The 138,015-nt window shown below is 41.0% G+C and overlaps 4 protein-coding genes across 6 annotated transcripts in view; 2 read left to right on the top strand and 2 right to left on the bottom strand.

Annotated features, from left to right (window-relative positions):
* Nucleotides 1-12,863, top strand: part of LOC143275044 (uncharacterized) — a 94,205-nt gene extending 81,342 nt beyond the window's left edge. The window contains exons 5-11 of the mRNA XM_076579111.1: nucleotides 815-983; nucleotides 2,441-2,827; nucleotides 3,726-3,902; nucleotides 4,884-4,993; nucleotides 5,473-5,551; nucleotides 6,469-6,696; nucleotides 6,969-12,863. Coding sequence (XP_076435226.1) covers nucleotides 815-983; nucleotides 2,441-2,827; nucleotides 3,726-3,902; nucleotides 4,884-4,993; nucleotides 5,473-5,551; nucleotides 6,469-6,696; nucleotides 6,969-7,037 — 1,219 coding nt within the window. The 3' untranslated portion in view covers nucleotides 7,038-12,863. The remainder of the gene's footprint in view (nucleotides 1-814; nucleotides 984-2,440; nucleotides 2,828-3,725; nucleotides 3,903-4,883; nucleotides 4,994-5,472; nucleotides 5,552-6,468; nucleotides 6,697-6,968) is intronic.
* Nucleotides 12,864-16,499: 3,636 nt separating this feature from the next.
* Nucleotides 16,500-51,732, bottom strand: LOC143277770 (uncharacterized). Its single transcript, XM_076582674.1, has 17 exons — nucleotides 51,171-51,732; nucleotides 49,707-49,816; nucleotides 47,914-47,962; nucleotides 39,929-39,976; nucleotides 36,477-36,516; nucleotides 35,140-35,340; nucleotides 32,870-33,013; nucleotides 32,354-32,587; nucleotides 31,824-31,949; nucleotides 30,961-31,065; nucleotides 29,519-29,677; nucleotides 28,287-28,394; nucleotides 27,826-27,888; nucleotides 26,726-26,824; nucleotides 26,273-26,406; nucleotides 23,227-23,344; nucleotides 16,500-22,604 (listed from the first exon to the last, which is right to left on the bottom strand). Exons 1-17 carry the CDS (start codon nucleotides 51,365-51,367, stop codon nucleotides 22,464-22,466), a joined length of 2,076 nt encoding a protein of 691 aa, XP_076438789.1. The 5' UTR covers nucleotides 51,368-51,732; the 3' UTR covers nucleotides 16,500-22,463.
* Nucleotides 51,733-62,745: 11,013 nt separating this feature from the next.
* On the top strand, nucleotides 62,746-93,088 carry LOC143275036 (ectonucleoside triphosphate diphosphohydrolase 8-like). Its single transcript, XM_076579102.1, has 12 exons — nucleotides 62,746-62,875; nucleotides 73,215-73,481; nucleotides 74,475-74,599; nucleotides 75,618-75,738; nucleotides 78,455-78,605; nucleotides 80,225-80,396; nucleotides 80,972-81,205; nucleotides 83,006-83,164; nucleotides 83,651-83,803; nucleotides 85,710-85,826; nucleotides 87,975-88,112; nucleotides 89,443-93,088. Exons 1-12 carry the CDS (start codon nucleotides 62,851-62,853, stop codon nucleotides 89,674-89,676), a joined length of 1,896 nt encoding a protein of 631 aa, XP_076435217.1. The 5' UTR covers nucleotides 62,746-62,850; the 3' UTR covers nucleotides 89,677-93,088.
* Nucleotides 93,089-99,174: 6,086 nt separating this feature from the next.
* On the bottom strand, nucleotides 99,175-122,388 carry LOC143275014 (uncharacterized). 3 transcript variants are annotated; one of them, XM_076579084.1, is made up of 6 exons: nucleotides 122,066-122,388; nucleotides 109,000-109,195; nucleotides 107,536-108,538; nucleotides 102,865-103,428; nucleotides 102,167-102,304; nucleotides 99,175-101,710 (listed from the first exon to the last, which is right to left on the bottom strand). In XM_076579084.1, the coding sequence occupies exons 1-6, from the start codon at nucleotides 122,074-122,076 to the stop codon at nucleotides 101,601-101,603; spliced, it is 2,022 nt and encodes a 673-aa protein (XP_076435199.1). In that variant the 5' UTR covers nucleotides 122,077-122,388; the 3' UTR covers nucleotides 99,175-101,600. The 3 variants fall into 3 exon arrangements, with proteins under 3 accessions (XP_076435199.1, XP_076435207.1, XP_076435194.1); XM_076579092.1 differs by lacking the exon at nucleotides 122,066-122,388 and adding an exon at nucleotides 110,674-110,847; XM_076579079.1 differs by lacking the exon at nucleotides 122,066-122,388 and adding an exon at nucleotides 109,845-110,005.
* Between the last annotated feature and the right edge of the window lie 15,627 nt (nucleotides 122,389-138,015).

Below are 138,015 nucleotides of genomic sequence, written 5' to 3'. Positions count from 1 at the left end.
AAATGAACACACATATATTGGAGGAGGGAGTAATTGGGTGGGTGTGTGTGTGGGGGGGGGGGGGGGGGGCATGGGGGGTGAGAGATATATTTTCTTTAGTCCAGGACTCATGAATGATAAAATCCAATTTATGAAAAAGTTCAGTTCAAGAGATGTGGAAAAGGCAGACATTTATATCCACCCTTCACCCCCCTTTATTCTCATCAATCTAAATCAAAGACATATCAATGCATTTTCCATGGTAACAGCTGAGAGAGAACTAATCTGTGCCAGAAGAAGGGATCAATGTTGTGGAAAAGAATTGATTGCGAGGATGACACTCTGCATGTGTTAACGTTAGCAGGTCATTGAAATTGAATTTTTAATGTATGAAAACTTAACTTTAAATGTTTGAAGCCAAATGACTAAATATCATAGTGATTTTTTTCTTCCTCTAAGCTATGGGTCTTGTACAAGATATTAAACATGAAAAGTTAGGCAGACATGCTTAATCTTTCATGTTCACAGCCTCATTAGCTTTGCTATGGGAAAGGAAAAAAAGATTAAAAAAAAAATATATCAGAAATGCAGAACAATAGCATGTAAAATAATTCACTACAGTATGTGCTGACAGATTTGCATAATCTCAGAAATGCAGAAAAGCAGCACCTGAAATAATTCAGTACCAGACAGGTTTACACAAGAGTCACCAGATCAGATCTGTCTTTCATAAGTCACTGAGACTGGAAAGATCTAATCTGCATTTACTTTCTGTTTCTTTCCTTGGGTGCATGAAGATTGAAGAAGACCTGGTGGTTCTCTGTGTGTTACACAGCCCAGGCACCAGACGCAGGACCCGTGAGCGGGGAAACCATCAGCGCAACGAGTCTCCAGAGCGCCGCGCCTTCCAGCCACCAGTGACGGTGTATACCCCAGGACACCCTGCTGCAGTCCTGTCGGCTCCCAGCCACCCCACACCTGTACTGGACATCGTCAATGACCAGGTGAGCTGTCCTTAGGGACGTCAGGTGGATGGGTTCCTCTTGTCTTTTTGTTAGGTGTTCTGAAGGAATTCTAGGTTCTCTTAATCTGCCATTGTTTCCAAAATCTCCTCAGCATTTCCTGCAGAGATCACATCACCAATGAAAAAGTGAGAAACAGGCTAACTATCAGATCCTATGAAGATCTCCTAAGCACAATGAAGAGACTGCAAACTGAAGTGGCATGGCCATGACTGATGATCAGCAGGGCTTGCCAAGACAGTCATGCAAGGCACAAGGAAGGAGGAGGAGAGGCAGACAGAAAAAGGGATGTAAGTGGAAGACAATATCCCAGAACAGACAGGCCTGAGACTGAGTGATCTCCTGAATGAAGAGGAACAGGGAGAAATGGAGAGAACTGGTGGCCAGGTCATGTGGTGCCCCCATGATCAGGGACTACAGGATAAAAAACAAAGAAGAATTTTGTCCCATAGCCATACTCAGTTCTTCAGATGGAGACATTGACTTTGTGTTTACAAGGTTTTGTTTAAAAGCACAGGTGATGGTATTACTTTTAGTTTACATGTAGGTATTGTTGACACTTTTCAGTGTGTATGTGTTTGAGTGAGCAGGGACATTTATGCACATGTGAGTGATTACTGTATGTTGGTTATTATGTGTGCATCATTATAGATAACAGTGTTGACAGCATTATTTGGTCATGAAAGTGATAGAATTTACACATGTGGGTGGTATCAGGTGGCAAGGTTGATAGGTGTTTGTGGTAACAGTTGATATGATTAACGGTTTGAGATCTGTATGTGGTGTGACAGGCGACTAACGTGTGTGTGTGTGTGTGTGTTTGTGTGTGTGTGGTGTTTACAGGTAACTTAGTTCTGTGCAGGGGTTTAGAGGTGACTTAATAGTCTGCCCTGTGTAGGTGTTCAGAGGTGATGAACACAACATTAAAGAACAATGTGGCTAACCGAGTAAAGGATTAGCCTCATTGTTCTTCAGTCTGGAGTAAAAAATAAATCCGTGGAGGCAACTATGTGTTTGTTCTGTATTGTCTGTATAATCTGTGTGGCATATTCAGGACTGGAGGGCTGTGCCAGTCTTGAACTGAAATCTGGTTTGTGTTTGCTCATTTCTTCTGTCGTTGCTGCTGTGTGCACATGTCAGATGATCGGAATAAGGACAGACCCAGAACTTCTTTTTCAGAGGAAGTGTCTGGATTTGTTCAACTATGCCTTTTATTTACCTGTGTGCTAGCTGAATCGGTAGCAAAAGCAGCGTTGACTTGGAGTTGTGTTCCTTGTAAATGGAGAGAGATACCACCCTTTATTGTTGTTAACACAACAGTCTGAGATCTGAGTGTGTGGTATGCCAGGTAACTAAAGAAGGGGACTAACTAACAGTCTGATATGTGTGTGGTGTGCCAAGTTGCTCTTGTTAAAGACTTGTGTGGTGTGGTGTGACAGGTGACGGTGTCAGCCCCAGTCTCCATGGCCAGCTTCCAGGTGCCCATCTGCACGGGGCCCCACCCGGTCCCCGTCTGCTCCTCAGCCCACATCCCGCTGTGCAGCGCTGCGCAGCCCTCGTGGGGGGCCCTGCCAGGGGCCTGCAGTGTGGCCATGCAGCTGCCCGGCTGTGCCATGCAGCACTTCCCCATGTGCACCCCCCTGCCCATGCCCCACCACCCCCACCACCCCATGCAGTCCATGCTGCACTCGGCGGCCCCTGCCCACCCCCACCCTGCCGCCCACCCCCTCTCCCCCCACAACCCCCACCGGGCCCCCAGCGGGGTGTCCCACGGGGGAGGGCTGGGCCAGAGCCCCCACCACCAGTTCCACAGGCTGCCCACGCAGGTACGTTGTTTGGGGTTTGGGGGGGGGGGGGAAGTAAGGGGCTAGGGGGGTTGACATTTGTGGGGGGAAAGGGGGGATTGGGAGGTTGGGGGGGAGGGGTGATGACTGTGGGTGTGAGTTTGGGCAAGTTTCTGTGAGTGTATGTGTGTGGTGTGGTATTTGTGTGCATATGTACATGTTTGAGTGTGTACATGTTGGTGTGGGTGCAAAACCATCTCACCATCTGTTTCACCGTGATGCATCGGGGTGCATGGGACACTTGTGTTGTTTGGTGACTGCAGTGTCATGTTCAGATCAGGGCAGTTTTGGAGGGATGGGGCGGAGAAAAAGGAGAGAATAGAGGGGTGGACGGGTAGTGGTGTGTTTTTCAGGAGGTAGTGGTGTGTGGTAGTGTTGTGTTTTCAGGACGTAGTGGTGTGTGGTAGTGTTGTGTTTTCAGGAGGTAGTGGTGTGTTTTTCAGGACATAGTGGTGTGTTGAGGTAGTGGTGTGTTTTTCAGGAGGTAGTGGTGTGGATGGTAGTGGTGTGTTTTTCAGGAGGTAGTGGTGTGGATGGTAGTGGTGTGTTTTTTAGGAGGTAGTGGTGTGGATGGTAGTGGTGTGTTTTTTAGGAGGTAGTGGTGTGTTTTTCAGGAGGTAGTGGTGTGGATGGTAGTGGTGTGTTTTTCAGGAGGTAGTGGTGTGTTTTTCAGGAGGTAGTGGTGTGGATGGTAGTGGTGTGTTTTTCAGGAGGTAGTGGTTTGTTTTTCAGGAGGTAGTGGTGTGGATGGTAGTGGTGTGTTTTTCAGGAGGTAGTGGTGTGGATGGTAGTGGTGTGTTTTTCAGGAGGTAGTGGTGTGGATGGTAGTGGTGTGTTTTTCAGGAGGTAGTGGTGTGGATGGTAGTGGTGTGTTTTTCAGGAGGAGGAAGCGGCCCAGCTGTTTGCGGAGCAGCAGCGGTCGGCCTACCAGCACCTGGCCTCAGGGTTCCACCAGCACCACCACCACCACCACCACCCCACCACCCCCACCCCCATCCCCACACCCCCAGGAATCATCATTCAGGATCCCCTCCTCCACCCCACCCCTGATATCTATGTGAGTGATGATGTGCTGTCTTGGTTGGTTGGCATTTAGAGAAAAAGAGAGAGAGGGAGAAGTGTGTGTATGAGAGAGAGAGAGAGAGAGGGTGTGTGTGTGTGTGTGTGACTTGAGTGTTTTAGTGGGTGTTTCAGTATATTAAGCAACAGATATATGAAAAACACCAACAATATAATCTCTTTTTTTCCCCGCGTAATGCACATCTATTTACTGTCTCTCTTTCTGTCTTCTATCTCTCTTTTTTGTTTGTTTTATGACACATACACTTGCACATCTGTATCTCTCTCCACTGTTTCTGTATCTCTGTCTCTGTCTCTCTCTTCTGTGTTTGTTTTATGATACACACACTGTGTCTCTCTCTTCCTGGGTGCACGAACAATAAAGATAGTGTGTAAATTCTGATCTGTTCACGCCTGTGAGTCAGTCTGTTTGGAATGTAAGAACATGGAATGAAGAAAACAGCATGGGGAAGGAAATGGGGCATGGAGCATACAGTCAACACACAGACTTAGCATTCATATTCCCTCTTGAAATATTTAGCATTCATATTCCCTCTTAAAATAAATTGAAGAAATTATTAAGGAAAAGAAAAAGCCACACAAACTCATCTCTTAAAAGCTCTGACACATTTGAATTTATGATGATTTTGCATCTGAAGAACTTTCATCACTTTCACATTGACAGCACACTCCAGAGATTGATAGGGAATTGTGAAGGGGAGGAGGGGTCAGGAGAGGGTGGGGTGATGATACACATCTTTATTCACCAACAAGAAACAAAACACACCACAGATGCAGTGGTAAGTGCCAGCCATGTTGACGAAAAGATCCCGCAGATCAGGCGTGTATCTTACAGGCTTCTCAGAGGACAAGACACTTTGTAAGATTTTCCTGTTGCCCTGTTCATCTATAAGTGTGTTTGAAGTGAATATACTAGTTGAACTTGAAAAGGCATGAGGATATATTTATCTCATTGCAGAATCCATACTCGAGAATGTTCAGCCGCCGCCCCCCTGCATCTCGGGGTCGTTTACGCAGTTCTATGCCGGCACCGCCCACCTACCCTTCAGGATTCCTCCTGCAGTTCCTGTAAGTGTGGGTTTTTTTGGTTTTTTTAAAATTTATTTATTTATTTTTATTTTTATTTATTTTTTTTTTATAGGAAAAATCAGAGGATGCGTTCAAGTTCTGCAAATGTGCATGGCTGTCTCAGCATCCATGGAAGACTTTCGTTTCTTTTCTTTTTTTTCTTCCGTCATCATTTTTCTAAATGTGTTGGTTTTTACACAGCACGTGACTGTTGTTCAATACACATTTATCATGTGGATAGAATCTTCTTTATCTTCTGTATTCATGGGCTGCAGCTCTCAAGTTCACTTATGTACAATTGGGCTTTTGTGTCCATGACCATTTCTCCCCCCACCATGTAGGCAGCCATACTGATTTCAGAGATGTGCATGCTGGGTATGTTCTTGATTATGTAAGCCAACAAACTGACATGGATTAAGCGCTCAGTGCAGGCAGGTTGGTGATGTGTGTAACGTGTGTGTGTGTGTGTGTCTCCACAGGGCCATGCTGGGTAACCAGCCAATGACGCACTTGACCCGTGACCCCACTGACGAGGCCAGTGAGCAAGAGAACTATGAGGTGAGCTGCCCCCCAGCCTGGGAACACACTGCTCATCGTCACACAGACACTCACCTGCATGCCCTAACACACACTGACATATTATACACACCACACACTGTGTAAGAAGTGAATTGATACAGAGAGCGTTTGAAAGAGGTCACTTGATTTTGCTTGTCTAACAGCACAGCTAGCAGTCATTCCTTAACTGTTCAAATGTGTGATGAATGTGTTTCTGTACCAGACTTTCCAATTTTTCTGTGCACATACACGCTTAATGTGTGTGTGTTTGAAAGAGGTAGAGACAGGGAGTGAGAGCAAGACGCTAGCCACTGAAACAAGACACTGCATCATGGAAAAACCCCATGCTTTCTCTTGGTTTTCAAGAACACATTGACATCACGTGTAGGTGTTTTATCTCCAGATCTAAATGTGCACTGCTTTGTAAGGCAACACAGTCACAAACAGCAAACTGTATTAACATCAGTTCATGGTAATTTTGTTTTCCTGTTTTTTCGAAGAGGTGGGTGGGAGTGTATAAGGAATTTTACCATATGCACAGTTTTTAACCTGAGGGAATGGACGTTTACTAGATACTGTGTGTTTACAAGTTAGTTTTACAGTACTGTTTGCATGTGTGTGTGTAGTTATGTGTAAGTCTGCAAGGCATGTAATGCTGGGTGTTTACAAGGTAGTTTTACAGTACATGTGTTTGTATGTGTGTGTGTGTGTAGTTATGTGCAAGTCTGTGAGGCGTTTGACATAACAATTGGGGTTGGATTTCAGGTGTGTGTGTGTTTGTGTAGGTATGTGTACGTCTGTGAGGCATTTGACATAAGTAACAATTGGGGTTGGATTTCAGGTGTGTGTGTGTTTGTGTAGTTATGTGTAAGTCTGTGAGGCGTTTGACGTAAGTAACAATTGGGGTTGGATTTCAGGCCTTACTGAACCTGGCAGAGCGGCTGGGTGAAGCCAAGCCACGGGGCCTGACTAAGATGGAGATCGAGCAGCTGCCCTGCTACCGCTTCAACAGCGAGGTGCGTCGCAACGACATGGACCAGACCTCCTGCGTCGTGTGCATGTGTGACTTTGAGAGCCGCCAGCTCCTGCGCATCCTGCCCTGTCTGCACGAGTTCCACGCCAAGTGTGTGGACAAGTGGCTCAAGGTGTGTGGGTGTGTGTAGAGTGGTGTGGTATGTGTGTGTGTTTGTTCTTGTTTGTGTGTGTGTGTCTCAGGGGGGGCGTGGGGGGCGGGGGGTTGTACATTTTTGTGTGTGTGTGTAAATGTGTGTGTGTGTGGGTGCCATGTATGTGTGTGTAGTGTGTGTGTGTGCACAAAGTACAGCAGCATTTTTTGTTGTTGTTGTTTGATTTTTTATTTACTTTTTTCTTTTACATGTATATCAGAGGTGTGCACCATTCCTGATTTCTGTTCCAGACAAACCGCACATGCCCAGTGTGTCGTGCTGACGCTGCTGCCCCGGTAGGGAACACCCAGTCAGACTAATCGGCACATCTGAAACCTTGTGAAGACCACGACCTGACCACGTCTAACATCCAATCAGAATATTCGACACAAACCTTATGAAGACCTCGGTCTGACCACGTCCAGTCAGATAATCGACACTTCTCAAACCTTGTGGAGACCACGACCATGTCTAACATCCAATCAGAATAATCAACACAACTACGACATTTTTAAAAATCCGTGACCACATCTAACATCCGGTCAGAATTATCAACTCAACTCCAGCCTCGTGAATACCACGTCCACGTTTAGCATCCATTCAGAACAACCAACACACAAAGGACACAACTCAAACCTCATGAAGGCCACGACCACATCTAACACATTATGCAGCACCACTACAGACAACCAAGGATGCGTTAGTCAACATGAGAAATGAAGAAAACACTGATGAAAGTGCATATTGAGAAACATTTGACAGACACTCGCACACACACACACACACACACACACACAGAATCACAATCAGGTGTGAATGTGCACTACACACTGACTTATGACACACACACACTCTGCATGCAGAGGGCACATCATGAAAGCCTGACCCATACAGCAACATAAAAAAATAGAATTTAAAAAAAGATGTCAACACAGGCCAAGAATGGGTTGGGCAACAGCTGTTCACACTGGGACAGCGTGGGTGAAACAGAGTGATGAATCCTCTCCCTGTGTGGTGTGTCCATCCAAGGCAGGGTCTGCTCTGGCATGTTGTCATCAGGACAGCGTGCTGGTGTGCTGCTAACTTGGATAAGTCTTGTCAGTCAGTGATGTGCAGACCCCAACCTTCTGGACTTTTGAGAAGAATAATTCATCTGTCCATCGAAGCATTACGTTCCCTGACTGTTCATTCATTTTCTTTTCTTTTTTTTTCTTCTTTTGTGTGTGTGTGTGTGTTTTCGGTCAAGGACCCTTCCTGCCAGGAGCGTTGTTTCAGTCCAGCAGATTTTTTTTTTAGACCCCACCCCACCCCCACCCTACTCCAGGGAAAGGGTTTCAGATCTTGTCATCATTGTGGTGAATGTGGCTGTGTTTTGTGTTTGTTTTTTTTCTGGCAGCTTTTTTTTCCCCCTCCTGCTTCATCCTTGTCTTTGCCTACGTTGTTGTTGTTGTCTCCCATTGGTTTCCATGACACATGGCCACCACACCACACAGCAGGGGAAGGACTTTCAGACAGTGTTTGTTTTATTGCAGGCAGAAACAGGGAGGGAGTGGGGGGAACAAAAAAAGTATTTGTGTTATTTGTTGTGAAATAAAAAAAAAACATAATGTTATATTTTTTCTTCCATAACAATAAGTAGGCAGAGAATCAGACTTTGCTGCCTTGTTTGGCTTCCAAAGTGTTTCATATTGTGTAAGACTGAGGACAAGAAGTGTGCTGGCTCTACCAGAAGCTTCTCAACTGAGTGGGTGTGTCATCAACTTGTTTTCTGGAACTGGCACGTTGAAGCTAGAACTTTTGCTTGTTTGTGAATCGATTTGTGGGTTTTGAAGCTAGAACGTTTGCTTGTTTATGAATCCATTTGTGGTGATCTTTAGGTGGGGGTGGTGGTTCCTGTGAATATGGAGGGGTGACATAACCGTTCAAATGTCCATAAGGGTGTGCTTGAATGGCATATGAATGGAGCGTATATGTAATGTTCACATGCTTATGTAGACGTATGTACATGAGTGTGTGTGGGGGGGGGGGATGTGGGCGGGGAGGGGAGCGGGGGGGGGGGGGCGCGAGGATATTTATTTATTTAGCCCTTATTGGGTAGAAGACTTTTGTCATGACAGCATGTCATTGCCATGCGTGGTGTGGTGATTATGGCCATGATTCATTGCTCAGTGCATGAGTGATGGCCCATGGTTCATTGCACTTTATCGTAATGGTGGCCAAGGTTCATTGCCCTGTGTGGTAATGACGGCCATGGTTCATGAATTGTCATTTACCAGAACCCTAAGCAAATGAATAACTTTTTTTAATAAATGACTTTTTTTTTATACAGCAAAAGTCTGTTCCGGTCAGTCTCAGCAGTTTTCTTCATCTCCATCTGGAGATAACTGGTGATGTGACAGGAACAGATTCTTGTATGCAAGATTAATTTCTTTCCTTTTTTTTTTTTTTTTTGTGTGTGTGTGTGTGTGTGTGTTTATAGCAAGAGTCAGGAAGCCTTTTTTTTTCCATCTTCTTTTGTTGTTGGGTTGGTTTGTGTGTGAGAATGGAGGGTTGATTTTTTTTTTTCTTTTCAGGCCGGGGGGGGGGGGGGGGGGGGGGCTGGTTTCAGTGGGTTTGCTTTGTGTGTTTTTTTTTGTGTGTGTTTTTTTGTTGTTGTTGTTATGTTTTTATTTTGAACGGAAGTGTGCATCCAAATCAGATGTTGTCTGGCTGTGGATGGTTGTACAGCTGGTTGTGTGGTCAGCTGGTGGATTGAGGACTGATAACGAATAACAACAGGAGAGCGGAGCAGAAGAGCAACAACACCGGAACACCAGCTCCCTCTTTGCCATGTGTTCCCTGGCGACAGTACAGCAGTACTCCCCTTTTCCCTTGTGATGCCTGAATGGGAAGTATCCATGGCCTTTTTTTTTTTTTTTTTTTTTTTTTTTTTGGCTTTTGCTTCTCTAAAGGTGCCTACACTCATTCTATACAACATAAGAGATCGTGGTGATATTTTTTCTTATCTTTTTTTTTTAGTTGACTTTTATTACTTTGGAGTCGTCAACATTTTTTTTAATGTTTTTTTTTTTTTCTCCTGTGATTTAGGTCTGCATGAAGCACTGTACTCATCAGTTCTGTTTTTGTGGAATACATTTATTTATTTATTTGAACTTGATTTGGGGGTCAGTTGCTTTTAAAATATAACACTATTTTGGACATTAAGTATGTGAATATACAGTAACTTATAAATTTTTGTTTGTCGCTCAAAGAGTTGGCAAATTTGTAATCTTAAAAAGAAAAAAAAGATTTGTTTCTTTTGACTGATTTAATGGTTTGGGGTTTATAGTTGTGTTATTTCTTTGATTTTTATTGCTTTGTTTGGTATTAAGTGGTTTTGGTTCATGTATTTGTTTTTTGTTGTTTCTTTTTTTTTTAATTACTTTCTTTCTTTCTTTCATTTATCAAATTTCACTTGACTTCACAGTGTGATATAATTGGTCAGGTTTCGAGATAACTTTCAGGGAAAAGGACTCTGTAGTATCTCAGTTACAACATATTCATTTTTTGTAAGGATAAAGATAATGATGATAATAACATTAAAAAATGATAACAACACATAAATGTATGATAATAAGCCAATAATTGATTGAGGAAAATGAACGAAAGTGAAACAGAAACAACTCTCCATTATGGCAGTGGATGATCCAGATCGGTGTTAGCAAGCTGTGGTTTTATTCCCTGCTTTCTGTTCAGAGGAGGAAGGTGGCAGAATGGTTAAGACGCTCAGCTGCCAATACAGAGAGTCCGTGAGGGTGTGGGTTCGATTCCCGCTCTCGCCCTTTCTCCTAAGTTTGACTGGAAAATCAAACTGAGCGTCTAGTCTTTCGGATGAGACGATAAACCGAGGTCCCGTGTGCAGCACGCACTTGGCGCACTGAAAAAGAACCCATGGCAACGAGAGTGTTGTCCTCTGGCGAAATTACGTAAAATGAAATCCCCTTTCATAGGTACACAAATATGTAAGCATGCACTCAAGGCCTGACTAAGCGCGTTGGGTTATGCTGCTGGTCAGGCATCTGCTCAACAGATGTGGTGTAGCGTGTATGGATTTGTCCGAACGCAGTGACGCCTCCTTGAGAAAGTGAAACTGAAACTGAAACTGTTCATTCTCCTTTTTCCAAAAAGAAATGAAAGAATAAGAAATGAATATGATTGACCATGCTTGGAACTGTGTGCACATGTGGGTATGGTTTTGAGCATTACCTTGTTGTGAAGGTCACAGTGACTCAAGGGTTGCATTGTGTTGGCAGTATTTTGGGCAGATTGTAGCTGAGTTTGGAGTGTGTGTGTGTTGTTGTTTTTTTAGGGCTGATATGTCATCATGGCGGTCTTCAAGGTCACATTTAGCACAGCCCTTCATGGTACGGTGGAAACGATTTGTGAAGCAAAACCTGTCTGCCCTTTTCCTGGACCCCTCAGTATCTTTCCCAGGCCATCATTGTGCCTGCCCCCTCTCTGTTGGTCCAGTGAAAGAAATATTAAGGCCAATGCTCTGGCAACGCATTTTGCATGAACACTGCTTCATTTCCTGTTTTGTACCTATTTTGCCAATGTTTTTTGACTGCGTTATTTTACTGAGTTGGAGAATACTTTGTTTTGTGTTTGCGTATTTAAGTACAGTTTGTATTGTCATCTTTCAAGCCTGTGTTGGCTTACTAGTGACGCTTTGGTACAGGGTTATTGTGACTTTATGGGTCAGAAGCAGGGGATTAATTGAGGGATTTGAATTAGATGTATTTGAACATTTTCATTTTACTTAATTTTGGGTGTATAAAAATAACAGTGCACTCAGTTGTGTTGCATACATTCACTGACAGTCACATTTCACATGCACACACAGACATGCATACACAGACATTGACACATGCATTTTGTTTTTGTCACTAAATGATGTGATGTATATCTGCGTCAGACTTAAGTAAGTTGATATACTAATACCTACTAAACATGTATTCCTGTGCTGTTTTGAAATTTCAATTTGAACACATAGCCATTGAATTTCTGTCAGTATTTTTCTGTCATCAACCCATGATAATTGTAACTCTCGTTTTTATCAAGCTGGGCTTTTTGCTGTGTTGCCCACAAATACACAGATCTATATACCCTGGCTGTTATGCTCATAACACTAAATGTAACATTGGTTGATGCTAGGCTGGACACATTGTTACAAAAACCTGGATTTTTTTTTCCACATTTTGTTTCCTTCACAATTTCATCACTGTTAACAGCATTTTACACTTATTTCCACATTAAATAACTCCTACATGAATTTCATTGAAACTTAACCATCTAATCTCAATATTCATATCATTAAATTAAGTGATTAACTTCGACTTAATATGACTTATTATTCATTAATTGGTAATACTTTCTGCATGTGAAGATGTAAACGGAAATCCATTGACTCATCATTATTCACTGAATGTGTCATGCACAAAGACAACTTTTATGCATAACATTTTTTGTTTGATTTTACCAAAACACATTCAAAATGATACATTGATTATGAATGTCACTACTTGTAAGTTGAATGCGATTTAACTGTTATTTACCAGCATATCTGCTTGAATTCTAGATACTGGTGATTCCAAGACGTGAATTGTTGATCAACTGTTAGAATGTAACTGATGGACTAGAAGCCACATCAGCAGAGGTCCAGTGAGAATTGATGAAGGGCCTGCTGTATGCAGTGGTGTACATGTCATTGTGACTTCATCGCGTTTCATGTTGTATTGTTCATTTTCATTCCCTTCAGTCCATGTTTAATTGTGTTTAATTTCCCACCTGCCTCAGATCTTAGACCTACATGAAACACTCCGAAACCACTACATTCGACTTTTGATTATAGCCCTAGAGTAAACTTCCGTTGTATGAAGTTGTAGTAGTCAATGACAATATGAATCTTCTGGGTTGGTGTGAATCTTCTGAAAGTCTGGGTATGTACCTGAGGAGAAACGGCCAGTGAAACCATTGTAAATGAAGTTCTGAAGGCTCCATCACACAAACTACCTCATGAAAATCTCCTTGGGTCATTGATTCTGACGAGTCCCACTGACAGTGACATTGTTGTCACTCCTTGACCCCCACCCCCACCCCCCAAGCCCTCTACCCCCCAGTCACCCAACAGAAATTCGTCAGCATGCTTAGATATATATGAGAGCAGGTGATTGTTTAGAACTTGGAACATTCTAGTATTTCCACTGAAAAGTCCAAATCCCCATCCTGAATTAATTCCAAACAGATGTCATGTGTGTATGTACTTCGCTGTGTTGGATGTGTTGCTTCAAACTGCCAAGTGCATTCTTTTACTTCAGACTGCCACTGTTTTTAGTTCTTCCCATCATTAAGTCTCTTGTGTTCATGCAACTAATTTGAATACATAAGTGAAGACAACATTGATTCCTTGGTGCATGTAAATATCCCCATGTAAATATGACAGAAGTGTTTGATCTAATGACCTGTAAATAGCTGTGTCATGCATTTGTGTATGTAACCATAATTGTTGGTTCTCACCTCTTCCTGTTATTCCTGCCCTTTCCAAATTAACCTGCAACCGCCAGTTTTGTCAAAGATGTTCAAGTTCATATTGATGGAATTGCGTAACCCCCATTCCCGACCTCTCACCCACAGGTTGTTTGTTTTGTTTGTTTTGTTTTGTTTTGTTGTTTTTTTAATAGAAGTTTGTTGAAATGAATCACATTTGGAATCATCAGTTCTTCCGTTGAAATGTCACTCTCAGCAGCTTATTTGACTGCATCCATAAATAGAAGGAAATGCTACAGAGTACTGTACAAATGGAAATTTTTCTCTAGCTTTTTCCCTGTCTGTCCTGCACCCTTTATGTTGACGACAGAATTACAGTGATGAATATATGTGGCACTTTCTTACAACTCCCCATCTGTTATGCATACTTTTTCCAGTTCATAATACCAGAATGGTGAGCTATCGGCAAGGCTGTTGGTCCAAAAATCTCTTCGCATTGCAATGTCTTTGGTGCTCTTCTGGTCTGGCATCCTTTTCTTGCAGTGGCAGACATCTCTTCTTCGGACCATTTGCTCATAATGTACATACAGTAAACCTGTTGTCATCACAATGTTGTGCTTTCTTGTTTGTGGATGTTTTGTTTTGGGTTTTTTTAAACTACAGAAACAGAAATGTATGACTCGTGTTTCAATGGGACTTGTTGTCTGTTGTACCTGGATGGCATTATTTTTGTTGATGGATTTATTTGTATTCAAGTGTCATTCTATTTTTTGCCAGTTCTGAGTTGGGTTGGGAGTTTGGTGTTTTCTTTTTTTGTACAGTTCTCTCCTTTTGCGAATTCTTTGTTTCTCTTGTTGATTCAGATTTGTCTTCTTTCGTGGCTTTTGTTATTGCTTCAAACCTGTACAGCAGCCTGCACATAGCTTTACCTGACAATGTACAGTGGGACCTCACCATAACATACCTGATCTTTTTTTTCTTCGTCCCTTTTCTGGTTTCTTTCCAAAACCGAAGGCATTACTTAAAATATGCTTATGATCTGTCATCACACTTTCTTACATTTAATAAAAAAGAAAAAAAGAAATTGAATCAAATGAATATGAAGCATTCGTTATGCAACAAAAAATGTTTAAGGAAAGATTTGCACTGGATTATTGAATTAACTTTTTACACCTGGAGTCTGTCCCTGTCTAGGAATGGCTGTGCAAGGTAAGTGGCATGAAGGTCAGGGCAGTTGGGATGATAGATGAACACACTGCATTTTGCGCTGCATGGTGTCACACTGGTGCAGGCTACAGCCAGTGTGTTTGCCGTGTCTGGCCTTTTCTTGGCTGTAAAGGAGTAGGTCTTTACCCGAGTTGGGCCATGTCTTGCCTGTCCAGGGATATCCGTCCTCATCTTCAAATCCTTACACAACTTTCAGGCTCAGTCTTGCTCCTCAGCAGAAGCAGGTACTGTGCCTAGATTTAAATTTCTGAATATTTCTATTGATAAATCTGTTTGTTTGGGGGGTTTTCTTCTTTTTTGGTGGTTGTTAGTGTGTTAGCATCTTATCATTGTATCTTTTTTAATCTTGAAATTAGCAGACATTGTTGTGCTATTCTGGCAAGTTCACGCCATTGGTTTAATTTATATATATATATATATTCTTTTCCTCCAAATCTTTAGTTCATATTCTCTTCAGTGAAACTTTGAAAGGCATCAAACCTGATGGTATTGAACTAATACAGCTTTGAGCGCGTTTGCACGACTTGTGTTGGGAAATTCAAAGGTGGAGATACCATTTGTACGCTATGCTACATTATTGAAAATTGTCTGTCACAACTTCAGCAATCAGACTGGCCAGAATTCAGGTGAAATAACAAATAATATTAAAAATATGCATCAAATTCCAAGGAGAAAAGAGAAACGTATGCCTGCATGCATGTGTTTGTGTGCACACAGATAAAGTCTGATTGTGACATATGCTGTGAATGTTTGCAAGTGTGTCTGTGTGCATTAGTGAGAAGAGAAAAAAAATCTATTGAAATTGTATACCATAATTTGAACAGCTTCCATTGTGCTTGTTCTCCAGTCCTAGTGCAGGTTTTCTTTGGTGTTGATTCCTGTTTTGTTTTCTCTTTTCATGATCTGTAGGCAAAGCACATTCACTTTATTTGTGCATGTCTGTGTACTTGAAGCATGAAGCCCCTGTTACTCTCCCAAGCTTATGTATGCAGTTATTGTACCACTGGTGTTTGTTGGAAGGAAAATGTGCTGTGAAAAAAAGAGAATACTTTTAAGATAGTGTTCTAATTTATCTCAAACAGGAAGTTGTTGGCAATTAATTGGGTTGTTTTGTTTTTTTTTGTTTTTTTTACATTGCATGTTTCATTATTCGAAAACCATGAGTAATTAGCCCAAGTTAAAGAAGTTCAAAGAAACATGAGCTGGCCAGTCAAAAAGCTTGCTCAACATTTAAAGAAATGTTTTTCAAAGTAACATCTGTACACGTTTTAATGAAAAATTATGAAATAAATGATCAGTTTTCTGTTTGAATCACTCACAAAGTGTGTATATTTTGCAGAATACTGCCTTCTGCACATAAAAAGAAACTACTACAATAAATATATATGAAGAATTTAAATCCAAACCAACAAACCAGTTCCATGTCTTATTGACGTGAAGTGGTATTTCAGGTTAAAAGGTGGTGTTTTTTTTGTTTTTTTTAAAATAGTTTTTGTGAACATTTCAGTACACTTTATTTACAAGTTATTCTGGACGCAAAACAACTATATTGAACTACCTCTGCATCTTTCTGGCTGCCTTGATCAATATTGTGTGTGTATGTATGTTGGCCTCAACTAAACTTTCATGGTGGTCGAGCTTTTTCCTTTGTGTCTGCGTAGAAAGATGCACTTGTAGAAACAATATTACATCACCAAGAATGCAAAAGAAAATGACTGTATTGGAGACATATATAAAGCTGTAATGGAAATAAAAGATGGAAAAAATATGCTTTGCTGCTCTTCTTTTATGTATGCAAGATTGTGGAAAAAATATGCTTTGCTGCTCTTCTTTTATGTATGCAAGATTGTGGACTGGTTGAAAGAATGGGAAAATGTTTTTATGGAGTACTGACTGAGATAACCCATTCAGTACAATGATCAAGACATGCTACACACACACACACTGTTCATAACTGACAGCCACACTCTTGACAGTTGCCTCAAATCACTCGGTCATCAAATACAAAAATCACAGAATACATGACATAAAAAAGATACTACTGACATTTATTGTCCTGACTGGTGAAAAAAAAAAAGGAAAGAAACAGAAGGTATCCCAATACACTGCCAAGAAGCAAGAAAGACTGTAAAACATTTTCCCTGTGCTCAAAATGGTGGCATTTCACTTCAAGTGAACAGTCGGGGTAGTCCTCAGTGTATGCCAAAAGCCTTCTGGAGCTTTCAGTATCAACCTCTAATCCAGGTTACATGCAATGGCCCTTCAACATTGAACTCTCACTGCCAGGTGTCAAAACTATATAATACATCATTTAGTTAAAACATCTTGTGGTTAGCATCACATGTATCTTCAATGTTAGATCACATCTGTCTCCTGAAATGGAACTGTACACTATACAACTACACTACCTGCACTTTACAGATAATCAGTCATTCTTCCAGTATTCTGACACTGAAAAGTCAAGTGTCTATCACTGAACAAACATCACATTTGCTGATCTTATGATACATGACTGTTTAGTGTACCTACTTATTTCTGTTCTTACTTATCACAGTGGGCTTCAGAAGTCTCTTCAAACCATTTTCTCATAAAAATAGAGAACAGTTGTTTTTTTTGTGACAAACCTATTTCAGTTATGATTCAAGTCTGACCGCAAATGAGAGATACAACTTCAGCTGGTGTGATACAGAATGAACAATGATCTTTCAGTCAGTCGTGACAAAAAAAACAGCCAACATTCACTACAAAGGTGATACCACAAACTAGAGTGAAGGTTGTTCCACTCTGCCTTACATGAGTCCATATATCAAAGGGCGCACGTCTCATAACATCCTCTGCTCATACACACTGGAAAGGCCACTGTACTTAACTCGTTAACACACACATCTTTCACAAAGAACAGTCACAGAAATAAAGTGGACAGTGGAGCAAGAAAACAAGTGAGCAAATAGAACAATCACACCACAACAGACAGAAGACAGCTTACATCAGCTGTCAACTGGCTTTCTGCCGTGTGCGTCAGGAATGCTACTTTCTGGTATTTTGTTAAGATAGGATATCTAAAACACATCATAAAATATCTTGTTATAATCTCAATCACTCCACATCAAAATGCTTTTCACACTCCTAACATAACTGTCTGGTGCCCCTTAATCAGGGCAGAAACATGAGTCATGGCAGTCATAAGACATACACTGAAGTGACAGAAGAGTTCACACACCCTCTGAGGGTCAGAAAATACAGGACTGAATTCCAAAGGAACAAAAACAAGCACAGGAAACAAGAACAAAAGTAAAATAATTATATCAATATACATTTTCAATATGACTGACACAATTTAACAAACAACTAAAGATGACTGACAATTTAACAGTTATAATCACACTGGGGAAAACACATGAAATAAGAATGAAATTAAAGAGATTAAATGTGAACTGATATATATATTTATGACGGATAATTTAACATCAAACACAGTCAAGCTGGGAATAAAAAGGAAATAAGAACAGAAGCAAAGCAATTATATTCCGACAAAACATGAAATCCATTTGACCGATAATTTAACATCAAACATAGTCATACAACAGAGAAAAAAGTGAATGACATATTCACATGCATGCACATACAACTGGACTGTAATCCAAATTACAGTCTGATGCCATATACTTTTATAGTGATATGACTTGGATATCAAAATGAAAACCAATTTAATGGACATGAAAACACCTCTCACATCAATTATGATGAACGCTTTGGTACCTCATTGCCCCATCAGATGTTATACTGCTCTGTGCTGTCATGATAACAGCAGTTGATGTCAATCTTTTTATCAAATATTGCAGATATTTTCAGTTTATTCCTAGATTTTGTGAACACATGTACTGCACTCTCACACTCAAATAAATAATCAAATAAATAAATACACGCAAACATAAAATATTCTACAAAGTCACAGCAGAGAAATTTCAAAAATAATGTTTTCGATACACAGTAAATCAACCAGCATTCTACTCTACATAACGCTAACAAAAATGTTTTAAATTCAAGTGCATTAAAGTGTATGTGTATTCTAGTGTACCATGAGACTTCACAAAGCCCCAGAAGTGCACATCACAATGTCCACCAACTGAAGAAAATGTCCCACACCAGTAAGCATTATAACACCCATCAACAAACACCAAATTATCCTCACATGTAAAAGCATTTTCTTTATGAAACACTAGTTTTCCCCAAAAATCGTTCAGATATACCAAGAAGAATTTTTAACACATAGGGTAGGTATGCCTAATTGCAAACAATCCAGTCGAAGCGACCAGCTCAACATGTGTACTGTGAAGATAACATGTCGTATGACAGTCAAACATAGTTCTTTTGTTTTTGAAGGCTTTCTACGATTGGTTGCACCAAGAAATGTTCATCTGTTAATTCTTTTCAATGTTTTGTTGATGTTTGAAATAACAAGGGTGCCTGAGGGTAAATGCGAATGGGCAAGTCGAATTGCTAACGATGGCTTTGGGTACATGTAGACAATTAAGACAGAAGCAGGTCTTTAACTCATTTGACAAAACATATCATTGGAATATCGCACCAGACTGCTGTATTGTTGGTTTTTATCACACATGCACACAAACACGCAAAAAGATATTTTAACAAACATACTCCACACCGCACACAAACACACCCTTTTGAGAGAGCTCGTAACTGTGCAGCATCGTTCGAAAATAAGACTCGCGTCAAAATATCCAAGGTCTTATTGCAAATGACACTATTTTGCAGATTCCTGTCAAAACTGACATTCTGATCTGTCAACAATATGCTTTTTTAAATTCTCCCTGCACTGGTAATGTGTATTCAACAAATCTGATCAAATCAACTATTTCAAACTGTGTCAAAGTTCAAGTCCTACAACTTGTTTCCCTTGATTTTAGGATTTTGAGAGCACGTTTGTAACCTTGGTCGGCAGTGATGAGCAAAGAGAATAAAGAGCGCGGAAACAGCCAGAAATGGCTGATGTTTGACTGGTTCTTTGAAAGGGATATTCATTCCAGTATTAAAAAAGGTCGAAGCAGACGTTAAATTGTGAAATGCAACCGTTAAGAACGCTTCTTAGTGGGGTGGGAAATTAATTGTTCACAATTACACGCTGTTCACAGTTACCCATACTACCCTAAATGATGGATTATTTCTCCAGGGGAATCAGTTACTGTTCTTTGCTGACTAAACGCTACTGTTCTGCAATGCACCTTACACACATCAACCCCTCCACACACAGCGTGACACATGATATATGAACTAAGAGCCTGCAAAGAAGCAGTCTGAAACAATTCTGAGACAATTAAAAAGAAATGCAAAAATTACATAATGGCAGTGTACACTAAAAGTGGAAAATAAAACCAGAACACCGACTTAGCACCTTAAAGCTGCTCACAATGAACTTGTTGCATATCTTCAAAGACCCAATAATGTTTCAGGATTCCAATGCAGACTTTTTTCAGCTTTACAAGACACTGCCCTGAGAAGGTACTTTTTTTTCTATCTTTTATATGAAAATATATAATAAATCCCCACATGATATGAATGTTGTATCATAAAGATACTTGACGATATGTTAAAAATAAGTTCATCTAAGACAGCGAACAATATAAACTGAAAATTCAGAGGTGACAAATGATCGTTCGTTTATTTATTTATAGTCTGTTCATCTAAGATGATGATATTAGACTGATAAGGTGACAAATGAAAAAGACTTAACTGGATTATACAAAACAAAAACAACACAAAATCATTTGGTAAAAAAGGAATGATTATTTGAATATTTCTCACCATCAACATATCTTTTTGTACTGAGTGAAATGGGTTCTTGCTCTGCATGTACATTTCCACTGTAAAGACAACCTGTTATGCTCTGTTAAAAATAATTTTTGAAGAAATTCAATTATCAATTAAAATTTTCAAAAGTTTTCATGGAATTAAAAACCAATTTTGAAAGAAAACTGATTAAAATTATAAAACCAACTGAGGGGAAAAAAGAATAATCACTCTTAAAACCATTTCTCGGCTCAGACAAGATATTCCCTCTTTTCAATGCCAACAGATAACACAACTCAGCACAAAGCAGACAACAGTAACAATCACCTGGTTTTAAATGAGACAGCTAAGAGCAGTAGTTGTAGCTATATAGACATTTTATCTCTGAAGCAGAATTTTCACAAAGAAAAAAAAGGTAATGTATCAGAAAAAGTGAAATGCAAAATGATGACCTCAGGCATATAATTTGCTAATAATCTCCATGAGACACAGTAGACAGTTACAGCTAAGAGATGTAGCAGAGCACATTCAAAGGCTGCCTTTCCAGAGCCTGCAGCAGCTGCCTCAGACTGGAGCAGACAATGGAAGCAAAGCTTTCCATACTTGTGCATCTGAAAAACCCAGTCTCCAGTGCAGCGTTTGGTGTTTGTTCGGCAGTGGAATGCAGGGAAGGAGGAACAGGGGAATGGATGTGTCACTCCGACATGAACAGATAGGACATGATTCCACATCAGTCCCGACTTCTCTCATCCGTGCACAGCATACAGATTCACTTTCAGCAAACACAGCAAGCATAACTTTGACTAGTTTTCAACTGGACCCAGCACTTTACATCAATTAATTCCTTTCAGAGTCCATTTCCAATGACAGAAACTCCTTTCAGTATCCATTCTGAATGACAGAAATTTATCTTTAGAGCCCTTTATCTTTTCAAAGAATGAAGATGCGTCTCTGCCAGTGGAAATGATTTAAAAAGTTCCACCAAAAAATAGAATAGAAAAAAATAATTAAATCTATATAGAAATATTGATTCCATGAGCATCAGTAGGTACTTTGATGTCAGCAGTCTGCATGTTTCAGGTTCCTGATTTACATGTGAGTGATAAACTCATACAAAGTATAGACAGAACAAAAAATCAGAAAACATGCACATGGAAATGCACACACATATAGATACACAATAGTCCTGGCTGCAATAAAAACAATAGAACTTATTATTTCCAAACAAATTGAAATAATAAAGATAATCAGACACTCACATACATACAGCCATACTGATTTACCCATCATTAAAACAAAACCAGATCTTAAAACCTCACTCCATATCCATACCTGAACACTCAACCCATCCACCTCCTACTGTGTAACAACTATTCACTGAATGACATATATATATTAACTTCCAGATGTTGTCCAATAATTTAATAAGCCACTTTACAAAACAACAACTTCATATCTCCTACAGAACATACAAAGCAGGAAGTGTTCAAACCACCGTCAGATGATTTATCCCTCGTCACCCATGTTGACATAAAGATTAAGACCGGCTTAAAAACAGCTCTTGTCAGGCACAAAACAAGCACTTAGTGTAGAACATACCAGACGTTTCCATGACATTAATAATCCTTATCTCTTTCAAACCACTATTTACACAGTCATCAAATGCTGCCTCCCACTTTTAGCAGCACTCATACATTGACTAAAAAGAGCTACATATAAAATAAAAAATCAAAAGAATTAAAACAAAACAAAAGAAAATGATTTTAAAATAAAATATTCGTAAAACAAAGAAAAAATTACTTACAGTATATCCCAAAACCCACCTGGGAAATAACCAAGTTGTACAAACACTTATTAAAAAAAAAAAAGAAAAAAAAAGAAAAGAAAATTTTTAAAAAAGAAAAGAAACAAGTCACAAATGTGCTTGGTATATTCTCCATCTGTCCTGATTGTGTGGGTTTTTTTTAATCAACTTTTTCTAATACAACTGTTAAAATACAATACTGATCATTTTAACAATTCATTTATAGACAATTTCATTACTATTAGGCAATTTATCATTACTATCAAGCAATTTCTTGTGTGAAATACAACTGATCTGGGAAAAAAAAAAAAGGAAAGAAAAAGGAACACAGCAACAGACTATACTAATGCACCCACTGTGAACGGCTCTCCTTTCATATAACTTAAAACTTCAGATTTCGAAGACCTGGCCGATTGCCATTCTTCTCCCCAGCCCACGACTTGGACTTGGCACGGAACTTGCGCAGGTCTTCTGAGAAGTCTTTGTGTAGCATCTGAGTGTAGGTTTGAGGCTGACACAAGTGCTGGAAAACAAGAAAAACTGATTGTAAATGAGTCATCTTTAAATAAAATAAGTGAATGAATAATATCCAAACAGACACAATTCCAGCTACACACTGCATCACTCACAAACAGTCCCATTCAAGAGAAAGAAAAAGTAATGCCTCACAGGGTCTGAAGGCTTGGAGTAGAATATTTTTCTGCTCTGTCACAAACTAAGACATTCTTCAAAGACATTTGTCTGTTGCATGTGCACATACACCACAAAGGCTTAGGCTTTGAAGCACACAGCTGTTCTGTACACTTTGTGACTTTCATTTACCATAGCACGAAGAGAGACGTCAATAATCAACTACGAGAGCTTAATAACTGTATGTATGTTTCATTTGAAAACTAATTTCTTTTCAATACATGACAAAATCTTTTGCCTTTTATGCTGCACAACTCTGCCAGCTATCCAATCTCTAATGATAAGACTGAACATTTTGACTGTGCAAATTACTTCCTCAAATGCACTTTTTGGGGATCCAATTAAAACAAAACAAAAATATTCAGCACGTCCTAATTGTAACTCAATCTATCATATCCCAAGGCATCAACAATTCAAGATGGTTCAGTCATAGAAAGAAAAGTTGGGGTATCTACCTTGTGGTGTTCAAAGAAAGCTTTGTAGCCACCCTCCAAGAGGTAGATCTCAGGGTAGTACAGGAACGGGTAGCACTCCTTGTTGGACTCACGATCTTTACTGCGTAGGAATCTGAACCTGAAAACCACCATCGCATTCTTCAGCATTCCACTCAGCAATGCTATTTCACATATGCACTGCTATTTCTGCACGACTGGTTCTCGCCAAAACAAAATCTGATCATGTTACACCTCTGCTGAATCGGTTACACTGGCTTCCAACTGAGTCCTGCATTCAAGTTAGCAACACTCGCCTTAAAACATTTTGACAAGTCTCTTCCATTGTATCTCTCCTCTGTATTGGAAACATATGAACCGCACAGAACATTAAGATCCAGTTCTGAAAAGCTGCTTAAAGTTCCAAGGACTAATCTGAAATGCGCTGAAAATATGTCTTTAAGAGCTCAGGTTCCTCAAGTGGGGAACTCTCTACCTCGTTGTGTTGTGTTGTGTTGTGTGTGTGTGTGTTGTGTGTGTGTGCGTGTGGGTGTGTGTGCACGCGTGTGTGTGTGGGTGCGCGTGTGTGCGGGTGCGCGCGTGTGTGAGTGTGTGGGTGCGCGTGTGGGTGTGTGTGTGTTCTAATTCTACTTCTATGAAATGCATTTTGTTTCAATCTAAGCCTTATTTACTTCATAGCTTTTATAATCTGATTCATCTCTTAAGTGTGCTTTTTCATTCATATGAACACTGGTTGTTTTCCATTGTGAGATAGCGGTTGATGTGTTTTTTAAGGCATATTTATAATCTACTGGATGATGTAAGGCGCTTTGAGCAGCATTGGTGGTGGATATCGCACCATAGAAAAACTATGTATTATTATTATTATTATTATTTCACATACGTACATGCTGAACAGAACATAAAAGTTTGCAAGTGTGTAGGCATGTACACACGTTCTGTGCAAGTACATGATATATTTGTATAAAATATGCCACTGTGTGGGTGAAATGCCGCTGTGTGGGTGAAATGATAATATGCACACCGTGCATAGTGTGTTCATGTGTATGTATGTGTGTTTGCAGGTGTATGTACTCATGTGGATGTTTGAGAGAAAGAGAGAGAGAGGGGGAGAGGGAGAGAGAGAGAGAGAGAGAGAATTTGCACATTCTTCTATCTATGAAAAATCATGTTTGCGAATGTGAGTGAGAATGTGTTTAGTTTTACAAAGATTTTTTTAATAACTGTCAATGGTCACCCATGTTTGTTTTTTTTAATTTCTCAAATTCTAATTCTTTATTTCTCAAAGTCTAACATGCACAGCCAGTAAATTGTAGTTTATCACTTTCAAACAAAAATGTGTCCTTGTGAATACCGAAATGACCTCCAAAAACATCATGTTAATGGCTTATAGGGTCATGTGACAATCTAATTTGAAGATTCAGACAAAAATGACCCCTTTTGTCTCCACAACAATTCAGGTACAATTCCGTTACAGCAATATACTGTTCACTCATCTTCACTTTCAACGTTCCCTTCTAACCACATTAACACTTTTCAGTCCTTGAATGATCAATGTCTGTCACTAACTACAAAAATAAATAAATAAACCAGAGATGTGTCTGCTTCACGTGTCTACTGTTTGTATTTATTCATTGGTGTGAATTGTTGGGGATGCTTGTCTTATCTTAACCCATTCGCTGCCAGGAAAATAAGATTGAAGTGAAATCTATTTGCCAGGGGTTTTTTTTCACAAAAAACGGGTATAAATTTTCAAAAAATTCTGTGCTCTTTGTTATTGGAGAAAGACCCATAAAAGTATATATTTTCTGAAAGGTAAATGAATAAAGAACACAAAGCACATGATGTTTTTCCATTTTATATATTTTTAGTGACATGCTGTTTTGAAATCAGAGTTTTGTTTTTTGTCACATTTTCAACTTGTTCATTACTAACATTAGTCAGGTAATTTGCACTAAAATATCATATTTTCTGGGCAAATGGATATCTGCATACACAAAATCAAACGAGAACAACCACAATAAAAAAAAAAAAAAAAAAAAAAAAAGAGATAGATATTCAATGCATTGTGACTTCTCAAAGTGATAATGTGGATGAGAGGCCACGCCCCCTCAGTCTCCACCCCCCTCCTCTTCACCCCTCTCACACGGTCACTTTATCCAGTTCTCATCAGACCGCGTTGGCTGAGTGCCAAGAAAATCACTCACACTGTCTTGCTAATAATTCAGTCACTTTCTGTTGTCTGCTAAGGTTTGCACAGCCAGCATCACTCACTGATAGTCGTATCTTGGCCACTCTCTTGATTGCTCCTTTATTTTCTATCAAATCGTCCTATAAATGTTCATTACTGTCTTCTTCGAGTTTACACTTCAATTCTTTCTGAGCATCAGCAAAAGAAAGCAATCTTGGTTGATTTAGTTCGCTACAATCGTATGTCTTGAGCACGGCGTCAGTCCCACATTTTGTACAGCGAGCGAGGAGAGGAGCCAGGCAAACACTGGAACAGTAACCCAACCAAAACGTTCAAATAAAGGACTGCCTCATGATGTAAATGGGGTTTCTAGCTATGAATAGAATCCAGAAAGATTCCCCAAACTAAAGCTACCAGCATTTTTGTCAACGAACTGAACGCAAAGCAGGGAAAAGTCAGAATATTTCGATGACGAGTTATCTCGTCATTGTGGCAGCGAAGCGTACATGCCTGCCATGACGATTTATCTCGTCATATAGGCAGCCTAGGGGTTAATGAAGGTAATCTCTCATTTCAGTGCCCATGTCACATCAGGCGGCCATTAGGGATCTTCACTGCTGCTTATCTTGTCCTGCCTTAGATAACGTCCCCCAGGCACAGCTGTATAGGGATAATACTCACAATTGAATTCACCCTTTACCAACCAGGCGCCGTCACCGTGATTCAAACCCAGGACCCTCAGATTAAAAGTCCAACACTTTAACCACTCGACTATTGCGCCCATCAATAACCAGCCGATAATTTCCAACCCTAACACTTCACACCCACACCATGTCTGTGTCAGTCAGTATCACTCACAGTTTGGGACCTCTTTCTGAAGAGAATTCACAGTGGAACACCAGCAGGAAGCGTTTATTGGGGTCCTGGGATCTCTTGGGGTTCTTCAGGTATTCCTCCAGCAAAGCATCCGGTGACCAAATGTTGAGAGCGTTCTGAAAATCACCACCCCAAACCTAGCTGTGTTACTGACTGTTCCATGCACACAGCACACAGACAACAGATGACAAAACAAGCATTTGAACAACACAGGAATACAAAGTAACAGTTATATTTACATTCATACAGTTATCAGGGGAGTAAGACAGAGAGACTGTGACAGAAAGAAGAGAGAAAACAGTTCCCACATTATCAATGACAGAATAATTACATAAGCCATTTATTGTCAACCTGTACAACTATAAGGTTGGCCTCTTATCCAACATCACACTTCCACTATGGCTTAGAGGAATGATTGAGAGGAATGTCTCTCACCTTTATGTGTCCTCCCTCAAACTCATATGGAAATCTGCAGTCAATGATGTGGAACTCTTCCACCTGGTCTGCATACTCCCCACTCATCAACATGGACAGCTGACAAACATCAGCACACACATCATATTAATGACAAACTATCACAGATAGAAAATGCGTGAGAGAACCATATAACAATGCAATCCAAAACAGTGAAAACACCAAGAAAGGGGAAATCTTAATATTTATAATCCTTACCAGTACAAATAAAACCAAACATAATCTGCCATCATCATTACAGAATACAAACTCTGTCTCCTGACTGACAAAAGAATCCTTTCTTGGTTTCAGACACTACTGGAATGAAACAAATGGAATTCTTAGGCAGGTATCTTTAGTGTCAACATAGAATTCAAAACTTTTTAAAATTAAATGTCTACATCTATAAACTGAGCATTTTCACAGACCCAGAGATGCGAACCCCTGTCAAGTGTTTGTAGGAACAATCAGGAAATTTGGTAGGTACATTTTGAAATTGGTAGGAACACTGGACTCCAGGCCACATCAGAAACAGGCACAGACATCGTTTGACCGAGATGCAACTTGATTCAGTCATGTTCTCTCTTGTTCGGGCAAACAATGAAGCTGATTGATCCACTCAATGCTGTTTCAATGTAAGCACGCACACGATTAGCTAAGCTTCATCATGTGAGACCAAGGTTAGTAGTGACTGCCCTGGCCTCGTGATTGATAAGTCTATAGTGCCTGGGTAATCTTATGACAGGAAAGCATGTGACCATGCTATGTAGTCAAAAATGAAACTCATCGGAACAATTTTGATGTTGGCGCAATGTCAGAACAAACTGCCGTCAACCACAATAAAATACGGCGAAATCGTAACAGTTGGCATCTCTGCAGACCTACCACTCAAGCTTCAAAGACTATGTTTTCATTTTCTACTGTCTCTATAATACATAGTTGTTTTTTTTGTTTTTTTTGTTTGCAATGGTGAATGTAAAATTCATACTTTTACCTTAGCACTATGACAAGAAAATGCAAATGACAATGAAAAACATCAATACAAGCACATGTTCCAATACATAAAACAGTAGAAACCTCACCGTTTCTGGTGATATAGACTTCAGGTCTTGATGTTTGCCATTCACCATGGGCAGAACATGTGGCTGCAACAACCAATACAGTGTCAGGTCATTCACTTTTCACATCCACTTGTTCACTTTATTACATTTTCAGTTCCTCCAGTGAATGTAAATAAACATATTGTGAAGAAATAAACTGACTTCCGGCATAGCCTGTTCCAGACATATAGTAGTTATTTACACTTTCCTTTTCTTGTCAGGGGTGGAAGAAGAAACATTAGTTATTTACACTTTTCTTTTCTTGTCAGGGGTGGAAGAAGAAACAATCCTTTTTTTTCTTCTTTTTTTGTTGTTGTTGTTTTGCCACAAATAGTGTTTTATGTTCTCTTCAAATCACATTTCAAAACACTGCAGTGTCACAGAAGTATGCTTCCCAAACTCTGTCACAAGCAGACTTCACAAAGTGAACAGCAGCCCCTCACCTTTGATGAGTCAGCGATGAGGTCTGGTTCTTCACTCATTCTGTGCACTGCTGACATGATCATTTCTGCTGTCTCCGAGTAAGATCGGTGGAGGCGGCGAACAGACATCTGGAATAAAATAAGCTGTCCACTTAAGTCCAGTCATGTCTGCACAGTCAAATAACAACTATGGCCTCAGCCTAAAAGGTTACTCAGTCTGATACAGACTCGAATTTGTCACCTGCATCAAACAATGCATTGTTACATGATACAGTGATATTGTTACATGGGCATTGCCTTGAACTTTGATCACGTATAATTTCCAGTTCCATTCACCCAAAAAGGGGATTGAAGCCCTCCAAGAAGGAGTGAAGATGCCTGTGCAAAGGTTTTTTTTTTCAGACCCCCCTTAAAAACTCAGCTGGCGTATGTCAGTGAGGATGCAAATACTGGGTATTCCTACAGTGTTGTACTGTCAAATGCAACTGTAGCAATTAAAAGAAATGGGATATGCAGGAGGAACAATCTTTTAATGTGCGTTTGAAAAATGAAGAGACGACACACACTAACTGGACATATGCTGTCATCGTATCTTTATTTGTTCGTTTTTCCTGAAGCTTATCTGTTTAAATCTACAGTAAGTAGGGTGCCTGATATATTCATAAAACTGATCCACCCAAACAATGGACAGCACTGCAATGACAACACATGTCCATATTCCTTCCTGCCCATGTCAGTCATTTTTTTTCTTAAAAAAAACACTGTTGCCATATTTTCCTAAGCATTCTCCCCCCCATGCTCAGTAAACATCATTCCTATTTTCTGAAGCTGGCAAAATTCCCTTATTGTGTTAACCATGCTGCAACTTTCTTCTCAATGCTTAAAAATGCGAAGGTCAAAATAACTTCTTATTCCATGATCCTATTGTCATCAGTACAGTTACTAATAGTCATTTGTTCTCAAATCTGTACTTCAGGTTGACAATTCTAAAAAGATTATTCAAATAAAATTTAACCTACCATTTCCGCAGCCATGCTCTCATTTTGAAAGGTGGGTTGGGGGTGTATGTCAAGTCTGTCTGCATTTCCATAACCCGTCAAGAGCTCAAAGAACCTTTAAACACCCATCAGGTCTGTCAGGATTCAAACTACAGACCTAACAGGACTGAAGTCCAATGCTCCAACCACTCAGCTACCATGTCTCTCAGTCACTACACAGGACTGTCGTGTAAGGAAGACCTGCTAAATGCTGACCTTGTCTGCTTCCGAGAGGAAGGAATCATCGTGACTTTTTTCCGACTTCCATCGCTTGCTGTGGTTCACCAGCTCCTCAGGGGGCTCTGTGCGCTTCGTTCGTACGTCCACTGAATGTGACCGCCTCAAAAACCGTTTGGCTGGGAGAATCTTTCGACTCTGCAACGATGTCAGTTTATATGTCATTATTTTCAGGGTGAAAAAAGCAACAACAACAAAAAACGTTTGGCTGGGAGAATCTTTCACCTCTGCAACAGTCATTTTATATGTCATTATTTTCAGGGTGAAAAAAAAAACAAACACAACATCTGGCTGGGAGACTCTTTCAACTCTAAAACATTGTCAGTTTATATGTCATTATTTTAGTCATGGATGACTCTAAATAAGTTACAATTGAACGCGGACAAAACTGAAGCAATGATCATAGGAACTAAACAAAAACTCTCTTCCATTACAACTAATACAATCAAACTTGGCAGTAAATCCATCCCTCTGTCCACTTCAGTCAGGAACCTCAGCGTTGTCCTTGACAACACACTGTCCATGCAAACATTTATCAATCAGACATGTCAATCCTGCTACTGTCAACTGCAGTGCATCAGTTCCATCCGGAAATATCTGTCCACTGACGCAACATCTAGACTTGTCGTTTCTCTCATTCTCTCTCGCCTTGACTACTGTAACTCTCTATTGTCTGGTTTGCCTGCTTCATCCATTCAGTCCCTTCAGCGCATACAAAATTCTGCTGCCCGACTCGTCCTCAGAAAGAAAAGATCTGAGCACACCACTCCTCTTTTGCAACATCTCCACTGGCTCCCTGTCTCACACCGAATAAAGTACAAGATCAGCACTCTATGCTACAAATGTATTCACAAATCAGCCCCATCCTATCTCTGTGGCTGCCTTCACCTCTACACTCCATCTCGCTCACTACGATCAGCTTCGGATCCACTCCACTTACACATACCCAGATTCAAACTCTCGACTGTTGGCCACCGTTCTTTCTCTGTCTCTGGACCTTGCAATTGGAATGAACTTCCTCTTTCGCTTCGTCAAGTCTCCACACTCAGCTCTTTCAAGTCTGGTCTTAAAACCCACCTCTTCCCAAAATAGCCTCCCTTCCCTGCCTCTTCCTTGTTTTTAGTTTTTTTCAGTTTTAGAGTTATGCGTGCGTGAGAATGACTGGTGCGAAAGCGCTTTGATTTGTTTATGCACAAGATTCAGCGCTATATGAGTACCATTATTATTATTATTTTCAGGGTGAATCTTTTCAATTAAACACGCCTACTCCACTCCCCTACTTCTCAAAAAGATTATATGATCTCACTCTCTTTTGTTCAGCAGTGAACACATACAAGATCACAGACTTCAATGCAACTGATCGGGGAGTTAATATGCAAGAAAAGTTGGTGCTGTGAAAAAGAAAGTCAAAAGCTACTTACCACAGGTGTTGTGGAATCCTCTACAGGCTCTATGCACTCGTTGGGCTCCTCCAGTACTGGGTCATTCATCAAGCTGGTCATTCCCTGAGGAATCTGATCAGTGATCTGAGAAGAAGGGGGGAAAAATCAACAACCATCTCAGTAAAGCGTATCCATTAACCAGCTATTGATAAAATCATACAGAATGGGCTCTTTTTCAGTGACATTGTACTTATCAATTTCTTTTTAGCTTTCTCGGTTTCCATCTAGCTGGCTTTAGAATATCTGACCAGGTACCATCTCCCATTTTTTTAATCTTTCTTTTCAACAACTTGTACCAGAAGTACCAGAAACAACCAATCTAAAGCTATAAACTACTGTTGTTTTCTCTGAATACTTCAAATTATCTTTGCATAGGCCTTGACACAACAAAAGCAGCAGCACAATCACATCTTGCTGTTTAAATTTAACAAGAAGCTGATCAATCACAATATATAGATGAATGCTCCTACTATCAAAAAACAAAAACAAGAAAAGAAGAAGAAAAGTCTAGAACCTAAAATGGATTTTGCAAACCCAAGTGAATACAGTTACAAAGAAAATGCTACATGTGCATGTGCACATACATGTGCAAACACACACACTGACACAAACACATACCACAGACTAACATATACGCATGCTCACACAGTGACACACACACACCACTCAGTATGACATACACACTCACACAGTGACACACACACACCACTCAGTATGACATACACACTCACACAGTGACACACATGCACTCTCTCTCACACACACACTGACATATGCATACACAGCCAAACAGTGATTCACTCAGATTCACAATGTTAAGACAGGTGAGTGGATACACCTACCTGTGACACCTCCTGGTCCATGAGATCAAGGAAACCATCATCGTCATCATTACCTTCACAGCGAGACAGGGAGGACCGCTTTAACCTAACGGGACTGTCATCCTCAACACCAGAGCTTTGGAAAGACTGCAACAAACGCTGCACATGCTCAAAATGAAACATTGGACAGCTGCATGTACACTCTGATTTCATTCCTTAGAAAAAGATGCACACACACACACATACATATATGCATAAGCATAATGAAATGAAAAGACATACAAGGTCCATATAATGTAAGTTCTAAACAATAAAACAGTTCAACAGATTTCCTCTCTTATCTCACCCCACCCTGCCCCCCTCAAATCTGCCAAATCAATTTTTCTAATAAAGATGTGCAGTTGGTGGGAAAAATATATCCACATTTTTGATGAAGTGTAGTCAGTGGGGGAAACAGCATTCAAAACCTGTAGTTACTAATCACACCAAAATTCAAAACATACAGACAATGAATATCATAATGTTTCAAACAATGCTGAGAGATTACTTACACCGAGAGAAAAGGACAAGGGTCGCTTCTGTGGTGATTTGATGGGCGAATATTTGTGGGGAGAATTAGCTTCCTCACAGATGTCATTCAGTTTGGATTTCCGTCGCAGAAAACTAACTGGTGCAGGGATCTTGCAGCCCAAATCAATTTTTCTAATAAAGATGTGCAGTTGGTGGGAAAAATATATCCACATTTTTGATGAAGTGTAGTCAGTGGGGGAAACAGCATTCAAAACCTGTAGTTACTAATCACACCAAAATTCAAAACATACAGACAATGAATATCATAATGTTTCAAACAATGCTGAGAGATTACTTACACCGAGAGAAAAGGACAAGGGTCGCTTCTGTGGTGATTTGATGGGCGAATATTTGTGGGGAGAATATCCACATTTTTGATGAAGTGTAGTCAGTGGGGAAATAGCATTCAAAACCTGTAGTTACTAATCACACCAAAATTCAAAACATACAGACAATGAATATCATAATGTTTCAAACAATACTGAGAGATTACTTACACCGAGAGAAAAGGACAAGGGTCGCTTCTGTGGTGATTTGATGGGCGAATATTTGTGGGGAGAATTAGCTTCCTCACAGATGTCATTCAGTTTGGATTTCCGTCGCAGAAAACTAACTGGTGCAGGGATCTTGAAGCCCAAATCCTGTTTAAAACAAAGTTGGTTTTATCTTTCTTTTCCAGAAAGTCTCTCTGGAGACTAAACACATTCTATACACAGCATTTCCCAACACATCAAACTTCTGACACCTTTCTCAAATGAATAAACAGGAGAAAAAATATATATACAATACAAGAAACACAAGCATAGCTGTTTAACTGCATGAAGTTAAAATTTTTGTGGTCACCAAAATTGAATTATTTTTAAAATTGTAAAACACAACCTGACTAATCATGTTTTTTGATATCATGTACATTCACTACAATGGTGCATTTGATTATGTTTCTTTCAGTTGTAGAAGATGATCATTTTTTTTTTTATATCATGTACATTCACTACAATGGTGCATTTGATTATGTTTCTTTCAGTTGTAGAAGATGATCATACAAAAATAGTATAAAACAAGTATACTAGCTTTTTCTTTTCTTTATTTTATCCTTTTTTATCAGCCATGACTAGTCTATCACACACACAATCAACATACATGTTACCATCCTTCGGCAAACATTAATGTCCACTATGAAAGATTTTTTGAAAGATGAAATATAAATCCAGATCCCTGGCTTAAAACACACAGTGAACAAGAGACACTCACACCAGGAACAAGAGACACCCACACAAGGAAAAGCAGACACCCACACAGTGAACAACAGACACCTACTCACACTAGGAACAGACACACACAGTGAACAACACAAACACATAAGTGACACTGGGATCAACACATACACATTGGGAACAACAGACACCCACACAGGGAACAACACATACTCACAGGGAACAATACCCACACAGGGAGCAATAGACACCCATGCAGGGAACAGCAAACATCCACACAGTGAACAGACACCCACACAGTGAACAACAGACACTCACACAGTGAACAGCAGACACCCACACAGTGAACAGACACCCACACAGTGAACAGCAGACACTCACACAGTGAACAGCAAACATCCACACAGTGAACAGACACCCACACAGTGAACAACAGACACTCACACAGTGAACAGCAAACATCCACACAGTGAACAGACACTCACACAGTGAACAGCAGACACCCACACAGTGAACAGCAGACACCCACACAGTGAACAGCAGACACCCACACAAGGAACGCCCACACAGTGAACAGTAGAAACCCACACAGTGAACAACAGAAACCCACACAGTGAACAACAGAAACCCACACAGTGAACAACAGACACCCACGCAGTGAACAGCAGACACCCACACAAGGAACACCCACACAGTGAACAGCAGACACCCTCACTCACATGGAACAGCAGACACCCACGCAGTGAACAGCAGACACCCACACAAGGAACACCCACACAGTGAACAGCAGACACCCTCACTCACATGGAACAGCAGACACCCACACAGGGAACAGCAGACACCCACTCAGTGAACTGCAGACACCCACGCAGGGAACACCAGACACCCACATTGTGAACAGCAGATACCCTCACACACACGAACAGACACCCACATGACCAACAGCAGACACAGACACACAGAGGAACAGACACCCACCACATAGGGAACAACAACAGACACCCACATGACGAACAGCAGACACACACACAGACAGAGGAAACAGACACTCACAAAGGTAGTAACAACAGACATCCACACAGTGAACAGCAGACACCCACACTGTAAACCAAACATCAGAAACCTACATACACAGGGAACAGACACCCACAATGTGAACAGCACACACACACAGACACACAAAGGAAACAGAAACAGGAAACAGCAGACACCCACACAGGGAACAGCAGACACCCACTCAGTGAGCTGCAGACATCCACGCAGGGAACAGCAGACACCCACACAGAGAACAGCAGACACCCACTCAGTGAGCTGCAGACATCCACGCAGGGAACAGCAACCACCAACACAGGGAACAGCAGACACTAACAGGGAACAGCAGACACCCACACAGGAACAACAGACACCCACGCAGTGACAACAGACACCCACGCAGTGAACTGCAGACACCCACACAGTGAACAAGACACCCACACAGGGAACAGCAGACACCCTAGCAGTGAACAAGACACACACAGTGAACAAGACACTCACACAGTGAACAAGACACTCACCTTGTCCAGGCCCACCCCACTGTCCTGAGAACTGGCTTCCTCCAGGAAGAAGTTGACCCTGGCCCCACAGGACACACTGCTGGTTGGGGTGGGAGGTGGGAGGACAGCAGAGGTAGCCGGGGCGCTGTGACACTGGTCATCCGTCTCCATAGAGTCCAGGAACTCTGTGGGGCTGTCACTGTCCAGCCGCAGAGCCGGAGGCTGCAAGGAGAAAAGGAGACCACTGTGTGAGCAGTGTAATAAATGTGTATATTACAGAAAATATAAACATGTTTTTTATGGAGAAATATGTATGCATGCATGTATATATGTATGTATGTATGTATGTATGTATGTATGTATGTATGTATATATATATATATATATATATATATATCTGTAATCATATTTACCAGACACATAATGTTAGTTTCTTTACTAAAAAAATTTTTTTTAAGATGCAGAAATCATGTTACAGACTGAACTGAGTTGACAAAATTGCACACCAAGTGAATTATGAATCTACAGAGTATAATATGTCAGTCACTGGAGATGAGTTTCATTTTTTTATGGACTGTCCTAAATATGCTGAATTTAAAGTAAATTTAAAAAAAGACTTTCTCGAAAATGTGTTCTCAATTTCTGCAATATACTAAATGGTAGTAAAATGTATAGCTGAAACTGAGCAATTTAATAAAATTGGGAAATATCTAATTTTGATTGACAACTTTAAAAACTTTTCTATCTGCATGTTTATGAACTGGGCATGTTGGTTAAATAATGCTGTAATTCTCCATGCTCCAGTAGGAGCAAAAGGTTTACAGAAATTTAAACTTGACAACAGCAAGCAATCCATGAATACTCAGTTTCTTCTGTGTTTCACCTCCATGCATGGTACAAGTGAAATAAAAACAGCACTATCAAGATTAATAAGTATGTGATCTGAGATGTCAACCTCACCTGCATGGAAACTATGTTCAAGAAAAAGGGGAAAAAATCAACAACAACAAAATAAAGATCTTCCACCTCAGTCTTTCAACCAGCTGGGTAATTCTATCACATTTAATTGATTTGAATATATATAATCATATATACTCAGATTTCATTTAACATGATGGGCAGTTCTGAAAACCACACATTGTGAGCAAGTCAGGCTGATAGATCCAAAATCTATTCATTAAGAATAAGATCTATGCAGATCACACTGTGCAACACGCACCCACACATACACACACAAGCAAGACCCATACATCTACATAATGCGTACAAACACACTCACTTTGAGCAGGATTTCAAACTTTTCTCTTAACAAAGAGATAGGATTCAATCATTTTTATCATGCGACTTCAGAAACTTACTGGAAGTGAGTTGATTCTTCTGAAGGCGATGGTCTTTTTTCTGTTGAAAAAACAACTAAAATACATCACTTGTGATAGATATACACAAAATGGCATTTAGTGACTTGCAAAATTGAGTAGACTATACCACATGTGCAAAAAGTGTTTTGCTGAATATTTTTTCAACTTTCCAATTTTTCTTTTCTTTCCAAATGAAACCCTCTTTGTTCATAAGCACAGTTTGACATTATAATACATAAGTATTATGCTGCACATTTGTATAAATGTGATCAAAGTTCAGTCTATGTATATCCTAGAGAATAGTGGTCATATTATTCATCAAACCAATAACTGTACAACAACAACAAAAAAGCAGAAACATAAGATTGTCATTCAAACAAAATTTCTGGGCTGTAGTTGGCAGTCATCCTAACTGCATATAACATAACGCTGAAACACACTGTAATGATCACTTTTAATCTGGAAAAGTGAATCAAACTTCCACACTTCCCTTTTTTTTTTTAATCACTTAATTTCCAACATAATATTCCACCATTATTTTCATTTTGGATTATAGGAAATCATGTAAAAGTTTTGCTTCAACTTAAATCAACAAATCATTCACGCATTATCAGATATGCAACCCAAAATAAAATGTGCAGACATTTGTGGAGAAAAAGATATGAGAGAAGAGTTGGGATAGTAAACAGGAGAAAGTTTATCATTATTGTTAAAGTTGAGTGAAATGCTGGTTCTACACACACACACTTAATACAACCACATATGACAGTCACATAAACATGTTCAAAAACATTTTCACATACACGTAGTCAGTGACAAGAGTCAGGTTACTTAAACAAGTTAAAAATCATTTTCACATGCATACATGGAAACATACATCATTATCTTGGATAATAAATCATCAGTAATCTTGAAATCTTTTTGATGTGTGTGTGCACACACATGCACACATTCTACAAACTACTCTTCAGTTATAATCTGCTTAAAAATAAAAATAAAAAGATTTTGAAAACAAACACAACCCATTTAAGTACAACATAAAGAATGGCTTCAAAAAATGAAAAAGGGCAACAACAACAACAAAATACAATAAGAAAACGCTTGGCTGGGGTGATTCATCCAGCATTTCTGGATAGTGAAACCTGGCTTCTGTGAGAGAGATCAGAACAGATTATCATAAATATAATCTAAGAGAAAATACAGATTCAGCTAGGCTGGACACAAAACTGTAGTTGGTGGTTGCAAGAGAAACTACTTGAAAAGTAAGGAAATCAGGAATACTGGGATGTATATGTGAGCAGGGAAGGGATTTGGGATGGGCAATGTTGGGGTAAATGGTGTGGACAATATAAGGCAGAAAAAAAAGCATATATATATTCATTTATATAATAGGCAATTACGTAATAAAATATCAAGTAAAAATATATTTAAGACCCTAATAAATGAAAATGACGCAAGAAAATTTAAGATCTGGAGATACAAAACTGAACAGATACACATAAAATTTTACTCCAATTCCTTATCAGTTATCAGATAACCGCTCAAACAGAAGGTAATCTACATAAACATTACAAGGACATACATATACTCAACTACACATCCATGCACACATTAATGTGTATGCACATGCATGCGAGCCTTGCAAAGTCTATGTTTCCAGTTCAGTTCATCTTTTGTTTTTACTGTAGCATTTCAGAGAATGTATAAAATAATCACAGTTAAGAACATCATTGTCTCCATGGTATATTATGCACTGTATACAAAATGAAATTTTGTAAACCAAGAACTTTTCACACTGCCACACATAAGAAACACAATGAATACAATTAAACAGCACATTTTAATTCCACAAAGCTTACAGAAATTGCAGATTTAGACTAGATAGATGCTGATGTTCTGATCAAAAATGTGATTTACCCCAACAATTCATCAGATGAGGCATATTGCATTCTACTCAAACATGTAATTTATCACTGAACTACTGTCATTACCCACCTTAATAATCAGCAACTGATAACACATGTTCTTATTTCCTCGGAATTAATTACTCAATTTGATCAACAAACACACACACATCTGGTCTGTCAAGATTATACACTCACACAATACAACAGGAATCACCACACACAAATCAAAGGGAACTGTGCTGAAGCTTATGAATTCCTTGAAATATAATACACAACTGAATGATAACACAATGATTTCTTTTGAAACATGGGCAATAACCAAATGAAACAGAAAGAAAGCATGAGAAAATGTTGCAAAATGTGTTTCCCTTTCCATCAACACATCCACTCTTAGTACGAACACCGAAACATAGTGATTGAGACAAAAACTGAAGAAGCAACTATGCAATGTGACAGACCCTTTTTAACTTCTCTGACTCTTGCATTCTCATTGTCTGAGTTGTGAGTGACATTTTGGTTGGTTTACTGGTAAGTTCACATCAGTCATCTCCATCACGCTTTTTATCTGCCATTCATAATCAATAGACTTCAGTTTAAGTGCAGAACAATGAGGGTTAAAAAACATACCAACAATCACATGAACTACTACAATATTAACATTTTGAACAAATGCCATTTATGGCCATAATATTTTCCTCTTTTTTTTTCCAATGATTTAAAAACTGCAAGATTCACAAAGTATTCAGTTTACAGGAAACAGAAAAAACCAGGGGAGCATGAGGGAATGTTGTGAACACAGGCATTATCCCTTATATTTTCATGTTTCAAGAACAACCACAACAATCACACACAAAGGCATTTCTTATAGATAAAATCATAAGAACATAGAACTGTTGTCGTTGTCGGTGTGTGTGTGTGTGTGTGTGAGTGTGTGTGTGAGATTGTGGTGTGTTTTGTTGTGGTGTGTTATGTGGTGTGTGTGTGCGTGTGCATGTGTGTGTGTGTGAGTAAATTTTGTTTTCAAGTGCCCATGAATTCTTGTATCTCCATATTTTCCATCTTTATTTTCCCTTGAACTAAAAAATATTATATTTCAGCTTAACCCAAATATATTAAACATGAACTCTGTGGATCAACAGCTTAGTAAACAATTCAGTTACACAACAGGTCCACACAGATTAGTGTATATATATATATATATATATATATATATATATATATATATATATATATATATATGAAGTGGATGAGCTGTTATGGGATGATGACACAATTTTCTGTAAAACTTCAAGAATGACAATTATGCTAATTTCAGTGAATCAAACTACAAGAATACAAGACACAAAAAGATTGTTATGTTTCAAAGCACAAACAACAAATGTCACTGTGACACACTTTATAATGTAGCTTTAAGATTATGAGCAAGGATGATGAGAAAAGACAAAAATTGTGCAAAGCAAAGAAAGAAAAAGCAGTTACATTTTGCAAAAAGATCTAGACATCTATGTGGACAATGATTACACACACTGCTCAGCAAAATCTTACTTTGTAAATGCCTCAATAGGAATATCAGGCTTGTAGCGCTGTGCAATACTGCAAACAAAAGCAGGCATACATACATTCACTCGCAAATTTTATTCAAGTTCTTATACAGTATATTCAAGTAAGTTTCCTGCTTCTTGTTCTAAAAATTCCAGAACTTATATAAAAACCAACCCGAAATACAAAACATCACTAAGTAAGCATGTGTGTGCCTGTCCAGAATCCATCTGTTTGTATGTTTGTGTCTGCATGTGCTTTTCTGCCATCTTTATGTGCTTTGTGTGTGACCACTGTGCAGCATCTAGACCTATTAATCTTGTATACATGTATGTCACTCACAAATGTAAACAAACAACAAAAAATGTGCACTTAAAACAACAGTTAACACTGTAACAGTCAATGCATGTCAGAAGAAAATCTTCCTCACAGTAGCCTATTCAACAACAGAGAACAAGACACACTGTGACAAAGAAACAAAGATACACACAAGGACCAACCAACATCAAAACTATCCCACAACAACTATACCAGGAAATCCAATTTCCTGACAAACAAAGCTTGCACTTTTAAGAGAGGTAACCCAACCCTACCCTCCCTCCATCCCTGGGAACTAATTTCCCCCATTCCCATCCCACCTTGTGGGGGAGGCAGGCCTTACATCACAAAGGACCTTGACTAATCTGGGCTTGGCTGGGGGCAAAAGGGGCATGGAAGTGAGGGGAAAAAGGGGGAGGATAAGGGCGGAGGGAGGAGGCAACTGGACCATGGAGGCAGAATGACATCACCAGCTGCTACTCAGACCTCCTACAGGGACCCATGGGGGGGAGGGGATCCTCATACCATAACTGTAGAAGGTAATGGCGGCGGGGCAGGGAAAGATAAAGGTGAGGATGGCTGGCTGTCTGGGCTGGCTAGACTGGCAGCTGTTGCCAAACTGATTTTTTTTTTCTGCTTTGTTTCCTTGGGTGGACTGAAGGTGAAGGGAAAGGGTGAACAAGATGCTGGCTAGTCCTATATAAAATGAGTGTCTAGGTTCCAGCAATATCACTGATCAGGGTGTACACACTGACTCCATTCTTTATATGACCCAGTTCAAATGGAGTTGGCTCAAAAGATTTCTTGTCAAATTTCAAGGGAATACCAAGCATGAAACTGGAATGTATCTGGAATGTATGTAACAGCAAGTTTGTCATGAGCATGACAAATCAGTACTTGGTAATACAAATAGTGATCTCTCTCTCTTTCTCTTAGAGTAACCAGTGCAGAAACACAAGTCATAAATCAATGCCAGACCTCAATCATTTCCCCTAGTTCTGCCTAGAAACTAAGGGCTGTCCATACAACCCAGCACTGAATGACTATCATCGCTCTATGCCAGACTCCCTCTGGTATTTCTTCCCCTTGACAGCCAAATGCCCACTACACCACCAAAGTCAGATCATCAACATCTGTCTGGATCCTCTGTTACAGAGATTGACACATCTGCCAACCATGGACCACATTCAAGTATCTTGTTAAAGTAAACAGCATGCTACTATTTTAATCTAACCCTCTTGCATTCACATATTTCACAGAATTAAATAAAATGTTAGTGTTCAGCTCAGAGCTGTGATCAGAGTGAATGCAAGAGGGTTAAATGCAACATTTCCAGTTCAACAATCCAATCATGTTCTTAGCCCAACCAACTGAAAGGGGCCATCTCAATACTCCCAATTACAAAATACATTCAGTATACAGTAGTGAAGATGACCAGATTGGCATGAATGAATTTTCATTCACAAAAAGGAAATCTCTCCTGCCACAATAAAGACATTCAGATTGGACCAGTCTGTGTGTGCGTGTGTGAGTGAGGTGTGTGTGCGTGTGCGTGTGTGTGTGCGTGTGTGTGTGTGTGCGCGTACGTGCATGTGTGTGTGTGTGTGTGTAGACAGCCACTCAGAAATTAACACAAGTATACACGTCATCTTTTTAAAACTGTGGAAATTCCAGCTGTGGAGTAATGCTACCCAGCTGAGTGTAACAGGTTACAGTGGTAGTGTCAACAGTTAGCAGGTCTGTGGGACTGATAAAATGCCCCCTCAGACTGCCAAACTTCTACCATCCCTCCAGATCACTTCACACAAGTCCTGTGGTAATGGACACCCCCTGGTTCCAGTCACTTGCTGCCAGGCAGATGCTGATTGATCTGTGTGGCTTTGATGAAGGTTGGGACTGGGAGGGATGGTGTTTATATGTGTGTGGACAGGGAAGTAGCTGGGAGTATGAGAGAAGTGTTGGATAACTGACACTCCCAGTGTTGTTGTTTTTTTTGTTTTGTTGTTTTTATTGTTGTTTTTACACCCCAAAAGGACTTGGTATGCTTAGGAGCATTCTTCAGCGGTGAGAAAGAGGAAGGGCAAGGAGCTCTGACAACAGATAATTTACAGGAGGGACTGAGATGGTAAAGGTGGCAAAAAGGACAGAGGCATGGAAGAGTGAGGGAATGTGAAGGGAAGAAAAAAAATGTAGCAGATAGGGGACAGCCGGAAGCTGTGAAGGAACAGTATGTCAAAAACAAAACAAAAAATTAAATACTGCAAACTACAGCCAGGTACTGTTGATGAATGCATAATGGTCCAGTCGGGAGACTGTACACACTTTGTTGAGAAGAAACAATACATAAATGTATCAGACACACATTGTGACAGGAGGACATGAGAATTCATAGCTTGGTATCATGGTTTTGATTACAACTGTGAACATATAAATAACCCAAAAGCAAAGAAATGATAAGAGGATAATACATTGTTCAGCCTGCAAAGTGACCCAGTAATGTCAACTGTAGATATCAATGCTTTCACAGATAGGTAAACATAACCAGAAGAACACCAATGAACAGCTTCATGGTGCAACTGACTTTTCATATGTCTTCTGGATCTTTTATGCCCAAGATGGATAATAAAATTTTATGCCCTCGTGCATAAGCAATAATTTTTTTTAAAAGGGTGTGGATGTGGAGGAAGTGTGTGTGTGTGTGTGTGTGTGTGTGTGTATGTGTGTGTATGTTTTCTTTGTTTTTGTTTTCTTGGTGTGTGTGTGTGTGTGTGTGTGTGTGTGTGTGTGTGCGCGCGCGCGTGCGTGTGTGTGTATCTATGTATGTATGTATGTGCGTGTGTGTGCGTGTGTGTGTGTGTGTGTGTGTATGTGCGTGTGTGTGTGTGTTGTGTGCGTGTGCGCGGTTATGTATGTGTGTGTGTGTGTGTGTGTAGAAGTCATGATGGTATGTGTATCTGTGAGAGAGGATTTGTGTATGTATGTCAGTTTGTGGCTCTGTATGTGCAACATGTACATGTATGTACAATACTACATGTCAAAAAGTCTGCAGGCACATATGTTTTTGTTTATGTGTGTGAAAGAAAGTGAGAGATAATGTGTGTATGTGTATGTGTGTTTATGCTCAAAATTATTTGACAGAGTTTGCTCACATAAGTGCACAGTAAAACCAAAAGCCTCGATCTGGACCTTGTTTTGGCAAACCCATCTTCCAGCCTTCCAGAAGAAAACGCTTCATTCAGTTAACCAAGCCAGATAACTGGGCTTTCACAAGGCCCCCCCCCAGATGTTACAAAATTCTGTTCTGAGACTTGACCATCTGCTGTAAAACCTTTTTACACATCACTGCTCTGAGAGCTGACCATCTGCTGAAAAACTTTTTTTTACACATCACCACTCTGAGAGCTGACCTTCTGCTGTAAAACCTTTTTACACATCACCACTCTGAGAGCTGACCATCTGTTTTAAAACCTTCTTACACCTCACTGCCAGCTTATGTCAGGCCAACCAGGTGCTGCCGACAGTCCCCACAAACATAGATGGTAAATTTCTGTGGACAAGACGTTCTAACTAGGAGTGATTTTGGCTAGCAAGGAGTGTGAGTGTATCTGCAAATGCCTGAGTGTGCATGCATGTTAGTGTGCGTACACATAATCATGTGTGCCGTGAATGAATATGTGTGTGTGTGCATGCATTTAATGTAAGTTTGTGTATGTGCATTCATGTATTACATGCACATTATGCATTTATGCACACAATGGAAACAGTGGATGGATTGTTCAGGATCAAACATTTATTTTAAAGTTTGCACCAAACAATAGATTAAATCAATAAATCCAGTGACTACATGTCACTACATTACAGGACTCATGAATGTGTTCTTACTTTTAGTGTCATGTGTCTGTACAGGTACAGCTTTTGACACATTTCAGTACCAAATGGTACCCATTTTTACACTTTTTTTTAAGGCAAGGAAATTATCATTTCTTTAAAACATGGGGAAAAGTCTACCATAGGCAGGGAGGCTGAGAAAGTAAAATTTCAATGAAATTTGTTACTGCATGATTAGGTTTTGACCTGTCAAGACTGACAACAGTGATAGGGTTTCTTTTCAATTAGGGGAGGGAGGCAGGCCCACTCCCACACTGCTGATTACATCCTGGGCAACCACCAATCAGGTTATCTCAAGTCACCTGGGGGAGAGAGGGAGGCTGATCTGTCTTTATCAACTGTCAGGGGGAGGGGGTTGTCAGTTTCCTCCAGCCACAATCTCTCTCCCCAAGCATGAAGCCTGGCTGATCAAAGTTTCTATGGAGCCTTCCACCCCCTGAAGGACAGAAAAGGCCCAGGACACCTTTAGGGACAGCATGCCCTTTGGAGACCATTTCCCTTAATCACCCTGACCTTGCCTAAGTGTGGAAAGTTGGGAAGTGAAAGTGTGGATGCAAAGACCTCCATACAGGAAAAGCCAAAGTCAAATGATACTGGATCTGTATTGGCTGTTGTGTTCTGTTGTTTGGGAGATTCTGCACAACTGTCCCTGAATTTCCCAAAAGAAAATTTAGTTAACAACAGAAATGATACAGACTATAGTTTCCTTGTGAGGGGTATGTAAAGAATTCCTTGGGTATTTTTATTTTTAAAATCCTATTTTACTGACTGCCAATACTCACTGTACTGATGATGGTGCACAGTCACAACTTCCCAGGCAGCTGGGTACTGATAATGATGTCATGGTTTACCAGGATATGAGAAAGGTGTCTTTCAATCACCTTTTTGTTGATGACTTCACCTCTAAGCCATGTTTCTAGCGAGCAGAATATGTATGAGGATGTCTCTTTAAGCCAACATCCCTCACAATCTCTCTTTCTCACACACACGTATACATGGTTTGATCATAGAATCAAAAGTATCAAGAAAACAAGGGGAGAATATGGAGAGAGAGTGAGTGGATGAGAGAGGTGGGGTGGGAGGGAGAGAGAGAAACTAAAAGTAAAACTGCAAGACAGGTCAGGTAACATATGAAAATAGGAATATCAGTAATTATCCCAAATGTCAAACTAAACTAGTTTGTGTGGCTTGAATGTGGATGAAAAATATTTAGAAAGCAATAGGACAGAGAGAACAAAAGTGAAATGGAAGGTGGTATGGGCAAAGAGAAAGAGGACAGGTGTGAACAGGATGTCAACCGAATGAAATACAAAAATTATGTGCAGTATGATCTAAGTTATCCCAGTCAGTTCCAAAACTGTGTAAAAATCACTTTAAATCAGCCACTGTGTCATGCGTCTGGCCATTCCCTCAAAGAAAGCTGAATGGAATAACCCAACACAACAGTGCTAACTACAGATCAAACATTAATGCAGTACATGGTCATTGGTTGAGTGGGGTGTTATCAGTCCTGGCCTGAAGTAACAAGTAACAATTGGGAGGCCACTGCTGTGTAATCAACCCCCACTGGATCACACTGACCTCATTACCCAGGTATTCATGCCTCCAACAAGCCCACAGGCCACACTCAACAGGTTACTAGACAACTGAACGAAGACAGCAAAGGTTCAGTGCTGTTGCCAGATATGCCCCTGTCAAGTGGTCACTTCCCACACCCACCCTCTCACTTCACCCGGGTCCAAAATTGACTAAACTAAGACACAGTAACTGAGTAAGAGACAGGTCAACAAATACATACCAATGTTAAACTACTCTGAAATCATGGCATTATCATTTCACAAAGACAAGCATGGACCTGACAGTCAAAGAATGATGCAGCTGTTCAACTATCACTCATCCATTAAACCACATAAAATTAAATACACCAAAGATGGCCTGGAACTTGTAAAATAATAGTTATGGTGCAGAAGTTTATTTTCAGTTCATTTATCTTAAATGTTATGATTATCTTATTTGTATTTGTATTTCTTTTATCACAACAGATTTCTCTATGTGAAATTTGGGCTGCTGTCCCCACGGTGAGCACGTCGCAACACTACAGCACCACCCATTTTTTTTGCATTTCTTCCTGCGTGCTGTTTTAATAGTTTTATTTGTTTTTCCTATTTAAGCAGATTTTTCTACAGAATTTTGCCAGGAGCAACCCTTTTGTTGCTGTGGGTTTTTTTTTTATGTGCGCTAAGTGCATGCTGCACATGGGACCTCGGTTTATCATCTCATCCGAATGACTAGCATCCAGACCACCACTCAAGGTCTAGTGAAGGGGGAGAAAATATTGGCGGCTGAGCCGTGATTTGAACCAGAGTGCTCAGATTCTCTCGCTTCCTAGGCAGATGCATTACCTCTAGGCCATCACTCACTCCACAATTATTGAATAATTTTCTTTTGAATGACAGATAGAATCCAGGAAGGGTGTACAGTTTTTCATTATTTCACTTGTATCTTAGAATCTGATGTTTTCTTACCTGAATATTTTCTTTTCACACGATAAATGATTTGTGCGTGGTGATACGGGAAGCACGTGCCAACTACCGGCATTCATTTGTTTTTTTATTTAACTTTCACAGCTGACGAGTATTTGAGTGAGCCAAAAGAAAATTCTTATATCTTAAGTGCTTGAGAAGCAGACAATAAAACAAAGTATTTTGAATCTAATGGAATTGAATCAAACTGAAAGTCAAAGTACAGATGTAAAAACAGCAACATTTCCTTGAAAGGTGTAACAGCCTCTGTCTCAGACATTCAAGGACTTTTACTTCTCAGTACACAAATCTAAAAATGTCTCCCCCTTCCAAAATTAAATCAAGAATATAAAGCCAGATTTTTGTATCAAATTAATGAACAAAACATGTTCAGTTTAAAATATTACTGTAATATTACATCAATTTACTGGGGGAAAAAAAACAAAAACAGAGTGATGCCACTCTCAGGCAACCTCATCAGAATAAAACGAAATTTTGTGAAGCTACGCATACACTGAAACATTTATTGTAATGCAGATTATAAACAATGTAAATAAATAAATCACATGACCATTTTAACTTTCTTCATAAAACTTTTAAAGACAAACAAAAACACAAAACAAAACAAGAAAAACAAAAGAACCAGAAGCAGCCTGAAGCTTTTTTAGATGCACAAAGCACAATATCAAGAAATGCTTTTATCCATGGATATATGATCCAGCTGTTGGCCTACAGCTCAATTTCCATGCATATGCAGGTAACATAAGCCTTTTTTCGTGTTGTGAATTCATGATTGTCACAATAATAAAGGTTCCTGCTCAAGTATCTCACATTCCTGGAAAGGAATTTCTATCTAAAAAAAAATATATATAATGATGAAACTTTTTTTTCAATTACAAAATGTAGCTCTGACTTAAAAATGTAATATTCATGTGTGTGTGCACATCACATGCATTACATGTGCATGCATGTGTGTTCAAGGACATATGTAGCCATGTGTGTCAACCTGAAATCAACACTGATCCCGACAGAAAATATTCACAAACAATACAGCTATGATTTCATTGCAAACCCCCAAAAACAAAGTATGGCAGTCTTAATGAAGGGTATAACCGGCCATACACACGACAGCACACACAGACATGGGTGTTGCAATCATGAATGTATAAAAAAGGAAAGAAAAAATGAATGAATTTCATAGCAAAGACCTTACTTTTTTTTTGTTATTCATACAATATTCTACAACATAAAATGTCTGTTTACCTTTCTAATGTTGGCGAATCAATGAGCGTGGGAGAATCAACAAACACGCCTGCAATGATAAAGAAAGACATTTTTACAAAGATTATGTGAATCAGACAGGCAGTGTTGTATCATATGTCAGTATGTGAAACTAACATTTCAATCTAACAATTCTTTCTCAGTGTCTGGCACATAACAGGTGCTAGAAGTCACATGGAACCACACTGATTATGCTGCACTTCACCCCGAAAGTACAAACTTGATTATGTTACAATAATGTTGTGTATGAATGTATTGAAATGTCAGACAATGTACACAGCATGTGTCCCATTTGTCCCAGTGTGAGTTTGTGTGTGATGTGTGTTGTGGTGTGTGTGTGTGTGTGTGTGTGTGTGTGTGTGTGTGTGTGTGTGTGTGTGTTTGTGTGTTTGCAAGCATGCGCGCCCGTGTGTTTATGTGTGTGCATGCATGTGTGCGCGTGTGTGCATGTGTGTGTGTTGTGTTCCTATGTGCATGTGTGTATTCATTTCTGTGTATGAATTAAATGCATGAATGCATGCAGTGTGTAATGTTGAACTTTGAAACTTCCAATACAACAAATTCAGGCATGGTGCACACACTCAAACAGTGCACATATTACTGACTGCACACCACTGAAGTGCACCACTGCATGATTTCTTTTTATCTGATATGCCATGGCCAAATCATTTAGTTGTTTGATAAATCAAGACAGTAAGAGAGTCGGAGGTCGGAAGTATTCATACTCATGAGGACATAAATTTTCAGGACAAGCACACGACACACAAACTAACACATGTATACAATATCTATCAGTCAGTTGCTCTCTCTCACACACACAGACAATGAGACATATACATTTTGACGCAGACACATACGATGATATATAATGTGTGTAAATGATAACAATATTAATAATAAAATGCAGGCTTATATTGCACAGTAACCCCATCTCAGATGGGGCTCACCATGCTTTACAATAAAATAAACAAATCTAACAATAAGTCATTAAGTGACATAAAGGTATGTTACAAAAAAAAAATAAAATAAAATAAACACAGGCAATATCAGTTTCACATCACACAGACCCAAATCACAGCAAAATGAATAAATAACATTCACAATAGTCAAAATTTACACTGAGGAACGGGGCATCACAAGAAATACAATCACAAATACATAGAAATCAACTTAAATAAACAGCACATGCAGTGATCAGATCACAGCAAGTATATGTAGATGGAGAAGTTATACTGAGAAACATACAGTTTGAAAAGATATGTTCAGAGCGCTCTCTTGAATGCAGGTGTTGGGGTGTGATGGAGGTGTGAGGGTAGTGAATTCCACTGTTTGGGAGAAATAAAAGTTTTTTGAGCGAGTCTGGAATACACAGTGAGTGTGAGCATGTCATTTGATGAACGGAATTGTCTGGATGGTGATTAGACAGAAAGTAGATCCAAAAGACAGACAAGAATCAGTGAAGAAATTGTGACAGAGGACTGTACTGTACTGGAGTTTGTACTGTATTCATCATTTCATGCTTGAATGGGGAAACCAGTGAAGGGGAGCAAGTAGTGGAGTGATGTGATGGCGTTTCTTAACCTTGCGTGTAAATCATGCTGTAGAGTTTTGAACTTTTTGCCGTTTGTCTACAGTGTTTAGAACAGCCAGTAAGAACTGAAGAAGAGTTTTTCCATAATCTAATCCTACCAGTAATAGAATAAAACAATGTCTGTGTACATACAATGCTACATAATTATACACAAATATTTGCATGGATTCATCACCATTTTTACCTGATTCTGTTGATGAGGCAGAACTGAATGCTCTCTCCAAAGATGCATGGCAATCATCTGATGGAGGGGTGTCAACACTGCTGAGTGATAAACGCCGCTTGGGAGTCCCCCTGACACACACATGCACACACACAGTGTACAAGTATACTTTGCTTTCAAATCATTACATTTACAATAAGAATAATCTAAACAAAAACACCAAACCAAAATTCTTTTCATGGAGCTCTACCTTTTCAGTAACACAAAACTAAATGCTAAAGACTCACCATTTGATCATATTTTTAAAAGTATTTTCGATTGACTTTATCATGTGAAATGAAATACTACATTTGCAATGTACTAAATAGGATCATAGATTATTTGCCAGATTTCAACCCTATCCCTTTTTTTTAGTTTGATCTTATATTGGGAAAATTCTTATTGGAGAATAAAGCACTGAATTTAGCTGATATTGTGATAATAAGTATAGTATACTGCCAAAAGATTTTTTGGCTTTACGTTCAAACAGTAACATGGTCAGAGCAAAATTATATTTAGTTTTTGTTTGGGTTGGCTTTTTGTTTAATGATTATGGATACTTGCAAAAATTCAAGACAGCAGAAAGAGGAAAAAAAAAAGTATTGGTATTTTCACTTTAATATATTGTAAATCAAGTGTAATTCACTTCAATCGTTTATTTCAATGAAGTCATGATTATCTTTTGAAATGTGTGCGATTCATATCATGTATGAGAGTGTGCATTTGCATTCATGTGTGCTTGTGTACCTCAACCTGTTTATAACTTAAAAGTGTGATATAAACATTGGTGAGAAGGAGAAAGAAAATGTACATCTTAGCACTAACTCAAAAGACTAAGACTGTTCACAACAAAAACTCACAATTATTTTTTGTCTCACAATAATTGTCTTTGTCATATGAAACACAAGCAACTGTCAGTGTCATGTATCCACTCATATTACAAATGAACATTAAAATAGATCACATAAGTTTACAACACAGTTTACAATGAAAAGTTCTGGAGAGTGAATTAATGGCATGAGAGAAAGAAGGAAGTAGAGTGTGAAAAAGGGCTGTTGGGTGATGGCATGATTAAAAGCATAAGAAAAGTAATCCAGTTAAACCTGAATTACTGCCGTTACACATATTGTTATGATATGAATAAAATATCAATCACTGTGCTGCCTAATCAGACTAATGTAACCATATATTCACTTTTTAACATGCAAGCCTGTTGTGAACATATAAACCATGACAACACAATGAATATCAAACAAATTTCACTTTTATAAACTGATAGAAACAAGTTCTACACAACTCTCAGTCTAGACTTATCTGGAACGCATTTCTGGAACTGTGGATGCCTGTTGAATGCTATTATGACTGTGAATGCCTTTTTCTTTTGTTACACTGGAAGTAATAGCTATAAAACGTGATGATTGAATAACAAATAAATATGAAAAATACCTTCTTGTCGACAGTTCACTCATATTCATTGCCAGGTTGGTCATTGGTGAATTCAACCCGGCAGTCGGACACGGGTCTGTGGAATCAGCTGCCATGATTTCTTCGGTCTGTGACATGCTGGGTCTTGTTTTTGAACTCGCAGAGGAAATGTTTAGTTTCAAATTTAGGTTGATTGGTTTGAGCGGTCGTCTTGACATTTTCAGTTGCTCGTCAGATCATAATATTCACTGAAATATAATAATTAAATGTTGTTGCTTATTTTTGTTTAAACTGTATTCATTTAAAAACTGAGGCAGCAGCTGCTCTTTCGATTTCAAAGGCTTGGCATTCCACCTGCCGTTTTCAGGACGCGACGCGTCGTTACAATTTTTTTTCTCGCCACAGCTTGTCAGTCAGTGTTGAGGTTTAAAATTGCTTAAATAAACAATTTCTTGATTTTCTTTAATACATGCACATTATTAGCATTTAATTTGACGTCTCAATTGACTACAGTATGTAAATAAAAATTTGCCTCTAAAACTCAGGATGTGCCCAGACACGGAACCACCGCCACCACGTTTGAACGCTATGTAATTTCAACCAATCAGCAGCGTGTGCATTACTTGTCTGCTGACAACCGTTTGTCTTGTGCGTCTGCTTCAAAAACACAAAGTCGGACATTTTTATATTTTATAACTGACTTAAACGTTGTTTTACTATCGATTTTTGAGATAATATGAAAATATAACACTTTTTTTTCATAAAGACATATTTCATTCCATATTCATTATAATATTTGGCGCGGAATCTAGGAACACAAGCGACAAGTCACAGGCACACGAAAAGCTGAAATTACAATTTGAATTGTACAGTCCTGATTAAGTCCCGACGATTATGGTCTACATTTTGTATACTGTACAATTTCATAGCTTATGTAAGATCCCAGTAAATACTCATGTAATCTGATGTACTTTGTTGTGACTCACAAATCCCAGTGAGCAACAGGTGATGGTTTTCCAAACAGCCCAGCACAGGCGTATGCAGAGAAACAGGAGACTTGAGGGGAAAAAAAAAGTAAAGTGTCTCCCTTCTTTGGTATCATTTTTCCTGATTTTGTACTCCTCACCAGATATATATATATATATATATATATATATATATATATATATATATATATATGGTGTGTGTATGTGTGTGTGTGTGTGTGTGTGTGTGTGTGTGTGTGTGTGTGTGTGTGTGTGTGTATGTTCTCCGTGTTTTTAATGGATCAGTCTCAGTCTCGTTCAGTTCCAACACTAGGTCAATGGAAAAAAAGTATCTGTTTCAAAACAGTAGTTGATAAAGCTCTTACAAAAAAAAAAGAAAAAAAAAAAAGTGTCTTCTGAAATTTGGTCAGTGTGTGCAGTGCCAGCACGTACGCGCATGCTGTCTTTAGTCAGTTTAACAAACCTCTACTCCCACTCAAGTTCAAGTTCTGCTGCAAAAGTACCTGTCACTCACCCTTCAGTTTTCCACGTGTTCATTCTCAAGTTCATTCTCATATATCGCTGTCTATCCTTTTTTTTTCTTTTCTTTTTTCTCTCTTTTTTTTCTCCTTTTTTTCTTTTTTTTTTCTTTTTTTTCCTTTTTTTCAGTTCCTTTTTTTCAGGGTTTTTTTTTGTTTTTGTTTTTTTGTTTTTTTTTTAATTGTTCTTCGAATTCCCATTTTTGCATACATAAGCCATTGAGTACGAATGGAGACTGGACTGATGGACGCGTGAAGGAACCGTGCAATATTATGTTTTCTACGCCGTCTCGGACGATCGGCCCCGCCACTGAGCTAACTGCGATTTCAAGTTGCAGTCTCAGTCATTCAGTCTGCGCAGGTGAGGAGTGGTTTGCTTGCTATCTCAGTTCCCTCATAAAACAACAGTTCAAAATAAAGTCCAACGGCGGGCTGTTTTCCTTGTATGTTACTTACTCACTGCCCGTTATGTCCTCTGGCATTCATGACAGTAAGAAGGAACCGCTACTCATGTCTGTTTTGGGCCACGGCTGAGTCTCTGAATGGTTACCCAGGTGTGCTTCGGGTCTCAAGTTGAGTTCTTCGACTCAGTGTTCTGCCCATTGTGTTCTTTGGCCTCAATTCCTCTCTGGTATGGTACCTTCTGGTGTCCAGTGACGACTAAGGGCTCAGTGTCCCGGCGGGTGATGTTAATTTTGCCCTGTTCGTCAGCTGAGTATGACTGGGGATGGGTCCGACCCATTTCCACCGCCTTCTCAGTCAATCAGTGATGATTTCCATGTTTTTCTTGATGGCAACTTATGGGCGAGTACTTGTTGATTAGAAATGACATTTGGTCAGATGATTCGCACGGCAGGTGATTCTTCAGGGGTTTTTCGTCGGAACTTGATGTCAGTCGACAACTTCTTTACTAAGATCCACTCTCTGGCAGTCATCCGCCAGCATTCTTAGTGAGCCATAGAGCAGTGTGGAAAGAACACAGCCCTGGCATACATTGTCGCATGCTGTTGTTTAGCATTCAGAAGATTATTCTCAGTGGTCTCAGTGCTGAGACGGCTCTTGTTGTCGCTGTCTGCTCCCCTATCGTGTCTGACAGTGCTGCCCAGGTACACAATCTCTTCAGTTGTGGGTAGATGTGCCGGTTCTGCTAACTTGGATTGATGAAGTGTTTGGAATCTCCAGAGTCATCAACTTCTTTTTTCTTCTGGCTTATCTTCTGGCGTATTTGTTGTGCAAAGGTGCTAAGATGGGTTGTCTTCTATTGTTTGTGAAGATGAGTGTAGGGGACCAGTGCCACTGAGGTCGTCTTCAAATTCCAGATCTTCCAACTGACGTCGAGAGGAGAGCCCATCTGGTACTTCTTGGTCACTTGATCTTCGGCAGTTATTAGCTTCACCCTGTCTATGGTCAAGTTAAAGAGCAGTGCTGACATCAGTTACACATCCTTGCCTCACTCCTGTCTTCACCTCATCGAAAGTGTGTTCACTGCTTCCTGCTTTCCATGTGAAGTTGGTGTAAAAGTTCTTGATGGGAAGGGCAATCTGTTGTGGTATCTGGCCATAATTTCATAATAGTCTGTCGGGTGGCATATGGTAACCCTTGCCCCAGCGGGGGGATGGGGGGGGGATATAGTGATTTTCTTATGTGTTTTTGTGCTAGAAATAATAATTTACGAGTCTGCCAAGTTTAAATTACGGTATAAATGCAGGGGTGGTGGTAAATATAAGCCATTTTTCCTTCTTTGGGCCCTATGAATAACTTTTGAGTGTACACGTGCTTGAAACGGCACTATATCCACATATTTCATCATACAGTTAACTGGGTTTCAAGTTTGTTTTTTTTATGTCCGCAGACATAAATTAGAATGAGCCTTTCCAGGAATTATATTAAAATTACATTGGTACCGTAATAGCTTGTCACGTGATCAAATACTTCCGATGTATGGAAAATGCTCCAACGCCAGCAACCTGATTCAGTACTTACTGTATGAAGGATTTTTTTTTTATCAGCACGAGGTAATGGCTAGCATGATTAGGCACTACATTAGAATAGATTTGTGTTATAATATGTAGTAATGCATTTAATCAGTCTAATTTACATGGTTTATGTCCCCGCAGCCGACTGCAAGGGCCACAATGTACTAAATGAAGCGCGGTATTTTTCTTTTCTTTTTCCGATGCATTTCTTATGAAGAAATCACACTCTATCAATCTTACTATACTGGTCACTTTTCCTTCTTTGAACAGTATGGATGAAGTCTGGGGTACAGCTGGTTGCAACGCCACAGTACCAGAATAATGAATATTATTCATTTTCTTTGTAAACATAAAGTTTCGAAGCGTGGACACACGAATTCTGTATCATTCACAACAAAAACTTCAAGGACCAAACAAAGCAAGTCTCAGACTGAGAAATACGAACATTTGTGTGTCCATGAAACCCGCACAAAGTTTGAAGGTTATACTGTGACAAAGTTAGCAAAGAGACTGGATAATGCATTGTACGTATTTCACTTTAAAAATGACAGACATGTTCTTAGATGCAAACATCTGCTTTGAATAGTTCTGCATTGAGGTTTTCTTGTCCAGGGTTTTCTGTTCTTCACGTGAGAGATCTGATGCTGAGCTTAAATGAATTCTTCTGTATTGTGTGATTGAATATTAACATCGAGATCGGACTCTGCTTACTCGTATACCTGTTTTTGTTAGTGGTCTGTTAAAAATTTCCGCCCATAGAGCTTCTGTTCTGCTTCTGATGTGAGAGCCGCCCTCACTTGTCAGTGGTTCCATGGTACTTGCTACAGATATTTTGACTTACATACATTCCTTTGCTTCCCTCTGTTGGCTGCACCTTCAGCCTGGCTTGCAAGGATGTCCATGTACGCCCGTTTTTCTGCTCTTGCCATCCTCTTCACTGTTCGGACATCTTTATACCACAGTTTGTACCTCTCTAATATTCTCTCTGACTTGGCCTTTATTAGCTTCTTCTTCGTTGTTCTCCCAATTTCAATAGCTTGCCAGGTGTCTGTTGTAATCCACTCCGTTTTCTTCTTTTGTCTGATTCCTAAGTAGGTTTCACTGGTTTAAATGTGTATATGCAGCGCTGATTTCATATGCGTCAGGTTGTGTGTGTCTGCTAGAGCCTGGAACGCGTTTTTAGCTGTTGAATAAAAGCACCCTTTATTCTGGGGTTTTGAAGTTTCTCCGAATCAAACTGTAAGTGTCCTGTTCGTCCAGAAATGATCGACCCCAGGTACTATCGATCATCAGGTGCAGTGGGCGATCTGATTCCTGTCTCTTACGTTTGGAGAACACCAGGTCACCCTGTGCACATGATATCGTTGTCAGTGTGGAAAGCGAGTTCCTCTAATAACAAGGTCGTAGGTGGTACAAAATTCCAACTTGACCATTTCTCTGTTGTCAGTCTTTATCAGTTCTACAACCTTCCCTCCATATGGTCATGTCTTAGCTGGTATCGTTCATGTTCGAAAGTGGAAAGGCTGCACAAATGACTGCCGAGATGAGGAACTATAACATCACTATCCTCGGAATCAGCGAGTTAATATGGACTGGCTCTGGTTAGAGGAAGCCTGCCACAAAAGAGTTGCTGGTATTCTTGGGGAACGAAGAAGAAGATGCACAACATACCAAGGGAGTGTCCTTGATTTATCAAAGACAACTCAAGGAGCAGTCATTTGGTCACACAGCCCACACCGATAATCACTGTTTCCTTCCATACCAAGAAGAAAACGATGGACTTCACCCCAACGAATGACAGTGATGAAGTGGGCAATGAGGAATTTTACAGCAGACTGCTGTTTATCTTGCAGGACCATCAGTCCAAGATGCAACATCATCATCATCATGGGTGGCTTCAACGGCAAGGCCGGCAGCAACAACAAGGTCTATGAGGTGGTCATGGGATGGCAGGATAGATGATGATGATGATACTGATTGGTATTCAGTTATATAGCGCTTATCCTCGGTCGGAGACCAAGTCTCTGAGCTCTTTACAAGCACGGAGTCATTTGCACAACAGGCTGCATAGGTGGAGCCGATTGACAGCTGCCATTCGGCGCTGATCATTCAGTCGTTTCTTGTGTCATTCAATCAGGTTTCAATGAATCACGCCCATATACACACTCATACAGACATGTCACATGATCGTTTTATTCATTTACTCCGCCATGTGGGCAGCCAAACTCCGTTTTCGGAGGTTGCATGCTGGGTATGTTCTTGTTTCCATCACCTACTGAACACTGACATATATACCAGGATCTTCAACGTGCGTATTTGATCATCTGCGTGCGTATATACATGAAGGAGGTTCAGTCACTTGCAGGTCTGCACATGATATGTTGACCAAGGAGATAGGAAAAACTTGGCCTCCATCCTTTACCCAGCAGGCGCCGTTAACGAGATTCGACTGACCCTGGACCTCAGATTGAAGGTCAAACGCTCAATCCTTTACCCACCAGGCGCCGTTAACGAGGTTCGACTGACCCTGGACCCTCAGACTGAAGGTCAAACGCTTTAACCAATCAGCTTTTGCGTCCGTCGTCTGAGCGAGATGAATGACAACTGTGTGGAGAGTTCGCCGACCCGTGCGTCACCACAGGCATCCTGGTCAATGGCGGAAGCTTTCGCCATCGTCACACTTCACAGAAGCCTGGGATACAGTAAGCGACTTGGATATCACCAGACCAGTCAACGGAAAACTAGATGCATGTCTGTATCAGGAGAACTGAAGTTATAAGACTGATCCGTTCAAGATGTACAGGTCAAATGAGGAGCAGACGTTGCTTCAAACTATCATCCCCTTGTTGCTCGGCTGAAGCTCAAATTGAAGAGGAGCTGGATTGGAAGGACCGGCCGGCAACCAGTGCCAACGTTAGGACTACAACTTACTCCTGAAGGACTCAGCCAAGCCAGAAGAGCTCAAGATCTCACTCTCTAACAAATTCCAGGTCCTGCAAGAGAAGAAGAGACCTGTCAGCGAGAAGTGACCGGGAGTGTAACAAGGAAACGCGCCTCGCCGAAATCGCGCATCTACGTGACGTCCGGCAAATTTACGGAAAGCAAAGGATGACGCAACTCTACGGAATATTACCGCGTCATCGCCAGTGCCTCTCACCATCAAACGGATCTTCTTCTTCTCAAGTTCTTTCCCTTCTCTACCGCCTTCATCATAGTGAAGACTGTAGAGTATAAGGGGGTTTTGCCTGTTGTTTGAGTCACTTGTGGTACAGTTTGCTGGGTCCGGATTTTGGAGAGCTGAAGTATTTTATTGAAATTAAGAGGAGAGAGAAAAGATTGAATTTGTTAATTTTATCTATGCTTTTGATCTAGAGAATGAATGGACTTACTTGAATTAATTGATTTAATTGTTATTTAAGGTTTTTTTGTATGCTTATAATTTTCTTGCTGAGAGAAAATGAATAAACTCGCCAAAATGGGTTGGCTCATTGCCTGTTTTAGATCTCTCAGTATTTCTTTAATATTCTTGTAGTACTGAAAATTAATGTAATGGTAAGGTGACCAAGATGGAAGCAGATCGAAAGATTATCGATTTCATCGTTTATTTAGGATTAGCTTGGGATCTAAAGAGATCCAGAAAAGTTTAGATCTAAAGAGAAGGTGAGCTAGTTAGGAATTGAAATTAATCTTTGGCCGGTTCTAAATGGGAAGGAAATGTAAATTAACTATTGCGTTAGTTGGTTTGATAATCATTGATATTTATTTTAAGCTGACTAAGGCCTATTGGTAAAACGTCCAGTGTATTTCATGTTGTATTTCTGGCGTTTGTTCGTGCCTATCACATTTGTTTCCGTGCTGTTCTTGTTCTTGTATTATAATGAGTATAGAGAACTAAGAAACTTTAGTAGGCCAGATGTTCCACTGAGTCCAGCTCCAGACCGGCCCAGAGAATAGAAGAAAGAACTGGTGCCAGGAGGTTTTGACGGGATTTTCTAAAGACTGTGACCCTACACCTGAAGAACTTTATGTTCCGGCTCAGAACGGACTGAAGACGACTCAACCTGCTCTTCTTCCTCTACAGACTTCACCAGCCGGAGGTCGTCAGTCACCTCTTCAGTTCAGCGCCCCAGTGGTGAAAAGATGACGCTTCTTCACATATGGCGAATGCCTTTTGGTGTCTTTCCGAGAAGAAACAACATGCGTTGGTTTGGTGGGTCCGTGATGCTTTGAACACACTTGTCCCATTTAGTAATCTGTACTGCATGGTCACCACTGAGCCTGTCCAGCTGAGAATACGGTTCTACCAAAGATCCTGGAAAATTACCTTTTCCCAAGATCTTTGGTTCTACTCCATCCCGGACACTTCTCTGTGTAATATACACTTTTGGCCTGTCTCCGTCCCTTAGTTAATTCGTCAGTTCCTCTCTGTATCCCTTCAGACGATATATGCCGTTGTATAACACACACACACACACACACACACACACACACACACACATACTTACTTACTTTTTTTCTTTTTAATTTTTTGTTACTCTTTTTTTTTCATAGAATTTCGTAGACTCTCAAGGTCGATCCTAACGTGCGTATGTTCTGTGCGTTCAGGCATCTGCTTCCATTTTTTAAACACTCCCCGTGTTTTATTGTTGGAGATTTTAATCACTGTGATTTAAAGAAAGCCTTACCTTCTTTTAAACAATATGTTACCTGCCGGACCCGACTGGACAAGACCATCGATCTGTGTTATGGGAACATTCCTAATGCCTACAAATCTGTTCCCCTTGCACCAGTGGGTGTATCTGATCATGATGTTGTTCATTTAATCCCAGCCTACAGACCAAAGATACAGACAGAGCCGATTGTGAAAAAGAGTGTGAAAGTTTGGACGTCAGGGAGTGTGGATGAACTGAGAGGATGTTTTGATTGTACTGATTGGAGTGTGTTGACTGACCCATGTGAGAATGTTCATGAAGCAGCTGATGTTGTTACATCTTATATCAGTGTCTGTGAAAACATGATAATTCCGACAAAAATAATTAAACTTTTCCCCAACAACAAACCATGGATCTCAAGGTCTCTCAAAACAATTTTAAACGAGAAAAAGGTAGCGTTTCAGTCAGGGAACAAGAAGGATAGGAAACTGATACAAAAGAAGCTTAGAGGTGAATTACGAAGGGGACAGAGGGAATTCAAATCAAAAGTAGAGCAACAGTTTCAGACAGGAAAAATGGCAGATGCATGGGATGGGTTAAAAATTATCACTGGAGAAACGAAAAGGAAAACAGTAGCTTGTAAAATGAAAAAGGATGAACAGATTGATTTTTCAAATAAACTGAATGATTTCTACTGTCGCTTTGAAAGGAATGATCTGGGAAGGGAACTGGATAGTGTTATCTCACAGTTGCAGGAAAGGATCAAAGATAGGAACACAGGTGAAGACTTTGAGATCGATGCAAAAGTTGTTGAATCTTTATTTTTAAAACTGAATGTCACGAAGGCAATTGGCCCCGACAATATCTGCGGAAAATTACTCAAAACATGTGCTTCCCAGTTGTGTGACGTGTTCTGTAAAATTTTCAACTGGTCTTTGAAGGACTGCTCTGTCCCCAGCATCTGGAAAAAATCTACTATCTGTCCTATCCCCAAGAAAAAGAACCCAGCCGCACTAAATGATTACCGTCCTCAGTGTTGCCTGACTTCAGTAGTGATGAAATGCTTTGAAAAAATTATTCTCCGACATCTTCTTTCTTTCACTGAACAGCAGCTTGACTCTCTTCAGTTTGCTTACAAAGCACACAGAAGTACTGACGATGCTATCCTAACTCTCCTTCATAATGCTTTCCTTCATTTGAATAACACGGGATCTTTTGTTCGTATCCTTTTTGTTGACTTCTCTTCTGCTTTTAACACAATACAACCTCATCTCCTTGCCCTCAAACTGCTAGGCATGGATGTTGATCCGAAGCTTACTCTTTGGATAGTAAGTTTTCTTCTCAATAGAACTCAGTCCGTCCGCTTTCATTCTGCCCACTCTTCTCTAAAATCTACTTCTACTGGTGCACCCACTGAGATCGTATTTACAGTGTTTATAGGTCAGTGGGTGCACCCCAAGGTACAGTACTGTCCCCTGTTCTTTTTACACTGTACACAGATGACTGCAAAGGCACGGAGGAAACTCCTGTCATAAAATATTCTGATGATTCAGCAGTTGAAGATCTGTCCAACTCAGATGCTATTTATTTCAGTGAAATTAAAAAGTTCTGTTCCTGGTGTGAGAAAAACTATCTGGATCTCAACGTATTGAAAACAAAAGAAATGTTAATAGATTTCCGGAAAGACCCCTTGCCTGTAGCTAACCTTGTTATTGATGGTCAAACAGTGGAGAGGGTCAATGAATATAGATATTTAGGGACCATCTTAGATAATAAGCTGACTTTTGACAGAAATGTTGATTCCATTCATAAGAAATGTCAATCTAGAATTTTTTGTTTACAGAAGCTTAGAAATGTTGGTATAAATTCAAATATTCTTCAAAGTTATTATCGATGTTGTATCGAGTCCGTGCTCACAGTTTCATTTATGTGCTGGTATGGAAGTTTGGGAGTGAGGAGTAAGCGTGTTTTGAACGATGTCATGAGTGTATGCAGTAAAATTGTGGGAGTGAAACAAGCTAGTATGCAAGAGCTGTATGAAAGTCGAGTGGTTAAAAAAAGCAGGCAGATAGCAACTGACGACACCCATATTTTAGCAAAGTATTATGAGCTATTGCCATCAGGACGACGCTACAGAACTTTTAAGTTGAAATCCAGAGCTCTGAAGACTTTTATTCCACGTTCAATCCACCTTTTAAATTCTTGAGAACGGTGTGTGTGTGCGCGCGCGCGCACTTTCATGTGAGACGTGTGAAAGTCCGTGCATGATAGGCTGTACCTTGTTCTGGTTGTGGTGTGTGTGTGTGTGTTTGAGTGTGTGTGTGTGTGTGTGTGTGTGTGTGTGTGTGTGTGTGTTTACTGAGCTTAAAACGTGACAATTGGTTATAATGAATGTGCAACATGAAGGAAGAATAATGTGCAATATGCAGAATGAATGTAGAATGGAATATGTTTAATGCTAACGTTCATATTCTAAATATATTTCTGTTTAATAATTACGATGTAATAATTAATTGCAATGTTTTTAAAAGCGAATATGTGAAATGCTTTTATTTGAGAACATATGTTTATTACTCTTGTTTAATCAAGTTACGTCTGCGTGTGTGGGGTGGGTGGGTGCGGGGGTTTGGGGAGGGGGGGTGTGCGGGTGTGTGCTGATTATCTGGTTGTGGTTTTCCGCAATTCATCTTTATCCTTATCTTATCTGTCTATTATAATCAATGTGCAGTATAGTAGGCTATGTTTATAATTATATTCAAATAATGTTTCTTAATTCTTTCTGTTTTTACATTAAGAATACTAGTTATTACCTGCAGTGTGTGGATGTATGTATGAAACGATGTATGTGATATTTTGTTTACATTTGTATCTTCGTAATATTTGTAGGGGCTGTTGTTGGCTTTTACAGTTATGGTCCCCATGTTGTTTACTTGTCTATGTTGTGATAATGCACCTGACCAAATTTCTCCAGTTGGAGATAATAAAGTTATTCTTATCTTATCTTATATGTAGTGTAACGTGTATGGATCATCCCACACGCTATTGACGCCTCCTTTAAACTGAAACTGACACACGAACGCGCACGTGCACAACGCACATCGCCTCCCACCCCATCAGTCATTTCCACAAAACCCGGCAGAAAGATCTCGCTCGTAAACCAGGGGAACAAAATCTTCCTGATATTCAATGAACAATGACAATGAGTTTACTCCCACAACTCGTTTGAATCATTCAGAGCACACGACGTTACAGGGGGAGTAACTGTTTTTTTTTCTTTTTTTTTTTTCTTCTCTCCAATGTTTGACCGCTATGACCAACACGATTTTTCAAAGAAAACACACCTTTAAAGCATTTTTGTTCTTTGAACATGCCCTGAATCTTCACCGATTAAAATACATTTTATTTGGTAAGATTGATTTTATACTGTGTGGAGGCTTTTGGGAAAGGAACGACTCTGTATTCTCGCCCACTATATACTACGAACTCAAAACAAACTGAACTGGTAGTCACTTCTTCCGCAGCTGTCGACCAGGCGCTGTGATCTTGGTTCCAAAGACAGGAAATTATCAATGGAAACTTCTCCGAATATTCAAGGTTGTACATGGAAAGATTATTTATTTTTTTTATCTCTTTCTCTATTTTTTTCTCTCCAATTTTATTTTCTGTACGCATGCTGTTGTCATATAAAATCCTACTTTCGTTCCTGTATGCATTTCATCAGGAGATTAATTTAATGTTTGAACGCCACATGAGCAACGCCATGCGTCTTAGTGAACCACTTGCCAAATGTTTCAACATAATCATTGAAATGTTTGTTGAGCAGAAGATTTAGCTGATGACTGTCGTGATCAGTGCAACCTGATTATTTTGATAACAGAGGGAGTGAAGAAGTTTTTTTAATTTATCATATCATGTCATATCATATCAATAAGAAGGCATTTGGGCCTGTGAGACCTTTTGCCCTAGAAATGGGGGGTGTGGGGGGGGGGGGGGGAGTGAGAATCCCCACAAATGTATAAAGAGATTTTTATAATTTATTTGAATGCAGTGCTTATTAAAGAATATTTAAATGAGTTTTGTATTTTTAATTTTGAAAGTAAGTGTCAGCACGATTTTTAAAAGTATTCACGGTTCCTGTGGAGACAACAAATTTAGACCAAGCAAAGCACACTGTGCACTTCCTGTTTCCTGATTCTAGAGACTAGCACTCTTCCAGTAGAGTGGAAGGCTGCTGATGTGACAGCTGCCTTGAAAAACTTACGTACATGGAACTTAAGATCTTATCCCCCCCCCCCCCCCCCCAAAAAAAAGTCAGCAACAGAGACTGATTCCAATCTTAACTGATTCAAGCCAGGGGCCCTTGAAAGGGCAGCCCAACATCTCAATAACCACCTGGTGTCCACTTTCACTGAGGACAGCAGCACTGAAGAGATCTGGGCAGGGCAATGCTAGAATCTTAAAAAATGCCCTCACTGAGCGTGTCCCACACAAACCAACGTACAGTAAGCGAAGCTTTCCATGGATTGATTGTGTGGTGATTTAGCTGATCTGGAGGACAGACTGCCTCCACAAGCAGTGGAAGAAGTCTGGTGATGAAGAGCTACACAAGCAGTTCAAGACTCTCAAGCAGCTTGTTCAAAAATACCTGTACTGGAAATACATAGATGACCTCATCACAGACACTCCAGATTAAAACACACCAAATAAGTTCTGGAGCTTTATTAAAGCAAGGACTAAAGGTTCTGATGTCTCTGCACTCACTGATGCAGGAAGGCTATCACTGACCCAAAGGAACAAACTCAGGTCCTGAACAAGCAGTTCCAGTCTGTCTTCAGCTGGAAGGAGGACATCACAGATGATGATTTCTACCAGCTGTGTCCCTCACCACCTGACGTACCATGTATTCACAAATCTGCCCCTTCCTATCTCTTCGCTTCATCAGGTCTCAGCACTCAGTTCTTTCAAGTCTGGCCTTAACTCTTTCGTTCTATTTTTCTATGAACCATTACTCCCCCTTGTTCTGAGATCCCTACCATTCGCATATCCCCTTCATTCCTGGATTTAGAGAAGAGAAAGAAAGTATGAAGCAGGGTACTTATTTTGGAGGCTTACGGTAACGCGGCTCATTACAGTACACTAAGATTGTCATATACTGTTGTGTTCAGAATTGATGTGAGAAGTTGTCTGAGACCCTGTTGACACTATAGGGTGACATCTCTGGTGACACTCAGGTGTAAAACAGGTGACTTTGGGGTCAAACACAATGCATACAACTACGTACTACATGCAGGACAGTGTTTTGCTTGCAGAGTATGCACATCATGCAGGTACTTACCGAGTAGTGCCTCGCATGTATCTCAGTGCCACACTGTTAGTCATATCCACGAAAAACTGTCACAATTGTCACTACTATTGTCCTTATCACATGAATGATTTGAACTTTGTCTCAAAGAGAATATTAGCCTATATGCCTTTCACTACACTAGCAGTCACTGAGCCAGAATCAGTTCATTATCTACACAATTCTTGAACAAAAACTATTCAGAAACGATACTGTCTCTAAATACGCATGTCCATGTCACAATCATCACGTAATATGCCACACAAAGGTGACACGTGTGTGATATACCTTGAAGCAGTCATGCCAGTTACTGCACAAGTATACACCACAATTTTTTACACTTCTTACTTTTTTTTAACTTTTCATCACCCGCTATCTGTGCTTCTGTAGCAACAGCTAATTGCACTCTCTCCTTGTCATTCATTTGAAACAGATCGAAATTATTATCTGTTAGAGCGTTGTGAAACTCATCATCAGAAAACTGGTCACAATCCGAACTTTCTACACATTCCGTTTTTCTGTGCCCGTGTGTCTACACAGCACATCAGCAAGAATGTAGCGGCGCCCACTTTCCCACGGCCTAGGGAGGGGGAAGGGGGTGTCTGGCATCCATTCCACTCATAAACACTGCCCTGCTAGTGACCCGGTCAAGGATAGATGACGCGCACTGATGACGCGACTCGCGGGAAGTTCAAAGCGCTTACCGCGAGAACCGATTTTCCGGGCTGCAGGAAGGAAAGGGGGAATTCTCTGCTGCACGGTTTTCTGGCCTCCAGGAATGAAAGGTAAAAATCCTGTAAACCGGAAAACCGTGCTGCAGGGATGAAAGAGTTAAAACCCACCTGTTCCCAAGATAGTCTCCCTTCCCTGCCTCATCCTTGTCTTCAGTTTCTCCAGTTTTAGAGTTATGCATGTGTGTGAATGACTGTTGCAAAAGGGCTTTGATTTGTCTCTGACAAGATGATATAAATATTATTATTATTATTACCCTACTATTCCACATGCAGTGACATCAACATCCCTGAGGAAGGGGCAAAAATCTGCTTCTCAGACTCGACCTCAACAAAGCCTGTTGACCTGATGGCATCACTTCCAGGCTCCTGAAGACAGTTGTTGAGGAGATTGCCCCAGCCTTCACTCTGCCCTTCTGCTGTTCCTGCAACACCATAACACTGCCACATGACTGGAAGCAGGCTTATATCACACCTGTCTTCAAGAGGGGCGAATGTTGCAAGGCAGAAAACTATTGTCCAGTCTCCCTTTATTGTGTAGCCTGCAAAATGGAGCACGTAATCGCCAGCCACATCATGACATACTTCGAGAGCAACAGCATTAATATGCCCAGAACAGTATGGTTTTCGAAGAGGACAATCTTGTGAGACACAGCTGCTCAGCTATTTTGACAAAACAACATTCGAGCCGGAAAGAGGGAACCAAGTGGACACAATTGTTCTTGCCTTCTCCAAGGCCTTTGACAAGGTCAGCCATGCACTGCTTGTCCTCAAATTACAGTGCTGTGGAATAAGAGGTCATCTCAATGCATGGATTAAGAACTTCCCTGAGGACAGGCAACAAGCAGTTGTGGTGGAGGGAGTCACCTCAGAATACGTTCCAGGGTTCAGTCCTTGGCCCAAGTCTCTTCCTTCTCTAATTCAGTGACCTCCCAAATTCCATCTAAGACCAGATTATTTGCAGACGAAATCATGTGCACAAAGTAATCAAGAAGGGCTGACCAGCACATACAGCAAAAGAACTTGTCTCTCTTACCATCTGGGAGAAACAGTGGGCCATGCAATTCTACCAGCAAAAGTGATACACCTTGAGTGTAAGTCAAAAGAGAAAAAAAATTGTACCAGACTACCAGCTTCATGGCCATGCACTGGAAAATGTCAACACCATAGAATATCTTGGTGTGAATGACCTATATTGGGTACCTCACATCGACTCTGCAACCAACAAAACCAACAAGACCCTAGGTTTTCTCTGGCACAGCCTCAAGATAGGAAACAAGCAGAAAAAGGAAACTGCATGCAAAGCCTCTGTTTGACTTATCCTAGAGTATGCAGCCTCTGTGTGGGACAGTCACTTATATCCAGACCATTGAAAGGGTCCAGCACCAAGCAGAAAGATGGGTCACCAGCTGACATCCACAGACATCTTGTGTCAACTCCATCCTCAGTTTGCTCAACTGTCACCCCAACAACCCAGACAGAAGAAAGCTTGACTGGAAATGTTTTACAAATTTCAGCATGGACTCATCTTGACAAACTCAGTCTTCCTACCAAGTCCATTAGACAGTTGGCGGAGTTCCAGACAAAAACAACACTTGCAACTACGATATCCCTGTCTGCAGGATGCAGTACAGACAGATGTTTTTCTTCCTCCACACTATCCTGGAATGGTACACACTGCCTCAAGAGGTTGTCACACTCACACCCAAGTCGCTGGACTGTTTCAAGTTATTTGGTCTCCTGCCTTTGACTTAACAAAATAATTTTCATTCCCCCTGGCCTCCCCCTCCCAACCTTTCAGTTTCTGAAGCTGCTGGCCAGGAATTGTACACAAGGCTTTACTCTTCACTTCCTGTCATGTTGATATCCCAGCATTAACTAGGCCCAAGAGATACAGACACTTGCAATGTTGGTCAGGAAATTAGAGCAACACACCCAAAGACATCTGTGAAGTGGGTGATACTCAACTTTGTGGTCCCAGTCTTCCCATTGAAGCCCAAAGCACACTCAACTCTTGGTAGGAGTGGGCCACAGGCAAAAAAACCCATTTCTGCTGGGAATCGAACCCGTGTCCTCCCAGCCGTCAGTCCGTGATGCTAACCACTTCGCCTCAGTGGCTGGTGAGAAATAAAAACCTATCATTGCTGTGCAGAAATAATTGGTTACTTATGAAAAAGAAGATAAAAGTTTGTTCATTACCTTGTTAAATCTTCTGTACATTGCTCTTGCAGATTTTGAAAAGCATAGTGTGAACATAGCCTGAGAGAAGATTCAGAAAGCATTACACATCCCATAGTTTTATACAGTATGCAGTGGTAGAAGTGATATGTTAATTATAGATTGAAACCGAAGAATCAGTATTCTCAGTTTCATTCCTGGTAACATTGATGGATGTACAACTATCTAAACACTGAGCCTGTGAATCATAACTGACAACAGGTATGTCATAGCCTTGAAATCTTGGTTTTGAAATTGAGTCAGGTGATTCATAGATATTTAGAGCATTAATGTTCAGCTATTGCAGAGATAGATGAATAGCTGTGATCTTCTCTGGTTCAGTGTGTTCAGCTCACCAGGATCATCTCTGTGGAAATCTAATCTGAAGCACTGATAGTGCGACAAGGTCACTTCTCTGCTGAGCTGATTAAAGTGAATTGTTTGTTTTATATAGGACAGTAAGGTGAATTGCTGAGTAGCGATACGCATACCCTGCAGGCAGATTACATTTTTTGGTGGGGTTGAGGTTGCTTGCTTAGAGGTGAATGACTGGGGCAAAGATTAACATATTGCAACCAAATGGTATTTTTGATAAGGAAGAGTGGTTTTAGATTTGTTTTTATTGATGAAACTGCAATGTTCACAATGATGATTACCCTGACATTTAATGATTTACATGCAAAGAAACTGGGCATACTGACATTTTCTATTAGTGTATCTTCAGGCTTGAGGTCAGGTCAGGGGCATAGCCCTTGCTACTGGTACCATGTAACCCAGTACTACCTGCCGCGCATGTGAAGTCTCCCAACAACAGACCAGGCGGAGGAGGAAACCTTTCCCAATGGTTGTGAAGGTGGAAGAGGATGACCAAAGGGCAGGGGGAGCTCTTATCCCTGGCTGGAAGTCCTCCTAGGAAATGGAACACTGAAGAAAAAACCTCCACCTCCCAAGGCTGTCCTACACGTGGCAGTATCTGCACCTGTGTGACTGTGAGCGTCGGTAGGCAAGAGAGTGGGGAAGGGACTGCACAACTCTTCACTAAAAAAAGTCTACTGGTCAGGCAACCAGGCTAATTTTGGAACGACGATCTAGCCCTTCAACACCCAGCTTTCCCAAGCCCTGTGGTGATGGAGAAGTGGTAATGGGGACAGGCAGAGGATGCTGCTGGCAGTTCCTAGTCATGACTCTGCATGCAGGCGGCTGTGGGGTGATGGTCGTCCGCCGTAGACTGGGGCAGATGCGGCACCTGTATCCTCCCACAGTGTCAAAGCAGCCCTTTTTCGGGACAGCACTGCTCTCCCTATGGGGAAGATGAGATAAAAGGATCCCTAAACAAAGCCTGCCTCGCCTAGTACCTAGTAGGAAACTGCACCTACTTGGACATCCAACACTAGTGGTTGAAAACAACAGAAGAAAAGAACCAGGAGTCATGCCCTGACTCTGGATGCCTGGAAAGTCGCACCCTTTTAGACAGACAACAGACCAGAAAGGCGCACAGCGCTCATTGCTAGAATGCTTGATTGCTACCAGGTGGACACAGCAGCCCTGAGCAAAACCAGGTTTGCCGGTGAAACCCAGCTGGAGGAAGTTGGAGGGGGCTACACCTTCCACTGTATTGGGAAGCCAGATGGCACCCCAGGAACCTCAGGTGTGGGCTTTGCCATATGAACCAAACTTGCACAACAGCTTGACAGCCTTCCACGTGGGATAAATGATAGGCTGATGACCTTGCGCTGAAGCTGTCCGAGGATCGCTTCTCCACAGTCATCAGCTGCTATGCCCAAACGATGACCAACCCTGATGACATCAAAGAAGTTTTCTACGAGGAGCTCAGCTGCACCATTTCAGCGACAGACAGAAAGGGCAGGCTGATCATGCTTGGGGATTTCAATGCCTGCGTCAGCATGGACTTCTCCTCGTGGCCAAAAGTCCTAGGACAGCACGGCACTGGCAAGTGCATTGCCAACGGAATGCTTTTGCTCTCGCTCTGCGCGCAGCATGGACTGACCATCACCATCACCCTCTTCCAACAAGCGGACAAGTACAAGAATACATGGATGCACCTCCACTCCAAGCAATGGCACATGCTGGACTATGTGATTGTCCAGCAGAGGGACAGGGATGATGTTTCCACTACACGCTGCATGAGAGGAGCAGTCTGTTGGTCGGACTATCACCAGGTACGCAGCAAGATGAACATCAGACTTGCACACAAGCTCCAACCAGCCAGGCAGAAACCCCCTAGGAAGCTGAACATCCACCGCCTAACTATCACCAAGGACGTGCTGCAGCAGCAAATCCAAGCAGCTCTCCAAGAAATTCCTGTATCGACTGATGTAGAAGAGGTATGGAGCACCTTTAGAAATGCTGTGTACACAGCAGCAGCTGACACACTCGGCTTTGTACAGAGGAGCACAAAGACTGGTTTGACAAGAACGACGCTGGAATCTCCAAGCTCCTGAAAACACTGCATATACGGCATCAGGATCACATTTCCGATAAAGACTGCCAAAGGAAGAAGAACCAGTTCTTGCAAACCAAGCAACTCATATAGAAGAGGCTGCGTGAGATGAAGAACACATGGTGGGAGAGAAAGTTTGAAGAGCTTCAGTCCACTGCTGATGCTCACGACATAAAGACCTTCTATGATTGTCTCCGAGCTGTGTATGGGCCAAGATTCACAGGATCAACCCCTGTCTGAGCCGTAGACCAGACCACCCTCCTGACAAAGACATCCATGCCCGCTGGGCAGAGCACTTCAGCAGCCTTCTCAACAGGGACTCATCCGTATCTGACAAGGTAATTGCAGCCCTCCCACAGCTACCAGTCAGTGACTCACTAGCTGCCCCTCCAACCAAGGCAGAGACCTGGAAGGTCCTGAAGCTGACAATGTCAGGAAAATCGCCAGCAGTGGATTGAATCCAGGCTGACATCTACAAGTATGGAGGCGAGGTGCTGACAGACAAGCTGACCGCCCTGTTCCAGTCTATCTGGGAGAAAGGGGATGTCCCCCAGGATTTCATGGATGCTTCAATTGTCCACATTTACAAACGGAAGGGAGACAAAACATCCTGCGATAACCACCATGGAATCTCTCTCCTTGGCATGGCCAGCAAGATCTTCGCCCGCATCATACTGAAGAGACTGGTTGACCATGTCTCCAACACAGTCATCCCTGAAGCACAGTGTGGCTTCCGCTCAGGAAGGGGAACATGTGACATGGTGTTTCCCGTACGCCAGATGCAAGAGAAGTGCCGTGAGCAGAACAAGGAGCTCCACATGGTCTTTGTAGACCTGACTAAGGCCTTCGACACGGTGAACCGCTGTGGTATGTGGAAGATCCTCCTGAAGTTCGGCTGCCCAGAGAGCCTAATCCAGCTGATTGTGTCATTCCACAATGGCATGCAGGCGAGAGTACAGGAAAATACTGACATGTCGGATCTGCTCCCTGTGGCAAATGGAGTGAAGCAGGGCTGCGTCCTGGCACCCACATTGTTCTCCATTCTCTTCTCTGCCATGCTGATTGATGTCTTCCAAGACTGTGACCAGGGCATCTACATTCAGTTTCGCACAGATAGCAAACTTTTCAACTTGTGGCGACTCCACGCCAGGTCCAGGGTGTTTGAGGCACTGTTCAGAGAGTTCCTCTTAGCTGATGACTGCACGCTTGCTGCACACACCCATGAGGACATGCAGTTCATTATGGACAAGTTCTCAACCACCTGCAGGTGCTTGGGACTCACCATCAACCTCAGCAAGACCGAGTCCATGTACCAACCAGCTAGCTCACAGAACGCGAGTGCCTCCCCCCCACCTGCAATCAAGATCGATGACACAGAGATCAAGTCAGTCGACAAGTTTTGCTACCTGGGCAGCACCCTATGCAGCAACAGAGCCCTTGATGCAGAAGTGACGCTGCGCATCGCCAAGGCCAGCTCTGCCTTTGGCAGACTCAACTACATGCTGTGGAACAACAAAGGCTCAGCACCAAAATCAAAAACTACAGAGCTGTTGTGCTGACCACCTTGTTGTACTGCTGTGAAACATAGACGACGTATCACCGTCACATTCAACAACTTGAGCAGTATTACCAGAGATGCCTACGAAAGATCCTTGGCCTAAAGTGGCAAGAGAGGGTCTCCAACCTCCAGGTCCGAAGAGAGGAGCAGCCTGCCCAGCATCGAAAGCCTGCTGATCCAGTGCCAGCTACACTGGACAGGACAAGTTGTCTGCATGACAGACAGCAGGATCCAGAAGATGCTTTTGTATGGCCAGCTGAAGGAAGGCCACCACCAACTTGGAAGACCCTGCAGGCGCTTCAAGGACACCTTGAAGACAAACCTCAAAGCCTGTGACATAGACATCACTTCCTGGGAAACTGATGCCCTTGACCGCTCTCACTGGAGGATGCTGTGCTCTAGTGGCATAAAGATGTTTGAAAACAAGAGAACAATGGCCATAAAGGAGAAGCGTGAGCTAAGGAAGCAGGGCTCAACTTCTGGAGGCGTTTTCCCTTGCAGCACCTGTGGGAAGTGCTGCGCATCCAGAATCAGCCTCTTCTCCCATATGAGGACACACATCGACAGATGAGCCTGCCTGCCTACTCATCTGTCGGTAGGGAGACTCCATCACCTTCAGGCACTGTGACTATGTTTCTGCGTTTAAAAATGTGTGTATACTCACATGATAATTGCACACATGAACATACACACACACACACACACACACACACACACACACACACACACACACACACACACACACACACACACACACACACACACACACTAACACACCTACCCTGTTGCACCAGTTCTCACCAGTTATCAGCTCTCAGCAACAAAACAAAAGAGTGGCAATGGAAACATTGGTCAAAGAAAGAGAGATTCTTCCTGAAATGCATTTGTGAGATGAGGTACATAGGTAGTGTGCTAGCTGAATCAGTAGCATGAACAGCATTGATTTGAAGTTGTATACCTTGTGAATGGAGAGAGTTACCACTCTGTACTATTTGTTAATCATTTGTTCTTCTTACCTCATTGTTTATTCATTATGAGGTGAGGCTTCTATGTTCACTCCTGTTTGCAGGTGGCATTTTATTACTGCTTCTGGGTTTGCAGTCTTCAGCTCCTAAGTTTATTTTTAAGTTGGCTGTTTTTACCCCACAATTTAGGTAGCCAAATCCACACACGTATTATGCTATGATGACAGGCATTGCAAGGACTCAAAACACAGACCTCTTGTAAACATGGATAGAAGTCATATGCACTGCCTACTTCCATTACCTACCTAATGCAGACATGGATTACAGGATCTTGAATGTGTATGATTGATCTTATGCACACAAGAGGATTCAGGCAGAAGCCTGTATGCATATTTTTGACCTGGGAGATTTGAAAAATCTCCACCTTTAATCCACCTGGTGCCACAACCAGGAACCAAACCCATGGCCTTCAGATTGAGTCTTGTAGTTTAACCAACTGGCTGTCACACCCATCTATTCCTTGTTCTGATATGTACCTTATCATCTCACACACATACGTCAATTTTCTGAATTCTGGTTGCAGTGTGAGCTTAGCCTCATGCGTGTATCTTGTTATCTTGATGGAAGCGTGCATGGTGATTTTCTGAATCCTGCTTGCAGGGGAAGAGATGGGACAAGAGGACACCCTCTCTATCAGCGTTCTTTCTGGGCTGCCTGAAGGATGCCCACAAGGTTCGCTTACTGTGAAGGTGCCCCGCACAGCATCAGCCCGAGACCTGCTGCGCATGGTATGCACAAAGGCGCAGGTTCCCATGCTGCCTTCCTATGGGCTTCAGACAATAGATGGAGCTGTTATTTCCCTGGATACTGATCTGGTCCAGCTGCACTGTGTACAGAAGAAAGAGATTCTGATGTGGATAACCACAGGTAGGGTCATTATGGGTGTCTTCTGTGATGGATGTGGTGAGAGTCTATGTGTGTGTGTTTCTGTGCATGTGCTTTTGTGTGTGAGGTGAGAGTGCATGAGCTATGATATTGTTGTGTGTGTGTGTGTGCGTGCGTGTGTGTATGTGTTCATGCGTATTCATGTGAGTGTATGTGTGTGTATGTATGAATGTGCTTCTGCATACCTTACCACATCACATCTTCAGTGGATTGAGTTTTGATAGATATAAATATGCTGGAGTTTGAGTGATTACAATGGTGCACACTCAAAATTCAGAAAACGCCAACACAAATTAATTGCGGATGAAGGAACAAGGTTGGAGCCAAAGAGAAAAGGCACAGATCTTTCCAGGTTCATTCATCAGATTTCATTCAGAACCATGCTGCATCAGATTATGTGAAGTGCTGGCCCTGTGGTAATGTGCCTGACTTGTGATCGAGTGTCCATGGGTTCAGTTCCTGTATATATATATATATATATATATATATATATATATATATATATATATGTATGGATTGAAATTTTTATTCCCATCTCCACTAGACTGAGTGGTGATCTGGGTGCTAGTATTTTAGATGTGATGATAAAGTTAGGTCCTGTGTGTAGCATGCACTTAGCACATGTTAAAGAACCCATGTCAACAAAATGGTTGTCACTGGCTAGATTCTGTAGAAAAAACCACTTTGATAGTAAAAGGAATTCGCCTGCAAACAGGGGGGGGGGGGGGGGGGGGGGGGGAGAGAAAAAAAAGGTGGTGCTGAGGACACACTCTCCCAGAGGAGAGCAGCCAGAATTTCACACAGAGAAATCATGTTGTGACAAGAAATGATATAATATAATTCAGTGCAGTACATTTCAACACAGCACTACACACACAACAAAATGCAGTGCGATGCTCTGCAAGCTGCCCTGAATGTTGCTTCCACGTTGTTTGAGGTGATGTAATGTCAGAGGTTTACTTTCATTTCCAACAGACCATGGTGCTTCCAACAAATGCTGTAATGCCTTCTGGTTCATGGGAATCATCAGTTTGCTGATTGCCATTGGTGGCCTAGTCACCATCATCTGTCTGTATACTTATGAGGAAGATAAGGTTCAGGTATGTTGCACACACATGTGGGTGTGGTCTCTGATGGGGTTGGGGTAAGGGTTGGGTGAGGGTAGATAAAGGCTGTCAGAGGTGTTTGTGTGTTGAATCATGTCAAGTGGGAGGGGCAGAGGTGGAGGAAGGGGAAATGAGGATAGATGGGGTAAGTCATAGAGAGGTGTGTGTGTGTGTGTTTGTCTGTCTGCCTGTCTGTCTGTCTGTATGCAAATGAGATTTTACATTGTTGTTTTGTGAATATACAGAGTTATGATGAATCTTTCAAATTTTAGTTATTGATACATTTAACAGTCACTTTATTTTATCTTTCTTGTTTCATCCCAGCACAGTTTGTGTACATTTTACATGGTTTGTTCTTTTTATTTGATAAGGTCTGTATAATGTGAATCTGTTTGAGTCAGGATTTAACATTCCTACAAAGCTGGATCAGTGAAAACTGACACATTACTTGTTCATGTAAACTCTTTCTTGATTCAAACCAGAATTATATTGAGATTGTATTTCTGTATGTTTGATTTCAGTGAACAGAAGCAACCACTTGATTTTTAAAAATCATTTGTTCTTTATTCTATCATTTCTTGAACAAATAATTATAGAGCAGGCAATTTGAAATAGCCATGTTCTTATTATAGACTTTGAATTGAAAATTGTGAATCTGTGCTTCACTCTGAAAATGAGATTTTCTTCTTTTTTTCTCTCTCTCTCTCTTTATTCCATGGATATAGTGAGAGACCACTAGGAGAATTCCAACATTGTAACACATGAACATAAATTTCAAAAGTTAAGTCATGTGAGATGATTTGTTGAATGCAGAGGTTTTGATTATTCATCAAATTCATAAGTTCAGTAATGTGAGATGACAATTGTTGAATGCAAATGGCTTGATTATTCATCACTTTCAAAAGTTCAGTCATGTTAGATGACGGTTGTTAAATGCAAATGGCATGATTAGTTTTCATATAATTGTGTTAAATTTTTCGGTATGCTTAAAAAAAAGATGATTTCTTTATAGTATGCAGTAATCTTTGATGCGGGATCAACACACACGTCCATGTACATCTACAAGTGGGAGGGTGAGAAAATCAACTGTACAGCCGTGGCCATACAGGATGGAGCCAAGTGTAAAGTTCATGGTAAGCTGTTGTACTGTTTAGTTTAGGTCTGTTTGTTTCTTTATTTATATATTTGAAAAAATGGTATGCTCATTTCTCTTTGTTTTACACACACACACACACGCACACACGCATGCACGCATACATACGTACACACACACACACACAGATATATATATATGTATATGTGTATTTGTATTGTATTTGTATTTCTCCTTTTGGTCACAACAGATTTCTCTGTATGAAATTTGGGCTGCTCTCCCCAGGGAGAGCGCGTCGCTACACTGAGAGCACCACCCATTTAAAAAAAAATTTTTTTTCAGGGACAACCCTTTTGTTGCTGTGGGTTCTTTTACGTGCGCTAAGTGCACTTGGGACCTCGGTTTGTCATTTCATCCGAATAACTAGTGTCCAGACCGCCACTCAAGGTCTAGTGGAGGGGGAGAAAATATTGGCGACTGAGCCATGATTCGAACCAGCGCACTAAGATTCTCTCGCTTCCTAGGCAGACGCATTACCTCTAGGCCATCACTCCACTCTGTGTGTGTGTGTGCGCGCGCGCACTCTCATGTGAGACGTGTGAAAGTCCGTGCATGATAGGCTGTACCTTGTTCTAGTTGTGGTGTGTGTGTGTGTGTGTTTGTGTGTGTGTGTGTGTGTGTGTGTTTACTGAGCTTAAAACGTGACAATTGGTTATAATGAATGTGCAATATGTAGGAAGAATAATGTGCAATATGCAGGATGAATGTACAATGAATATGTCTAATGCTAACGTCCATATTCTAAATATATTTCTGTTTAATAATTACGATGTAATAATTAATTGCAATGTTTTTAAAAGCGAATATGTGAAATGCTTTTATTTGAGAACATATGTTTATTACTCTTGTTTGATCAAGTTATCTGCGTGTGTGGGGTGGGGTGGGGGTGGGGGGCGGGTGGGTGGGGGGGGGTGCGGTGCGGGTGTGTGCTGATTATCTGGTTGTGGTTTTCCGCAATTCATCTTTATTCTTATCTTATCTGTCTATTATAATCAATGTGCAGTATAGTAGGCTATGTTTATAATTATATTCAAATAATGTTTCTTAATTCTTTCTGTTTTTACATTAAGAATACTAGTTATTACCTGCAGTGTGTGGATGTATGTATGAAACGATGTTGTGATATTTTTTACTTTTGTATCTTCGTAATATTTGTTGGGGCTGTTGTTGGCTTTTACAGTTATGGTCCCCATGTTTACTTGTCTATGTTGTGATAATGCACCTGACCAAATTTCTCCAGGTGGAGATAATAAAGTTATTCTTATCTTATCTTATCTTATCTTATCTTACATATATGTTGTTGTCATTGTTTTTTTTCTTTGTTTTTTTGTTGTTTTTTTTCAATGGAGAGTGAGAGAGACTGAGGTTATTGGAAGGGAGTGGATAGATAATATTTCTGAACTTATCATGAACATTTTGAATGCAGATACATATCACTGATGTGAAAATTAGGACACCAAAGTTTAACTGTAAAACTGAGATGTTTTGCGGCTTTGATGATCTTAACTAAAATCTGTAACCAGTGATGCTTCTATGGGTAACAGTTCTGGACTTGGCTTTGCTTAGTTAACAAGGCATGACAAGGTAGGTCCCCAGAATAGTTTGTAAAACAAGACTTCAAAACAACCCCCCCCCCACCCCCCCCAAAAAAAAAGCTTGTGGTCCAGTGTGATTTTATGTCTCCAGTCAGACACATCATCTGCTTCAAGACAAACATTTAAACAAAGGAAAGGGTCGAAGAGCTGCACCACATTCCCTAAGGTGAGGAAGGTGGCACACACTGAAAAGGGGACAAAAGCATCACACACTTAGTGTGTTCATGTGCATTTGTTTTTATACCACAAATTTATTGTGCCCTCTGCAATGTATGTGGTATGTCCTGCAATCTGTATTTTGCTACAGATGTAATGTGCCCCACAATCTGTATTTTGCTTCAGACTTAGTGTGCCCATTAACATGTATTTTGCCATAAATTCAGTGCGTCCTACAATCCATATCTTGCTACAAAGTCAGTGTACACTACAGTCCTTATTTTATTATAAATTCAGTGCGCCCTACAACCCATATTTTGATACAAATCCAGTGTGCCCTACAATCAGTTTCTTGCTACAAATTACATGTATTTGGCCATGAATTCAGTGTGACCTACAGTCCATATTTTGCTTCAAAATCAGCGCACACAACAGTATATATTTTGCTACAAATTCAGTGTGTCCTACAATGCATATTTTGCTACAGATTCAGTGCACCCTACAATATAGATTTTGCTACAAAGTTAGCATGACCTGCAATCAGTATTTTGCTACAACATTCTTATGCTGTACAATCCATTATTCATATTTTGCTGCACAAAGTCGACATGACCTGCAATCATTTTTTTGCTACGAATTAAGTGTGCCATGCAAGCAGAAGCACGTTTGATATGAAGAAAATAGATCTTTTTCATGGAAGAACAGATAGAGGGCTAAGCTTGAGTGCAATTTTGAATGAAAGGCAATTTGTTGACCGTACTGTGTTGAGTCAAACAGTGGTGTGTGTGTGTTTGTGTGTGTGTGTGTGTGTGTGCATGTGTGTGTGTGCATTTGCATAATATATGTGTGCATGTATGTGTGTGTGTGTGTGCATGTATGTGTGTGTATGTGCGTGCATGCGTGCATGTCTGTCTGTGTCGGTGTGCGTGGGTGTTTGACTGACAGGCAGAGGGATATCATCCTACGCCAACAACACGGCAGGAGCAGGGAAGAGTCTGGTGGACTGTCTGAACAGTGCTACAGACCGTATTCCCAGTGACAAGCATGGAGCCACACCCATCTACATGGGGGCCACAGCTGGCATGAGGCTGCTGCGGTACGGGTGACAGGTTTTGTTTTGGTGGTGGTGGTTTTTCTCAGAAACTAAAGTTGTTCAAACAAAAAGCACCTTGACCACAGGTAAAAAGTAAAGGAAACTTTTGAGAAATAAAAGGTACCGTACTAGCGTTGTTGACAGGAACACAAAGATGAGGTATGACACTAAAACTTAGGGAAGCAATTATTAATGTGTTTTTTTTGTTTTGTTTTTGTTATATTAAAATCATGTGTACATTTTCAGTTTTATTAGTGAATTTCATTAAGTGTAATGTACACAGATTCTTTGGACAAATGCTGCGCAGTTTCATTGTTTGTGTCCTGGGACTGCCATTGTTAATCATCTTTGTACAGAGACAGCTTTGTAATTATTTTTTGTACAAAGTTTGCATTGGTTAATCATCTTTGCACAAAGATGGTTTTGATTAATTTGGTATCTTTGTACGAAGACAGTATTGATGAATTATCTTTGTAAAAGACTTCACTGGATAATCATCTTTGTACAAAGTCTGCACTGGTTAATAATCTTGGAACAAACATGGATTTGTTTGATCATTTATGTACAAAAATTACAGTGGTAATTATCTTCACACAAAGACAGCTTTGCTTTATCATTTTTGCACAAAAACAACATAAGTTAGTAATCTTAATACAAATACAGCTTTAATTTATCATCCATAAACAATGCCTTTATTTGTTAATCATTTTTGTGGAAAGATGGCTTTGGTTGATTATCTTTGTACAAGTAAAGATTTGGTTAAATATCTTTATAAGACTTGTTTGAAGAATACCGTGGTTAATCATCTTTGTATGATGATGGTTTGGGTTAACTACTATTGTACAAAGACATCGTCAGTCAATCCTCTTTGTACAAAGACTTTGTTAGCTAATTTCCTTTGTACAAAGACTCTGTTAGTCACCTTTGTACAAAGTGTTCATTAGTCAGTCATCTTTGTACAAAGACTTTGTTAGCTAATTACCTTTGTACAAAGACTGTTAGTCAATCACCTTTGTACAAAGTGTTCATTAGTCAATCATCTTTGTACAAAGACTTCATTAGTCCATTAAATTTGTACAAAGACTTCATTAGTCATTCACGTTTGTGCAAAGACTTCATTAGTTAACCTCCTTTGTACAAAGACTTTGTTAGTTAATACTGATTTTCTCTTTGTGCCTCAGAAGGTTTTTATCTAAAAATGATTTTTTTGAGGGGGGGTGGGGGGGGACAAGGGAGGGGGGAGTGGGTGGTATATGCCATTTTTCCTGAAAAAACTAAAACTATTTTTGGTGTATTTTTCTGTCTTATGAATACATTTTTTTAATTTTAGTTTTTGTCTAGAGAAGATTTTTTTTTTTTTTTTTTTTTTCCAAATCTGAAGAAGACTGGACAATAGTCATAGGGGGCTGCTTCCTTGTGTGTGTGAAGAAGATAATTATTTTGAGAGTTGATGATGGTTAAATGGACCAGTGTGTATATGGTTGTCAGAAATAAGATGCGTTACTTTTCACTTTGAGGTTTGTGTGTGTGTGTGTGTGTGTGTGTGTCTTGAGTGAGAGACTGAGCCCCTCCAAACGTTTTGCCTGTTGTTGACAGCAAGTCGTCATGGTGGCTGATTGCAGAAAACAAAACCCCAAGGCCAGTGATGAAGTGCTGGAATCTGTGCGGAGTACAATCGGCGGTTACCCCTTCAAGTTCGGGGAACCAGAGAGACAGGCTCGCATTATCAACGGCTCAGATGAAGGGGCTTTCTCCTGGATCACAAGCAACTACATCACAGGCACCTTTGATGTGGTCAGTGGTGTGTGTGTGTGTGTGTGTGTGTGTGTGCATGGGGGAGAGAAGGGAGGGAAGAGGAGAGAGAGAAAGATTTAGTGAGTGTGTGAAAGAGTGAGAGACTGAGAAGAGAGAAGGTGTCAGAGCAGAACCTGTTTGATCTGAGAACAAAGGCATTCAGAACTTGTGACCCCTTCTGACATCACTGATCTTCCAGCTCTGTACAGGAATTACTTTCAAGGGTGGAAATATGTTTGAAGTACCTAAAAGATGCTTGAACATGCATAATATTTCCTTGACTGACTTGCCATGGCAGAATTCATTAGGTGCTGGACTTAAACCAAGTGTTCACTAGTGATCAGGGTTCATGGCCCCATTTTGGCATGGTGTTGTGTCCCTCAGAAAGGCACTTGATTCTGATTTTCCTCACTCCACCCAGGTGTGAATGGAAACCTGCCTTTGGTTGGGGAAGGTAAAAACGTCTCCTTCCTATACAGAGTCGTAGACACAAAGAAGATGAATTCACTGCCCTGATGGCTGTAAAAGGCTATGGAAACCTCTAACCTTTTCTTTTAACCTTTTGTTCTCTGCAGCATCCCCCAACAGATGGAGTGGTTCCCAAATTGATCGTCAGCTCAGTGGGGACGTTGGACCTCGGGGGAGCATCCACCCAGATCACGTTCATCCCCAACAGAACCAGGGGTATGCCAGAGAAGGAACACTTCCTCACAGACCTGTATGGAACCAACTACTCCCTCTACACCCACAGCTACTTGTGCTATGGTGTCAACGAGGCCACGAGGCGTCTGCAGGCTGTTCTTGTAGAGGTGAGATCAGACGCCGTTTTTGTTTTGTGAGATTGAGGAATGGTAGGATAGCATACTGGTCATTAACTCATCGACTACCATGAATGAGTCCACTGATGAAAGTGAAGGCTGTCATCTCACTGGGATCAAAGTGAGCTTGCAGGTCAGGTTGTCAGTCACCGTTCTTTCTTTGGACTTCTCTTGGAATTGCATTACTATTGTTCAGCGAAATCTGTTTAGGCACTTAAAAATACACAAAAAGTGGTGATCATGCCACACTGATCTCATTTCAGCAAGGTTCAGCAGTTAGGGGTTAATGAATCATTCATATTGAACTGGAAATCTGTGTGATGTTTTCCATGAAGGATATGTGGTTGGTGAAGTTATGATATTGTATTTTTCTCTCCAGAAATTCTCATTTCCATAGACTGCATATGTGAATATCTGACAACGAAGTTAGAAAACATGCATTTGTGCTTAACCCTTTCAGCCCTTTAAGGTCCTCTGTCTGTGCAGCCCTCCCAGCCTGGCACATTTTGGCCTGGCTGTATCAACAGGGAGGGGTGTTTCACTTCAGGCACAATGTTATAGCAACTGCTCAACTAACAGCTACCAAACTTAACATTATGATGGAAATATAATTTTGACACAACTTGCGTAAGCCTCAAGACAAGGGATGCAATATTTTACTTGTAATTTAAATTAAAAAAACAGAAATAGTAAAAATTGTCAGCTCCTGTCAGTGTTGAAGGTTGTAGGCTATATTCATGAATCGAGTGTGTGCCACTTTGTCCAGACAGGTTGCTGATTTCATCTCCTTCACTTTCCCAAGAATTATCAGATGAATTATGAGTCAAATCATCATTATTTGGTTTGAATTTGCTGCCAAAGTCCATCATAATTTCATTGAGCACTTCCTATGAAGTGAGCTTTTGATGTTTTGCTATATTAATGAGGAAAAACCGGTTAAAAAAACACACTAATCGTTCGATTTTTTTAGCTAAATTTGGATGTTTGTGAGGAAGGAAGCTAAGCTCAAGTTATTTCCCTTACCTTTGAGTTTAATGCGTAATAGTGAGCTGATGAACCAGTATAAGTGAACGGGTCTTCTCAGGCAGATAATAGAGATTAGTGGCACCTGCCTAGCAGGCAGGCGCAGGGTTGAATGAGTTAATCATGTGCATGAATGCACAAGTGTGTGTGTGTGTTTGTGTGTGTGGAATGTTCGTGTTGTGCATGAATGCAATGAGAAAAAAACGTGGAGAATCAGTATATGCAAAACAGTTTAATTAACAACTTCACAAGCAGTCTCTCACCTTCCTTCTTCCAAAGTCAGCTCCACACAACACTCCCATCAACGGCTTTAGTTGTTCAGTGCATGATTTTTGTCAGGGATCTTTCTGGTTTTGATCTGGGTTTTAGATAGGTTTCTTTTCTTTGAGACTACAAGTGAACTCACACATGAAAATCTTGTTTTGGAGAAAATCCTCCTTTTGGAGGGAGGAACTAAAGCTATGTTATTACCAGTTCAGTTCTATTGGGAAAATTCTTAAGCAGGTCATTACGTAGTATTTTTGTATTTATTATCATCATTGCCTGAACTTTCATGCATGTAAGCAGGTGCTGATATCAGAAAGAAAGAAATACATACTTTAAATGCATGTTCCTTTCTTTTTCCTTAAGTTTCTGATGTTTTCTGTATCTAAACATGCATTTTTTTATCGTATGGGTGCAAACGTGTATTTGACTGACTCACAAAAACAAAACAAACCATTTATTTCATAAACACCTTAAAATGATGATGATGACTGTTGCAAGCAGGTAGCAAATTTCACCACCAATGTGAGCAGCCCATGTTCACCCAAGGGCCTTGTGGTGAACATTACCCATGGTCAGCTGTTCAATTCTCCCTGTATCAGCGGTGAAGATGCTGTGCTCAATTACGGCCGTGCCATCGTGACTCCTGACCACATTGATCAGGTAACACTCATTGTGCATGATGATTGAGTGCTGGGTTAACATGCTACAGGTGGTGGGCTTTACTTTGCCTTTGTGTGAGAGGTTTAACAAATAAATAAATAGATTTGTTTATTTACTTGCCCGGTCAGGCACTTCACTGGAACGTTCACTTATCTGGATAGGTTTTGTAATTGTCAGGCTTTCAGAGGCTTGCATTCATCAGACGAATAAGCACTCTCACATGTGTGCACACATGCAGTCAGCATTTTGTTGTTTGTAATGTTTTGGTTTTGCCTCTTCATCTGCAAAGACATGTCGTAGGTTTACAAGCATTATATGACAGCACCTGATCGTAATTTTCTTTTCCAGGATAGTTTTGTTCTTTTCTTTTCAGCTGCCACAGGTCCAGTATGAATTTTCAGCCCTGGTGTGGCCATATTTGGTCAGCAGGGCTGCCATAGGCAACAACAATAAATAAATCAATGTTGTTGTGCATGTGTGCCCCAGGAGGTCGTGTACTATCTGCACGGGGAGAGCAACGCCACAGAGTGCAGGGCCCTGGTGACTGACTTCCTGTTCAACCTGTCTGCACCATGCCCGTACAATGGCAGCTGTTCGTTTAATGGTGTCTTTCAGCCTCCGGTCTTCGGGGACTTTTATGTAAGTAGCTGACAGGCAGAGTAAGATGGCTGGAGTGTGCTTGTTGATGGCCTATGTTCCAGGTGAGGAAACAGGTGTAGGTTAGCTGACAGATGCAACAGCCAAGTGGTTAAAGTCTTGGACTTTCAATCCAAGGGTTCTGGGTTCGATTCCTGGTCGTGGCACTTGGTGGGTTAAGAGTGGAGGTTTTTCCAGTCTCCCAGGTCAACAGGTGTGCAGACCTACTAGTACATGAACCCTCTTCATATGTATTTGCATGCATAAGATCAAATATGCATGTTTAAGATCCTGTAAACCATGTCAGCATTCGGTGGGTAATGGAAATGGGCAGTGTATCTGACTTCTATCCATGTCTCCATGAAGTCTGTGTTCCCAGTCCTTGCAATGTCTGTCATCACAGCAGGTGTGGGTTTGTCCACATGAATGAAGCACTGTGCACATTCAGTGGGTTATGGAAACAAGAACATACCCAGCATGCACACCCCTCGAAATGGATTATGGGTGCTTACATGGCAGGGTAAAAACAGTCATACATGTAAAACCCCATTTGTACATATCAGTTAACGTGAGAGTTGTAGCCCACAAACACAGAAAAAGAAGAATTTTAGTAGCTGGAGAAGTGGCTGTGTCAGTCAGTCAGTCTCTGATGGAGTGGCTACTTAGCAAAGCGGTTTTTTTTTCTTGTTAAGTCAGTCATTTCAGTCAGGCATGAGATTGAAATCGGAAGAAGGGGAAATCTGGAAATTGTCACACTTATATTTTCACCTGAAATTGATGAGGTGAAGTTCAGTTTCAGATTGATAAAGAATTCTTCACTTACATCCATGAATGTGCTATGATTGGAGAAACAAAGTCAGTTAATGGTGTTTAGATTGATTTTATTCTCTGAAATCATCAACTGGTGTGAAGAGACAATGACTGAATCAACATCAGTTAACCATCCTGTGATTGTTCCTAATTGTCACTGTAATTACACCTACTATACTATGACCCACTGATGCAGACTCTGGCAGTGGTCTGATTCCTGTTCTGTGCAAACTACTAGTCCGCCCAAGTTAAGAAATCAAAAGCAGCTGCAAATGATCCAGTCACACTGACTTTGTCAAAAGATATCCCTTGTGCTTGCTATGGTAGTGTACCTAAGAGGTCTCACATTTTTAAAACCTGATTTGCAGTCATCAGAGCATGATCAGGTCTGACATAAATTTGCTGGTTGGTTGCTGTAGCACAAGCAGGATTGAGAAAGAATGACAGTTTCACCAAATGGAGAAAGTTTATAAAAACTGTGGGTTGTAAAATAAGACTCACTTTTGATAAAAGGTGTCCTCGAAAAGTGAGTCTTATTTTACAACCCACATTTTTTATAAACTTTCTCCATTTGGTGTTTTTATAAACTCAGCAGTCATTCTTCATTTTATCGTTGTACCATGGATGGTTTCTTTTAATTGGTTGCAAAGCATAACTTCTGTTTTAATGTATGATTGAAATGGTCTTCTTGAGAACAGCTGCTGATTCCTCTTTTCAGGCTATGTTGCTCTTTCTGTGTCTTTATCCTGTATATCTGTTGATGTTTATGATCAAATAAACTTCTGTTTATCTCTTGTATTCATGTTTTCTCTGGTAGTTTGATTTCAGATATTGTGAAACATTTGTGTGTATCCTGTAGTGAACTCTGCATCACAAATACGGGCACAGTACTTGCACACATTCACATTGTCATTGTCACGAACTTTGTGAGGACATCAGAATGATTAAAAGAATAAATGAATAAACATGAAAGATTGTAGGACAGTGTAAATAAATTTGTAGAGATTATGTATTGTGTGATCATTGTTTCACATTCAGGCAGTTTGACATATCATCATCACACTGTGCCCCACATTATCCTCGGCTGTGTTGTTTGCAGGGCATCAGCAGCTACTACTACATGATGGAGTTTCTCAATCTGACTGAATCAGACACTGTCAATTACACAGACTTCAGCACAGCCTCCCAGTCTCTCTGTGCCAAGGACTGGCAAGAGGTAGGTTTAAGATGTCCGTAAACTTGACAGGGGTGACAACTGGATGAAAAGATTCAGTGTTAAAGTCTTGAAGGAAGAGTATCAGAGTAACATTTCCAGTCTCACTCTTTAGCTGCATCAGACCTCTCCGCTTAAACAGGAGCGTAATTCTCAAACCGTTGCATTCTTATTTTCGGACCACAGAATGTTACAGCAGTCTTCCAGTAACCACTGCTTCGGACAAACGAATGCTGAAGTGGTCCAGGTTTGCTGAGATTCAAGATAGAAAAATATTCAGTATCTCTTAACAGGAAGACACAAAAATATTTGTTACTTCTAAAAGGGAAACGGTTGACATGCTTGCTGATAAAAGGCAATAAACACACACACACACACACACACACACACACACACACACACACACACACACACATACACACCCCACAACGCACACACGTGTGTGTTTAAGTAGGCGTTTCAGACAATGCAAAAACATGTTGTCTGTTCGTTAGTACAGAACTATGAATCAAAGACAGGTTCCCTGCCCTCTTTTCTTTCCAAGGGAAACAAACTTTTTTTTTTGGGATTCAATAGTCTTTGTGGGTCTGAGATGGTGGATTTTGAGCCAGCTTGGTCTCTTACTGTAATGAACACAGAAGGCAGGGTGGGACTGGTGTTAGCTGATGCTATTGAAATGATAGGTGAGGAAGATTAAGAGATTGACAAAGAAAATATATGCTTAGGACAGTTTTTACAAAGAGAGTGATTTTACTGTCATTTGGATTCTGACAATATGCTTGTGTATTTTGAAAATTATGACTATTATTTAGGCAGTCTGTCTGTACAAGATTGAATTTCATAGAATGAAGATTTTACTTTTTGTACTTGCACTGACTTGAATGTCAATATCAGTGTGGTATCATACATTCTTAAGGTTTGTCTAAAACGTTCTGCTGTGTCTTTGTTTGTTTGTTTTGTGTGTGTGTGTCTGTGAGTGTTTTAGTTTGTATTTTTTAAAAGACTTTTTTGGAAAATACAAACGATGCAAACTGATCATCTGCGAGGAAATTGGTTGTTCTCAAATGAGTTCACACCTCTTTTGTCTTGAACAAGCTCATTGGAAAAGGGCAGATTTCAGAGTAAATGTGCAGTTATTTTGTATGCAAACACAACTGCGAGTGAATGAAGTGAACATGTGCAGAAATAATTACATGGAAATAGTAATTTCATGGAAGCAAGAAAATAATGACAGTAAAAGAAATGTGATCTGCAATATGCATATTCATTTTGCCACAGCAGGCAGCAATGGTTGGGCCCATAGTCCTTTGTTTCTGTTACATTAATAATGTATTCATTATACATTATTCACAAGCTCCATGCCCATGTGAAAGTGTGCTTTTATTTTGAAGACACAACTAGATTGTTTTGGAGGACTTAGTGTTTGTTCTCAAATGTAGTCATTGTTTTGTCACTTGGTATGCAAGCAGCACTGTTGCATTTTGTGCAACCGAACTGATGAATCAGCATATGTGTTTAGAAATAATATAGCACTCCCACTTTGTGTCCATATCAGCCGGTTAAAAAGTCAGTCTACTTGTCTCTCTGTTATCTATCCATCTGTCTCTCTAAACATCATATTTTTTCTGGATACAAAATTTAATTGTAAGATACATTCCTTAACTTGATAAAATTAGCTTGAACAGGATTAAATGTAGATATAAAAAAAAGAGAGAAACACATGTTATAACAAGAAGAAAAGTGCCAAAACTAATGCAAAGTCAATGAAAGCAAGTAATTGGGTGAATGTGAATGGTTTCATTCGGTTACATCATGACTGTCTTAATATGAAGGTCAGTTGATTCCCTCCATGCCCTGTGGTACATAAAGCTGCCATCAGAGACCTCCACTATTTCTGTGCTGTCTTATCAAGCTTCTTCCATGAATGGTCATTCTGGTATGACTGTACCTGTGGCTAATTTTCTTTCAAGTTCTACAAGATTGATATTGATGGTGTTATCAGCCCTCATATGCCCCCGTGTAGTCAGCTTGTTAAACAACAATAATGATAACAATAATGGTAATAATGATTATGATGATAATAATAATAGTAATGACTATCTTAATTGTTATGCCATGTTTTCGCTTTTATAATTATTTTTTTTAACACAGGTTAAACAGATGAAGACAGGGGCTCCCCAGAATCTGCCTTGGTACTGCTTTGAGTCCATTTACATTGACACCATCCTGGTGGATGGTTATGGCTTTGATCCAAACTCCACTTGGAAGGGGATCCACTTTGTCAAGTCTGTGAGTATGATTCCCTTTGGTGTCCTCAGAATATGATGGTTAAGGGATGCTTTGATATGTTCATGGCCAAGATACTGTGTGAAATACTGTTTAGTTTGGAGGAGCAGAGTGAAACTGGTGTCTCTGTGAACTGTTTAGTCCCTTCAGTGTTTGTCACACATCTTTGTAAGTATGTCTCATTTGTTAGAACTTTGTAGTGATTAATTCTGCTGGTTTGAATTGATTAAATATGTTTGATCTCATGTGTTAATGGATGTGTGTGCATGTCTGATGGTGGGGGTGGAGAGGGGTAGAGAAGGGAAGAGGGTGGGTAGAGGTGTCTGTGGGTGTGTACAATTGTTGGCTTGTTTGGCAGCATTTGGTTTCGTGTGTTTTTGACACTTCTTTTCAGATTTCAAATCAGGATCATTATTTAGCCCCCCACCTCCATATTATCTACCCTAACCCCCACATTTCTTGGGTTTTTTTAAGTTCATCTTAATCTCCATCAATCATATTACTGGAAAGATGCTAAGTGAAATAAAGACTAGTACTTTGTTGTTTTATTTTTATAAAAAAAATAAAATAAAGTGAGGTTGAGAGGGGTGAGAAGCAGGAGTGGTTGGATGAAGAATTGAGAGGCGGGTGAAGGATCAGATTTTCATCTAAGATCACAGGATTGTGGAGAGATTCTAAACAAAAGAATGATCACGTATACACTTACACGCTTCTTCTTCTTCTTCTTCTGTGTTCGTGGGCTGCAACTCCCACGCTCACTCGTATGCACACGAGTGGGCTTTTACGTGTATGACCGTTTTTACCCCGCCATGTAGGCAGCCATACTCTGTTTTCGGGGGTGCTTACACGCTCACACACACGCTCACACACACAAACACAAAAACACACACACACACACACACACACACACACACACACACACAACACACACACTTAGATGGTTAGATGAATAAACACTCATAAACTGACACAATGTAAGTATATTTGCACTTGCAGGCACTTGTGTATGTATAAGTATGGAATGCACAATTGCACATTAGCATGAAGTGTAACGCCTTTTGGATGTTTATGTACATGCAGGCACTTGCATATGTATAATATGTGTAGCATGCATATCTGTGTGAAGTGTAACACCATCAGATGTACATGTGCATGCAGACACTAGTGTATGTGCAAAATGTGTGGAATGTATGACTGCATATCTGCGTAAAGTTTAACAACTTTTAGATGTACATGCACTTGCAGGCACTTGTGTTTGTATGTACTGTTTAGCATGTATGACAGCATATCTGCTGTGCAAAGTGTGACACCCACCCCTCTGTCATGGCTCCAGATCAGTGGCGTGGATGCAGGGTGGACCCTGGGTTTCATCATCAACGAAAGCAACCAGTTGCCCACCAGCCCTGTGGACCGCATGATCAGCACTGTCCTCTTCGCTTTCCTCGTCTGTCTTTTCATCTGCTTTTTCTTTCTCTGCTTCTGTTTCTTCCGTATCGCCAGGCGGCACTGGAAGTCTCCCAATAGGAGCTTTTACACCAAACGCCAAGGATACGGTACGCTTTTGTAAGAGCTGCTGCTGTCTTGTGGTGCCAGGAAAAGGTGTGCAGCCAACGTTGTTGGTGAAGATGTTACTGAATGTAGTATGGCTGCTTTTTTCCTAGAACTTAGTACCTTCAGCTATAAATACTAGCAGCAAGCGTATTTTTGACTTGAAACAACAGGAATAGTAGAATGGTGATATAAACAACATACATGAGCGACAATTGCCACAGGAATGATGAGTTTTGAACAGACCTATTTCAGACTGTTTTTAGTCCACAGACTGTAGATTTTTTTTTTTTGATTTTTTTTAAAGAAATAAGAATATTCCAAAACACATTTTTCATATCTGATGTTTACAACTGTATTCTCTGATAAGCTGATCATATAGAAGTATTGTGAAAGGTGATCAATTAGCTCTTGTTCGCATAACATGCAAAACTGCAACAGATGCATAAGAGAGAACTGGTGATGATGATTGTGATAAAAGATTTTTTTTTTCCAGTGTGGATGAAAGAATTGAAATATTGGCGAAGAAAAAAAAGATGATGGACTTTTTAAATTTGTTTATTTCGTTAGATTTAAATGCAATGGCGATATATTTCTACCACCAGTTTGATTGACATTTGATGCGGTCCTGGATCGTTACCATCTCTTGATTAAGATATGAATGCAAAATACAGTTTTAAAAAGTCAGTACCGAATGTTTTTCCTTTCGCTGTACAGTAACATAATTTGTACTTAACATTTTTTTTTTTATATCAAATGCACCAACAGTCAAATAGATGTGTGATTCTGATGTGATTTTTATCAGTGTCAGAATGTCCAAGTATTGCGTCCAGACAGATGTTGGGTATGATGTATCAGATTATGATACATACAATATATATATATATATATATATAATGTGTGCTGTTTGGACTTAAGTTCAGAACCCACATAATACCTTCACTGATTTGTATTTTGCCAGAGGAATATTTTTTCATTAAATTGTTACTTCAATGGCCTGTATTTCTTGCTTTAAGTTGACATCTACCTTTAATACAGTGGAAGCCATTAATAGTAAACTTGACCAGAGAGACATAAAAGGATTAGCAGTGACATTAGCTGCTAGTGGGTGTCAGTGACTGTAAATATGACTTAAAAGACAATTAAGAGTTAGCTTTAAAATCATTTGTTTTTTTTGGTTTTTTTAAATCATTGTCAGAAAAGTTTAATGTGATTTTTTTTTATATCATAACAAAACCAATGGCTGTTATCCAGACATTTTCATGCTTTTTTGATTTTTTTTTTATACAATTTTCTTCACTGGTTCATTGGGATTATTGAATTCAAACAGCATTGTTGACATAATTTTTTTTCTGTTCCTTTTTTTCTAAACAGTTGGTATGCTTTAATGACTCCTTGAAATTGAAAGCTGTGATAATTTACAAAAAAAGGTAGACATCATTTGCCAGTTTTTTGTTGGTTCATTGTTGATGTGAGACATACTGTTAGTGTGCTCCTTTTTGTAAGTGTAAAAAATCCTCTGGAATTGGAAGATACATTTGTGTGCAGATGTTTGTGTGACTATGCAAAATGTATGCTTCATTATTGTTTGAACACCTGTGTGATGTTTGTGTGTGTGTGTGTTTTCGTCTTCTCCCCCACAATCACCTCTTGTGTATGCTTGAGAGTGATGGGTTGAGATACAATGGTGAAGAGATTTTAGGATCTTTTTTTTTTTCCATTATATTTATCATTATGGTCATAGTCAGTTATTCAATGAACATAAATTAGCCATTTGTATTTTTCTGATTGACTGGCACAAGGCTATGGACCAGGTTGTGCACTTTTGTCATGATTGTTGATATGTTAACAATTGATATATTCATGCTAATTTATCTTCTTTCTTCCAATATTGATGAATGTGATGAATTGTATATGACCTCTTTTGATCAGTGGGCCACTGTATATGTGCAACAATCATTTGAAGAACCACTAGGCTTTCATTCCTCAAGTTTCTTTCTTTTTTCTGTTTTTTTCTTCTTTTTTGTTTAAACTCTTTCATTGCCAAATGCAACTTTACTTGACTAGACAGTTCACCACTTTTTGCAACTTCAGTCGACATCAAGGAGTCATGTTAAACAGACCGTTTTTCACATTGTAACAGTCTAACAGCAGCAGCCAACTTTCCCATGAAATAGGAAATTGACTGACCTTCCACCAACCTTGACTGAGTCTGAAATGAGCAAGTCCTCTGTGTTCTTTTTACATGAATGAATAGTGTGACTGAGAGCATCAAGTATGTGTTTGGCACTGGGGAGTGGGTTTTTTTTGTGTGTTTTTTTACACAGAAACTTGGTGGTGAAAGAGTTAAAGACCTGTAATGGTTTAAGAAAAAAAGATTTTTTTTCATTTTTGTCTATTCATCATCCCTTTTGTTTTGTAGAGTGGTTCATATGTGCACTAATGTTCATGAGGTTCTGTTTGGTGTTTTTTTTTTACATTAATGAATTTTTTGGCAGATTTTAACCATACAGTTCAGACAGACATGCTCCGTTTTCAAATGGTGCTGATTACTGGATGTTTTTTGGGTTTTTGGTTGTTGTTTTTTTTTTTACCTTACTCAGCAAAAGCTGATCATATGGACTGCAGGAACTTCCCAAATAAAATGGAACATTCCATCCAACAATCTGCATAATATATATTGATCCGTAACCCATATGTAAATGCTTTAGTTCAAACTCCGAGTCTTTTAGACTGAAACTAGTATTCAGCTGATATGCTTGTCACTAGAATGCCATTTAATTGAAGAAATAAAGAAAAACTTTCTCTTGAATCGAGGTTTAGGATAAGCTTAAAAAGAGGGGAAAAAAGAAAACTGTTCTTTTGTGAATGCACTTAATTCTGTATCATTCTCTCCATTTTCATTATTCTAAGTATCAGTCTGTCTGTCTATATCTGAGTTTTTTTGTCTGAAAAGTTCAGGGTAGAAGAGCGCAATAAGTGTGTTGGTAAAAATATGTGGTTTTGATATAATCTTCACTATTGATAACAAAATTATTCTCCGATTTTCGGATCATATATCATGCAAGATGAAAACATGTTTTGAGATCTCACTGACATAGACATGAATAGTTGATTCATCTTTGATTGTCATCATCAAATGATTAGCAGATTTGGAAATTTTGATAAAAGAAAAATTGCATTTGCATGTATTGAAAATACAATTACTGAAGGCAAAAGATACTTTGGGCTTGTTTTATGTTTTTATTTTCTCTGTGTGTGTGTGTGTGTGTGTGTGTGTGTGTGTGGACATATGTGTCTGTCTGTCCATGCAATACACATTATTCTTGAAGTGTCTGTCAGACTGTCTATGTTGGGAATTCACCAGAAGGTAGTGTGCTGTTGTTGCCTGCCTTCACAATTGTAAGATGCAATAAACACCAGATCATGTTGATGGATGTTCTTGTGTGTGTGTGTGTGTGTGTGTGTGTGTGTGTTCTTCCTTCATGGGCTGTAACTCCCATGTTCGCTTATAAAGTGCATGAATGGGCTTTTATGTGTATGACCGTTTTTACCCCCACCATGCAGGCAGTCATATTCATATTTTCATGGGGGTGCATTCCAGGTATGTTCTTGTTTTCATTGCTCACCGTACGCCAACATGGATTGCACAATGAATTATTATCATGAGGTAATGAACTTTGTCAAACAAAGAGCTGAAGGGAGTGATATATGTACAATTTCTTTACCAATCGATCAGTACTGGATATTACCATTGCCGCTGCTGTTGTTAATGTCACAGCAACAGTGCTGCTGCAACAACCATTATTACAGTCACCATAACTTTGATGTCATACTAACTGAATGAAGATGTCGACTATCCCACCCTGCTACTTGCTGATGTTTCAACCGATTGCTGAACCTAGCTGTCTCTCCTGTCCTCCCACTGGCACCCCCCACACCCCACCCTCACATACATCATCATCTTTGTCATCATCTTTGTCACTTTGCCCAATGATTAACTTTGTTGTGTAAGACTAATAAGTCAGAGCCACTTTTTGACAATAAATATTTACACACACACACACACACACACACACACACACAGAAACACAAGGTCATTGCAAATAAACACAACAAACAAGCTGAAAGGAAACAGAACTAGTAAAGACAACCACTGAGTAATATACACCAGTTTATCTGTAAAGCTGGCAGGTCAGCAATTAAGAGGAAAAGCAGATGTCCAGTCCATGAAAAGTTCATCAAAGCATACACAGTCTTGCCGACATTTGTCTTTTATTTATAATTATTCTATTTACTAATTTCACATACTTTATTTTTCAAGATTTACAAATGTGATGCAGTGAATATGAACCGAGTCACGCTGCAATGCCTATAGCTCCTTGAATCCAAAACTGAAAGAGCCTTTCACACACACACACACACACTCTGTCTCTCAAACGTAGTGTGCATATTTGGAAGCCACCGCATGAGAGAGTTTGAGACAGAACCGAAAAGATCTGAATTATGGATTCTGTAGAAAGAAAAAAAAGGAATCGTGGCCTGAGATCTGTTTGATAACCAAATCTGCAGAATGTGAGGCGCTGACACAAATGTTCTGGACCTATTAAGTCTGTTACTGCTGCTGCAAAAGCTGACAACCTTATTCAGTGAGGCCAGTGATTTCTATGTGCTGTGTATGGGCTTTGTACCTCAGTGTCCTGCCCTGGCTCTCGGGACTTTTTGTTTTGTCTTTGTTTTTGAGACCCCCTTAATTTTCCTATTTCTTCCATTTTTTAGATTGGACCTTCAAGTTTATTCTTTTTTCTACTTCTTTCAGTGCCCTGCATTCTTTGTCACAGGACACTTTTTCTTTCAGTGTCGTATTAATCTTTCATGAGCACACACACACATTAATATTTACTCATGCCTTTCCGTCATCACGTATCGTCTGGCACAGCCATTCATTGTCCCAGTCTGTCTTGTGGCTTCCATTCTAAAAAATTTTGACGGCTACCTACTTTTGTCCGCGGTTATTATTGCTCAGTTATGCTGCTGCTTGCTTTCTAATATGTGAGTGGCAAGTAGTTCTTCCTGTATCATCTCGATGGGCATCTTGATAGGCCAACATGTCTGACGTGTCATCAGTCTGACAATCATTATTCTGGCGACTGACGTGGCAGTAATCCGACGTTTGAAAGTCCGACGTATCAATGGTCTGATGTAGCAATGATCCGAAAGAGTAATAAACAGACTGACGTGTGATCAGTCCAACACACTTTTTGTTGTTGTTTTCTTATTGTCTGACATGGCATTCATCTGACGTTTGATAGTCCGAAAATATGTATCAGCAGCTCTTAATCACACAGTGCCTTCCACCTATGCATCTCTCCCTCTCTCTCTCTCATCTGCTTCGATTAATTCACCTACCTGTCTGTCTCTCGCTTTCTGTCTCTGTTTCTCTCACCTGGCCCTCTGTCTCTCTCTCTCCCTCTTTCTCTCTCTCATGTGCTTTACTGACTTCACCTCTCTGTCTCTCGCTTTCTGTCTCTGTTTCTCTCACCCAACCCTTTCTCTCTCTCTCTCTCTCATGTGCTTCAATGACTTCACCTCTCTGTCTGTCTCTCACTTTGTCTGCTTCTCTCACCCGACCCTTTCTCTCTCTCCCTCTCTCTCTCATGTGCTTTACTGACTTCACCTCTCTGTCTCTCACTTTCTGTCTCTGTTTCTCTCACCCGACCCTTTCTCTCTCTCTCTCTCTCCCTCTCTCATGTGCTTTACTGACTTCACCTCTCTGTCTCTCGCTTTCTGTCTGCTTCTCTCACCCAACCCTTTCTCTCTCTCTCTCTCTCTCTCATGTGCTTCAATGACTTCACCTCTCTGTCTCTCGCTTTCTGCCTCTGTTTCTCTCATCCGACCCTTTCTCTCTCTCTCTCTCATGTGCTTCACTGACTTCACCTCTCTGTCTCTCTCTCTCCCTCTCTCATGTGGTTCAATGACTTCACCTCTCTGTCTCTCTCTCTCTCTCTCTCATGTGCTTCACTGACTTCACCTCTCTGTCTCTCTCTCTCCCTCTCTCATGTGGTTCAATGACTTCACCTCTCTGTCTCTCGCTTTCTGTCTCTGTTTCTCTCACCTGGCCCTCTGTCTCTGTCTCTCTCTCATGTGCTTCACTGACTTCACCTCTCTGTCTCTCTCTCTCCCTCTCTCATGTGGTTCACTGACTTCACCTCTCTGTCTCTCGCTTTCTGTCTGCTTCTCTCACCCGACCCTTTCTCTCTCTCTCTCATGTGCTTCACTGACTTCACCTCTCTGTCTCTCACTTTCTGTCTGCTTCTCTCACCCGACCCTTTCTCTCTCTCTCTCTCATGTGCTTTACTGACTTCACCTCTCTGTATCTCGCTTTCTGTCTCTGTCCGTAAGCCAGTGTACAGGTGTATACATGCAGTTGCTTAAGAATATCGAATGCACCTTTACATTAAGACATGTGCATGCACATGTGTGTGCGCGCATGTGTGTGTATGTCCGTGTCTGTTTTCTTGTTAAAAACTAAAAATATGTATCCTTCTGTAAGCCAGTGTATAGGTGTATACAAACAGTTGTATCATGTACAACCGGTGTAGTATGCTTAGGAATGCTGCCGTGTCAAACAGACCATTTTTATAAAGGTATTCCTGCAGTGGGCTGATGTGTTTTCTTTCTTTCTCTGTTCCCTATGCCTATATATTTTTGCAAGCAAAGGTCAGATATACACCTCATCATGGTGCAGTATTACTATTTTCATTACTGTTAAACTTTTTGTGTTTGTTTTTTGAACAATGACTCATGGGATTTGTTATGAACCTTAGACTCTGATCTGGCCGAAGTCAGTGGTGTTGAATGACTTTATTATTTTTGCTCTTTTTTTTGTGTGTGTGTCTTTCATCGCATGCATTAGTGTGCTGATGATCTGATGTGGACAGGGAGACTCTCTTGAAACTAGTCCGACACCATGGCCTGTCAATCACATTGGTCAGCCTGATCAAGAGAGTGACTTACTCAGTGGCTCACAGAAAATAGTTCACTGACAGTTTCCAGGTAAAAACCAGAGTCTGGAAAGGCTGCCTCTGTGTTATTCCCATCCCTTGTCCTCCCGCACAGCACAGAGGAGAAACAGAATCCAGTGGTCACTCTGGACCCAAATAGAGGACCAAAATTCTGCGGATGATCTGGCGCTGTTGTCCCACAGCCACAAGTAGATGCAGAACACCTCAAAGTTGGCAACCATCTCAGTACAAGTTGATCTCAACTCAATCTCTCTCTCTCCATCACACACACACACACACACACACACACACACACACACACACAGGTTCTTGTTGATCAGCACAGCCATTTCATGCCCAATTACAGTGAATGAGAGTGGACTTGAGGAAGCGGACTGACACCTTCCCCCACCTGGGCAGTGTCATGGCAAACAGGGCGGTACAAAGAGATTGGAACAAGGCTTGGCAAGGCAAGTACAGCCTTCAGCTCAAGAACACCTGAATTCAAAAGGAACAACTGGCCACACCTAGAACAGGTTGTTTGAGTGGAAAATCAGTTCAACTGTATGGAGCACAAACATGCAGAACAAAGACATGAAAGTACCATTTATCAACAGGTGCCTGAGAAGAATTCTGATCCACCAGCCAGACCTCAATCAAATCAATCAAAAACACTTTATTAATCCACATGGAAATTAAGTTGTGCAATCGCAGGCTTCTATGTAAACACTAACATAAAATCATCATGCGCAACATAAGAAGAGATTAAAACAACTCAAATAAGAATTCCCAATAGCTGATGATACTAACCCTCCCTCCGCACACACACATACTCATGTTAAGACAATAGGGTATTGCACAACAATATTTACAAATGAAAACATCCAACAAGGGTATATATGACTAAAAATGACATGCGCGCACGCACGCACGCACACACACACACACAAACACGTTAAGACCATAAGGTATAGTACAACAATACATTAATAAAAACATCAAGGGAAAAAATCATATACATAAGTAAAATGCACACACACACATACACACACACACACTCACACACACACATACACATGGATGTAGGCACGTATGCATGCACATAACATATGTCACGCCAATAAAATTAGTACATTAACATTAAGATACATGAAATCCAAGTAAAATAAGAAAATATTTAAAAATCACTTCCGATCACACACACACAGAAATGCTTGCCCGTGCTCACCCGCTCAGTCCCACATGCACACATAATGTCTGCTCCCATGCACTCGTCTGCTGGTGAAGTTCAGGTGTTGCTGTGGCGAGGGGTTTTGGGGGGTGGGAGGGTTCACTCATGAGTTAGTGTATTGGATGCTTTGATTGTGTGCACAAATGGCTGTAGGGATGAATGAATGAATGTAGTGAGATGTTCTTGCGCGTGGAGCTCTGAACCTACCACTTATGTCTGACCTTCTGCTATTAATGTCATCATGTAGTGGGTGTCTTTCGTCGGTCAAAATTGTTATCAGTCTGTCAGTCAGTTTTCTATTGTGCATGTCGCTAAAGGTGTCTTGTCTTATACCCACACCCCACCCGCTTTCCTAATGACTTTTTCCAACCTGTCTTTGTCATGTTTGGTCAAGTTTCCCCCCTAGCACACGGCTCCATATGTTAAAACACTGCAGACAACAGATGTGTAAAACATTTGGAGCATCTGCTTGCATAAATTAAAAGATTTCATTTTTCTAAAACAGTACATGCGACTGTTGCTCTTTTTAATGAGTGCAGTTGAGTTTTCATTCCAAGACAGCAACACACCAACTACCAGCTGAAGATGTCATCAAAAGAAGGAAGTGGAATGAAGCTATGGAAACCTGCACTTTATTTGAGAATACCTCTGCCTCAGAAGGCTGGCAGCAATATTAATTTGTGGGCAAACTTCCATGTTCATACGTCTGTGAGTGGTTTGTTTATGTGCATGACCATTTTTTATCCTACCATTCAGATTGCTGTATTCCGTTTTTGGGATTGGCTGCATGATGAGCATATCCATCGAATACTTACATAACTTTACTTGTGTATTTGACCTTCTGGTTGTGTATACTATATGAATGAGTTTAAGGCAGTTGTTCAGCTGAGAGTTAAAAAAATCTCATCCTTCACCTTAGGCTGCCATGCCTGTCGTTTCCTGCATGTCATACTTATTCTGCAGTAGTTTTCATCTACTGATATCCACCTAAATGGCAGCATTATAGGAACAGTGTGTTTGACACATGAATACCAGAAACGCTCTGAAGCAGCACACAATACTGACATCGGGCATACAATCCCACTGCAAATTGCAAATTTAGACACAGTATATATATGCACACACACACTCACACACACACACTCACACACACATTCATACAAAGAAACTCAAATTCATATGCATATGTATATAACAGGAAGGCACTTTAAATATGAGAGGCAGAAGAGGGAGAGACTGAAAGAATGGAGGGAGACAGAAATGAGACACAAACAAACTTGCATCGGATCAAGTCTTTATTTACCAGATTCCTCAGCTTTTCCAAACATCGCACAGACTGAAAAACATGATTGAATTAAATGGCATTTTGCTTTTTAAAAAGAAATTTAATATTCTGACATGAATCCTTTTCAGAAATAATTGTCCAATGGATCTTTTGAAATAAATACAAGCACCCCTGTAGGCATACATTTACACGAAAACAAAACGGCAACATCTGTGATGATAACTTTCACTGCATTGCTGGAAAGAACAGCTCCCAAAACCTGTACATTTGTCAAATGCCCTATTTTTCAGTCAGATCAAGTGGAAGGAGAACCAACCCAGTCCAACCCAGTAGCATCACTATACATTTCATAAACAACAGCCCAGTAGCATCACCATACATTTCATAAACAATCATCCATGATCACTCATAAAAAAAAAAATATATATATATATATACATATATATATATATATATATATATATATATATATATATATATAATCCAGAGGCAAACTGCCCAATATCCATACACTGTCTACTTCCCCTAAAAAAATACACACAATAAATAGATAATTAAAAAAGCTAAAAAACAAAAAAATGTTTTCCATGTCATGCCCAGTAAATCTGTACAGCTCATGTACAAAACATGACCCTCATGCACAAGGAATTATTAGCACCTGTGTTTTTCTTCCTTTTGTCACAGACATTACACATTAAACTGGTAAATGTAGCACATGCTGACACAAAAGATGGAATATATACTAAAAACATATATAAATACTACAGACAGACAGATAGACAAAGACGCACAACAAGGAGTTTTTAATATCCTTTATAACTAAAAAAAACTAAACAAAGACCTTTAAATGTTCAGAGCACATTGAACAATAACACAATATTTTGTACATCATTAAAAAAGACTATAGAAAAATAAGTTTCCAAAGCTCAATAAAGGGTGTAAAAGAGATGATGAGGAAGGTCTTCAGTACAAACATACAACAGTTATCTTTTTTTAGAAACTGGACTGAACAGGTTCACAGGGACATGTAAATCTTCAAAGATTTCATGCTTTAATCATCCCCAGACACAAACCTAGGCTGTCAATGTTTCTTTCAGCTAGATATCCAAGATAACCAATTAAAAGATTATCAGCAAAACTCTAAGTACCCTGAGCATTTCAACCACTCATTCCCATATGCACAAAACTGTAAAGTATGGACAAAGCAAACTGTACTGGAAGGACAAGAGTTGATTGTGCTTGAATCCACACACCATCTTTTGAAAACACATGAAAAACACATGTTGACTTCTGGCAGGGAAAAAAACCAACAGCACATTTCAAAAGACTAGGCATCACATTTCTGTCCAAAAATAGTAATTGAAGACTTTCAACTTGCATAATATGTACAAGTACTAATGTAGTTCCCCCCCTCCCTCCCCCCCATTTTATTTTAGATTAAAAAAAAAATCAGATGTAAATTCACGCAAGCACGACATACAACTGGTACAAACTGAAAGCGACTCTAAAAGATGTGAAGACAAAGACCTATGCACAATGCTGATTGACACATATGAGATGACAATAGAGACAGAAACCCCATTAGTTTCCTTCATTCATACTGGAACACCAGGCCAGCTGACACTTCATCAAAACATGTTTCGATGACTTAACTCTCAGTCCTGGAGTAAATCGCAGGATGTCAAAGGTTACCACAACTGACATAAGATCTGTAAAACATGAGCATGAGGAAGAGAAAGAGAACGAGAGAGAGACAAAAGGGGACTGCAGGATGACAGCATGTCATAATACCACAGACTTCACAGTGTTACTGTCAAGGATTTTTAAGGACTGCATCATGGGACATGAGGAGAGTAATTCCAAATGTCCTCAAAGATAACTCTTTTTTTTTCTGTTGTTGAGACAAACAAGCCAAAGCAAAATGGAAACAATAAAGAGAACTTTAACCTGTTGCGGAGAAGTGTGTGTGCAACATTAACGCCAAGCAGAAAGACACAGTCATCAACAAAAGACAAGTGTTACAACAAGTCTCCTGACAACACGAAGTCTTTCATGTCCTTGGAGAGACAGTTTTTACTGCCCAACTGCAATCTTGTTGTCTCCCTTGGCTTGCAGCTCTCCTGCCTGATTCCAGGCTTGGCCGCTTGTCACCTCTCGGCCCTTTACTGCTGTGGCTTGAGGATTGTCAGAACGTCACTTGACTGGGAGTGAATGAGGTCTGTAGAGGAATGATGACACAGGTTGCTCAGATCTTAAGGCAGAAACGGTATGGAGGGAAGATGTGACCATGTCCTCACAGCAGTTTCACGTTCTATGCATCCTCAGCACTGGAGACCTCACTCAGAGGGATGATTCTCTCCTTGGCTTGATCCATCCACCAGTCTTGCCTCGGCCTTCCCCTGCCTGGCAGAGTATGGGCCCATTCATTTCTTTACCCTTGACCTGATGGGAAGACCACCGCAGGGGTCCCCTTCCTCCACTTTCTTGATGACGTCGTTGACATAGTCTGTTGTCTTGCCAGCAATCAGCATTTCTGAAACATGCACAGTCAGCTGCTTAAACTATGTTCTTGACAAGATCATGCTTGTCATCAAATCAATTCTTCCAATCAGTAAATCAATTTATAGCATCAATATAACTTCAAAGAAACTGTAAAATATTGCATTTCAAAAGTGTACCAGTCTATGAAACTGTTGGTAGAAATGTGTATCAATATGGTAGCTGTGGTGAAGCGGCTGATGCATGTGTGTTGGAGGTGAGGTACAGGATAATAATTAATACTGCACACATTTATATCCATCCATAGCGCATTAAGCTTTTACAAAAACAGGGCCTCTTTTCTCATTCTGCTGTGATACTTTACCACAACAAAAAATATTCATATTCAAGAAAAAAAAAAAAAGAAACAGTGAAATCTTTCACACGGGAGAAAATATCCAACAGACACATGGAAAGAAAATAAGAAATGTAAAAATAAACAATAACTTACTGTGTTGAGTATTGATGATCTCTTCCAGTTGTGCAGTCAGACTCTGTTTGGCTCCAGAAGGAATAACACCTTCCATCCTCTGCTGTGCTCTCTCTTTCAGCTGCGGCCAGATGACATGAATGATGTCCAACAGCTCGTCTGCAAACATACCAACCTCTAGCCTTAAAAAAACGACTCAGTTTGCATGTGTCAAATGTACATAGTTCCTGTCTGGCAATAAAATAATATCTATTATGATCTCTTTCTCAGCATAATCAACACAGTGGGGAACAGCAAGTTTGATATTGTACATGTTTAAGTGGCCTTGACAAATCTGTTATCTAGTTCAGCACAAATCTATCATTAAGTAAATTACTTTTTTGTCCAAGCAAAATACTTTTTTGTCCATGATAACATCTTTGCATGTTGTAGCAATAATAACATTGTCTACATTCATGCAATGCATAAAGCATATACATCAATTATGTCTTTAGACAATATCATGGATGGGTACTATATAAATCAAATCGTTTTTTTTAATCATTGTTTTGATTCATATACTGTATGTAACATAAGCATCGTCTTAAAGTTATTTTTTTGTGTGCTCAAATGATATTTTTAACTGAAAAATTCAAAGATGTGTTATTTCTACATGTGTTCAACATCAAGTGCCCTTTAAAAAAAGGAAAGGTTGACAATACAGACACAGCTGAACCTACTTTGCTCAGAGTCCAGCCCAGTCAGCTTGATTTTGTTGGCCTCGTGCTGGGCCTTCTTCTTCAGCCGACAGGCACGCGACGCCAGCTTGTTCTTCTCCTTGCGAGACTTGTTGCGGATGTGGGCCGGAAGGTCATGGGACACCTGACAGTTGTTGATCTGTCGGTTCAGTTTGTACAGTTGCTGTCCAATCTGGCACAGCTTCCGGGGGTTGGGCGTCACCTCGTTCCCATCGCCCTTCCTGGCCTTGCCACCATGACGGATGCCAACCAGACTGGTGCTGTTGGCATCAAAGACAGGGTCCTCAAAGGTGCTGGGGTGGTGGGGGTCAGCGTCATTGATCTGCAGTTTCAGGCGTGTGCCTTTGGGACCTTTGGCCTGCACATTATACTGCCAGAAGTACTGCTTGCTCTTTTTGGCGAGTTCCGTCAGAGATTCTTCCAGAGGTGAGTCACTGAAGTCAGAATCGACATCGGAGTCTGAATCATCATAGTCATCATCACTCATGTTGTCTGTTTGACGTTTGAAGTCCTCTTCATCAGACATGATGGCTGAGCTCCCAGAAGCTGTACACAAACACATTAAAAAAAAAAAGAATCAGAATGATGCATTTTTATCTTTTTTTTTTAATCATAGTACTCAATAAGTAGAAAGAAACAAACACTCTCTCATAAGAGCAAGAGTGAAGAGCAATGCTGAAACAAATGAAAGAATGTGCAAATTGGTTAATGGCACATGTGGTGTACAAAAGAACTGTCTGCTGCAGACATGTGTACATTTATGTGCATCAGTAAATCTGAGAGTAAAGGTGTGAGTATATATATGAGCATCCCATGAGTGTAGTGTGATGAATGTCTAAGTACATTTGTGTCATGTGTGTTACAAGGTAGAGACAGCAAGAGAGAAAATAGGACAAAGAGAGAGGAATGGGAAGAAACATATTATGCACACAAATGCAATACACTGTAGAATTCACAGCAAAGAACAAGCAGAGAAAAAGACATGAGAAAAAAACCAAAGTGTGACGTTTCCCTCTGCTGTTTGCATGTCTAGAAATTTATCAAAAGAAATACAACTAAACAATCAGTGAATTAAACAGGATGGGTAGATAAATGTGTCAAATGAAATGACAACTAAACAATCAGTAAATAACATGCATCAGGTCACAATGCACTTTTCTACACAGTCAAGGACAGGTTAGTGTTTAGTGGTTTCTCTATTGTTTTCACAACCTTTAACCCCACCCATTGTCAGCCATATCATTCTGACATGCCTCTCCCATAACCAACTCAGCTTGTGATGAGTTTCAATGACCTGCTGCAGTTTGCCCTGAGATCATGATGTTTGGTGCCGGGGTCATGGGAACTTAGCCCTCCCCCCTCTCATCTCTTAACTGCTGAGTGAGCAACACTGAGTAAAATCACATGTGTGTGTGTGTGTGTGTGTGTGTGTGTGTGTGCGTGTACGCATGTGCATACACATTTGTTATAGTAAATTGGTGTTTATGTGTAGGAGGGCTGATGGAAAAAAAAAGTTCTAACTCGAACAGCAACAAGGAGAAAATCAACCTATATAATCAACTGCTCCATGTTTCCTAGTTTCTTCACGAAATGCAGATGTTGCAGAACTCATCACAATTGATTTACAGTTCTACAACCATGTGCTCAATCAAACATGACCGCCCTCGGATATAATAACTTTGACAGGAGGTGAGTTCGCCCGCCCATTACCGCACCTCTGACGTGCACTGCACGCCCACCTAAAGGTCACAGCACCCACTATAAGGTCGCCACGCCCACTCAGTGAGGTCACACCCACCGAAGGGTAACCACGCCCACAGCTGGCGGTGCTGACATCGTGGAAACGCAACCGCAACAGCAAGATATGTCTGGAATGATTCATGCACTGCCGCCGTCGCTGAATGATCTCTTTCTAGTGAATGAATGCGGACCGCCGCAATGTCGAATGCTCCACTTCAGTAGTAAAGCGTGAAAGAAGACCAACCATTCAAATGTCTGCCACAGAGAGAGACAGACAGACAGACAGACAGACAGACGGGGGTGGGGTTTTTACTGGCTAGGTTGTTTACGTAGAACGGTTTCATCCCGTTGCCATAGAGATGCTTTAACTGACTTAATTTGTCCCCCACGATACGATCCCCCCACACCCCCCAAACCCTCGCCACCCTGCCCCCACCCCATCCCCAACTCCCTCGCTTCCTCCAACCGGCCTGATCCGGTCGTAACGAGCGGACAGCCGGATAATTGAAGCCCGCTCGCACGAGAGAGAAAGAGAGTGAAGGGGGTTGTAGAGAGGGGGTGGGTGGGGGCGGGGGAGATACACATGCTGACTGATGTCTAAAGCCCACCCAAACTTGCATTAAGACACGGCGGCCGTGTCCGGTACCGACTGAGCGGTACGTACCGAAAACATTTTCAACACACCTTATCTTGGAATGTGAACATCCGCCTTCCTTTCTCAGTAATCAGTTGTTTTCGATTGGCATCCTGGATTGTCCAACATACTAGGCGGTATGTTTACATCACCCTGTCAAGGGAGTGCCAAATCCCTGGGGAATCCCCGCTCATGGAAAAGGGTGAGAGGAGTGGGGGGGCCGTGGGTGGACAGAAGGACCAAGTTATTCTGGATGCTGATGCTTGCAGATTTTAACATTGGAACGGTGCCAGATTTAACATAGAATCTTATTCATACAGTCCTTTGTACTCTGGCTTTAGAATCTTGCTCATGAAATTCACAATCATGTACACGTCCCTTGGTATGTCAGCAACAAGCACTGATGACATATCTGTTGATGACGTTTTGTTTTTGTTTTGGGGGTCGGGGTGGGCGACACGGGGTGGCCACTGCAGTGATATAAGGGAGAAAAACTGACTCCAGGCATGAAAAAAAAACAACCCAGGAAAATAAAACGGAATGGTGTGAGGTGATAGAAGAAAGATTAGTCACACGTACATCTTCCCCTCAAGTTTCTCCACTCCCCCCACCCCGAAAAAGACTTCAAAAACCAATAATGGGGAAACAATTATTGAAAGAAAAAAAGAAAAAAAAAAGACTGAGGAAAATACATACGAACGTCTGGACAAAGTCCGGCATGATCGCTGTCACAAAGACAGGGATAATGGGAAAGCGGTACGGTTAGTGGGGGAGAAAAGGAGGGGGTCATCAAGCTGTAAAGTCATGAACTTGATGAAGTGGTCTCCCTCCCAACTCCCATCCCTTCTACCTCTCCTCTGCACGAGTATCAATAACCCATCTCAATCACGAGCGCATGATACATACAGAATTTCGTTATATATTCTACCCGTACTAATTCAGTTGACTGATAATATCTCCACAAGCGGGAGCGTTCGAGTTCGCGCAAATCTAAGCGATGAATTCCGATAGATGTAATAGATAGTAATCATTAAGAATCTGAGAATTTTTTATTTTTTATTTTTAATCTCAACATTTCTGTCATGTGCAAGAACTGTGTGACAGGTGTACGTGTGGCCTGCAATGTTGTACGTATATAGGTATAGCACCAACTGACATTCTGCATTTTCACGAAAGGCAACGACCGAGCGGACTTCGACTTGAGGTCACTGACCTTTGCTACCTTTATTGATAAGTATACTCCCCTCCGTCCTAGCCCCCCCCCCCCACCCCCCCCACCCCTTTTTTTTTTAAAGCTTACTGGTGCATTCCAGTGCATACTGGTACTACCACCAACACACAAGTTCTCTCTCTGTCTCCACTGTTCTTGCCTACGAAGCGAACGTTCAGTCATGTATCCATGCTTGCTGCTGCTTCTGGCAACGGGCCAGCCTGTCCACAAACTGGGCCATCCCACCAGCTGATGATCTCGGCTTTGTTTGGGATCACGCTGCGCATGCGCCATGCAACACTTTGAGCACGAACAGGTTGTGGAAACCCTGATTGACAGTACACGCAGGCTCTTGTTTGGGCTGGGCCAGGGGTACTGCTTTTGCGCTCACACACACACACACACGCACACACACAAATGGGGGTGGGGGCTGGCAATGATGTATGACAACAATGTGTTTCTGGTCACTACACTTGGCTATCTATATTTGTCAAATTCACCACTTTGATTAACGAAAATAATGTCAACTTGTGTGAAAAGGTCAGGTACCCGGCCATGAAACTGCTACCAAGACAATGAGAGAGAGAGAAAATGTGAATACGACCTTTTTTGAGACCTTTTTTTAATTGCATATAGGCCACAGGCACATTTACAATAGAGAGAGGTGCATGCCTTGAAGAAAGAAAAAGATCCAGCCAAGACTGTCAAATGTACCTATAGACACTAGACAGTATAAACATGATCAAATCTATCACTGTAAAATGTATCAGTCTCGTTCTACAGGACTTTTGTGTCAAAATCATCAAAAGCTGAGTAAGTGAAATTGAAGATGCATAAAGGCTGGTTGGTTAACTACCAATGAACAAAGTACAAGACACAAAGCTAAGCATATGCACACACAAGAGAATGGAATGATGGTGAACAGGGTGTGACAAATTTACTGAGCTCACCATGAATGTGAGATGTGAAGGAGGGAGGGAGACAAGACAAACGTTCGCACCTAATAGAGAAACATAATATTAGACAAAGAAACCAATAAGAACAATATTTCATCAACATAAAAACTCACCATAGCGTTTCCTCTTCCGGTTGGGGGCAAGCTCAGGATCATGAATGAACTTTTCAATCTCCTTCCACTTCTCTTCCACCGACTCAGACTTGATTGGCTGCTGGGCAAGAGAAGGAGCTCGGCTCTGCCCCACCACAGGCATCACCTGACGAGGGGGTGAGGATGTCTGCATTGGAGCCGCTGGGCTCAAGACAGGCCTCAAAGGGGGTGAGGACAACATCTTGTGCAGACAAGACTTGCTGCCAGTGTCATCATAGGTATCCACAGGCTCGGTTTTGATGGTGGCGGCAGTAACTGAGATGGGAGGCACCACTGCCACATTTTGAAGCTTTGACCCAAACACACTTGTCACAGAAGATGTAGCAGGGAGAACCTGAGACTGGGACAGAGTTTGTGCAACTGGGGGCATGGCAGTATGCAAGCAGCTGACTGGAGAGGATTTTGTTACCGTTTCTGTCTTCACTGGCTGGGTAGCTGTAGAGTGTTTCCTTGTGCCACTGACGACCTGTTTCACTGTGCTGGAGGCCTGAACATTTTCTTCCTCACCAATGATGCTGTAAATGTCCTCAATCAGGAAAGGGTCCATGTTCAGCTCAGCCAGGGTGGGGCCTTCTTGCTTCAGGTCTGATCGCATGGTTTGCAGAAACCCAAACTCGCTTGACCTTTGTTTTTCAGAACAGATGGTAGACAGGGTGTTGAGACAGCCCTCACTGGTACCTGGCAGCATGCTATCAGTCCACATCCCACCCAGGTACCCTTCCAAGCTGTTGTTCTCATACTGAGGATTGAGGTCAAACTCCGGTTCTGCATTCACCATGGCCACATCAGACCCAGCACACGTCTGTCCCAGAATTCCATTGTTGAGAGTGTTCTGTATGTCATGTCTCTCTTGGTCATACATGTACAGACTGTTGGGACTGGCTGCAAAAGCAGACTGTGCCATCTCTGATGCATAGAAACTCTCTGGGCTAGGTACGTAATCCATTGGGATAGAGGGCTTCAGCTGAAAACAAATGACAGATGGCATTTAGACTTTGACTGACAATGTATACCATGAAATTTATGCTGCTGAGATAATAACTTGTCATGCTGCTTGATGTAAAAAACAAACTTGTCTTTTTTTTTAATGTCTGCCATCTCTGTGTGCAAATGAACAGGTGACTGCATCTTCACAGATGAACTACACCCCTGAAAACAATTGTAGTATGGCTGTCTAAACAAAGGGGTAAAAATGAATGGCTACACTTGTAAAACGCCATTTGGAGATCTATATGAGTGAATGTGTGAGAAGCAGTCCTCAAACAGAAAAAAAAAACACAGAAAAAAACAACAACCACAGACGAGCAACATATTGACAGATAGTGATACATATATAATAATATATTCATGCAGACAGAAAGATGTGGGTGTATGATTATTATGTATCCTGAATTTCAGTCAAAAGAAAAAAAGGAAAATATTTACCTTTCTTGTTAAAGCTGAATGTGCAGGGTGTCCAGCCAAAGGTGGGTTGAGGTGCTGATATGGAGGACAGTACGATGGATATATCCTTGACCTGTGGCTGACTGGATACTGCCAACTATAGGATGTGTCTGGGATGCTTGATAACCAGTGATGGTCTGCTCTGGGAGGGTAAGGATATTCTGGAAAGTTCCTGGGTCTGGAAAAAGGAGCACCTCTAACATTATCATATCTCAATATGCACCATGGATTATATATGCAGAATTCATTCCCTGTGCATGCTGAAGAAGTACAAGATAATGCGTCACATGATAGGATGATAAAAGTTACACAGTTTTAGTTATCTTTAAACAAATTACCACCCATCCCATGCAGGTGTCCAAGGATGTTCCCTCTCTGAATGCGCCTAGAACAGTATTACAGATGACATGTATGATAACAAATATTGGATCTTGGTTATGCAAAATAATACTTGTGTGTGTGTTAAACAAAATTTTGATTTGACCAATATCTGGCACTTCAAAATGCTGTATGGAATATTTTTAAATCACTTTCTATTGGGTTGTTTTTCAGTTAACAAAACTCAAAAACAATGAATACAAATGTAAATGAAGATGGCTACTTAAGTACTATAATCAAAATATTTGAAACAATCAATCAATAAACCAACAAAACAACCATTCACTGGTAAATTTTTCTCTACTAAATTATAGAAATTATTGTTTATCAGAAAATTTTACCCAAAAAAGTCATAGAAATGCAGCCTCAAACAAGAAATAAAAATGTCAGTGACCGACAGTCGCGAAGCAGACGATATCAATATCCTATCAACATCCTCGACAACATACACATTATCATCCTCCACCCTGGCAGCTGCATCATCGTCAGCACCGTTCATCGCCGATGTCACAGTAGCTGTTTTCATAGCAGACATTCCAGTGTTAACTGTCGTCTGCTCCTCCGTGCAGCACGTGACAATGACTGGCGGAATCGCTATGATGACTGAGTCACCTTCGCTTTCTACAGTCTTTCTGCTAACGTCCACTTAATGTGTACCATTTTCTGACGAAACATGCAAAAACTGAAACCGAGAATAAAGGCCTGCCCCCACACCTTGTGGCCCACGCGCAGGTCTAAGAGAGAGAAACGGTGATTCCCGCGACCGACAGCTCGACAAGTGGTGTGTGGTCGTCTCAGTGTGCATCGCCGTTGGATGAAAACTCGGTCAAGTTCAGTAACAGACGTGAATTTCGGTAAAAACGTCCAGCAGTGTCTGGTTGTGAGAACTGAGCTGGGATTATGGACGACTGACACGTAGGATAGTCCACTGAGCACGTGCTGGCACTGAGTCAGTTCTGATGTGTATGACAATGCAGTGCATGCTGAGTGACACATAACAAAGGTCACGTGGGGCCTCAGGAGTAAAACGTAAACAAACCCCTTTGCTGGTGATGACAAAATCAAACAGGATTCATCGAAAGCGAAAGCTAGTCAGGTCAAACAATTCGCTTCTCCATCATAATATCATAGTTCAGATCAACAAACAGCAACAAACTTATCGGTTTGAATAAGCAGCCGTTATATATGCAAGTTACGTACCACAAATGCTCTACAAATGTTGGCTTCCCTGCACGAAGCAATCAACTTCAAACAAAATACCCCAGAGTAAAGACATACCTGGTAAATTTCTTCCTTCGAATATTAACACGTTTTCCCAAGTCAAGCAAGTGGTGAAATCAGCAAACTCGCGCGAAATACAAGAAAATATCCAAGCAATTGCACACAGTATTGTGTTAACTCACTTCCAACGTTGGTTTGTTGTTGATCTGAGGAAATCGTGCCAGAGTGCATATGATTATCATCTGACGCAAACGTCGCGAGAGACCAATGAAACAGCTTATAAAATTACTGACCAATGAAAGTAGGCAGTCTAAAAATACTCCTTCGGGAACTTTCTCTGTCCACCACTGGCACAACCTCAGAAGACGGTGCCTGAGTTGGAGTGATTATGTGTGTTAATATCTCAAGCAGGATAACTAACAGTACTGCTAAGCAATCGTTCTCTGTGTCTCTCTCACCTCTGTCAGTTTGGGACTGAGTAAACGGACATGATTCTATTTGCTACCAAAACAACTTCGATCAACCTTGAACCAGATTTTAGGCCAACTACAGACTAAAAATAACCAGTGACGTCATGAGAATCACGTGGGTAAAGGAAAACCACGAGAAAGGTGAAGGTCGCCATGATGTCAAGTTAACGTCAACAACATGTTGTTCTTCCGGACATACCATTCCAACAGGTCAAAGCTGGTTTGTGTTGTGTTCACTTTATGCAGCTGAATGACACTATAATGCAGATCCTTCAATTGTCACTGTGTGACGGGACAATGAAGAGTACTTGAAAAAAACAAACAAAAAAAGAAAAAGAAAAAAAAAAAAAAACCCCATAGTATCGATGAACCAGGCAAATTGTCTCTAAACGAGAACAAATGTGAGTGGACGCCACGAAACGTTGTCCGTGATCGGACGCACGCACTCTCGATACGGATGTCTTCGTGTCGCCACAAAGACGCGCGAGCGCGCGTAATAAGCGCGCGTGTACACACCGTGACACACCGGCTCACACACACCGGCACACACGTATACATCAGAACACACTGCCAGTGCCGCGGGACACACACATATGTGTGCGTACACGCATTTAGGAAACTGCGCGCGCGCGTGTGTGTAGTGTGAGTGCGTGTGCCAGTGTGTGTGTGTGTGTGTGTGTGTCACTGAGTGTGTGTGTGTGTGCGCGCGTGCCGGCGGGTGCGTGCGTGCCAATGTGTGTGTGTGTGTGTGTTCATGTGTCAGTGTGCGTGCTTGCGTATGTTTGTTTTTAAAAAGAGAGGGGAACTATGATGAGGCCGAAAGAGAAAGAGGGACACGTTTATCAGCGCGCGTGTGTGTCGGTGTGTGAGACTGAGAGGGATTCGAATCGATAGATACTCTGAGAGAAGCGGAACGACTGAGACAGCGGAAAGACCGAGAGAGAGAGAGAAGATGAATAATTTTCATCAGTCAGTGTGAAATAGAATGCCCTTCAAAGGCTTTTTTGTGTGTACCGCGCGCGCTGTGTGTGTGTGTGTGTGTGTGTGTGTGTGTGTGTGAACGTGCCATGCGGTGTGTGTGTTTGATACAGAGATGACCGCAGACGAGAGAGACGAGTGAGACAGACGGAGACAAAGAACATGTGTGTAACAACTGTCACAGTGTGCGTGCACTGAGATTTGTCAGTGTGAGCACGAGCCCGGCAGTTAAGTGCTGAATGTGTGTGCAAACTGAACACTGGATCCCGTAAACTTAAACCTGCATTATGCATCGACACGTATGCAGTGCACGCGCGTGCATGTCCGAAATTATGTTCATCTCATGTTCAATCCGGCCGCCTACTTAAAAGTGAAAATGTCCAAAAACACAGCCAGAAAAACACGTTTAAAGAAAATAAAAAACCTTGACATTCGGCTGACCCAACAACACCCATCGATAAAATACTGATATGTATATAAAATGCTTAATTCAGAATTTTCAGATTTTATTGTGCGAGCCTTGATTAAAGAGATTGGTCATTTTTCACCAGGCATGTATAGATTCAGATAACTCTAAGTTAATGTGCTGCTGACACAGTTGCTGCTGTTCAGTGTTTATTTCGAAGTTAAAAATACAATAAGGATTATGAGTTGTTACTGGAGAGTCAGACCTCCAAACAGGTGTCTACACTGGAAAGGGCCGGTGGTTCGTCCGTCCAGAAAGGAAAGCGGGACGTGTATATGAAATAACACGTCTGGTTGAAATCTGAGACAAGGCCATTTGTACGTTTGTGGTGGGAACTGGCAGTTTGTTATCACGAAATGTACTAAATGTCGGACAACGATTAAAAACAAAAAAGTTTGGACGCTGTTTGTATCTTTCTTGTGTGTGTGTGTGTGTGTGTGTGTGTGTGTGTGTGTATGCCGCCGGGAACTTGAAAGAGGCCCTGAAATCGCACAGGTCCGTCATTTCACTGTCGCTATTAAATGACCAGATCACAGCGCGTTTGTGATCGTCTTCTTTCTTGAGCTACTTTTATATTTCCAGAGGACGATATGCAAGCGAATCACTGGAGTGATGCCATATATTTCTCTGTGTGTGTGTTACTAGTGACGATGTGTGTGTCAGTGTGTGTATGTGTGTGTGTGTGTGTGTGTGTGTGTGTGTGTGTGTGTGTGAGAGAGAGAGAGAGAGAGAGAGAGAGAGAGAGAGAGAGAGAACGAACAATGGGTCTTTTTGGGAAACACATGCAGCAGATCCTGTAACATAACCAAAGCAAACACTAACATGACGTCCGACGGATTAGACTGAAAATTTCCACAGGGACGCGGACACAACTGAAACGATCTCGCCAAGTCATTATTAGCTGGTACCCGTGCCGTTTGCGATATCAGTTGTAATGTTTGCGAAGAGGCAGGCCTGTAAACAGAAGGTGTCAGCAAAAGAGAGGGTGTTAAAAGTCCAGAAGGGAAACTGGGGCTTGAAGTAACGCCGGACAAGACATACAGACGTTTGTGGTGGCGGGGACTTGACAGCTTGCTGTCTTAACATGGACTAAATGGCGGACAGTGCCTAAACTGCTGTCGTCCCGCATCTATCATTTGTGATTCCATCTATTCCTGTTGTATTCCGATTTTTCCTTCATTTGAGTTTGGTGCAATGAACACGCCCATTTAACACTGAGTTTGGATAATGTTGCAGCTGCAGCAGTATGATGAAGCTAAAGTGACCTAAATTTGTTTTGACTATCGGAATTACGATATTTCATACATAAAGCAGTTTTCAGTTGAAATGAATATATAAAAGTGTATCCAAGAGAGATGCCATGAAATCAGTGCATAAATCAAACAATTGTTAGAAAATTAATTCGTAACAGCGTTTTAGATTTTCTTCCAGTCTTACTTCTAAATGCGTTATGCATATATGAATGAATGATGAATGATACTGATACTTACACAGCGCCTATCCACGGTCGGAGAACAAGCTCTAAGCGTTTTACAAAGTCGGGGTCATTTGCACAACAGGTTGCCTACCTGTGTAGAGCCGACAAACGGCTGCCATTGGGCACTCATCATTCGTCTCCTGTCAGCCTGAGATTTTAGGCACGCACTGCACATACACACTCAGACAGACATGTAACATTTGACGTGTATGACCGTTTTGTTTATTTACCCCGCCTTGTAGGCAGCCATACTCCGTTTTCGGGGGTGTGCATGCCAGGTATGTTCTTGTTTCCTTGAACTTACCGAACGCCGACACTGGATTACAGGATCTTTAAAGTGCATATTTGACTGTTCTTCTGAGTGCGTATACACACGAAAGGGTTCAGGCACAAGCAGGTCTGCACACATGTGTTGAGATAGGAAGAATATCCACCCTTTGTCCACCAGGTTCCGTTACCGAGATTTGAACTGAACCCGGGACCCTCAGATTGAAGGTACAATGCTTTAACCACTCGGCTACTTACCACAGTACGATAAGCGCGTGATTCGTTGGAGCGATGCCAAATAATTCTCAGTGTGAGTGCGGTGCGTAGACGCACACGCGCGCGCGCGTGTTATAAACAACTAGGATGTTTGGGGGAACATGCAGTTGATCCCTGTGTATAACAAATTCACATACACTGCACACGCCCCCACCCCTGACAAACACACCCGGCCGGGACACTGGATTTACAGTGAGACACTGGCGCGCACGGCCACGGTGTGCTCGTGCATACACACTGACACACACACGGCATACACACAAGCATTCGCGCGCATAAACACACTTGACACATATATTGTCTCTCTCTGTCACACACGCACACTGCACACAATCATACACGATCGCGCTGCGGCACACTGGCACACACACACACACACGCACGCACACACACACACGGCATGCATGCACGCACGCACGCACAAAGGCACACACACACACACACACACACACACACCCCTACACTGGCACACGCTATCTTAACACTATCGCTCCCCATCCGCTCGTTTTCACGTGCATGCCAATGAATCAGGTGGCGTCCGTATTTGGAAGGAAAATACCACAAGGATGTGGCAACAGGTGAAATCACCTCTGTTGTTCGGCCGGTGCCTTTGCCAAGATTTATTCCAGACACCATAATTTTTCTCGCTTCTACTAATTTCTCTGCTTTGTAGTGAGAGTGGGGACTGATGCTCTCCCCAGCACACACACACACACACACACACGCACGCACATACACAGACACACGCACACACACACACACAGAGGGTGTTGCCACAGGGCAGTGCCGACACCCCCTCAATCCCTTGTCGAATTCATTAATGATACACACGTATGTGTGTGTGTGTGTGTGTGTGTGTGTGTGTGTGTGTGTGTGTGTGTGTGTGTGTGTGTGGGTGTGTGCGTGCGTGTGTGTATGTGGGTTTGTGTGTGTGTGTGTGTGTGTGTGTGTGTGTGTGTGTGTGTGTGTGCCAGCGCGCGATTCTATGACAGAGCCGATCACCGTATCTGTGTAGTGCCTGTGAGCCAGTGTGCAGGCAGGCGCGTGTATTGCCATATTTTGTGTGTGTGTTTTATGCATGCACACAAGATAGTTGATGTAAAACTGAAATGGTTTCAGCTGAAAATAATACACCGATGTTTATGTACAAAAATTGTTTTAAAAGAAATTGGTGTTACTGATAACAACAACTGTAGTTTTTGTCGAGAACACAAAGACAGTACTGATCATGCTTTTTTGAAATGCAATTATGTGCAAATGTTTTGGAACGCTTTAACGGACTTGATAAAAGAGATGTGTAAACTCAGGAAATCTAAAGTTAACAGAATCACTTGTGTTATTTGGACATGATGTGACAATAACAACTGATGCTGTCTTGTGTTTTATAATTTTTTTTTTTTTTTTTGCTGCCCCATCATCTGCACCGTTTCAGTGGCATTACTCCCACGCCACTCATTTAGATTCCCCCATACACGGCCACACCCGGGTTCGTCCGTCGCAGTTCCAGCATCGGCAGTCCACAGGGAACCATCGATGTTAGGTCGCCATGAGGCCACACACCTGAGGAGACCCTGCATTGCTGCTGAGTCACTTCGGTGGTGTTCAGTGGTGCCTGTTCTGTTTTAACGTACTTAGGACACCACCTACTAAGCCCCCTACTAACGACAATAATGGCTTACTCGCGGAGCCAGACTGAGTGAGCGTCCCTCCCAGAGTGGAGACCGCCACCACGTCCCTCAAACAACAGCCACCCATGAATCTGCCGACACTGACGACATTGACAGGACTCACCCCAAGCACGGAAGTGGAGGGGTATCGAAACTGAGGTCACCATGAGAGCAGGGCATGAAAGGCCACAGACTTTGAGACTATTTTGTTTTTTTATATTAATGGCGATGAAGGAGGAGGAGGATGACGATGATGATGACGATGTTGCTATGGAGGTCCATTTTGGTTTGGGACTGCGTGACAAGGCTGTACTCTACGCTTCCTGTCATAATGATATCCCGGCGTTAACCAGGCCCGAGAGATACAGACACTTGCAGTGTTGGTCAGGTAATTAAAGCAACACACCCAAAGACGCATCCTTGAAGTGGATGACACTCGACTGTGTGGTCCCAGTCTCCCCATTTAAGCCCACAGCACACTCAACTCTGGGTAGGAGCCGGCCACGGGCCAAAAAACCCACCTCCGCTGGGATTCGAACCCGCGTCCTCCCAGCCGTCAGTCCGCGACGCTAACCACTTCGCCACGGCGGCTGGTTGTGTTTTATAATATTGTTTGCAAAGTATTACTTATATTTATGTAAAATTGAGGACAACTTTCCACAAATATCAGTTTTTTTTAACAAATTAAAAACTCGATATAGAATTGAAGAATATAATGCATATATTAACTTTAACTATGCCATTTTCTCTGCGGTGATGGCTGCCTTACAACTTATTGATCACAAATGATTAGTAACCTGTTCAAGATTAACGAAAATTAACCACCCATATTTATTTTCTTTTTACTGATATTCGCAAGAAATGATTGTGGTGTTCACTTGCTGTGAACGTGCTCTAAGATACTTTACAGTTTGTATTCCTTGACAGCTTGTGTAAGATCTTAAGAAACGAATGATAATACTCCATGATGATAAACAACCAATGTATAATCCAGCTGCTTGGCTGTTTCTCTCTATCATAGTGTTCATGTTGTTTTTTTTTATGTTCTTTTTCTTTATAAATATCGTTGTAAAATGTCAACCTATCAAAATGGAATTAAAAAAATGTTTTAAAAAAATGTGTTTGTGTGCACGCGCGCTATGTCAGTTAGTGTGTCACAGTGAATGTCCGCTGTCGCCTGCACTACGAACTCGATCGAGGCTTTCAAACAAGGGGGAACATCTCGTTACTTATATTTGAATTCAGCGAGTGGCAGTGCGTGTGGACAAAACAAACGGGAAAACAAATCAAGAATAAGAACTCCCACAACTTGAGGAAATGAGAGGCAAAGATGCCGATACTGCGGATACATGTTAAAAAAAGAAGAAGAGAAGATACATCAAAGAGCAAATAAACAGTAGATGAATAAAGGAACAACAACAAAAGAAAAAAAAAACAAAAAAAAAACAACAACCCACAAGCCACCAAAAATAACCGTCTTATCGTCTGTCCTTAAAGAGGGAAAGAAAAGAAAACGAACAACCGAAAGAGCAAAGGTTGAAGCAGCGGCAGGAATCACGGTTGTCCCCCTTTGCGTATGTGCCCTCACGATTCGCAAGGTGGCGACGTATTTATTACGCGCGCGCGAAAATTGTGTGTGTGTGTGTGTGTGTGTGTGTGTGTTGTTGTTGTTGTTGTTGTTGATGTTGTTGCTGTTATGTTTTGTAGTTTGCGTGTGCCGGCTGTGCTGTGAGTGTGTGTGTGTGTCACTGAGTGTCAGTGCATGCGCGTGTGCGTGCGTCGAGTCACGGTCAGTGTGCTGGCGCGCGCATGTATGCGTGATCATTCTCACATGCACACATTTTCTTCGAAAGTCTGCTTCAGTGCATGTTTTCGTATGAGTGTGCCTCCATGCGGCCTACACTGATGCACTGATATATGTTTTGGGTTCAGTTGCCGCGCGTACTGTACGCGCGCGTGTGTGTCCGAGTGTGTGCCGCCCGTACACAGTACGGTACGCGTGCGTCACAGTCGGTGTGTTCATGAGTTTGCTGGTGTGTGTGTGTGTTGTGTTGTGTTGTGTTGTGTGTGTGTGTGTGTGTGTGTGTGTGTGTGTGTGTGTGAGTGAGTGCGTGCGTGTGTGCCAGTGTGGGTTTGTGTGCCGCGTGTGTGGGTGCGAGTGCACGGTTTCCATAAAGATGCTGCCAGAATCCTGCAGCGGAGTATCATAGTGACCGATACTGAAACCGCCGACTTTCGCAACTCCTTATCTGTCTAGTTTCTCAGTGGTCAACGCACAAACCAACCGGTACTCGCCCACACCACCCGGATATCACGGCGGTTCCCGATTCCCTGAACACGACTCCAGTGCCGCCCCCACCCTCCCCCCCACCTGCACCCCCCAACAACAACAACTCGTTGTTTTTGTTGTTTTCCTTTTCGGTTGTTGGGGTTTTCAAGTTCATTCTGACACCAATGACCTTTCTCAGAATAATTTTCGTTCACTGTCAGAGGAAGTGGAGGGTTGAGGTGGAGGAGGTGGAGGAGGAGGAGGAACAGGATACTGCGACAGAATCAGGAACTGAAGAAACGCATCAGTTGTGGATACGTTCTCCGTTGTGGAACTAGTTAGTGATTGAAATGGATCGTTCAGTTAGGTCAGTAGCCACATCGGAGGAAGAGACGAGAGTGCGTGCGTGTGTGTGTGTGTGTGTGTGTGTGTGTGTGTGTGTGTGTGTGTGTGTGTGTGTGTGTGTGTGTGTGTGTGTGTGTGCGCGCGCGCGGGGGCGTGGGGGTGGGGGTGCGCAAGCGTTCGTGCGCGAGCGTACATTCATATATTGAAGATTGAAAGACAGCCGGAGAGAGGGAGAGAGGGAGAGAGAGAGAGAGATCCCCTCGTCCGTCACGGACAGAGGATGCCGGTGACTAAGGGATGGAGGAGGTGGAAGCATGAATCTTAATAGGTCCTTCTACACACTGACAGTAAACTTTCATGGTAACATCATTGTTCTTTTGTCATCAGCAGTTCACCCACTTCTTTCCCGGCTTCTAAAATGTCTGCCCGCAAAAGCCCCGGCCCCCTCCGGCCACCACATCTCTCTCTGTTATTCAAACACAACAGTAGCAATCGGCCTACAGCACAACAAAACTGAAGCCGCGGCACAAGGAAACAAAAAGAAGGAAAACGAAAAGAAAGAAAATGAATGTTATTATTCACCCTGAAACAAAATAAAATCAAAGACGGAGACAGAGACAAAAACAGAGACAGACACCGAGAGAGAGATTTCGGCCCGTTCAAATAACCTCTCAGGAGTTGTTGTTGTTGTTTTTAAAGAAAAAAAAAGAAAAAAAAAAGAGAGTATTTCTGACATATCTATTTTTGTCCACCTCAGTCCGTGCGTCACGTAGCAGTATTCACGTCATGTTGACAAGACGTCCTGACTGGCTTTGCAGACGCATATGCATGCAGAGCGCTTCATCGTTCGAATACACACGCCTCCCTCTTGCGGTGTACATGGCAAGTTCTGTGATGAGCATACCGACAAACACAAAATGTTGCTGTGGCAGTAGAATTAGCAGCAGAAGCAGCAGCAATAATGGTAAGAGGCTACCAGTAGTTGTCGCAGTGGTGACAACTGAAGAACATGCATGATGCGGTCAATGTGCACATCTGTTGCTTATTTTGCTGTGCTCTTGTTTTGTCTAATCTTTTTCTTTCTTTCTTTTTTTCAAACACGTACTTTAATGTGTGTTATGTTTGATTTGTCCATGAAAAAAACTTGTCCAAATAACTGCGGTGGAAACACGCTAAATGAAATCAATAAAGAAGATCATGTGCCTGCTACGCAAATACTCTAACTTGAACACTGTGTGTGTGTGTGTGTGTGTGTGTGTGTGTGTGTGTGTGTGTGTGTGTGTGTGTGGTATTTCACTGGCTTATGCTTAAACTACTACAGAAACATTCAAGTAATCATTATTCACATAGAATGATGTTCAATATGAATGGCACAGCCAACAGTTTTTAAACCCACCAAACGAACAAAAGTAACAAATCAAAATTCAGGTTTGCCCGGCTGTTAAATTTCATCCAAAACATAACTTTGAACAGACATCAACAGAATTCGTGAAATCCAATAACACACAATAGCTGAAAATGAATTATCAATCTAAATATCAAACTTGAAACACATTAACAGTGTAAACAGCAAACATTAAATAAATTAGCGGTCTAAATAGCAACTTTGGAACGAATCAACAGTCTAAAAAGCAAATTTGGAAAACGTAAAACTGTATAAATAGCAAACTTGGAACAAATTAACATAAATAACAAAGTTGGAAGGAATAAGCCTCCTAAATAGAATATTTAGAATAAATTAGCAGTCCAGCAAACGTGAAGAAATAAATAAGCATTCTGAACAGCAAACCTGAAAATGGATCAACAGCCTGAATATCAAACTTGGAATTGGTCAACGTTAGCTGCTGTATAGTAAAAGTGGCCGAAATTAGCAGTTTATATAGCTAACGTGGGCTAAACAAACTTGGAACAGGCCTACGTTAATTGTCAAAATGGGAAACGTGGACTCAGTCAATTAGCAGTACAAACAGCAAACGTGGACTGAATTAGCATTCCCAACAGCAAACATGGACTAAATCAGCAGACTAAATAGCAAATGCAGATTAAATTAGCAGTCAAAATAGCAAACGCGAACTAAATTGTTAATCCAAATAGTAAACGTTGACTAGATTAGCACTCTAAACAGCAAGACAAAGCAAGAAGTTTATTGCACGTGCCCAGTGTGGGGGAACTGAAACACTACACACATGCATCTTTTACACAGACCATACAAACAAAGAGAATGATGTCAAAAACTAAACAAAAATCACCGAGCAAATAAGCAAAACACACAATAATAACTGATTTTTCATCAGCAAGAGAAAAAAAAAATCTCTATCAGTAAATAAATTCTTTTGGAAATAAATACGTGTATAAAGGCAAAGGATTTAAGAAGTTTTAACCATACAGCTTTTCTTCTTCTTTTCTATTATTCAGAAAACAGAAAGTGGGATTGAATGGAAACGATGACATACATGATGAAGAGAAAGCGACGGAATCCGCAACAAGAAATGATATCAATCTCTTAAATTCCAAATTTTTATTCTAAAACTGATAAGAATATGGCACATTACCGTTGTCTTTCTTTAAAGATTACTTTCCTTATCTATTTCATACAAAAAAAAGGAAAAAGAAAAAGAAAGAAAAATGCAAGTGAAAAACGAAAATCAGCATGATGATTTAAATCAGTTACAAGCGTTACACCTGTCGTCGTCTCAACAGAAATTAGGTCACAGACTCAGGGATTTGAATGGCTGAACGGTGATCCCGCATCAACAGTCTATATAGTTTATGGAATGAGGTGTGTGTGTGTGTGTGTGTGTGTGTGTGTGTGTGTGTGTGTGTGTGTGCAATTTTCAAACTTATTATCCCCCGAATAATCGGGAAAATGAGATTCGTCTCCAGTCATAGAGTTGTTGCCAAAAGCTGGAAACACACACACACACACTCACACACACACACACACACACTCTCTCTCTCTCTCTCACACACATATACTTTTTTCTCTCTTTCTTTTAAGAAAGAAAAAAAAGAAGAAGAAAAGCATTGTCTTAGAAGTGAGGGGAGCACAATACCCTTGACAAACAATCTTAATTAGATAACTTCCAAAAGTGATCAAATAAACTACCTAATTATTGATGACGGCAAACTCAATGCTGGACAGAAAAAGAAGAAGAAATAAACAAACAAACAAACAAACAAACAAACAACAACAACAAAAAACACAGAGAAATGAAAAGAAACTGGAGTACTCACCGAAGGCCCATGGTGAACAAACTGAAAGCGGTAGAATTGAGCAGGGCCGGAGGTCAGTCAGTGGTAATTTTGTTTTACTATGTCAGTCGGCCTGCGATGCTTGACTCCGTTGAACAAGCACTGGGCGGCAATGAGTTCAGTGTCACACACATGTGCAGCAGTCAATTCACTTCCCCGTTGTCTCTTATGCAGTCCAACTCCTCTCAGTGTCGAACGTCAGTTTCGCCCGCTGGCTGCGAACTGCCACACAACAGCAAGGCCAAGGCTCTGCAAACATGACACAAACACAGCTGCGACGTCTACGTGACGACGTTTCCACAAGCTCCTCATCCGTGTGCTCTGTCGCACGCGCATATATATATATATACCTAGATATTAGAACGCAGAACCTACGTCAAAAATGATAATTGGAACACCCAGCTTTAGCGACAGACGTTGGCGAGTGACGTAAGTTCCACGAGACGGCCTCCTCTTTGAGTCTGGAATATCAGGCAGCGGGGGTCTCCACCGAACAGCGATGACGGTGTAAGAGTCGATGAGGGTTGCGTCAAATGACACGTTTTCCACGCAAAAAGAACGAATTGAGAACCATCCAGCCTTCGTCATCTCTCTCTGTCTCTTGTCTCTCTTGTTGTTGAAAGTCAAATTCAACCTCACTGCAAAACAAGCCCGTTATTCGCGATTGCCAAGCCCTTAATTGATAAAGGACATCAATTCTAATCTTTCCACGTGAGGAAAAATATTCGAGCAGCCGGCAAATGACACCTAAAAACGAGAAGAAAACACCAACGATCACTGACGCTGTGTTTCATCATCATGCTGTTTACCGTTTGAACGGCATCCCTCCCCCGCCTCACTGCGATGGGTTTTTTTTTTTGACATTTTGTTCAGCTACATGCGACGAGTGGATCGGAGAAGAAAGCCTGGAAGAAAACATCGGGTATCGCGTTACCTGGACCATGCTGTTTGTTTCGTGTGTTCTCCGTCATGTTTTTCTATCAGCTTCAAGAAAACACACCGAGCCATGCTTCTGTACATTTCCTCCTCCTCCTCCCCCTCCCCCATAAACTCACCCACTTCAAATCGGCATTGGTTTCAGGCACAGTTGTTGTCCAAGTTGTTTACTCACACCCACACTTTTTTTTCCTCAATATTATATATATCATGTTTATATACCTGTATAATTATATTTATTTTTGTTTGTTTATCTATTCACTTGTTGAGGGTTGGAGGGGGAATACATAGTTGTTGTCGAAGTTGTTTACTCACACCCACACTTTGTTTTGTATTTCAAGTGTTTGTTTATTTCTTGAGGAGTTGCAGTATCAATACAAAATTGAAAAGATGCTCGATCCTTGCATGAACCATGATAAATGTTATATGTTTTTTAGTATGCCTATATATTTAGGCCTTTATATATATCTGCATAATAAATTATGTTTGTATACGTACATAATCTGTATTTTTGTAAGTGTTGTACATATATGGTAGGTATAGGCCTAACTGCGAACGATCCAGTCGAAGCGGCCAGCTCAACGTGTATGTTTTACAGATATCACGTTGTACGGTCGTCAAATGTAGCTCTTCTGTTTTTGAAGGCTTTCTCCGACTGGTTGCACCGGCAAAAGTACGTTGACTCCTTTTTTTCAACGTTCTTTCAACAGTTTAAATAGCAGGAGTACCTAAGTGTTAATGTGAACGGGCAAGTCTAATTGCGAACGATGGGTTTGGGTACATGTGGGCTATTAACACAAACAGGTCTTGAACTCGTTGGACATAACCTCATTATTGGAACATATCACCAGACTGTTGTATTGCTGGTATTGATCACACATGCCCACAAACACACAAACAGGCATTCAAACACACACACCCCACACTTCACACAAACACACCTTTTTGAGAGAGTTCAGTGACTGTGCAGCATCGTTCGAAAATAGACTCACGTCAAAATGTAGTATGGTCTGATTGCAAACGACACTATTTTGGAGATTCATGTCAAAACTGACGTTTTAATCTGTTACCATCATGCTTTCTTAAATTCTCCAAGCACAGGAAATGCGTAATTCATTCAACATATCCAGTCAAATCAGCTTTATAAAACTGTGTCAAACTGAAAGGTTCACGTCCCGCTCAGTACTTGCTTCCCTTGATTTTAGGATTTTGAGAGCACGTTTGTGAGCTTTGTCGGTAGTCGTGCGCGAAGATAAGAAACAGCGTGGATATTTAATAGCAGATGTTTGACTGGTTCATGGAATTGGATATTCTAAACCAGGTCGAAGCAGACGTTAAATTGTGAAGTGTGTGTGGTGAGAACGCTAAAAGCGGGCCGGCTCACGAACCGTTCACAATTATACCTACATGCTGTTCGCAATTAGGCCTACCTACCCGGCTATAATTATATCCTTTTGTGCGTATCCCTTTCTCAAATCACCTCACATAGTTATGTAGCTTATATTTGTTTATATTTTCGTGGAATCTGGAATAAATTATTCACATTTCTATGATGTATATCTATAAAGCCTATTTCGTCAAAGATGAAGGAAAGTCTTCGTTTATTTTTTACTGCGGGCACGATGTTGAGCAGACGTGAGGTAACCGGAAGATGTGAGACAGACGAGCACCATGACAAGTGGAGTAAATTCAATTTTCAGAAACAAAACAACAACAAAGCAGTCTTGATAAAATTCTGTGGAAAAATCAGCAGTCATGAGGTAAACATTTAGATAAATCGCGTTTTGTGTTTTTCAAGTGGTTTAGAAAGCGATAACATCGATATTGGTCGGTAATCATTCAGGGTGTTTTTATTTTATGTTAATGTCCTTATTTTACACACGCACACACGCACACACACACACACACACACAGAGGAAAATCGGTGGAAGAAAGGCAATATTGGGGACAATTAACGAAGACAAACTTGCAAACTGGAAACACTCCAGTACAACTGCAGTCTAGCATAAATTCAGTAAAATCCTGCTGAAACTGGCTGAACTCTTACAGTCTTGAGGAAATTCAGTGAAAAAAAAATCCATATTTTAGTAGCCTGGAAAATCCAGTGTGAACTGCAGCATAGAGGGTTTTCAGCAAACTGCGGTGTACATGAGTATCACAGAAACGTATGGCACAGGCCTCACTTCGCCGTGCACTGCATCTATTCAGGAAACAGGCGAGTGTGGCTGCCTTTAAGGAGGACTGAGTAACGATGTATCATACACACTCGATATAAACGATAAATTTAAACCCATTATTCAAGAAGCAAAAAAAACAACAACAAAAAAACAAACCCAGTAACAACAACCACCACCACAACAAAAACAAAACCTTTCTGTCTGCAAATTGTAGGCTACGTGTTGGGCTAGCGACTGTCATAATATTGAAGTGACCCTTCCAAAGCAGTAAAAAACAAAACAAAAAAAAAACCGGACAAATCTGTGCCACAAAGAGCTATAGTTTGACATAGTTTCCCCCAACATATAACATGTGGCGTGTGGTGAACTATTGTCCATATAGAAGGTTAATGGGACCCCGTGACCGAGATTCGGCACCTGTAGGCCTACACTTGACTTTAACGACCTTACGTTCAAGTTTTTTTTCCAGTGCTTGGGTCTCAAGAAAATCGGAATATGGCCCATTCTTAATGTTGCTCAAACATACCCGCACTTTACACAGTACGCGACCCACAGATTTTCGGTTAAACTACGGATGTGCACCCAGCACCATAGACATATAATATTCTTGATTGATCAAAGAAAAAAAAAAGGATGCAATGAAAGGGCAATATGTTGGTATACTTGATGGAGAAAGGGGACGGGGGTTGCACCACAGTGTGTGTGTGTGTGTGTGTGTGTGTGTGTGCGTGCGTGTGTATGTGTGTGTGAGAGAAAGAGAGAGAGAGATGAGTGTGTTGCCTGTCTCTCTATCTGTTCGTATGTCTCTCTGCGGTTGTGAGGTGTGTTGTGTGGACGGAAACAGTGTGGAGAAAGAAAGGGAGTTGAGTGCATGCGCACTGCTTGAGACTATCTCCACCCCTACCGTAGTTTACATATACACTGAAATACATCAAGCGCTTGTCTGAAGCTTGTTATTATTATCATCTAACGCGGACAGGCGTAATATACTCACATAGTAAGTAAGCACGTAGGTCTGAGGAACTAACTAAATGTTAATTGCACATCACCAAGTGGATAAAGTCACTCATTATACAACTAGAACTGTGTCGTTGTTGACACGGTATGCCTGCTTTGTCGATGTTTTGGTGTATAACAACACGTCTGTCAAGTTTTCAGTTTTACACCAAACTTAAAGGTGGTGAGCATAAGCTGCACGTTTCAAACTCATCTTGAACCCTTTACCGGAAAACCCAGAACTCAAAACATGCATATCTGATGGTCAATAGATATAAATCTCAATTCTCATGCACTCCATTCGTATAACATCATGAATATAGCACAACTGCACAACTGATTTAGTTCAAACTCAGGTTTGATCGAATTCACACACACACACACACACACACACACGCGCGCGCGCGCGCGCACACACACACACACACACACACACACACACACACACACACACACACACTAACGAAACATGTCTGAGACAAAAAAAAAGGAAACATCTGATAATGGAAGATATCTGCGACAAGTTACTCACCAAAAAAGAAAGCATCGGACTGCAGCTTGATAAATGTTCTAAAAACCGATCAGTATGAAAGAAAAAAAAAAGCATTAAAAAAAACCCAGAAAAATCAATAGAAAAAAAAAATCCAAAACACCTGTTAAGAAAGGAAAAACAAAAGTATTCAGAATCAATCCAAGCGTTCTTTTCTTTACTATCGTCGAAGTATGTCTACCACGGACCTGCCAGTGCTTCATCTTTTTATACAAGGCGTTGACCAAGTTGTCTTCCCTCTAGCTCCATGTTTACCACCACTGCACGAAAGGGGCGTGACCTGCGCGTGCGCGAGTGTGTCGGTGTTTGTGACCGTCTTGTCACTGGCCTTACGCTCTGAGTGATGAACAAGGTCAGATTTGATGTGGTTGTGGCACCCTCCAACACACACTCCCGCGCGCGCACACACACACATTCGCGCGCGCCTGCGCTCGTGCGCATACACATTCATTCATTCACTCACTCACAGACACATAGACACAGAAACAGACGCACACATAGGTGACACATATGCTCTCTCTCTTTCTCTGTGTGTGCTTGTGTATATAAATATAAGACTAGATTCATATAGCCAATATTCGTGCGTGTGTTTGTGTTTGTGAAGGCTTTTTCGACATGATTTAGACATTTTTCATAGTATTTTGGTATTGCGTGCGAGGTATATTTATAGTGCAAGATGAAAACAAGTCCCCCACCATCCCTCTACAACCCCCTCTCCTCCCCCCCCCCCCCCCACACACACACACATCCTCCTCCTACCTCCCCCCCCTCACCCCCCTCTCCGTCTCTCTCTCTCTCTCACTTACCTGTTCAGATCCGTTCTACGTGGATTAAACAAGAACAAAATACATGGAAAATCGGGGGGAGAAAAAGAGCCGACGCAGAAGTTCCAAATGTAACCTTTTCGCTTCCTCGCACGTGCGTTGCCAACAGGAGTCAGACGACGAATTTATACAGCGATCGATCGCATTCGCGCGTAGATGCTGACGCACTAACACAGGTGAAGGTTTACTGATACAGGTATATAGCTAGACTATGTACAGGCAGACAAGACAAGGTACGGGAAGACAAGGTACTAAACTGGAAGAAAAATCATTTTAATCGAGTTTTGCTATCAGGCAAGAAAACGGAAAAGGGAGGCGAGAAAAAGGTGGACGACTTGAGATTTTATTATTCTGTTGTTGTTGTTGTTGTTGTTGCCTTGTTTGTTTGACTACACACACACACACACACACACACACACACACACACACACACACACACACACACGCACGCACACACACACACACACACATATATATATATATGTAGATTTCCCTTCAGTTCCCAAGCATCAGCATTCCTTCTCTTCTTCTTTACTTTTTTTTTTTTTTTTTTTTTTTTAGCCCTTCATTCATTCTTTTTCTCCTTTCTTCCTTCCGTCCTTCATGCTTTAATTACTCCCTTCCTAAAATCCTTTTTTGTTTTTCTTCTTTCTTTTAGATCCTTTCCTTTCCTTTTTTTTTTTCTTTCTCACATCCCACCCCCCACCTCCCCTTCTCCACCCCACCCCTCGGATATCTAACCTGAATGCTTCTTTATGTTCGTTGTTATAAAATGCCTTCGTGGTTTTTTTTAATTACCATCATTTACAAATTTAAAAGTCAATGTCGCTTTTCATTTAAGTTAAATCCTGGTTGACTGACCGGGGAGTGAAACGACATTCCTACACGTATGCTATCGGGCTTGGACGAGTTATTCGGATTAACCCTTATAAACATTCTCCTCCCCCTCCCAAAGCCACCCCCCCCCTCCCAACCCCTCCTCCCATTTCATTTACACGCCATTACTTTCATTTTCACATTGTCTCTGTCTTTCTGTCTGCATACCTGTTTGTTTGATATACAGGTACACACGCATGTGAGCACACACACACACACACACACACACACACACACATACTTACATACATACATAGATACACACACACACACACACACACACACACACACACACACACACACACCACACACACACACACACACACACACACACACACACACACACACACACACACACGCACGGCATTGGGCGTTGAACCAGATTTATTATTGAAATATAGGTATAATGTGATAACGATCATAATATCCATCTGAGTCCGGGAAAACACACACACACACACACACACACACACACACAAAAAAAAAAATCCATCTGAAAACATGTGTATGTGTGCGCGCGCGTGCGTGTGTGTGTGTGTGTGTACGCGTGTGTGCGCGCGCGCTCGCGCGTATCTGTGCGTGCCGGTATGTATGGATTGTATATGTGTGTGTGAAAACATACATAACATCATTTTCTCAGTTATATTTTGTACCGAGCTGTCTATTTTTCATGCCGTAGCCTATCAGTGGACATAAATCCACCGATTAGTCATTTTTCGGTCTGTTTACACTTTTCCTTTCACAAAATCGCGGGGGAGGGATTAAAAACGATCATGAATGATATATGAATCTGAAAATCTTCATCATAATTTAAACCTGAGTCACGAAAACAGTCAACAGCATGTTTGTTTCCGCAGCCGCTTGAGATATAAATAGCCTGTGCCACTGGTACATTTGTTCCCCCAAACTCTTCCCTCTCCCTGGTCCATTATTTCATTTTATTTCTTTGTTCTTCTGTTTATTTTATTGCAATGTATTTATTACTTATTTAGTTTTGATTGTGCTTGATGTTCCCAGATTCTCATTGGACTAATTCAGCACTTGAAAGAAAACATTGATAGGCCAACCGGTATGAAAGTCTGTAGTGCCTAAGTTAATCAAGAATGGTGTGGATGTGTATGACAGGAAATAAGAACGGATAAAGACACAACAAAAAGAAGGGTTGGCAAAACCATACTGTCAAGAGGAACCACCCAGTTCTGGGTCAAGATTGAATACCACTGCACTCTGTCAATGACGATTCAGATTTTGACGGTTTTATAGGCTAACGCTTAACTTAATCTGTTAAACACACACACACACACACACACGCACGCACGCACGCACACGCACACACACACACGCACACACACACATACACGCACGCACATACACACACACACACACACTGTGCGCACGCATATTACACACTGTTGGCCTATCAAACGATGAAAACGGAACTGGGGTTTGTTGGGGTCAAAATGTCACACTCAAGGAAGACAACGTTTGCATGAAATTCATGGCCTTAATTAATGAAGGCGTCAAGATAAGCTGCAGAGGGATTCCATAGCTACACAAACTAACAGTTGGATAAAATGAAGTTCCTGGACCGGGGTCCAAAAACTGGCGGTATCTCTTATTTATGCGACACGAAGGCAATGACGTCAGCGCCCAAGTCCTTGACGTCATCAGGTGACAAGAACATCGCGCAGCGCACCAAAGCCTCTGAGCTGTTCGTACCAGTCAGTGCACTGGCGGGTCCCTGAGAAGCCACTCGGCTTCGTACATTATTATAAATTTGGGGCGTCTTCGCCAGTTTGCTTTCTTACTTCGCCGAGAAAAAGTTTACTATACCCCGTCGATTGTTAATGTTCTTCGCGCGCGCGATGTGTGTGTGTGTGTGTGTGTGTGTGTGTGTGTGTGTGTGTGAATACTAAGAAATCTATTGATCTATATTCTTTTGAAATTGATGTGTCGTATACTTAACCACTGAGACGGATCGACAAAGAGGAGGCGGGTAGGCCTTGTATTATTTTAAAACTGAAATGATGTGTGTGTCTCTGACTGCCTGTCCCACCCCCTCCCAATGTGTGTGTGTGTGTGTGTTGATAATCGGTTCACTGGGGACAGCAGGGTACCCAGCAAGGTGGTGCCAGCACTGATACAGATGTAGTTAGGCAACTCAAGTAGCGGAGCAAGTCTCGTGAAAAACCCGTCTTATTAGTCACGATGGGTCACAAAGGGCTTGACAGCAGGCGGAGTTACTTGACCAACAGACAAAAGCAATAACAAATGATCTGAACAATTGTCCTGCTTACAGCTTTGCTTTGTGATTCTGTGTAGGTGGCAGGGAGCATGCAAAAGGTCATGCGTCTACAAAGGAAGGTGCGTGTGAGCGTGTGTGTGTGTGTGTGCGCGCGCGCGTACGTGCGTGCATGAATGCTTTGGTGCGTTTATGTGTACGTGTTGAATGAAATAAGTTGAATGTACAGTTTGCATCCACGCTGTTCACATTGTTGTGCAGTGATTGTGCGATCGGCCACAGCGTGTTTGTCTGAATGTCAGTTCTGGCTGGCCCATAATGTCTGGAAATTTTACTGTGAATACTGGAGTTCCTGAGGGTTGTGTTTTATCCCCTTTGCTTTTCTCTCTCTACATTAATGACATCAGGTGCTCAAACCTGTTTCTTAGTCAAATTTGCAAAGTATGCTGACGACATGGCTTTAGTAGGTCTTTTAAATGACGAGTTTTCAATTTCACAGAAGGCTACTTCTTAGAAATTAGTGTCATAAACTCTTTTTTGAAGGATAACTTGCTCGAACTTAACGTGGAGAAAACAAAAACTTATTTTAGGCAGTGAAAGGGACATACACACACAAAATCCAGTTATGATAGATCAGAAGCATCATAGTGTGGAAACAGTGGACAGTTTTAGATATCTAGGGACTATAGTTGATCACAGTCTCACATTCAGTGGACATCTTGATGCGACTGCCAAGAAAGCACACCAGAGACTCTTTTTACTACGAAAATTAAGAAGTTTTAATGTTAGTCCACACATACTTGAGCTGGTGTACAGAAGTCTGATAGAAAGTGTCATGGCTTTCAGTATTGTGGCCTGGTTTGGCAATCTGACTGTGAAGTTAAAGACAAAATTAGGACGAGTTGTAAACCTGGCAAGCAAAATTATAACCAAGCCCAGCAACAACTGAACACCCAATATCAGTCCGCTCTTTGCAGAAAAGCACTCCAAAGTTTTGATGATTCCACTCATCCACTTAACTCTGTCTGTCAGAAACTTTCTTCTGGTAGACGATGTAAAATCCCTCTTGCAAAGAAAAATGTGTACAAAAAAACCCATTGGCCCCTCTGCTGTTGCTGTGATAAATAATTCGCTCAAATAACGTTTTTATTCCATTGCCTGTGATTTGTTTATTGTTCTGATGACAGTTGTCTTTCTTCCCTATATGTATGCATGCATGCATGTGTGAAGAAAGAAGTGAAGGTAGGTGTGTAAAGAAAGATGTGAGGATAGGGGGAGGGTTATAGGGGAAGACGGGATAGAGACGTGTGTGTGTGTGTGTGTGTGTGTGCGTGTGTGTATGTGTGTGAACGCGCGTGCGTGTTCAGTGTTATTGTTTTGCCGCAGAGGGCTGTGGAAGGGGTTTTGGATGTTTGTAGTCTTGGTGGCGGTTTTAGACCTTGCAACTGGATTTCATGCCTTAAAGTTAAATTTGTCTTAACTTTCTTTTCATATGATAATTGATGTCTGCATAGCTGTAAGAGAAGTGTGTATGTTTTATCTGTCTATCTTCATTTCTTTTGTGTCTTAAAATGTTATAATCATCTTAATATTTTCCTTTTATATCACCGAAATGTTTCACTTTATCTTAAAATGAAATTTTGTTTTCTAAACTGAAAGTTTTCTTTTTACATGATAATTCATATGTGCGTTGTGATCAAGGAAGAGTAGGCCAGTTGCTCATTTGATTTTCGGTTTTATTTGTTGATGAGCATTTGTTTTTTAAAGTGTTATAATTATCTTACTGATTTTTCCTCCCCTTTTTATAATGATTGAAAACGTACACACGCGCGCACGCACACTCTCACAAACGCAAGCGCACACACGCAAACACACGCGCGCAGGCACACACATACCTATGCATGCACACACACACACACACACGCACGCACACACACACGCACACACACAACACACACAGTTGTTTCACTCTAAATCTTGTGATATGTGATCTTACCCAAATGTTTTTCTTTTTACAAAAGAACCGGTATTTGTAGGGTGATCAGTGAAGGGTGTGTCAGTTCTTTTATATTTGCTGACGGGCATGTGATCGAGCCGACAGCGAATTTTCTGCCCTGGTTGAAGCAAAGTATTTTGAATTCGAATTGACTGTGCACATGAGTGCATGGGTTGCATTTCCACAGCATTTTGATCAGAGTAATGCAAATGAATTTATTGAGACAGGTGTTTCGATCTGCTCAGTAAACCGACATCTGATGGCCGCTCGGTGTTTCCAGTCTCACGCGAGTTACAGTCTCGGTCCAAGCAACCTTCTCTGAGATGAAAACAGGCTCCTTGTCTGTCACTGGGCTACTTGTTAGGAATTAATTTTTGACATGCCCTCAACCCCTTAAAAAAAAAAAAAAAAGGAAGTAAGTCAGTTAACTGTAAAGGCCAGACAGAAAGATGGCCTCATGACACACCAGCAAAGAGTATAGGCCTACAGCTTTTATTTGCAGCGCGGCCATTCGCCCTCCCGTCGGATAGGTCCAAACGAATCAGCCGATTAAAAGGCCATTTGTACTACGTTCCAGGTGCATGGCATGAAATTTGAATGGTTTTTATTACTTCTTCCAGGACCGTGCGGTGATGATACACTAAGAGCGTTAGAAATGACGGGCGCAACTGCCGAGTGGTTAAAGCGTTGGACTTTCAATCTGAGGGCTCGGGTTCGAATCCCTGTCACGACGCCTGGTAGGTAAAGAGTGAAAATTTTTCAGATCTCCCAGGTAAACATGTGCAGACCTGCTGTTGATACCCCCTTAGTGTGTATATTCACGCAGAAGATCAAATACGCACGTTAAAGATCCCGTAATTCATTTCAGCGTTCACTGGGTTATGGAAACAAGAGTATACTCAGCATGCAACCAGCCCCGACCTCCGAAAACTGAGTGTGACTGCCTATATGGCGGGGTAAAAACGGTCATACACGTAAAAGACCACTCGAACATGCGAGTGAACGTGGGAGTTGCAGCCAAGTACGCAGAAAAAGAAGAACGTTGGAAATACGTTCGTGGTTTGATCACTGCAATATGATGTAGCGCTTGGTGGCTTAATCTAATAACTCGATCGGAGGAGAGATATTTTTGTCGTCTCCCACGTCAGTCTGTTGTTGAAGTTCTGCTGCAATACCGTAATCCCATTCGAGTGTATATGCGCGCTAACAATCCAACAATCCATGGCAGCATTTGGTGGTTAATCAATTAATAGGAGACGTGAGCACAACGAGCAGCAGGCCATGCACCCCCATAAAGGCCTACAACAGAGAATACGAGTGACTGAATGGCTGGACAAAACCGCTCAGACACGCATAGGCTCAATAACAGAAAATTAGTGAACACGCGAGTTGCAACCCGTTGACCCAGAAACATTAAAATACTATGATTAAGTTATCGAAGCAAGTCCAGAAATCTCTGTCTCTGTCTCACTCTGCCTCTCTCTGTGTCTCTCTCTTCATCTGACATTAACCAAACAGATGGAAAGACACGAGACCCCAAACAGTCAATACAATTATCCCTGCTAAAGATCACGGCAACAGGGAGCACACACACACACACACACACACACGCGCACACACACACACACACACATATATATATATTCAGTTTGTGACCGGCTGGATAGGGTCCTCTCACCACATCAATCCAGTCTTCATGTTCTTTTCAAGTCCTTTTATTAAAAACGGGGAATGTGTCGGAATATGGGGAAGGGAACGGGAAAATGAGGGGTTAAAGGACAAAGGACCGGCACAACTCGTACACGGAGGGGAAAAACAAATACCCTGTGGACAAAACAACAAAGTAAGCAAACATACAGTAATGTCTATCAAAGTTCATTAACTCACTCACTCGAAACATCACTTTTCAAAATACTACACATCAATCTGCAAGTTGTTTCAAATAAGCGTAAAGACTAAAATATCCAATTAATCAAATTGAACACGTATTATCAACTATTTGGATTCTCAGTTCGAAATAGTCTAATTTCTTAAAGATGAATATGGATTCTAGAAACCTTTATGCATGAACTGGGATTGCATTTCATTCACTATTAAACTCAGTTAATCGAATTCATTAGAAATCCGTTCAAATGCATTACATCTAAACTCTCACAGAATAGTGCGTATAAGGAAATACATATCTCATTTACATTTTGGATTCCATTTCTCAATGCTAGAAATGTTTACTTTATAAAATATTTCACTCACCCTATCAAGTTGACAGTGGCCCCCACATCTGCTGTTGCTTTCCGCCGCTCTAGCTAATTGAGAACTGACGAAATTACAGCTTCTGGTTATCCAAGGAAAGGTAGGATAACTCACTTTGTAAAAAGATATCAAGATGCAGTACATCCATCCTACATGAATAATATTTTGCACGTGAAGTAATCACACTCAAGCATCAGTGAATCATTCCAACTGTTCACATGGACATGAACATGCGCGCGCGCACACATACACACACTCTCTCTAAATCTAAGCTGGGCGAAGACGACAGTTTCACCCTGTTACATGTGTGTGTGTGTGTGTGTGTGTGTGTGTGTGTGACATTGAACATGTTACCCTGTACACCTTCTTCTCTCCTGTTCATGACATGACGCATGGCTTCAGCCAGTCATTTTTTTCAGCAGAACTCGTCATCTTCTTCAGTGACAAATGGCTTACGCCAGTCGCTTCGCCCCGCTCTGCATATAGAATTAGATTTTTCAGGAATCCATAGCTTCGTAATATGCGCCTTCAGTGGACGTCTCCGAATTGGGACTTTAGTTATTGTCAACTGTCAAGGTCAAGGTTACCGTTTAGACATTGGCAGTACTCAAGAAATGATTTATCATTTATTGCACCGAAACCATTTATCTAAGATGATAAGACACTTAAAGCAATCAATTGGTTAAATTTGTTCGACGTTTTTGTACCATAAACGCGCAGAGACTTCTTTGCTCACGTCCACACACACACACACACACACACACACACACACACACACACACACACACAGAGAGAGAGAGAGAGAGAGAGAGAGAGAGAGAGGATATCCGAGTGCGCATGAGTCATATTGATACAAAAGATACAAAAATCCAATCATAAAGGAAAGGTGAAACAAGAGGGGAAAAAACAACACACCCAGCACACGTTTTTGTACCACGAAAGCTCAAAGACTTGTTTATCCATGTTCATGGAGAGAAAGAGAGAGACAGAGACAGAGACAGAGAATCGGAATGGTTTATTCACAATCAGGCCACAGCCCCTGGTGAAGGGGGTATACAACTCAACGAAAACACATAAACAAATAAGCATTAATATAGACAACAAACCGTGCATTGTATCCGTGTAAATATATAGACAACAAAAAATACATTATAACTGTTTTACAAAGTAACAATTTCTCTTAATTTGAATGCCTTATATAAAAAAAATTATGTACGTCATTGATATTGCTTGACGACATTAACAAATTCAACTTGAACAGAGAGGGATGCTTGTAGTACTTAGGTTTTATAAACATTTGACGTACATGTTTTAGTGCTGGGCAGCAAAGAACAAAGTGCACCTCGTTTTCCTGGGCTTCGTGACATAAAGGACAGACTAAATCATTTGCACAAAAACTTCTGTATCTAAAGTGATGCACTGTCAGTTCTGATATACCTATTCTAAATCTTGTCGTTACACGTTTCAGATGCGTCTATATCTAACAGCAGATAAGGTTTCAAATCAGGTATATTATAGAATGTTCTATACATATCAAATCTATCACTAGTACAAATGTGACTATACCATGTTTGCCGTCTAAAATCAATAAGCCTTTGGCGAAAAACAGATATAAAGCCATTAACGCTACCAGCACCCTGTTCCATCTACACAAAGCCAAATCCATATTCGATCAGACAAAGACGAACCTTCGTTACCCAGTTATTTTTTCCCTTTCTATCTAAATCATGTAATATCTTATAGGCTTTATACGGTATTCTGTTATCCCCCATTTGCAACAGTTTAAACCAATATCGAATACAATTTACAGCAGAGTTTACATATATTGGGTAGCGATTTGTTTCACCATAGACTAGATCATTCGGTGTTCGCATATCTACTCCTAAAAATTTCTTCAAAGCCAATAAATGGACAGACTCACAATGTAAAACAGCATTATCTAGACCCCATATCTCAGATCCATATTGTACTATTGGTTGTATTTGACAATCAAACAGCTTAATAAACAAGTGGAAGAGAGAGAGAGAGAGAAGAAACACAAACACACCCAGTACACGTTTTTGTACCACGAAAGCTCAAAGATTTGTTTGTCCATGTTCATGGAGAGAGAGAGAGAGAGAGAGAGAGAGGAATATCAGTGCAAGCGTGGAAGTGATGATAGATACAACAGATAGATGTCCACAAACAAAGAAACGGTAAAAAAAAAAAATAAAAAAAAATAAAATAAAAAATTCAAAAAATTGGGAAGAAACACCTCCAGCCCCACAAGGTTCCAAACTGATTATTTCCGTGTCCAGAAGACGAACGGATGGGAAGACCATCAGATGAAAGGACAAAACGCTTCACAACGGTAAATTGATAACCCTTCTGTCTGACTGGGCAAGCACTGAAGTGTCCTCTGATCTTGCCGGATAACACAAGAACCTGCTCGTCTGTGATCGCTATCGTGTCTTCCGGCATCGGTGATGATGGTTCTGATATACATTGTCGTGAAACACGTTACTGAGCTTAATTGCCCTGTATCGTCCATTCGCCTGCAGCCAGGGGAGCGGGAAACGGTGGTGTTTCACTGAAAAACCTTCGGCGTTGGTTTTTGCACAGATCGGATCAGACGTCATGATCGTAGGCCTACGGCTTGTGAGGATCAGATTTTGAACGCATGCGTCAGAAGTCCTTGTTCACGCGAGTTCTGCGTGGTCGCGATTGCACGTGTGTGTGTGTGTGTGTGTGTGTGTGTGTGTGTGTGTGTGTGTGTGTGTGTGTGTGTGTGTGTGTGTGTACGCGCGAGCGCGCTTACTAACGTACGAATATCATAATTTCACCTTTCACGGTCGCGTGTACGCTGTTTTCCCCGTGGGGATGACGAGGGCTCGTTTAAATTTTCAGATTAGATCCCTTACCTGGAAGTTATATACTATACATTTCTTTTTTTTTTTTTTCATTTGGATATATGTCTTAATCTTTATTTTTCCACCTGTTGCCTCTTTCTTTCTCATCAGTTTTCTGTCTTCCCGGTTCAGTCATCTCATCATTTCTTTCTTTCTTTATTTCGATATAATACCGTACAATATGAAAAAAAAAGCCT

Source organism: Babylonia areolata, chromosome 2 (genome assembly GCF_041734735.1).
Source record: "Babylonia areolata isolate BAREFJ2019XMU chromosome 2, ASM4173473v1, whole genome shotgun sequence".
Taxonomy (NCBI): Eukaryota; Metazoa; Mollusca; class Gastropoda; order Neogastropoda; family Buccinidae; genus Babylonia; species Babylonia areolata.
The sequence above is the reverse complement of the archived record's forward strand: the minus strand, read 5'-3'. Positions and strand labels throughout refer to the sequence as shown.

Bases quoted from the DNA above. Each gene is read 5' to 3' on its own strand.
- LOC143277770 (XM_076582674.1), bottom strand. From the start codon at position 51,367: ATGTCAAGACGACCGCTCAAACCAATCAACCTAAATTTGAAACTAAAC. The intron at 31,066-31,823 runs GTAGGTGTATCC...CCTTCTTCTCAG, and splicing joins TGGACCAGGAGGTGTCACAG to ATCACTGATCAGATTCCTCA. The intron at 22,605-23,226 runs GTAGATACCCCA...CTTGTTTTCCAG, and splicing joins CTTTCTTTGAACACCACAAG to CACTTGTGTCAGCCTCAAAC.
- LOC143275036 (XM_076579102.1), top strand. From the start codon at position 62,851: ATGGAAACTTCTCCGAATATTCAAG. The intron at 62,876-73,214 runs GTTGTACATGGA...TCCTGCTTGCAG, and splicing joins AACTTCTCCGAATATTCAAG to GGGAAGAGATGGGACAAGAG. The intron at 78,606-80,224 runs GTACGGGTGACA...GGCTGATTGCAG, and splicing joins GCTGGCATGAGGCTGCTGCG to AAAACAAAACCCCAAGGCCA.
- LOC143275014 (XM_076579079.1), bottom strand. From the start codon at position 109,930: ATGTCTGCTATGAAAACAGCTACTGTGACATCGGCGATGAACGGTGCT. The intron at 109,196-109,844 runs GTATGTTGTCGA...TCCTTTTTCCAG, and splicing joins AGGGTGGAGGATGATAATGT to ACCCAGGAACTTTCCAGAAT. The intron at 108,539-108,999 runs GTAAATATTTTC...ATTTGTTTTCAG, and splicing joins ATTCAGCTTTAACAAGAAAG to CTGAAGCCCTCTATCCCAAT.